This window comes from Pyrgilauda ruficollis, unplaced genomic scaffold (genome assembly GCF_017590135.1).
Source record: "Pyrgilauda ruficollis isolate IOZ18807 unplaced genomic scaffold, ASM1759013v1 scaffold17, whole genome shotgun sequence".
Classification (NCBI taxonomy): Eukaryota; Metazoa; Chordata; class Aves; order Passeriformes; family Passeridae; genus Pyrgilauda; species Pyrgilauda ruficollis.
This window is the reverse complement of record NW_024515875.1, coordinates 9,170,178-9,292,073: the sequence shown is the minus strand read 5'-3', so window position 1 is coordinate 9,292,073 and position 121,896 is coordinate 9,170,178. Positions and strand designations below refer to the sequence as shown.

General features: G+C 43.6%; 4 protein-coding genes across 10 annotated transcripts; 2 read left to right on the top strand and 2 right to left on the bottom strand.

Moving 5' to 3' along the window:
- Positions 1 to 414: 414 nt before the first annotated feature.
- On the bottom strand, positions 415 to 51,504 carry GTF2E1 (general transcription factor IIE subunit 1). Of its 7 annotated transcripts, none has more exons than XM_041463765.1 (5): positions 50,045 to 51,504; positions 41,001 to 41,478; positions 10,089 to 10,290; positions 5,149 to 5,396; positions 415 to 2,177 (listed from the first exon to the last, which is right to left on the bottom strand). In XM_041463765.1, exons 2-5 carry the CDS (start codon positions 41,446 to 41,448, stop codon positions 1,747 to 1,749), a joined length of 1,329 nt encoding a protein of 442 aa, XP_041319699.1. In that variant the 5' UTR covers positions 41,449 to 41,478; positions 50,045 to 51,504; the 3' UTR covers positions 415 to 1,746. The 7 variants fall into 7 exon arrangements, with proteins under 7 accessions (XP_041319699.1, XP_041319700.1, XP_041319694.1 ...); XM_041463766.1 differs by lacking the exon at positions 50,045 to 51,504 and adding an exon at positions 49,503 to 49,524; XM_041463760.1 differs by lacking the exon at positions 50,045 to 51,504 and adding an exon at positions 49,310 to 49,443.
- RABL3 (RAB, member of RAS oncogene family like 3) lies at positions 49,524 to 60,575 on the top strand. The gene is made up of 8 exons (XM_041463767.1): positions 49,524 to 49,686; positions 49,871 to 49,962; positions 51,534 to 51,663; positions 54,475 to 54,589; positions 55,735 to 55,885; positions 56,526 to 56,597; positions 57,408 to 57,446; positions 60,039 to 60,575. The coding sequence occupies exons 1-8, from the start codon at positions 49,641 to 49,643 to the stop codon at positions 60,102 to 60,104; spliced, it is 711 nt and encodes a 236-aa protein (XP_041319701.1). The 5' UTR covers positions 49,524 to 49,640; the 3' UTR covers positions 60,105 to 60,575.
- Positions 60,576 to 68,443: 7,868 nt separating this feature from the next.
- Positions 68,444 to 92,960, top strand: HGD (homogentisate 1,2-dioxygenase). Its single transcript, XM_041463975.1, has 14 exons — positions 68,444 to 68,562; positions 73,634 to 73,705; positions 76,752 to 76,840; positions 78,592 to 78,697; positions 81,420 to 81,479; positions 81,977 to 82,068; positions 82,681 to 82,715; positions 83,856 to 83,935; positions 84,065 to 84,164; positions 86,465 to 86,589; positions 87,112 to 87,216; positions 88,361 to 88,487; positions 91,833 to 92,014; positions 92,602 to 92,960. Exons 1-14 carry the CDS (start codon positions 68,548 to 68,550, stop codon positions 92,731 to 92,733), a joined length of 1,320 nt encoding a protein of 439 aa, XP_041319909.1. The 5' UTR covers positions 68,444 to 68,547; the 3' UTR covers positions 92,734 to 92,960.
- Positions 92,961 to 96,323: 3,363 nt separating this feature from the next.
- Positions 96,324 to 98,672, bottom strand: NDUFB4 (NADH:ubiquinone oxidoreductase subunit B4). Its single transcript, XM_041463974.1, has 3 exons — positions 98,422 to 98,672; positions 98,035 to 98,181; positions 96,324 to 96,488 (listed from the first exon to the last, which is right to left on the bottom strand). The coding sequence occupies exons 1-3, from the start codon at positions 98,620 to 98,622 to the stop codon at positions 96,423 to 96,425; spliced, it is 414 nt and encodes a 137-aa protein (XP_041319908.1). The 5' UTR covers positions 98,623 to 98,672; the 3' UTR covers positions 96,324 to 96,422.
- Between the last annotated feature and the right edge of the window lie 23,224 nt (positions 98,673 to 121,896).

Below are 121,896 nucleotides of genomic sequence, written 5' to 3'. Positions count from 1 at the left end.
TGATCACTGAATCTGACTTATCAGCTCTGTGACTTGATATCTAGAAGCTTGATACAAAATCTTGGAAGCCTGTCTACACAAGAACACCATTTTAACCAGCAGTACGATGTCTGCAAGTCCTCTACCATCAGCCTATGCTTCCCTTGAGGAAGGAAGAAAGAAATGGAAGTGCTGATCAAAAGCAGCCTCTGTTTTTTACATAGCACTGGTGTAATGAAACATCCATCCTGGAAGTGCAGGAGATTCCAGGAGGCATTCAAGGAACCTCTGTTAAGGAGAAACAATGTGCTGTGGGATTTCAAATGGTCCTCTCAAAGGAGACCTCAAATTGTTTTTTTTTCCTTGAATCCAATACATCAAAATGATAAGCAAACACTATTCCCAACTAGGCACAAGATAAACTGAAACATGACAAAGGGGAGAAGTTTCTGTTTATTTATTCCTCTTTAAAATGACTTAAAAGAAAATTCAAAACACTATTTAAAAAAGAGGGGATTCAGAGTATTGAGAAGCTGAAAATCAAACCACAAAGGAGGCATTACAAGGTTAGCAGAACATAGAAAGCATAGTTAGTATAAAACAGATTTACAGTCTCAGTGAGCAGCAAATTTGTACTGCCCATATAAGTGGAACAGCACATAATGCTGCCCCTACTCTCTGGAACACAGAACTCTTTTATAATTTTGTTTTATTGTAGTACTGTGTAGGAAAACACAACAATTTTAAAAAAGCAACATTTTCAATTGAAAGAGAAAAACATTAAAAACATTATATTGCTCTATAGGCACTGATAAATGTCTTTCTGTGGTAAAAGAGTGTGCCAAGCAGAATTCAAAATTGTGTAATTCCTCTTAAAATCATATAGCCCTGGTGAGACTGCAAATAAAACTTAGTTATGCTACTTCTCTGGCACTGCCTGACAGCAGCTCTGCCCACTGTGAACTGCCTGCATGTCTTCATGGACAGGGCTATGCAGAAGCAACAGGCAGCAGTATTGGAAAATGAAGGTTTCTCCTGGCAAGTAAGAGCACTGACAGCTCAGATCCATGGAGGGCATTTGTTACACTGACAAGAAGTGACTGACTGCATGTGCTTGCCAAGGCTTTTGCTCTGCCTGTTTCAAGTTACACCTGACCCTGAGGTGCTGAGTCCCAGTAGGGAGCGAACAGGAGCAAGAAAAGGTTGCTGCCTACAGGTCTGCTTAGAAAGAGCCACTCTGGTGGCCAGTGGCTGCTGGCAGAGGCTCAGCTACAAGCCCTGTCTGAGCTTGCCATCAGCAGACAAATATTCCATCTCCTCGCCCCTCACTGAGCACAGGCAGCTGTATGTTACATATGCCCTCCTCTGCAGAGTGATCTGCTCAGACTATGGAGCCCTTATGTCCCCTGAGAACAGGGATGAGGACTTCACTGGGATCTGCAACAAAAATCAAGTTAAAGCCATTGGGAGAAAGAGTTGCTGGGGCCTTGGAGAAGGTTAAAGCAGTGCCTGTGCAGGGCACCCTGAAGCAGATTTTTACCGTGCAAGCATCCTCACTTCTGAGACTCGTCCTCCCCTATGTATTTTGGCACATGCAGCTCTGCTGCTCCCCTGCTCTGGCGAGCAGGATGCCTGAGAGAAGCAGTGCTGAGCTGCAGTGACCCTGCCTATGCACAGGGGAGGGATGATGCACTCCAGTCTTCTGTTCTGCTAAAGAGTGTCTGCCTTAAAAAGTCACCTTTTAAAAAATGCCATGGCAGGGACCAGTTAATCAAACATGTCCTCGAACATGCGCTGCCCCATGGCTATGTAAACCTCTTTTTCCTCTGGCGTCATCTGGGCCACCAGCTCGGGACGCTGGCTCACTTGGCTGTAAGAATGTGGGCGTCCAGCCACTGTGACAGTGGGGTCTTCTGCCACCACCTCAAACTCTTCGTCCTCCTCCTCCTCCTCCAGCCCGTATGTTGTGGTGGCTGTGGCTGCAGGGCGGGGAGGGGACTCCTCCTCCGACTCGCTGGTCTCGCTCTCGGAGTCACTGGCGTTGCCGCCGGAGAGAGGAGCGGCGCCGCTGACGGTGACGGTGGAAGCGGAAGGTGTCTTCTTCTCGTGGATGAGCAGGGCACGCATCACCTCCTCGTTGTCATCCAGGGCTGCCCGGCTCTCCTCACGCTCCTGGAATGCATCCAGATCCCGGCCCCCTGCAAAGGGACACGAGGGAATGAGCATTTCCTCGCAGAGAGCTGTGTGATGGCCCTGAAAGCTTTCTTAACCTTCATTAATTACTGCCACTGAGCTCAGTTGGCAAAGTCACACCCTTTCTCTATGCCAACTCCTCCTCTCCCTTAATATTCAGAGAAAGCCTCATAATGGCAGAGCAAGAACTGACATCTCCTAGGAGCTGGGAGGCCTAGAGTCACTGTGGCTCCCAGCTGGAAGCCTTCACCAGGAGCACACTGCAGGTGAAGACAACAAATGCACAATGGGCAGGCACCTGGAAAAGACTTCCCCAGGGAGGTGTCCAACTCTGGCACTACAGTGGAGCAGAAAGCAAAGCAATCGTTAAAATACAGACCCCAAGCCCAGGCCCTATCCTGCTGAGCTCCCTGCCTGTAAGGATTAACACAGAGAAGAAATTGATCCAGGCAGACAAAGAATATGTGGAAATCATGTGTTATAAAACAACATTTAGAGCAGCCATGCCTGGTGAGCTCAGACATGCACCTACACCAGGGAGAAAGGGGGAATGCTCCTTACAGGAAGATGGTGATGGCATGGAGCAGATGCAGCTGACAACTTGCAGCCCAGCTGTGCAGCACAGCACTAACCAGTGCCTGCTCTCCAAGCTGAAACACAGCCCAGACAAGCCCTGTGGCTCCCTACCTGTGCCTCTTATTTGAAGGGAACTGCAGTGTCCCAGCTGACACACCTGGCCTGTGCTCCTCTTTCAGAAAATTTGGGTGAACAACAGCTGGGAGCCTGGCTGCCTCTGGTAGGCAGGATGTCTGCAGTTCATGGATTCTAAAGGTAAAATTCTGCTCAAAAAGTAGCATCCCACAGAAAACCTCTCCTAATCCTACCTTTGGTGATAGGGCTGTGAGTACACCTAGCACCAAAAGAACTACAGGCAGTATTGGGAAAAAAACCCCCAAAACCCACCACAAAACAAAAAAAAAAAACAGAACAAAAAATTAAATATGGAGGAAAAAAAAAATAAGGCCTAAAAAGTAGGACAGGCTCCCTGTGGCAAACTTTCTGTCTTACACCAAAAGATGCTGCCTGTGAACAATTGCTGGAGCTGAGGGGTTGGCATTCTGCCTTCATACAGGCAGCCACTTGTCCACTCCTCCAAGACACAGATCCTCATGAATTCAGCACGACATCCAGGCAGGCAGCTCCCAAGTCTTTCCCCTCTCCAGTCAGATATGTGCTGGTTACATTTTTCAACTTGAGATTAAAAAATAATGTGAAGGCATTTAGCACTAAAAGCCAGGGCAGTTTGTGGTCACTCCTTTCCTGTGGTAAGATAAAGGCCAAAAGAACCATACCTAATTTCACCAGAATTCTGTTTTCATTGTAAATAAAGCTGTAGTAAGGGGTGATGGCTACAACTAGTAATACTAGAACACTGCCAAATTCCTGAAAGGAAGGAAGAATAAAGGCATCGTGTTGGCAGTCGTGTGCTCAGCTCACTGCTTGTGACTGTGGAGCAGAAGAGGCTGTAGGAGAGCATCTCTGTGAAATAATATCATAGCTCATCACACTGAGAGCTGTGAAACGACAACAGCCAGAGTTAGCTCCACAAAGGCTGACTTTGTGGCTCAGAGAGGCTGTCTCTTGCTTGCAAGAACTGTTTCTGCCAGATCCAAGCAGTGAATCTTTTCTGTCAATGGTCCCAAGTTTCTGTCCTTCCTGTTTATGTGTTGCAGAAGCAATTTCAGGCTATTTCCACAAGATCCCTCTTTGATCTCCATAGCTGAGGAAGTTAAGCAGTGATGCCACCATCCTGTAAGGAGATACTCCAGCTCCATGTCCCTCAGTGACTTCTTGAGAAACACTTACGCTGTGTATATTAAAAGTTGTCTCAAGGAGTTGATTTAAAACTACAGGTGAATTGAATGTCTAGCAGAAAAATGGGGTGAGAACTCACCATGGCTGGTGAGTAACAACATTTGCTACAGACTGCAGGAGCAGGTTCTTCAATCATCTCATTTTGCTTAATCTATTTGAAAAAATGTTTTGGGATCCATAATACACTTGAAAGGCATTACATGTGAAAAGTTCTTTAGGTATCTTGTGACCATTATATCATATCTATTTCCTTCACTTCTGCTACACCTAAGTCCACTCCTCTCCTGAACATGGCACAAGTTCCAGGGTCACATACTCACACATATGACTCCCTTTTGCCATATTTTCTTCCTAGGGCATCATCAGTTTCGGTCCATAATCCTAAAATTACTCTATCTATTAACTCACTCTTCTAAAAATCATAAAAGGTCTCCATTTTCAGTTTTGGCATGGAATCTTAAACACCACACATACCAAAGCAGAATGTTTCTACTAATGGTTATAAGATTTTGACCATTGGTCTGTGGATAACCTGACCCCAAGATGAATGAAAATAATAATGAGAAACAAACAGAAGGGAATAAGACTCACCTGTCATGGTGACAGACCTTCCTACTGTACTCCCAGAAGCTGTATTTCTGGGTATTCTTCATACGTAACAAGTTTTGAGAAACAATTATCAAGAAGCCTGGGAGCATATAAACAGGGCTGGTAGATTTAGTAGACTTCAGGGTCACTGAACATTAATAAATGTTATATTTCAGCAGTGACCTATTAGGGAAGACAGCTTTCTAGATGAAACTGAAAGACCTTCATCTAGAAGTAATAAGCTCTCAAGGTGGAAGACATAACAGTTAATTAACATTTTAGAAGCCCCCCCAAAATTTCATGGACAGCTCAGCTTTACTGACCTAGATTTCAATCCTGGGTCTAAGGAATTTTTACATCTGCCTACACACAGGTGCTTTGCACAGCAGAGGGGAGCAGACACTCCAGTGTTGGGAGCAGCAGCTGTACACACACACAGCAGAACGTGGTTTTGACAGCACCCTAAAGGCCTTGTATAAGCCCAGCAGTACTTCTGCTCTGTGAATTTCTTACCATCTTTGATTTCATCAGGGTCATAAGCCCCCTGCACCGTGCTCTCCCGCAGCCAAATGGGTCTCTCTCTGGCTGGCTTTCCTTCACTTGCAGACCGGTTCAGATCCTCCTGGTCCTCCATGCTGATGACGACATTCTGGGTATACAAGTCCTCATATGATGGTCCCTTCGTGGTCCATGCTTCCCGATGGTGTCCACCTGCAAGGCCAGCTGCTGCCCCTGAACCAGCACCAGCTGCACGCTCCTTGCTACATGAAAGTTAAAGAGAGAAAAACAGAACTCAGAACAAGCCCCTCCTTAGACAAAAACACTTAAATGATGATCAGTTATCTCATGATCTGCACTGAGAACTTTCATTCTCAGTTCTAACATGTGCTGCCAGAAATTTCTGTGCCAGCTTGCTGGTTTAGGAAACTTGTGGATCTCTAGTGGGAAACCCTACATAGGGCCATGGCAACATCCACCACAGACACTGAAAAGAAGAGGCAGCACTAGAGATGCAAATGCACTTAGGTTAAAACAAGCATAACATCCCAGAATTCCCTGAAATAAAAGCCACAGCAGCAAAACACAGTCAAACAGTAGTTTGGTATTTGGAAAAGCCTCTTTTTGGCCTTCACACAGCAGCCAAATACTGAATTAAAAAAGCACTGAAGTTTAACCAAGGTAGATAGTAGGCCCAGGGACTCAGCATGCTCAGAGCTGTGAACTGTTATTAATCACAGGACTTCTGAAGGAGTTAACTCACCAGGAAAAACACAATTTAAACCTTTGCTTGAATTTTGAATGACAATGCACTTGAAAAGTGCATTACACAGGAGATCTGTACTGTCCACAGACGCAGCCTTGGGAGGACTGGGGAGCTCAGGCAGAGTAGAAATAAGAGAGAGCACCTTCAAACCAGAGGACTAGGACTGGACAAAAGGCTTTGTGTGCTGATGGAGTGCAGGAGGAGATAGAAGAACTGAATTCACTGTGGAAAAAGGGGAGAAATGAAGGTGCTGACCCATGTGAAGGGTATGGCAGTCAAGCCCAGCCCTACTTTGCTCTCTGCACATTTCCCTGCAGGGCTGCTTCTAGCTCAGGAGACTGATGGAGAAAAACATTCCTGCTTGGATCTGATCAAAACAGGATATCAGGTGAAATATTTTCTGCACACTGATGATGGCAATGAGCCTAAAATACACCCTGGCCTGTGCTGCTACGTATGCAGAGTGGGGAAAGCCAAACGTGACTGTTCCTCTACTTCAGAATGAGATTTCATCTTTTCAGAGAAACAAATCCACTGCAGATCATACCTGTCCTCAGCCATATAATTCCAGTCACCCGATTGCCAGGGGTAACTACAGCTTTTCATGAGGAACAGCCCTGCCTTGACTCCTTCTCTTGTCCAGATTAAATCCATCAGGGATACTCCAGGAAGCCAGCTGAGCTGACAGTTGTCATCAGTGAGCATGGTTCAGTTGCTGCTGTCTACCCAGTGACCTTTTCTCCAACCAAGAAGCTTAAAATAAAGTTACACTTAGAGAAGACCTGACTAATATGAGGGTTTTTGTAGTTCAGCAAGGACATTACCACTGTTTGATGAACTAATTCTGCTGGCTTTTTAGGGATAAACAGTGAGGGGAAATTACACAGGTAGGTGAACATTGCTCTTCCCCAAATAAAAAATATTGGTGTGTTCAGCCACAGTGTTGATCGGAGCTACTCACAGGCTCTCAGTAGTGGAATGGCTGGGATCTGTTAACAAAATACTTCACAGCATCTTGTGTTAGCATGTCTCGTGTCCTTAGCAATCCTGCAGCCAGCTCTATTAGCAGAGCTTCACAGCAGCCTTGAATTTTGGGGCAGAAGGCTCATGCGCATGTATTGCTTATGTAACCTGAGGAACCACACAGAGACCTTCTCCCCAGCGTGTTATTTCAAGTGTTGGTACCTTTCAGCTCTCCAAGACAGGCGTGTGTTCTGTGAAAAGCACCACTCTGCTTCCCACATAATAGAAATCTCTGACTAGCGTTTCCCTGACGATTTTATGTAATCCACTTTCCTCACAGGATGCACAATGCAGCTCTCCCCCAAGCTCTCCCTCCCCATGACTACAGCGTGACACTAAACTCTCAGTAGTGCCAGGAACTACATAATAATACTTTTGCATAGAAGCCTCTGTGAGTGTGCCTGAAATTGACTTTTTTGCCTACACAGAACCATTTAGCAGCAAAACACTTATTCCATGACGTCAGGAACATTTCAAAAATGAAAGTAACACTTCTAAGAGACACCTACAGTACTAATTACTTCACGTGACCTACTGCAATGTCCTACACTGAGCTGGAGCCATCTAGACACTTCCTGTCTAATTTTGGACCCCAGTGAGCTTTGCAAGTGTGCTTCAATTGATGTCTCTTTATCTTCAGTGACACTGTTGGTAGGTGTGAGCACCACCCCAAGACGACCTGAGCAGGGGAATACTTCACTCTGCAAGAAGAGAACTTACTGTTGAGCAAGCTGTTCCAAAGTACAGGATTAGACACCATGGACCAGGCACCAACAGAAGGCCAGGTGTGGGAGCTGCCTTACAGGCAGCACAGAGCAGATGAAGGGATCTCTTAAATCTCTCTTTCTCTCTTAGATCCAAGAACTACTTTTTCCCCACCTTGCTCTAGACTTCACATGGCCACCCTGCAGGCAGGAACTGTGGCAGCTCAGTGGCCCAGATGTGGCTACATTTAGTCTGTTTTATTCACCTCGATGGAAATCCCTTAATGAGTGGTTTAGCTGCCTTTAAAGGCAACATAAATAGCCCTTGACACAGCTGAGGTATGGCCCACAGAAACCACACTGTGCAGAGGGCAAACAACTTGAAATTTTCATCTCAATCCTGCCCAGACTATTAAGAAAGGTCTTGGATAATGGGGATAACTCTCTTTTTTTGCCACATTTGAGATAAAACAAAACACATTTTCATTGTGCTGCTCTCGAGAGTTTCAACTTCAAAACAGACAACCCATGGTTCTTGACAGCACGACCACAGGAAATTAATTCTGTGAAGATTTTTTGTTAATTAAAATCATGCTATTTTGACACAAGGAAATAGAAGGGTTATTAAAATCCGTAATTTTTTCAAAAACTACAGAGAAGGGCTTAAGTAAAACAGGTTTATTTTGAAACCTGTGGGGCTAATTCATGCTCTCCCACGATTAAGAAAATTAACAGCCTCTCAGGAAAGCATAAATGAAGATCTACCCAGTTTCCCAGGGCAGGTGAATGACAGCTATGCAGTGCCAGTGGGGCCACTTAGAGCTGTAACTCTCCTGAAAACACGTGGAGTTGCCCAAGTTACTGCACAGAGAAGATGCAGGCATTGTGTGACCTTTTCGGTTTGCTTCAGAATCACCAAATGTCAATTTTGTTAATGATTTCAGACACTCAAGACTCCATAAAAACAGAGAGGGATAAATAACCCAGGGTTTGGCACTTAAAAAAAAAATCTCACAGCAGTGCTTTCATGGAATTAACTGCTTTGAATTAATAAGAGTTAATAAATAATTAAATCACTGTATGTGCTGAAGCAAGTTGTGTTCAAGTAAGCATTTAGAAAGCTGCCTATTTATTTTATTTATTTATTTCATTCCTTGCACAGAGTAATTAATCATTTACAATGTTTTTTAAGTATTTAAGAGTCAAGTAAGTGGGTGCTGCTATTTAATCATGGGACTGCACCAGGCCTCTGCTGTGATAATTTCCTGTACACAAAAAGGGAAGACTAAAAAATTACTCTCTTTTTGGTAGGGTTATCCCAGTTCTACTACTTAAACTACTGAAAAGGGATTTTAAAGCAAAGTCTAGTGATTCAGCTTGGGTATAAAGGCTTCAAAGAATTCCCCATATCACCAAAGACATGTTGAGTAACCTTGGAAAAATCTTTTCTGCTCTTTATATTGCTTCTGTTTTTCTATCAGAATGATGAGGAAAAATAGCTACCTTCTTGGCTAGAAAAAGACTATGAATAGACAAAGAATTTTTATTATATTAATTAGAAGCTGTCTAGCATGAATATATGAGGAACATTCTTTCTCAAGGTTAGCCTGAGAGAAAAAAAAAAGAGTATCTTGCTTGCTCTCCTATTAACTAAAGCCAAGCACCCCAAGGCACTGTGGGAATGCTTCCCCTCATGGTACAGTTCTTTTCCTCCGTGTGTATAATTAATTTTTTTTTTAAAATACAGAGAAGTGCATCACATTTCACCACAGCTGACAAAACTGACAGCTCCCCACATCTTTTTGCATTATTTAAACATCATCTGTTTTTGTAAAGCTAGGAATGTTCTGAAAGAAAGTGTCATTTCCCATGGGTAAGAACATTTTAAGGACTTTTTGATTCTAACATGGTCTTCTCCTGAAAAGAAGAGGTGTGTAACAAGTTGGACAAATTCAGAAGAAAAAAACTGCTTATTACAAGTAATGTCTTCAAACTAGAATGCGTAATATGAGGATTTGAAATGCAAGGTGTGGATTGCAGATAGCTTTGTTTCAAAAGCTGGGTAGAAGCAAAAGGAACAGATGACAGATAAGCATTTGAGACAGAAGACAGCACAGGTGGCACCTTCAGAGCTTTGTCAATCAGCTGTAATTTTAATTATTGGGCCAAGGGCTTGGTGTGCCTGCCAACATGGCAAGTAGCAGGCAATTCAAGCATCCTACCTCATAGAAAAATACATGCAGTGAGCTGACCAAAAGAACAGTTATTTGCCTTGTTTAGTAAAAAGTGGTTACAGCCCTCTGTCTCCTTGTAAACCACACATCCCTGGGGCAATCTGTCACTTGTTTGCATAGTTGGTGCTGTACAAGTAAGTGCTGCACAAGGTTTGGGAAAGGCCCACAGAGCAGAGGAACACTCTACAAGGAAGCAGTGCAGTGAAGAAAGACCAGGTGTGCTCCCACCTCTGCTTCAGGGCAGGAATCTCTGTGGGTTCTGGCTCCAGGATTTCATAGGCTAAGTTAACGTCTTCCGTCTCACGAAGCAGCGCGTAGATGGGCTCGATCTGCTCGTTAAACCTCGCAACGAGTGTCCTTGCATCCTTTTTGGGCATTGCTGACTCATCTTCTTCCACCTCGGTCTCGCAGAATGTACAGCGGAAAGTTCCTAAAACGAGAGAAGTTGCTCAGCATTGGAAGGAAAGCAGCAGGCCCGGCTCCTCATGCAGCCTTCCCAACAGCAGTGCCTTGCTGTTCCCTTAGCTGGATGCTAAGGAGACTTTCTGCCCTGAAAATCCCTTCCCACACATGGTGTACCTGGTTATTATTCAAGCAGACAACAAAGGAAGTATTTTGATACCATCCAGGGATACCCAGCTGGGTACAGTTTCTCGCTCTGAAAAGCCCAGATGGGCTGCAATACCTCTACTGAGACATCTCCTAATCTCCCTCCCTCCTTGCTGCACATTTTAAATGTCAGCTATGACTGGGCTGTGATAAAAAGCTACACAGTATCCTCCAAGGACTTCAAATATCTTCTGTTTCAGGTGCCTGTGACGCTATCTCCCAGGCCACACCAACAGGCAGATTTCACAATAAAACAGTGCAGTTTTACACTGCACCAACCAGCCTGCAGTAACTGCTAATCTAACCGTTGTCACTTTGCAGCTACTGCAAAAAAAAGAGATGGCTTCCCCTTCTGTTTCAAGGCCAAACCAGGCAAAAAAGTCATTACTGCAGAGCAGCCAATGCAAAAACTTATCCCACCCAACTCCCATACTAGCTTCTTAAAATTACGAATGGTAAGATAAGAATCATGTGAACAGCAGTTAAAAATAAGTTTGTTTTGCAGACCTCGGCAGGATCTATAAAAACAGGTCAGACTGAAATGGCTACATGGCAAAGCAACTACAAAAAACCCACTGAACTCCTGCAAGGCAGCTTTTGGGTTTCATCACTCCATCTGTGAGCAGGGCCCTTGGGGTGGTACATGCACAGTGGGACCTTTCCATCTGGTCTGCTAGGAGGGAGCAGAACACTGCAATGGCTTCGTCTTGCAAGTGCTGGACTGAGAACATACCCCTGCCACCTCAAAATATGACATCCAGAGTGATGCTCACAGGCTTCTTGATTTCTCTTGCCCCATGGGTGGTATTTTTTATTTATCCATTCCGTGACACCCACGCACATCTAGCCTCACCTCTCAATACCCCAGTGAAGCAATGACAAGATCTTTTTACCAATAAGAAGCCTGAGGATAGGTCCTGCCACGGAAATTATAATCTTACGTATAAAAATCAGAATTAGAATCCATATTGAATTCTGCTAAGCCACCAATGCTATGGACAAACACAGTCAAAAGAACACGGCTTGCCCAGGGCACTTGGGCATGATGTAATGACACAGGCTGGCAAGCCAGGGCTTCTGGTATCTTGGTTTGCTGCTTACACAGATTTGCTGGTGTTGTCATTTCATTTTTCAGCAGAACTCCTTCCCTGCCTGTAATACAGCGATAAAAACAGACCTAACTTCTTCAGCGCTGGTTGTGAGGGCTAGACAATGCTCGCACTCCTCTCAGCAAACACAAAAAGTACTGTTTATGACAGAAGGGAGATCTGTTGCCTCTCACCAGTCTGCAGAGATGCAGTTTTGTACCCTGGCACCATCTGAAGCAGTTTTTGCTCATTGTTACTCAGAAATTAATGCATGCTGTGTATGTGGCCTGTAATATGGACACATTTCCTGCGATAATTCCTCTCTTTAGAAAATTTGTCTTATTGGCATGCAAAAGCCAGAGCAGCCAACAACAGCACTATGCAAAGTAAAAGACAAGTGGATAAAGTCCTGTTCTCTCCTATCCAAGCATGAAACACTTTGCTTATTTTTTTCCAGGCTGTAAAAACTGTCCTCACTGATTCAAAACTGCTCATTATATAAACTGTCAGACCAGCAAAAACTGAACCCAACATTTGGTCTCCTTATCCCACATCTGAGGCTATCGGTGTGACATAAGTTGAATCAATTAAAAATAATTAGCACATCTCCATTCCCATAATAGACCACGGGAACAAACACAGGTTAATGAAGAACGCTCCCCTCTTTTTACACGCCCCCCAAGTCCTGTTACATGTTCCTGAGACAGCTCAGACTTTTCACACTTCCATCTGTGAACCCCATGAGTATCTGCAAAAGATTAAGATCATAGGGAGAATGGTTCCAATTCAGAGTACCAAAAAATCAGAAAGTAAATACAGCTCTAATGAAACAGAACTCCTAAAGCTATCAAGGATTTGCTGCAACTTCCACCCCTCAGGGTTCATAATAAGCAAAAAAATTTAATAGATGAATTATGTAAAGAATTTGGGAATGAGTGAAATGACAAGCTTCCTCCATTAATATGCTGGGGTTTTTTTCAAGGTGATGCAGCATTTCACAAGAGGCATATGTGATTAGAGGACTGGGAAGCTGCTTTGCCATGGCAGATGGCATTTACAAGTTGCAAACCTCTTTCGTTAGTTTTTAAGAGGTCAGAAAATGTCACCAAAGCTTTTATGACATGGCACATCACATCAGCAGTGACACATGTTCCTTTCAGATATGAATTGCATGTGACAAACATGAAGTGGAGGCCATCCAAAGGCTGAAAACGGCAATGTTTCCACTCCAACGATGTATTTTTTCCTTCAGCCCTTACACAACAGTTTTTCAATTCCAAAATGCTGCATGAACCAGGACTAACAGATATCCTGGAGCAAACAGACATGAGTCTTTTCTGCATCTTGGAAATGCTAACAGAGAGCACATACATCCCCTTTTTTGAACACATGCTCAGCCACTCAACAGACCTCTCTGGCTGCATGTTAAAAACCAGCCATCTGAAAGAGATCTCTTCATATGCTCCCGGACTCTGGGGGACAGATATGCTGGTAATCTGGCTCCCCAAGGCTTACTAAGATTAAAGCAGCTGAAGCTCTGAAGTATGGGGCCAGAATATTTAGAGATAATTCCTAATGACTTGATTTCACTTGAGAGAAGAAAAAGGTCAACCACCCACACATATTGAAGGCAGGATGTCCAAGTGTGCAAGCAGCATCTGCTACATCTAACACTTTTAACTGGCTATAGACTCCTGAGTCTGAGCCCAGGCCCTGCTTACACCCTTGTCAAAGGGTTCAAGCCTCACCTCCAGCCCAACAAGGGGTCTTCCACTCTGTCCTTTGGGATGCTGCCCAAGACTCTCACTACTCTCCTAGAAAACTATTTGATTTTCAACCTCAACTTATTCCCATTCATCTCAAACCTATGATTGTTTTGCCAACAACAGTACCTCATCTCATCGGGTTTCCATCTTGCTGTTAAGCCTTCAGGTGTATTTACAAACTGCCGTCTTATTCATCCCTCAGTCTTCATTTTGCAAGGCCATGTATTCTTCTTTACCTTTGAAAACTAGCCACCCATTCTTTTGACCTTGCTAACAGCCTCGCTGGCCCTTTCTCCAGTTTGCTCTCATCTTTCTGCTGTGAAGATGGAAGTAGAGACAAGTGTCCAGATGAACTCTCCCAAAAGCTCAAAAGGCATGAAAAGGCATTAGTGCTTCTCTGATAGCCACTGAGACCTTTTAAGATCACATTGTGAGAGACCATGAAAGTGATGCCTCAATTATCGCAAGACCCAGCAATGTTCCCAGATCTTTCTTCTCCTTTGTATCTTTCCTTCTCCTTTGTAGTTTCCAGTTGATGAACTCCATGTTTATAGCAGACACTTGCATTAGATGGTAGGTGCATGACAGTACTTCATAGTATAATCTTTCAGCTCCTTTATATTCCTCCAGCTTTCACCCTCATCCAATTCTTTTTTCTTGACTGCATCACAAAACATTAAGCTAATTTATTTTCAAAATCTCCCACAACCTTCTTTTAGAAGTAGCATTATTACCATTACATGGTGAGTGAGCTGAGGCACAGATGGCATCATTTCAGAAGTATCTGCTGATTTGAGCAGTACTTGATTTGAGATGCTTTTCTGAAACTTCTTTTTCAGAACAGAACATGCCGTATTCTTCTTTCAGGATTGGGCATGTCCAATGAGTAAGATACAGTGGCTAACGACAGCCTCTGAAAAGCTTAAAATGACTAGTTCAACATCACACAAACTCAGATGGCCTGGAGGATCAGATCATGTTCTTGTGGCTTCTACAGCCACTTTCTTCAAGTAATTCCCTGACTCTTACACTGCATTTTTCCTTCTTCTGCAGCAAGCCAGACAAAAAGTGCGTTCTGTAAGCATAACTCCTCTCTCTCATTGAGCAAAGCATATTTTGGCAGAGAGGGGAATTATGACACAAAAAAAAAGTTATAGGATGCACAGGCAGCTTCAGTTCAGCACTCCTTAACCCCGAGTGCTTCACCTGATGTTAAAATGAGAGTGGTAAAGACCCTGAGGAAAGGACAGGAGTTTCCTAGGTCCCTACCACCAGAAAGGCAGACAAATGCCTCCCACCATGGGAGGCTGTGCCAGCAGCCACATGGTTCATCTGCAGACCTGGAGCCCTCAGTTCCGCACAGGACTCTGCCACTTTAGTCGCCAAAGGCAAGGTGACAACCTGCTAGTGCTACAGGGGAGCAGGATGCTGTGCCAGCCTGCTTCCTGAAACAAAGGGAGGATGAGAAGGAAACACCTTGGGTGCTGCTCTAGCTTCTTGAAAGAGAGGTGCTTTGTGGGAACCTGCCATTCCACCTGCTAGCCCCACACCTAAAGTTTCCTATCCAGCTCTTCCTATCTGCTTCCCATCCCAGTTCTGGGCTTTTCCTTCACTGACGGTCCTGTTCTCCTTGCTGTCCTACTTTTTCAGCCTGGGCTTCACTCACTTCTCAGACTTCTCTGTTCACTCTTCTTTTCCTGGACTTCTTTTTCCAATTTCAGCCTCTCCTCATTCCTGTGCCTCTCTGCCCCACACTCTTACATCAACTAATTCCGCCTCTTGATTTGAGGCCTGGTCATCAAACTAATTTCCTGTTTCAAGCCAGATGGAAGATCTTTCCACAGCACCACCCGTCATTCAGAACAATACTACACAGGCAAAAGAATATACATTTTTCTGGATTCTCCTTCCATTTTCTCATCAGCCCATTCTTCAATACAGCCAAACTGTTTTTAATTAAATTTTCCTAAGCAATTTAAACATAGTCAGATGCATAGAATGGGAAAAACTCAGTATACGGTGTTTGACAAAGTTTTGAACAGAACAAACATCACAGAACAATTCCTATGCCTTCCCTCCACCAACAAGCCAATTTCATGAAATGAAATATAATGAAAATACTTAGCAACCTAAGTAATAGGCAGCGCTGTCAGTATAAATTATAATTAAGTTCCTTTAATTTATCATTGATCTTTAAGATTTAGAGGACTGTTTACAGCAGCACCTAAAGGTATATCTCTGCTGAATCATTAAAGACACAAATAGTAGGCCAAGTGGCTACAAGAGACCTGGATCATCAGTTACCATAACATACTCTACATTAGCTATAAGGATACTCAACCTACAAGAAGTGTCAACCTGAGTAGTTAAATGAAAGCAAAGAGAGTTTTAATGACCTTAATCTGGTAACAGAGCTAATTGTTAAAACAGTTGATTGTTAACTGGCTTAATCATAATGCAGATTAGACTGTGGCAACTGCTGTCCTTTAGTGACTCCCAAACTTAAACAGACTTCTCAGCCCTCATCAAACTGTTCTCACCTTCTCAAAAAGAACGCAATCCAGTGTGTCTGAGTGGGAAATGCAGTCCTGCCACACAGAAAGATGAGTTTGCTGTTAATTTCATCAGGCAGCCTTCTCTGGCCCCATCCCTCTTTTCTCACTTACTGGAAATCCATAGTACCTAGTACATTTCTATTCACATGTGAGTTCCAAAAATGCAGTGGGGCTTTAGGAAAAAACCAAGAGAAATCCGCCAATAAAAGCTGTCTCCTGAACACCACAGCAATACTTGCAAGTAATTCAGTGTTTCTACACATGCAATAAAAGAGCCAGTTATGAGCACAGTGTGTTACATAAAATGTAATGCCACATCTCGTCTTTCTGAGACAGGTTTCATGGTCCACTGAATCTTAAGCTCCTGGGGCTACTCCACAGCCCAGGGCTGATTGCAGTACTCTCTCTTGAAATGTGACACAGAAAGTTTAACTTCTTATATTAGTCCTGTTTGGGATAGCCCAGAACAGACCCTGTTGTCAAAATGCATGGCATGAAAACAAACACTGGGCCACGTGTAGAAAACGTCAGCATTTTGGGAAGATTTGCTGACTCACTTTGTAATAAAACATCCAGTTTTGCTATTGAAATCCAAAATGCATCAGGTTTCACCCAATTTGCTTTGTAATTTCTATAAAGAAGAAATGGGACATCACAATTGAGATGAGTAGCCTTGGTCAGAGATGGTGACAGGGCAAATCCAGAACACGTGGGTGATACCTGAAAGCACAGAATGGAAAAGTTCATGGGCAGTGCTGTCCAGAGAAGCTCAGTGCAGTGGCTGCAGCTTGGAGCCAAGCACAGCACCCCTCAAACAGCACTGCACCCAAATCACCATGCTCGCTGTGTGAGGCCCGAGTAGATGCAGACTGCTAAATACTGATCCTGCCCCCAAAACTGACAGCTCTCCTAGTAACAGCCTCACGAATTACAGCATCTTCTCCATGCCCCTATTCTTTTCCTGAAGACCTAATACCAGGTACATACAATTACCATTATGGACAGGAGGCACAGCAACAACCAATGCTACACACTGTTGGACACATTCTATTGTCAGATCCTAGACAGAAATTTGCTAAAACATCTTTTCTATCACAGTTCTGCTTCAGATGAATGAGGAACCATGTGGAGTGCACATTAGAAAATGTCAAGCGTGGTACTTTAGCTAAAAATGTGGCTAGGAACAAATAATGTAACTAATACTATTATCTGAAGAAAGATTTTCATTTCTTTATTAGTTTTTCCACAATATCTGAATTATTAAGAAAGTTGTGCAATCTACTGTTTACAAATGGGATCAAGACTCCACAATGAAGTAAAAACCCCTCCTTTTAACTCTATGTGCCCCAAATCTTGATCCAGCTTTTCTCAAGTCTGTACATATTCTAGTATAAATCCTACTGAGTCAACAGCTATGAGACTGATCCTTCTCAGTATCAGACCATAAGGTTTTAAGATAGGTTTCTGTGAATTAGGGAATGAGCAATGACTGTTCACCTCCCAACAGCTTGTCTTCACTGACCTGCTGTTCAATATGAAATGAGACTGTATAGTGGACACAGGAGAGTAAAATCCAGGTTCCTGAAACAGCATTCAACTCCCCAGCCTAGAGGTTTGGGAAGGAGCCAGGAACTCCTACCTTCCAAATCAACCTTTGAAAATGGGTGATTGAAAAGGGCTTATTCTATGAATTTAATAAGTGGAAAACCCAGTGTTTCACCATACAATTCAACACCATTTCATAATAAATGCATACTAAGATACAGCTCTGACTTTTGAGTACCTATTTTGAGCCTTAATAATGCTTCTTAAACATTTTAATATTAAACATGTTTAATACAGATTCAGAGTATTGAATTGCCCACCAGGTATTAAACAGAGAGTAAACATTTCATTTGGGATAAATGTCAATCAGTTTCGTTTCAAAAATACTCGTAATATAGATGTAGCAGCCACCTCATTTAAGGGCACTCATGCAGTAGCACTATTTCTGATTTCGATGAGGTATTTCTGCCAGAAACGTGTTCAGAAGATTTCAAAACAGCAACTCACTAACATATGAAAAATGATCAATTTGTTTAAAAAATAAAACCAAGATGGTAACTTAAAACAACAACAACAACAACAACAAAAGGGATAAAGGCATACTTTTCAACACACAGCAGGAATAGCAAAAGATGAAAGAAACATATTTTATAATTGCCATTAAACAGTGTCTCACTATAATCAGAAGGAAATTTCACTTAGCCAATGCATATGTTCATGTATTATTTATTCTTCCAGAGAGCAGTGTGTAAATGTATAAAAATTGAGGGGCTAGCAGTCCTGGAAACAGAAGGTCCCTCTGTTAAGCTGCAGAGCGGATTTTACTCCGGCAGTTACATGATCCTAGCCATAATTTGGAAGAATGGTGGTGCTAGAATGTTATTACAGATGGCTAAGAATAGTGTCCAGCACTCATTCCGGACCCTCTCAGCACAAAATGAACCCTGCTGTTAACAATAGAAGGAGGAATTGCCAAGATAAGACACCCCTGGCAACACCTTCAAATACATAAGGCCAGTGTTTTTCTTCCTTGAAAATCACAAGTGGACAGGAAAACAGAAGATTTCAGAGGCTTCTTCTAGATTGCCCTGTTTCAGGCAATGGCAAATGTTAAATACTTTTCCCATGCCTGAGATCCACTTGTTAAACTACACCAGCACTTCTATTTTCTGAGAGAGATCTTTTCTTCCATGTTCACTGCCACTACCAAATCCCTTTATTATCATACAACACATTCCCTGAGCAGAGAGATCCAGAACTCTGGCATACCTACTATGCTACTTATAGTCCAAAAGGGCTTCAAATTCCACTGCTCAGAAATGGCAATAACTTAAATCCTTTACTTTCAAATTCTCCTCAGAGAATTCAGAATCAGAGTTCATGTGTAAAATCTCCCACATCAGCACCCAGAGCCACCAACAGAGAACAATACAGATTAACAGAAAAAATGTAATATGTCATTTTTTGCCTTATTATAATAGATTTTAGTTAAAAAGAAGGGCACCCAAGGGAATACACAGTGGATGCTGAGACTTTGCATTTCATACAAATCTGCTCATGTATACACCAGAAATCTATTTAAGAACAAAGAACAAGAACAAAATCCTTAAACCATGGTCCCATGGCAGTATTTGAAAGGCTAACGGGGCCAATATCAGAAGTGTGCGTTTCTATACCAGTGCTTGGGATGGCAGCAGCTGGAAATAGGAAGAGAGAGGAATTAAAGCAGGACTCCAAGCCAGCATGTTGTTTCCAGCCTTAGTTTCAAGAACATCACATAATGGAATGGGCCAGCACCAAGAGAACAAGCTGCTCTTAAGTCCCCTTTTCACTTTTTGTTTTCCAAGAGGTTTTGGAGGCCCTTCACAACAAACAAAGCAGGTTTTTCCGATGTTGGTTACTTAAGAATAAAGACAGACTATTACCAGAACAGATACCACACTACCCTCCTTCTCCCAGGTGTGAAATAATTTATGGGCAATATTGACCAAATGTTTGCTGGTGGAAGAGATCATGCTCCTAGCTTGCAGCTTTTGAAGGTGCCCCAGCACTGCAAAAATATACATCAGTATGTGATAAGAATGAATGCTGCTTTTCAGCTGACTTTCTGCTGGTAATGTGAAGGACGATGCAAGGCAGCATTTTCTACTCAACTAACTTGGATTCTCAGCCATACATAAGGTAACAGGTTTCCTTAAGAAACTTCTGCACACACCCTTTCCCTGAAGTGTCATCTTTTAACTGCTGCCTTACATGGCATTTTTGTCAATCTATTCATCCATTCTGTATTTCTCACATTTTAGCACATGAAGCCTCACTTCTTACCTGCCATCAAGGAAACAGAAATATCCATCAATTCTTTTTTGTTCCTTCAGATTTTCTTCTGGATAGTCAAGCCACCCACTGTTCTCTTTTCTCCTTAATGTTATGCCTTTTAGAAACTCCTTTGTGCAGAAGTTCTTTGTTCTTTACTCCCAAAGGAAATACCTTTTCCCTGCTCCCTGTGAAAACTACATGCCACATGAAACCAGTCCCAGTAGTGCTCCATGAAGGGCCACCTCTCCTGGCTGGGCAAGGATTACAGCCAAGCCAGCTCCCACCTGCAGGACCACCTGCACATAACCTGGGCCTCAGGCCAGAGCTGGCAGAACAGAGTGAAGAGAAGTCCAAAGAAGGGTGATGGAAAAGCTTCCTCCAAAGACAGCACTTAGTGCTTAACCACCCTTCCTCCCTCTGTCCATGCAGAGCCATTAAGAGTAATGGGAGCATCCCTGAAAGCTTGGGCAGTGCTTCCCAGAGGCTGCCAGGGAGGACCCCATTTTCTCATTAAATGTAAGGGAGAATAAATGCAAAGAGAGGCTCCTCAGGACCGAGCTGAGCTCCAAATTGCAGGATGGTGCCAGAATTGCCACGGACAGAAATAAGCTGGCAGTTTCTAAGTGAAAGAACGGCACAGATGCCAGGAGTGAACCTGGAGCATAAAGGGAAACTAACACAGACTAGGACTACAAAAATGTTGAAAAAAGAAATTAGGAGGGAATAACAGGGCACCAGGTGAAACATGCAGGAGAAATTGCTGAGGCTGCTCAATGCTGGCCTGGACTGAGGTCTGGGTACCTCTCTCCCACACTGCCTCAGGGAAAGAAAGACTAGAGGAGGTGTATTTTTTACCTTCTCTGTCCTTTTCTTTTGACTCATGCAGTGGGAACCACATGGGCCCACACAGGTGAGAGGGACTAAAACAACAGCGTGGCCTGGTGAAACAGTCACAAGTGCCACAGGCTTGTGTTAATAAACAGAATTTCTGCTAACAACACTTCAAAGACCAAATTCCCAGCACTCTCACTTCTACCACCTGCTTGGAAAGAAGGTGCTTTTTTTCAATTACTGTTCTTCTTAGAGGAGAAATATCTCTAGCGCTAAGGGCAATTTCTGCCTTCTGTACTGCAGTCTCTCATCACGGGTTTCATGGTAAAACTGAGTAATGCTCACCCATGGAGCCAGGCGCCTCCGCACTGCAGGGCTTGTACAAAACCTCACCTTACCAGCATCCAAGCACTTAAAATGATTTAAAGAGCAAGCCACCCCACGTGCACACAACTTCCTCTAAACCATCCTCTCACTCCAGCAACATGCATACCAAATGCAGCAGTTTGGAAGGGCAAGGGCAATGAAATAAATAGGTTCCTGAGATTATTTCACTTAGTAAAAAAAATAAATAACAAAGGACATTTCAGGTGCTACAGATGCCAAATAATAAGAGCCTGACCTTTCTGCAGCAGCACACAGGAGAATTGATCAGAAACAAAGCCAGTGAGACTAGTTTTCCAGTTCAGTCTGACTTATGCACAACAAGAAATACTCCAATTAAAAAAAATATTTTAATTCTTATCACTTTCTACACCGAGCAAGAGAAAATTACTTGTTAGTATCAGGAATATTTTAACACGGTTCCTGATCTACAGATTGCTGCTGTTGCAGATAACCCATCAGTGATCTGCCATCTCACTGATGGAACTGTTCAAGACAGAGGCTGATGAAGCCCACAGTAATGCCAGACAAAGCAACAGAAAGTCTGACACCTCCAAATTTTAAGTACAGACGCACCACCTGTCTTTAGCCATTCTATCTTATTTTTAACATATCAAATTAGACCACCTGAAAAATAAAAGCACAAGCAGTTGAATTCAGCCTTGCCTTGACTTAACACTCCCTGTTACATACAGACAGAGCCCTCAGACTATGGTATAACCTAAAACAGCACTACATTCTTAATAGAAAGTATAAAAGGAGAACAGATTAAAAATGTGAAGAAATAGCAAGTTGAACCCAATTTTTTTTTTAACTTTATATTTGTGGAGAATATGCTATTTAAGATAGACTGTACACACTTGACTTAGATAAAAAATACTCAGTATATCACCTTCCAAAACAAAGCACAAGTTTTCCAAAAATTACATCCCAGCAAAATGTATCTTTGAACATCAGCTTGGGTGGACTCTGAAGGGAGATGCCATGACATAGCCTGGACAACAGAAGCTGAATACACAAAATAAGAAATTTGGTTTAACACGTGTTAGTAGCTTAACAAAACAGACTGACAGGTTATCTAAGTGGATTAAGTGATTAAAAATTAGCATTATTTTTTATTACAAAACAATAATCAAGAATGTACTTCCTGTTTTATTTCTTAATGTGACCCATCACTGCTAATTCTTAAACCATTTCATTAACCTCTTTAGTGAAAAAGAAGGTAACAGGGATAAACTACCCTTCAGATTGCTAAAGCATCAGAAGTGATACTGCCTTTTAGCTCAGTGGGTATAGTCAGCTTTTGCCTTGTCTGTTTTGTGAGTGTAGAGCTTTAACATTTGTGAAGTGCTTTTGAGCACAGCATGTGTCCTTTCCTCTGACACTGATCACAAATCCAAAACAGGTGCATTCATGGATAATTACCAGCAACAGATATAGTGCTTGTAAGGGTCCTATAAGCCTCTTCAATCTTTTTATTTCAGATGATCTACAATTCTAGTAAAACAAATGCAAGAAGAAAGTGACCAAGTTTTCTCAGTTGCTTTTCAGAAGCAAAGCATAACTGCAGATATATAAAAGTGTTAGTACATTAAAAAACCAAAACCAAATCCTGAAAACATTGCTGTTTTGCTTATTAGTCTTTTCTCCATCAGAAACTTTCCGTATCTTCAAAATAAGTGCTTTTCCAACAATTTATTTTACAGAGCTGTTTTCCTGTTCTTTCTTCCCTTTTTAAAGGGAAGCAGTGGCTTCACTGATCATGTGCCACAACAGCTTCTGATTAATTCTGATAGACAACCAGCAGTTAGCTGGCACATCATCATCATCACCCTAGGATGAACAATAATCTGCCTCACCATCTGCTCTCAAATTTATTTTTAACCAGCCCCTGCTCCCTTCAGTGCAGAGAGCATGGCAGGAAGGGCAGCCTTCCCCTGGAAGTGCTGTGCTGGGAGGTGCTGTCAGGGGCCAAGTCCAGTCACACACCCCTGAGCACCACCATGGATGGGAAACAGATGGAGAAATGCAGCATCCCAGGAAGGAAAAAGGGCTTCTGCACCAGAGGGGCTGGCAAATGCTTGTTCTCCTCCAGCAGACAGGGAACACCTGCTGGTTTTTCAGTTCCATTGGCAAGTTAGATAAGGTTAAATGAACATGCCAAGGTGGTATGAGAACTAGGGGGAAACAGACGGAGAAATGCAGCATCCCAGGAAGGAAAAAGGGCTTCTGCACCAGAGGGGCTGGCAAATGCTTGTTCTCCTCCAGCAGACAGGAAACACCTGCTGGTTTTTCAGTTCCATGGGCAAGTTAAATGAACACGCCAAGGTGGTATGAGAACTAGGAGAAAGTGATGGATGTGGACCAGTTACTGATGGGAATATGCATGCCTACTTTTTCTGATGTCTACCCAAAATTTCAACAGAAGAGATTTTTTTGATCACTTCACCTCTGAAAGTTAAAACTATGCAGCATTCACAGAGAGACACTGGCCTAAGTGAGCTGTGCTGCTGTGCCAGTTAGTGTATGACAGCCCTGGTACAGCACAGACTAGATTCAAGAATTTCCTTTGAGAAGGAGCACCGAGATGTTACATCTCATGGGCAAGGAAGCTGAGGGGTGGGAGAAAGACAGGCTTGATGAAGGCACAGGGGAGTGAGGAGGTTCATTTTGTAACTGCATGGCCCTGCTCATCGCCTTCAGGCACAGTCCAGAAAGTGGCAATTACAGGGTCACTGTGGCTGTGCCACTGCTCACAAGTGTTGCTGTCACCAGCAAACTTCCCAGAGACAACGTCATATGTGGGAGCTGATATGATGTAGTAGAGAAAAGAAGGAAATCAGCTGGAACCTAAAGCTTTGTACAGCTGGTAAAACAAGTTACACAACTGTGATACACCATCAGCGAGATCTGACGATGATTCCCCCAGAGAAAACAGGGAACTGCTGACAACAGGCTCTGGAGTATGAAGAACCATCAAAATATCAGAAGGACAAACGTAAAGAGTAAAAAGATCAGATCTGAGGAAGAATGGAAACATAGATGGACCTTAGCATGTCTCCAGTCCAGCCACTTGCACAAATGAGGGCAATCAGACCTGACTGCTCACTTTATCTACTGATGTCTTGAAAACTCCCAAGGGTGGAGACTGCACAACATCTCTGGGAAGTCTTGCTTGAAGTGAAAAGGTTATATATTAGTTTAGACCCTCTTGTCCTCCAACCTGGCATCACTCTGAATATCCTGGCTTTGTCTTCCTGGAGATCTCGTAATTATGAAATAATTATGAAATGCTGAAGAACAGATATTCGGTGTGATGCAAACTAATGCTGGACTGTCCTGAAAAACATCCTCACCAGGGAGAAAGGCTACAGGTGAAATGACAATAACAAGGATGCACAACTGAAAAATAGTCTCAATATTCTCAGTGAGTAGGCATCAGTAATTTGGTGGGAATGAAGCAAGGCCTTCATCACAGTATTTCCTAGTGAGTGTCAGGTAACTAAATTTTGTGAATTTAGCTCACAATTTAAAGAGTAGGGCTTATCAATGTTCAGGAGACAGGACTGCCATTCCAAATGTAGAAATGCTTGGAATAAGTATAAAGAAATTCGGTAGAGATTGGTAGAAAATATAGCACTTGGGTTAGGGAAAAAAAAAAAAAAAAAAAAAAAAAAAAAAGAAGGGGGCTGACCAGAAGGGGGTAATTGTTTTGGCAGCACACTGCAAAGAACCTCAGGTTTATAACAGAGGACAAAACCAGGAACCAAACTTGTTGTGATGCAAGAAAAGTAAGAGAAAATCTGGCTGCTGTGTGTATTAATAACCATGTCGTGCATGACTATGACTGTTACTCTCCACAGTATGTTACCCTGCTTTATTCTCCCCTATGAATATCTCCTCCTGATAAACCAGGTGCAGCTTCAGATTCCATACTTACAGTTAGGGACCAACTGCAAAAATTCCAAATGAACAAAATGACACAGCTTAATACATGTTTCATTAGGGAAAAATTGGAAAGTCAGACTTGTTTAGTTTTAAGAAGGTGGTGGTAGAGAACTGGTGGTAGAGAATTTTGGGTATTACAGTAATGAAAACAGTGACAAACTGTTCTTTCATTTCACACATACATAAAAAGATTACTCACAGCTTTAGTTTGGGGTAAAAAACCCCTTTAGGTGAGGGTATTATGAGAAACTGAGGATGAGAAGCCTGGAATATGCCAGCCATGAAGGTTAAATTTACCCTGCTTCAGAGAAGGATGATGACACGGCTATCTCTTCTAGCCCTGCACTGTATCTGAAAATAATCTTCAGCATATTCTGAAATGCAGATACTTTTACTGTATACTCACTCCTGATTTTGTATCTACTTTTCAAAGCAGAAACATGTTTTTAAAGCCACAAACAAAATTAACAACCAAGTATGAAAAACTGAAACAGAACTTCCCTCCCACCACTGAGGGCTGTTTAATAAATAGAATTTTTAACAACATCTTTCCTTGGAAAATTTGATTCTGCATCAGCATTCTGGTTCACAAATGCTGTATCTCTTGTTTCAGGCTTTCTCCTCTACATTTTAATCAACAGATTGCCAGTTTTAGACTATGTTTTTCTACTGTGTTTATGCTGGAAGCCAGTGAGCCAGGGTCACAGTAATCGAAAGGCACCAGAAAGCACACCTCTCTGAAGGCCTGTACGATTACCCATTCTCCCTTGCCTTCTTGTTAGTTCCAATAACTGATATTTTAATCAATATTCCACAGAGCCTGAATGCCTTTCTTGCTGGGACTTGCAAACACTTGCACCAGTGCCTTACACATGGACTGACAGACCATCTGCTAACCTGTTCAAGTGAAAGTCCCAGCTGTGTGTTTTACTTTAGCAGGTTATTTTACGTCTGACTTGGCACTGAACATCTCTTGATGCTCTTGTCCTGTTTTCCCAGTCTCCAACACATTCAGGCTGAAAGAAGAGTAAAAAATTGCAGGTTGATTCCTATGACAAATTCTCAATCCTCACATTTCTCTTGCTCCTAGCACACTCCCTTACAAGGTATGCTGTGAGGCACACACTCTCCCTCTGGGAGACTGGATAGAGTCATCCTGCTAATTTCAAAGCTGGAAGGGAGCTTAACCCAACTTGAATTCATTTAAGCAATGACCACTAAAAAACCCCAAACCAGTGCCAAGCTTGATCCTTCACACTTTAAAATGTTTTCAGGGATCAAGACAACGAAGTACACATGAGGAATTTTACTTTATACTTGAAACACTGTACAGAATCTGAGCCATGATATTTGTGATCTGTTTGCTGCTAGTGGTTTTAGTGAATCAAAATATAAAGCACAGCTGAATAATAACAATGACTAGCACAGAAACTATCCTAAGGGATAGAGGTTGGTGTCACAAACAAGGGGTTTTATTAATTAATAGCTTTCTTGAAGAAAACAAAACCCTGTTATTTTTGTAGCACAGCTCACTATTCTCTTCTGGATTGTTCTACAGAGAAGTTACACACCAGACCATATGTGAGCTTAGCTTTAGCTTGTGCCAGTTTAACAGGCGTTCCAGAGTCACAGAATGAAACTGGCATTCCTGCGGTGCACATGACAGGCAGAAAGAACTTCCACTGAACTTAGGACACAAAACCAGACAAGAACATGGGGCTACTGGTCTGCAGGGCTCCCTTCACTGGCAGCAGACAGAAAGATGCTCTGTTTACAGTTTTCTTCTGCCTCAAGTGTCCATGTCTGCTCTGTAAATGCCTAAAATTAGGAAGATTAATACCTTGTCTAGTTTCAGTACCCATGCTTGGGAAGACTCTCTCTCCCTCTCTCCCATTTACTGAACTGTATTAGTGGAACATTTTCTAATGTTCTGCAAGTAATTTTTTTTTTAAACAAAAACATTGTTGTCGCTAATTTTGGCTTCTCTCCAAAGTCTTCAAAAGAATGTAAGAGTTACGTGCATCAGTTTCCTGAGCTACATTTTCCTTTTACTTTAGCAGAATTAACTAATGAATAGTGCCACTCTAAATACCGTATTTTGAAGCACAAGCAGATGAAAGGTTCTAAAGTTTCAGACAGTGGCATCAGAAAGAAAATAACAATATCCCAGCCTTTCAGGTTTCCTTTGAGGATGATAATTTAGAAGTCTGAACTCAGAGTCTCTTTCTGGGTTTGTCACCAAGTTATTTCCAATTAGGAACACATCATACACCTACCCATGCAATTTATTTACATTTATATATACTTTCACAAGACCTCACTGTAACACTGTCAATTATTGCCATCAGAGAAAAACATTACTGACACAATTATTAGTTCTTTCTAATTAATGAATTTAGCTGCTAAGAGTGCCAGCATATTTTAACATTATACATGAAAAAGCAGCTTACTGCAAGCATTCACTATCTGATGCATCATACAAGACAGAAAACTCATTTGCAGAAATACAGTATCTTGAATTTCTTCTGAGAAGGGCATATGCAGATTGTGTCAAATGCTTATGTACAGAAGAAAGTTGAAAATCTATCTTAACAATGCTAATTTTCTGACTTTTTGGTATCTTCTTAAACCCAAGGCAGAAAACTCTGTTTAGATATTTCATGTTCATCACTGCAGTAACTTCTAGAGTCCAATGACAATAGACTTTCTACTCTGCCTTGCATCCTGAATAAATTTTTACATGTATACATTTTTGAAAAAAATCTAAGAAACAGCACTGAAAACTTCTCTATTCCTATATTAAACACACTTTTTTGCAGAGCTAGTTTCCATCAAAAAATTATCTTCCCACACAGATAAGCATCTTTCCTTACCTACACAATCCAAGATCCAATCACTTTTGCTGGTTTTAACAAAAACAAAAAGCTCCAACTTCCCTAAATATTTCCAAAATAATTTTGCCTCACTCACAACCACCTGAGGAATGAAGCAATTTGTTCTGTTCCATTTGAACACACAGGGATGTTTTGCCTTAGGAGCTATGACGAAGGAAGGTAACAGAAGATAAAAACAAAACCAAAACCTCAAACCACATAACCTTGCTCAGCTGCAACCTGCGGCGTTAAGAAGAGAAGAGCTTTCAATGGGAAGCAGGCACAAAAGCAAACACTTGTTATCACTGTAATCCCAAACTGGAATAGTGTCAATTCTCCTTGGGCAGAAGATGTAGAACAGCACTACAAAGTTAGTGGCATCCTCTTCTGTGTGCTTCAAGGACTACCTTCAGCTAGTTCATCAGGTAAGAGTCACAGCAATTCTTTTTATCTGATGCACATCCAAAGGGATGCACAGAAACACATGAGACAGGTTAAAGATGCCAGAGAAATCTCAATTTCACAACAGCGTATTCAGTGTGTATAAGGAGTTTATTTCAGGGTCAAGGAAAGCCAGACAAAGATTCCAGTGAAAGGAAGAAGAAACATTCAGATTTTTGACAAAAGCAGTCAGCAGGAGATCAAGGTGCTTTATTAAAATCCATGCAAGTCTTCTCATGAGCAGAAAACACTGCCTTTCAAATCTATAAACACACCAAGAATCTGATTTAACCCTCAAACAACAAAATCATAATGCTCTGGATTAAAAAAATAAGGATTACAAAAAAAAAAACTTCCATAATAAGATCCTGACATGGGCAAGGGACTGGAAAAGTGGAAATCTGAAGCTCCAGATCACTTTTTTGATTACACAACCCATCAGAAAAACAAACTTTTGAGCAAACTATAAGAATATTTACTTATAAATTATACAAGTAGTACTGTAATAATATTCTCTGTATTATAAAGCATACACAAAAACAGAATTAGGAAAAATATAAAGATAAACAGTTTTAGAAGATTTTTATTGATGTTACAAAAAATATTTTCTCAGTATTCCTCCCACCTTGATGGAATGTTTTGCATGCATCCCGCTTTGGAGACTGCTGCAGATGGCCTTTTCTCCTCCTTCCTACTTCCAAAGACATTATCTAATCTCTTGCAGCTCAGTGAGGAATAGCGTTTACCTTGAGTTAATGCAGAGAAAAATAACAACTGTGATGTCAGAGATCCAGTGACTGGAATTCAGGACTGGGGAAGGGTGGAGGACAGCTGAGACTCAACCCATTTTGTTAGGGGTTATGCTCCATAACACATTCAGGAAAACTGGATATTGGTGGAGGCTAAAGCATGGAAGAGAATTTACCCATAAGGAGGGAACTGATCCAGAAGTATGAATTATAAGAGGAAAAAAAAAGTGAGCCAAATTTTAAGTTTTAGAGAAGGATAATGAGATAAGATAAAGGATAATGAGAAAAACAGGAAGCAATCTGTTTTGGTTGGGAGAAGAGTCATCTTCAACTGTTCTAGATGCTTATCAGCAAACTAAAGAAACATCGTCCAGATAAACTAATCACAAAATGATTGCACACCTGGTGGAGAACACCACTTTTAGAAAAAAAATCATTGCTCACTGTTAGCCTTAGAGGGCATTTCAAGAGTCTATCCTGGTTCACTTCAATTTCCTACTTTCTCCTAAAGATTTTTAATGTAGACTCTTAGGTCCATATGCTACGTACTAACAAGACAAAATTGGAAAACGTGGCAAATCCTTGGTAGAATACACAACTGGAATGAAAAACTGTCTTTATGAATTACACAAATTGTCATTAGTCAACAAGATGCTGTTTAGTGAAGTCCAAAGCATCCATTTATTTTTCCACTATTTTTTCCATTCCTGCACTTTACTTTCTATACTGTTCAGATGATGGCTGTGAGCCTTAAAAAAGCACCTTTGGATTGGCAGAATAGGCATCAAAACATTATCTTCTATCACCATTCAGACTCTGCAACACTGGGGCACCTACCAAGACTGATGCAAACAATCCAAATGAGTGCCTATGCCTGCAACTATATCACACAGGATATTCTCAAACAAAGTAACTTCTGACTAAGAGATCAATTCCAAGTTTTAACTGCTGTAACCTAAAAGGTGTATCACAAACTATATTAAAGGATTGTGCATCATAGCTGGCAGCAGATCTTAAATCAAGAGTCATCACAAGTTGAGGAATCAATGTTTTGACACCATGAAATTTTACAGCATACCTGTAAGCAAACACTCCATTGCATTAAAGAAAGCGATTTATATAGCCTTAATAAAAAAATCAGTTTTAATATGAATACATATTGAAAATGTTTTATTGCACAAATTCTGATGCAGGCAGTGATCTGAGAAGAAAACAAACAACAACTACACAAATTAATTCTCAGATTTCCAAACCCGATTTCCTGTCTTTCAGCATTCAGTAGCTTACAGGGTCTTAATGCTCTTTCAAAACTGATTATAAACAAACATATGGACATTAATTGCAAATCTTTGAGCCCTCACGGGGAGTTTCAAAGAGCAGGCCTGCTGTGCTGTTTACTTGCATTTGCTTTCCCTCTCCTTAAGCACGCACTCATCCTTGGTGCCACAAATGCCTCCATCAGAGCAAGCAGAACTGGCTCAACTCCAAGGCAAATTGTCATCTTGCTAATAGAAATGCACCAGAAATGACAGAAGTGAGCTAATAAATTAAAATTCAAATAAAAAGGGGTTAAGAAAAGCAAGCTCTTATTCCTTTCTTTTAGAGGCACAAGAGCAGCAGTGCTCCAATGATCTTGAATCTGAGATACAACTCATTACCTGTACTCTGAAGAGAGAGAAGCAGGGTATAAGTGATTCATTTAACAAGGTAACAAAGCCTCTTTCAATCCAAGAGAGCAGTGAAAGACAGAAGAACCTCAGAAATTTGTAAACATTTGTTTACAATTTTGCCATCTATGTTAAATGTAAACATAAAATTTCAGAACAGCGCTGAAGACCAGCAGAGACTCATTGGTATTCATGAGGCATTAGTCCTACTTACATGGGATACAGAAGTTCAGAGCTGCACAGAATTGGAGTCCTGCAAAAAATATTTGGTAGCAAAAGTTCTGCTTTAAAGACTGTCAGTTTAACCAGGCAAATCAAGCAAGCATGAGGAAGAAGTGTTATACATTTCCCATTTGGAAGACAGAGAACCTAAGTAATAAGTGATAAAGCCAAGTAAGGATGTTATAGAGGGGCAATCTCTGGAGCTCGTGCCCAGTTTATGCTGTGATATCTAAACAGTCACCCAAGGAGCATTTAGGAGGAGCTAAAAGCTGCATGCTGATGGGCACAGGTCAAACCCAAGCTCAGTCACATCTTCTCACAACTGTAGCTGTTTTTCCTTCACTACTGTAACCACTGCAGTCTTGGGAACACAAAAGGCGGCAGATCCTTAACACTCCAATTCCTGAATGAGTGCAACAGGTTCAGACGATGACCAGGATGTTTTGGAAGCAAATACTAAACTGCTGAGAAGCACAGCAGCCTTCCTTGCCTGAAAGCAGCAAGTTCCTGTCAGCTTTACAAGTTACTACTTTCGTGGGTCATTAACTTCCAGCTCCAGGCAGATTAAGATGAATCACCAAAGCATTAACCAGTGGCAAGATCCTTGGCCGAGAGGGAGGACCACAGACAGGACTGAGGAACTCAATCCTCAACAAAAACATTCCAGCCTACACACGCGATGTTCAGTTATCACATAAAAATATTTGGACGATAGTAAGCAGCTCAACTGTGTCTTGAGAACACACAGATTTCCTTGAGTTAAATTCTTTGAAATACAAAAAAGGATCAAGTCAAGCATAGAAGCAGCCCAAAGTTTTAGCTGATAAAACATCACATACAGCAGGCGAGAATTACTGCCTCTTCCTTCATCAGCTTCTCTGACATTTTTAAGATTTTTACACCAATATTTTTACAGACACACAGATCAGCCAATTTAATTACAGGTCTTATTGTCTTCTCATATAAAAAGAATGTTCAGATGAGTTTTGTTTGTTTTTAAAATTGATGTGTTCTTTTCCCAACAGCAATCATATATTCATGTGATCTTGCTCACAGAGCAGGAAGAACCACTGAGACTGCCATCTCTCCATTTCAGCTTGAGTGAAGATTCACAAATCACCTAATCTTTTGTCTTTTATGGTCAAGTTACATCCTTGTCCTCAATGCTTTTTAGGCTTCAGGGTAGATAAACAAACCCCTTTTTAATCCGTTTCAGCAGCTCAGTGCAATTATTATGGAAATTAAAAAGGTATCTCTTCTTTCAGCTCCACTGAATTACATTCAGAAGTTGCTAAACTCTTTGCCACTTAAAACTACAGTATTCAAGTATTCCCATAATCATGGACACTAGGAGTTTATATACTCCAGTCATGCAGTAAAACTACTAAAAGGCATTTATCTACTTGTCAACAGGATTGTTTTCAGAAGGAGAGTAGTTTAACTCTTTTCCCCAGCCTGAAGTCAGCAAACTGGATCATACTGTTTCAGACTAACAGCAAAAGGAATCCAGAAAAGACAGCCTGCCTTAGCTCCACCTGTAAGCATAATCAAAGAACCTAATTATTAGCCAGTTGTGTTAATTTGTGTTAAGTCCCCAAGAAGAAACAAGAAAGTAAGAATAGAACTATTAAACAGCCCAAGAGGAAGAAAATTTTTGACTGTGAAGAGAGAAAATGCTTCCGTGATGCAATTTTAGACTGGCATTTTCAGAACAGATTTGTATTATTGAGCTTTCTCCTTTTCCGTCAAAGCAGCTGCCTGTTCCCTTCTGACACCAAGATTTCTTTTCATCAATGAAGACAGGATGCTGTGTTCTGATGAAATGCCCTTCCTGGCCATCCCTGGTAGAGAGAATTAAAAGCCTTGCCAATCCTTTTGAAGTGCAAATCCTCACCAAGTAGGTTTCATGCCTCTTGTTATTGTTGCCTCTCTGAGGAGAGCACAGTTGAGGTGGAACACTGAACACTGGACTGTTTACTTATCTTCTAAAGTGCATCTCGCCTTGCACTTGAGATCCCATGATCTCTGTCTGCACTTCCACTCTCCTCTTTCTGCATTCCCAAATCTCACACTGTTCAAGCAAAAAAACCTTGATAACTCTAGATTGCAAAAAAGCTTGTTCCTCAAGTGGCAGAATCGCTTACCTGCACATGGGTTGACAGATCTTCTTTCTTCAAGCTCCATGCCTGACCTGCAGTGTGCTCTGGAAGACACATATCAGTACAGGATGGGCACACTTGAACCTCCAGCTTGTACCCGGACAGCACTTTGGGAGAAAACACGCCCAGCTGCATCACTCTGATCTTAAACTGAAAGCCAAAAAGACATCAGCTTTTTTCTGGCTAAGAACCAAGTACAGCTATACAAAGACAGTCCAGGGGCCCAGTCAGCAGTTTAAAATACATTTCTCTAGAGCACTGTAAAGGATACAAGTTAATAAGCTCTGCCAGGAGGCCACAGCAGGTTATCAGTGGAGAATGAGGCATGCAAGGTGCTCTAAGGGCAAAGCAGTGCTGTAACTCAGCTGTGAAATAGCAACTTGATCACAGATTGCAATGTGTATATGCAACTGCCCCATATGTATTTATTTATTGACCATAATTTAGGCAGTAAACTCAAGAAAATTTAAGATATCAACCAAATTTCCTTCAGCATTTCACAACGACATTAACCTATACTTCATGCTACAGTTTCCCCTTCCTGATGAGCTGGATTTGCAATTAGAGAAGGGGAACAATTTAACCTTTAATGTTTAAAAAAAAAAAAAAAAAAAAAGCAGCACCTTAAGAACAACTTCATATTATCTAGAGGAACACTACGTTGCTCATTCATCTCAGTGTGCAGATCATTTTTAGCTCAACTAAATTAGAATTACTGCAACACATTTTTTAAGCAAAGACGTTTCTCTTGAAAAGGTAAATTAAACATTCAAAAATTGGTCTGCATGAGACACATCAAATTATTGTTAATTCAGAAGTGTCAGATTATTTAATATGTATTCACTATAAACTGGAAGAGAGGAATCCTTTCCTCCTCTCCGGAAGCTACTTCTGCTGCAGCTCATATGCACAACCTCAACAGCTCTGAGCTGACAGAGTTCTTCCTTTGGTCCTACTGTGGATAAATTAAGCCAGACACTAAGCCAAGAAAACACAACTGGACAGTGATTATCCAAAGGAAGCCCAGTGGGAACCACAGACAGGTGTTTCTTCTTTCAGTCAAGAAGACTACACCAAAATACCAACTGAGCCAACATACTATACCCTTGAATTGCATCCAATAGCAGAGAGACTGCAATACAAGTTACAGGATTCTCCGTGAGCTCTTGAGCTGACTTACCCATGAGATGCCCATGCCTAAACCAGTAACACCCTTCGCAGACAATATTACCAAGGATGCAGTTTCAAAAGAGCAAGTCACTAGAATAAAAGAAAGGAATGCTGCAGTTCAGCTTTCATCACTATAAATGGCTTAGTAATACAGATTTCACAGAGATCTTGCTGCAATCTATTTCAGTTTGCAAAGCTAAGAGAAGTTAAAGTGATAACCTTTACTTGAAGGGCAATTACTTCTTGTAATGCCCTTCACAGATAAAACAAAAAAAAAGGCATCAATATTGTAAGTCAGGGCATGCATTTATCAGATAGGTTTTTTAATCTAAGAGCCACAAGCATTCCAGCCCGAGGTCAGTGTGGAATACAGGGAAGTGATCAGCTAGCATTCTAGGGGCAGCAGCTTATCCTCTTGGCTGCTGTTCTGCACAGCAGAGGTTCCAACCCTTCCCTCACCTATTTCCCCACCAAGCTGAGAGATCCATGGTTAGTCCAGCTGGTTATTTTCCAGACAGGGTGCCCAACCTACAGGGAATGGATTCAAGTTACAGATGCAACCTTTAAGTCACTCTACAGAGTATTCTTACTTTGAGGAAAGCATGCATTAATTCTGATACGTTTTTCTCAGTTTTCCTTTCTCTGTGGCTCCAAGCCTTATCAAACTGAAGCAGAGTGAAGCTGACAGGAATACTCTTGGAGATTTTGCCAGGAATTTGAAAAGAAATAGAAAAACTAAACAGAGCATGGACACTTTCCTTCTGCTGGTGTTTGCCAAAAGCTCTCAGTGGCAGCACAGACAAACAAAATGTGCTTGTAGAGTCAAGGAAAAACACACTGATGGGTTTTTATGCACTTGGAAAGCTAACAATGATAACAAAACCACACAACTTCACAGAACTTGAAGTTGTTCAAAGCAGAACTGTTCTGAATCCTTTCTTTTTCAAGGGAAGTTTTAGTATGCCTGTTTACATTAAGACTTGCCAAGTCTTCATTTTGGCTGGTTAAAAGCTGTAAATTGTTGTAGTAGTAGCATCACCTAGCACATACATGGCACTACATGGCAGACAAAGCTATCCAGAATGTCTGAAAATCATTGAACTCAAAGGACAAGAAACAACAGCATAAAGCTCAAACAGGACTGGCTACATTGTGTGAATATATAGAATAAATACCTCCATGTGATTTATTTTTTTTCCTAATGGCTGGAAGGGACAGAATACAAAAAGAGATGTACTAGAAACGGACACAAGAGCTCCCCAAGAAAGGGTAAGGCAAAAAAAGCAGGGAAAAGGGGAAGCATAATAAAAAATTAACAAAATAGATAGGACAGGCTCAAAAGTAATTTGAATCAGATGAGGAAGTTTTGAAGCTAATGCAGAACTTGCCTGAGGAAGTGGGAATTCAAAAGAAGATGAGAAGACAGATGTGCTCTGAGCAGCTCACTGGGGATGAAGTGAGGAGCTGAGCACTCAGGAGAAAAGGCAGTAGCTCCAGAAGTCAGCACACAAGACCAAAGCAAAAAAATGAAAGGCTAGTCAAGCTTCTGATCTCAGAAAAGGGGCCCAAACCATACAAGTGTTCAGCTGCACACAGGCTGCCTGAATGTGATATTAAGTGCCTTGTGACAGGTACACAAAACCAGTCTCTGAATGTGTTACGTGCAATTCTGTTAGGAAGTACACAAAGGACCTGTGAGAGGCTGTCAGTAAAACAAGTGGGTTAAAATGACATTCAAGGTGTTGTCTTTCCTTCTATAAAACTGATATTGTTACCTTCAATTTTTTCTTCCCAAATTAAATTTCTTATCAGTACACAGAATAAGAAAGGCATACAGATACATGGTATGTTACCATTACATTTATAGGAACAGCTAGACATCCTCACAAAATCATTCACCAAACCAAGAGCAAACGGTGGGAGGATGAAGAGCAGACAAGCAATTAACTGCTGTGAATTCAAAAAGCAACAAAATACTTCGGTGATTACAATTGTGATTAAGAACATCCCAACCAGCATCACCTTTCTGCTTCACATTACCCACTTGTCTTGCATGCTTTTCTTTCCACTACTATTCACACCATACCTAACTGAATACTATGGTGAGGACACAATGTATAGATGGATGTGAGAGATCAGCTGTCCTTACAACATACTGGTAACATCAAGATTTTTCTTCACAGTAACAGAAGTGAAAGAAACACAAGACTGGGTAAAAATTATATTGCAAAGGTGGAAGAGAGCAGTGGAAAAACTACTTCATTTAGCCTTACACTTTTCAACATCAAATTCACTTGCTGCACTGGTGAGTATCCTAACTCAGTTTGGTATTTAGAATACCTAAGAAAATCCAGGGCTGAATACCAGTGTGATGCACTGCAGAATCTCATTTCTGCCACTCCTTCAGTTCCACCTCACTCTCCCTTTTGCAGTTTCTAGTCACATACATTCTTTCAAACTGACCTTGAATTTGACAGAACTCCAACGCTACACTAGATTTACAAATATGATTAAGGTATGAGAATAGGATACATTAGAGACCTTCTCCAGCCAGATCCAATTAATCACGCTACAGAAACACACATCCATGAACATAATTTCCTGTGTTGTGACATTCCGTAGATTAAGCAGGCCAAGCCTATCTGTAGAGAGCAAAGACAGAGCCCTCTGCTGGGTGAGAAATGCAGCTCCTCCAGCACTCCACTGAACGCACGTGGGCGGATCCATTTCTCCAAACATCCAGTCCACAAAATGGTATCGAGTTGTTTAGGTTGATCTGCGATTCAAGGGATTGGCCTGCAGAACCCAAATTTCTGCAGTTTCTACATTAAAAGCACAGAGAAGAACATGCTTTCCATAGGTTTAATGTAACATCTTATCTCTAGGTGAAACAGGAAAACCCAGTGTTCCCTTATGCCAGTGTCCACCGTTAGCCCAGGTCTGGCAGTAGACTGAGCTCAGCAGTGTTATTCACATCACACATCTCACAGACGGCTTTTCTTACTGCTCCTCAACTAAACTCTTTCCTTGTACAGCCCTGCCTCAAGAGACAGCCCTTATCTTGTTCAGGGAAATGGCTGAAACTTTCCACCTCATGAGAGTTCATCACAGCAGCAGCTGCAAACTATTGCTCATGTGCAGAATGAGGAGTGATGAAATACCAGAGCACAGTCAGACAGCAGATGATGGCACAAGGGAAAGGCAAGGACCAAGTGTTCATACCAGGATATTCCAGGAAAACAACCATCTTTTTTGTTTCTCAGTCACCCTATCTGAAAAACAAAGCTAGAAGTAACAGTTTTCATTCATCAGCATTATTGTTTTCCCACCTGTAGATTACAAAACACTCAGAGAAGTGGCTGCTTAGCCTGTAACAATGCAGTCTGCACCAATTTCCATAGATAGGCAAACTCTTCAATCAGAAAGCACTTCTAAGGTTTGCTACAAGTTTCCATTGCAAACTTTTACACAATAAAATCATGCTGTGTTCATACTGTTTGCCTCTAAAACCAGGGGTTACTGATACAGCTTCTTTGGAGGCACCACTGAGGAGAAAGTGTGACAGCTAAAGATCCATTCGAGCTCCTCAGGTAGAAGAGATGGGGCTAAAACTCCTGACCTGGGCATGCCATGCTCAGAGTTAACAGGCACTCACTCACTGGTCATCCAACCAAGCAACTTCTTCAACACAGCATGCATTTCTTTTCACTTTTTGGAAGATCTTCTTCTGAGTTGAAGCAGCAGAAAAACTCCAGTTTTTGGCATCATCTTGACTTTCACTGTCTCACATCCTATCCCTGAACTCCCTTCAAGTACCAGTAAAGAGCTGTGCAACATTTGACAGCAAGAGAAAGTCGCTGGAATTTTTTGGGTTGAGACATTTAATGGCAGAAAAAGGGATGGAGAAAAAAATCTTACAGTGTTTGTAAAAAGCGGGAACACACTCTCAAAATAACACTTCTACTACTTAAAATCTACATTTAAAATTACTGTAGTGGCAAACATGCTACTCTGTTCAAAATATTTTTTCCAAGTTAACTGAACAGCAGCCAAAGCACATCTGTACCTACATGTCCTGAAAATACACCCTTCTCATTATCAATTATTTTCTCTCAGCAGACTCATGTCTACCCTCCAAAACCATCAATAATCACATTTTCTGATGAAAAATAAACACTTCAGTTTATTTCAACATTATTCAGAGATGGAATAAAGAACAGAGCCAAAAGAGAGCTACTTGACCTGTAAGAAACAAAGGTCTGCTAAATCCAAGCAGTAGACACAGATGCTGTGGTAAAAATTAAAGAGCTCTACAGACCCAAATTATGAACAGGCTCTTCATAAGCACTCTTGATTCACAAATTCCAGTATAATGACCACAGTAATGGAGAAGTTCTGGAAATCTCTTCACCCATGCTAATAAGGAAGTGTAAGAGCAACTCTTCCAATTCTACAACAATTGCTCAGAGTTTGCATTTGAGTTGTGTAGACAGGCAAGAGGAAAACAAAACAGAAGAAAACACAGGCCATCTAAATCACACCCCTCTCTGAATGACAAGGACAAAAGGCAGGCAGTGAAAGAGGGTATCTTTTAACAAAAAGCTCTCAGCTTAAGCTCAGCCTGATCCAGACTGGGGTAGAGAATGCCTTCCATGTCCTACCTGCTCCATGGATTAACAAATTTTGGCCCTGCAGGCCTTTTAATTCACAAAGTTTTATCAACGTAGCTGCAGTCTAAGAGCAGCTCAGGTCAGCTGTGACTGAAGCTATGTGGCTTTTAGCTAACCTTCAGCAGTTGTACTGCCACAACTTTCCATGACTGGGAGAGGTTTATCTTTAGCACTAACAGGAGCTAAAGACATTCTTGGAAAAGCATGGCTCTTCACTGTCTAATAAACCTTGTTTCTCTGCATGCCTTGACTTCATGAGCTTCCTCTGTGAAAGACCTAGGGTCTCTCAGGTCTTTTCTAATACAGAATTCAGAGCAGTAGGAAACATGGAGACAACACATTCCACTGCAATATAAAGCAGACATAAAACAGTAATATTGTGCACTAGCTAGATGAAGCTATCATTGACTCAAAAACAATATAAGGAGAAACAGAATATATGTAAATTCTAGGCAGATATGTTCTTACTGAAAGTAAGTGGAGGTAAACTGACAGTCTTGTTACTTGCACAAATACTGACAGAACTCCTGGGAATTGCTGAGAAAACAGCACACAGCCTTTTCCTCCATCAGAACACAAAACACACCATGTGCCAGTGAATGATTTCACACTGTGGACACAGCCAGTGCCTGTACTGCAGGCAGACCCTTGGTCGACCTTATCAGTTCCTGGAGCACAGGCCTTGGTATCAAAGCCAAATCCCAGCATTATTTTCAGCACCTCCTTGACAGGCAGTTCTCTGCTCTCAGAACTCACTGCCCACACAGGCTGGGAGGCAATGGCCACAGGCCTTTGCTAAGTGCTACAGGTCCCCTTGGGATCAGTGTCACACACTCCCCACTGCGTGTGCTCTCTGCACAGGTTCTCTACTCTCTCCTTACCAATGCAAACGGTAAAAGCACCATTTCCCTTCAGCCAACACACACAACCGTAGACACCACAGATGATCATTAAATGTGGAGGGCATGTAGAGTTCCTACACTCAGTGGTGAGCACAGAAATTCTGTGCTGGCACTGCTGGCTTGGTGCTCTACAAGGAAGCAATTTCTACTCAGCGAGCTGCACTGGATTTCATCAACAACTGTTACTTGACTTAGTGGATTCTGCTTCTCTAGTACTAATTAACATCTTCAGGGTTGCTCAAGTAAAAGGTGCTTCACAGCTTTTTAGCTTTGGAGGCAGGAAAAAGGGAAAATAATAGGCTGAACATTTCTTAGGTGTTTGCACTTGGCAGATTAAACATCAGTAACCCTAGATTAAAAACTTCAGTGGTGCTAAGCAGTCAAATTTTCTGTTTCTCATTATGTTAGCTGACACAAAACATCATACTTCAATGTATCCGAGAGCTTTCTTAACTTTTGTCCTCTTACTTTTCTGAAAAAGTAAAATCAGGACACAGAATTCCAAAGAAAAAAATTAAAAAGTAAATTAACACCTAACCTCCCTGCCTTCCCCCCAGAATAATCCCAGATTAGCAAAACAGAGTCTCATCAGGTGCAGGTGTTCTTCCTTTTATTCCCTGGCACAGAAGCAGAAAGTAAACAATGACACCCAAGAAAGACTCTCATTTCATATGCATGAGACAGATACACACTTCCACTGAGACTTATACATGAATAAGAATCTTGTTTACTCCCAACCACAGACAAGACCGTAATTAATTTCTTTTAACTTTCGTGAGGCTGCCTTGCACGAGGAAGCAAGGTTGTGCAGTATAATGCACTAGGCTAGAGAATATTAAACAGTAACTACTCACTTCTTGCATGACCAACTAAAATCAATTCTACACATGCCCTCTCTGCAGACTATCTGGAAGTCTTACAGTTTACTGGCAAGAGGTCATACTGAAAAGCCATCAGCTTCCAACAACAACAGATTGTCTTATTTACCCTTGAGGGTGACTTCAGTAAGACTTCCATTTCTCTGCTGCTTGTCACTCAACAGCATTTCACCAAGATTCCTCTTTGCCTGTATAAATCTAATACACTACTTTAGTATTTAGCTCAAACATTTACCACCTGCAGAAACAGAGTGCCCTCTAGCTCTGGCCAGATTCAAAGAGAATTTTCCTAAGGCTCTGTCTCCTTGAAGTCCAGCACTTACAGGCACAGGAGACTGCAACAGCACTCTGGTAGCGGTACCCTTACCTGTCCTGGGGTCAAACAGCTGGTTGGCCTCCAAATCTGTGAAAGTGCTGAAGCAGATGGGGCATTTAAAAGAGGCGCGGTTGGTGGAGTCTCTCTCGTCGGTCTCGATCCTGCGGCGCATGTGGTCCAGCTTGTACTTGACCACGTTGACAAGCAGGCGGTAGTTGATGAAGTAATAATTATGGCGCGTGGTCTTGCCGTCAGGAGCTGTCTCGACCCTCATCCTGCATTTGATGAACTTGTCACCCTTGAGGGTGTTGAGGACAGCCCTCAGCTGCTTCCTGTCAAATTTCAGGAGCTCCAGCATGTCCTCCTCCTTCACACAGGGGTTCCTGATGAGGATGTCCAGAGCCAAAGCATGCTCGATGCCATAAAAGCCACGCACCACATATTTGGCAAGGCGCTTGAGAGCTGCTGGGACCTCAGTGAGGACGTCTGGATCAGTCATAGCAGGTCCAGATCATGAGCTTCATGTATACTGCAAGGAAAAAAAGGCAAATGGAATCTTAGCTAGTCTTCTAACTTCCAAAGTTCTTATTTATATTACTTAGAGGTAAGAAAAGGATGAGGTGTTTCCCACTTCCCTTTTCTAAGCCTTGTACTGTCTCCTTAGGTGACAATAATGCTACAGAAGTAGGAAAAAATTCGAAGCAAAACAATGTAAAACTTTTTTAAAAGCACGCAAGAAATAAGTACCAAAACATACAGCAGATTTCATTTGTATTCAGTCACAGCCAACACAGCTTGAGTAAGAAAGCTGTCCTCCAGAAGACAGCTTTGGGATAGCTGAGACCTGTAAACTGGGAAAAGCAGAAAATGGCTACAAGAAGAAAGGTCCTAAGACAGCCCAAGAGTGGAGTCTGAGGGCCTCAGCTGAGATCACTTGATGCCATTGTAAGCAGCCCTGTCTGATTTAACACCTCAGCCATCCCTGGGCAGAGATGCACTATGAGGACAGCTTGCTGTACAGGCTGGTATGCATTCCAGCAAAAGCTCCCAGCTGCACCATGAGAACAGACCCTTGCTCATAAACAGTCCTCAGTCAGCTATCTGCAGCATGAAAACCATTAACACTACCAACTCCTACAGCACAAACTGCTTCAGCCTTGTTCTTACAGGAGCAAAGAGGTCCTTACAGAGGACTGAACCTACATTTAAAGTCCCACATTTAAGCCTTAAAAGCCCATGAATATTTTGAAAGCAAAATAAATGAAGCAGAAGTCAAGACATACCATGTATGAAGTGATTATGTGTTTAAAAAATAAGAAAGTATTCCATGAAGTATCCTTTGAGTTACTTACCACCATGTCACATGCACAGGCTGCATGTGACAAGACAATAATTTCTAAGTACTCTATTTTCACTTCACTTTTCTTCACCACAACAGATGGCAGAAATGGTCATGACTATGACATACAGGGCAACATACATAAAATCACATGCAAGGAATTCCTCACACTGTCATCCCTGCCATATTTAGCTCACAGAAAACACTAGTTGGGAAGGGATTCCAGGGAAAAAGAAAGTATTAGAGGTAGTTTTGAGATAGCTATTCAGAAGGTTGCACTTCCAGCTAACATCAAATAAGACTCTGAACTATCTTTTTCAGTACGAGTTTTCTAGGCTAGTTTAGGACACGAGTAACCATTTCTTCAGCAAAAGGTTTCTACCACTAAAGAACACCCTCCTCACCCTAATCTCTGTTTTTTTTCTTACTATGCAATTTGTATCTGTGAACTAATATATTAATTTGTAAAACTTTGCCAGTCCTAATTTTCACTTCCATTAGATGTTTCACAGACTGTATATATATCTCCCCAGTATTCAAGCCTATCAAATAAAGCAAAAAGCGACAGCAGAAGAAAGGATCTGGATGAGTATCCTATTTTTTTCATCACTGTCATAAAACCACTGACAGGCCTTCTCACACACACCATCACACAACTTTTGTCCACTCCCCACTCTGACATCCCTCTGAGATCACCAACTCTGCATGTAACCAAGCAGCTGCTGACTCACTTCCATCAGCTAAGACTTTTCAAAGACCTGTGATCATTTATTACAGTAGTCTTCTTGGATTTTTTTTTTCTTATGATAAACAGTGTCCTTTCAAAAAAGTGTAGCATTACCCACTGAAGCTTTACTCCTCTTCCACCCCTGCCCTCTGCTGCCACTGAAGAGAGATGCTTCTCTCAAGGGTTATGGCCAGTACCACTGCAAAGCAATTAGGCTGTGGAATGTGAAGCTTCACAGTAACTCAATTAAGATCATCCTGTCTTTTCTGCCTGTTGGATAAGAAAAACACCACCTTCGTGGTTTTCTTTCAGAACACTTCCCTGCTTGAGCTTTTCTTTTCCTCTAACTTAAGAGTCAAATGGTATTTGCAGTGCTGAAATTGAAATTAACTGAATGACATTTGTTGACTGCTGGTGTGCAGGCTGAGAATAGCTCCCAGCAAACAATGCCTGGATGTCCAGCTACAGCTTCCCTTTAAGGAAATTCAATTAAAACACATCTATCACACCACGAATTTACCATGAAACAAGTACTTCTAGAGTCAGCCAGGTTTCTCTTGCATGCCAGAGACACAGTGATTCATCTCACACAAAGGAGAGCTTTATAGAGCTTTGCATTGAAGGTATAAGTGTTAGCAATAAATTATGCCCCACCAAGGGTTAGCCATGCAGTATTTTGGAATCTCCAAGTCAGACCAAAACTAAATACTGTCACAGGATATTGTCACAGAATATCAACACCATTCTGTCGGTATTTTTTCAGTCTTTCAGCCACTTAAAGACAAATCTTGGTTTTGACTGTATCTGTCAGCAACATACTGACACTATAAAACAATGCCAATGCAGAAGCTGAAGGAAAGCCTTGATTTATTCAAACTGATTAAATCTTATTCAGAGCTAAAGCACAGTAAAGAATAAATGTAAAGATCAATTTTAAATAAAACCTGGCATCCCAGGAGAGTTAAAGTCAAATCTTTAAAGTCAAAAGCTTGTTAAGTGCTCATCTGAAGAGCAGACAACTTTCTTTCCTTAACAATCCACTTTCCCTAAAACTTCCTTGCAGAAAAACTTGGTGACGCAGCTTGCAGGGGCACAGTGACCTTCAGATATCAGTTGAAATAAAAAAGGAGAAAAGTGCTTTTAAATAAGCACATCTCACTGAACACCTCATCTGAGAGCTGAAGGAAAGCACTTTCTCTGCATTGATAAGACAGCTGCCGATTTCTACAGATACTTCCAAAACAGGTTTAAAGTATAATTTCCTGAATAACGCACTCAAACAGCTTAAAAAGAGACCTACAAGGGACCAATAAATAAAACCAACTCTAAGAGTTTTCAGTAACATTCAGAGATTTAATATTTCTTAGTGTCAATCACTAGAAAATATTCTTTTTCATCTAGTGGGAGTAGGAGTTTTAACAGTTTCTTCTAATTCTGCTGGAGATTTTGAGTGATGTCAAAATCTTCTGTGTCCTCAGGTAACAGAGGGCATCTTGACTGTGTTACTGTTTTCTTCTAGGTGGGGATAGATGGAAATACAGTATGGAAAGCATTCTGGAAACACCAGAAACCATTCTTTTTTGTTATCCTCCACTCTAAAAAGTGGATTAACACTAAGTTCTAAACAGTTCTAAATCCTGCAGAAGACAGTCTTTGGGTGAAACAAACAACTGACTAGTGCCATCTTTAAAAGGCAAAAAAACCAAAAAAAACAAAAACAAAACACTGCCAGATCTCACCAGTCCAAGCTGGTGTCTGGTCCATGAAGAACCCAAGGCTTTTAATCCCTAAACTGCAAATTCTTACCATCTTTCACCAAGCAAAAAAGACACTGATTCAGCTCACAAAATTCAAACCCAGGGGACTTTACCACTGCATCCTTTAGCAATGACTTCACCTTCCCCTGAAGCAGTAAGTCAAACCTGAATTAATTACATGTGCAAAGAAATATGGTAACACCTTTAACAAGGTTTTAATGGAAGTGCATCTGTTTCATAATAATGTCTGAACTGACCTTAATAATTTATGAACATCAAGGAACATTTTCAGGGAAAAAAAATACAATGGCCAAGGTACTGAGCTATGCCAGTAAGCACCTACAGCATCAATAATAAGGCACACTGGACAGCATCATATTCAGAAATAGCCAAAAGAAGAATTTCCAAATTTAAACATGGACTTTATTAAAAGAGACAGTTGGTGGGGGATTGTTCTGGGTAATCACATTAATACAATTCAGTATTATGGGCATAGGAGGCAAGCAGACCTGTCTGTGTTAACACAGTAGGACAGCAAACCTAAACACACAACTTTTGGGTTTTTTTAATTGCTGTAACTGAAAGAATTAATATTGATGTGTCTATAAAAGGCAGCACTGGAAAAAGAGACTTACAGTTACACAACGCAATCAGATGTGCTGGGTGAAGAAAATAAGGGTACCTTCTGCAAGATTGTACCTAAGGCTTAGTAAAAGGTATGAGGCCTTCAGCATAACCAGAGACACCAGCAATGATGTCAGGGGGAGAACAAGTGACTGAAAAAAACCCTTTGGTATGATGGGATCAGAGACTACACAGAAGCCAGAAACTGATTTGAGCAAACACCTTCACTTTCAGGTTCTTCCTGATGCAACATCAAAACAACTGAACTCTTCTTCTCCACATACAACAATTTCAAGAGTTTTCAATTCCAATGAACTCTAACAGGAATTGTGCTAACGAACTTCGATCTGTTTTTCTTCCTGCTTTTCCTGACTAAAAGTGAGACAAAAAGTGCTAGAAGGGTGATAACCTAGAAGCCACAATGTAGATGAAAATAGTACTAGAAAATACGAAAACATCCATCACCCAGTGAATCAGTATGAATTTTTATCCAACACTGAAAATGCAGACCATCCTGTTTCAACACATAACTTTTCAGACTTACATTAGTTTTACCCAGAAAATTCAATGGTCTCACTATTAATATATTTGACAGAGGATCTTTAAAAGCAGGATCTTAAAAAAGGAAGCAGATTGCCCTTCAGATTCATATGGATATACAAAGCTTTTGTAACACCACAGATCTTTGTTGGGGGAAAACCTGGAGTTGCAGCTTTGGCTGTGAACCTATCAGACACACCATTAACACTTGCACAGGTGTTTCCTATTTTTCCCCACATTTACTTAATTAGTGCTCTTTCCCACTTCATCTTTGAAACCAGCTTTTGCTGATTTGCTTAGAAAATGCTTCTGCAAGCTTCTGACACAAGATTTTTAAGAAAGGGGACAAAAAAGTTATTTGCTTATACCACTGACATAGTTTCTTCAGGTAAAATCAAAATCAGGTTATAATAAGAGAATCCCCTCCCCTGTGAATGTGGCAGGTACAACAGGCTTCCTGGAGCCAGTGCACGCCATATCCTGCTCCAGCTGTCACTTGCAAACACCAGATGCCAGTTTTGTAGTCTCTCACTCTAAGCAGATTTAAAATTCTCCTTTTTAGAAGATGATGAGGTTCAGCTAAGAGAAGCAATCCTGAATCTTCCTGAGAACAGAAATAGAAGGCATAAGTTTCAGAACTACAGTGGGAAAACATGCTGTCAGGGTTTTCCATGTCTGTACAGCGTCACCTCAGACACTATTCATCCTTTCCAGAATGAGGCACAGAATCTTCCTCTTTCAAGTCCTGTTTTCACTTGCATTTCTCCGTAGTGAGCCCAGAACTGCCTTTATCCCACATCAGTTGCGAAATAAAATCTTCTGACATTTTATCAAGAGCTTACTGAGTTTCATTCCCTGGAGAGTTCATGAACACTGCTGCTCAGCCTTTCTCCTGCACTACATCTTGATGAGAAATAAGTGTATTTTCATTGCCAGACCGGCCTTGAAGTATGAGGGCAGAAAAGAACAATTGGCTTTCACTGAAATCCCATCTTCTTGTTGGCTTTCCATAAACTGAAACCAGAAGGCCACAGGTATCAAAGGGTTTTCTTCACTCAGGATGAGAAGTTGTGCTGCAGCTGCACACAGAAGGGCTGAGGGACCTGGCTGAAATGAGGATGTTTTCCCCTAATTTCACAAGTAAAAACGCACTGAGCCAGATGTAATAAGGTCACAAAGTTTGACCACACCAGGCAGAAACTGAACAATGCAGACTCAGGATGTAATTCTCCATCACTTTTATAATCTTAATCCAGCATAAACAATAGCAAGGTGTCAGGAAATTAAAGGACCACCTGTGTGCATGTACACAAATTTCCTGTTGCAGCTTACGTCAAATTACACCTTCCCTCCCCTAAGGAAGTCTTTCTTTTCCTTCCTTGCCTTTAGCCACAAGCCACACCCTTCTGTCCTAATTCTGGCAGTTCACTATTCATACAGCAACAAGAATCAATTTATAAAAGTGAAAAACTAACATGCCAAAATAAAAAGTGGGACATTTCAGAGAGGTCAAAGGGGAAAAGTTCAAGAACTGAATCATTTAGGTTACCAGACTAGAGCCAACACAAAACAGAGAAAAACATGCATGGCTAAGGATGTAGGTGAGTGGGGAGCTTTCCCCATATGGTGGCAAATTAATCTGACTGTAATGCAATGATATTAGAAAATTTTAATTATGGATACCAGAAACTCTTACAATTTACACTCTGATCTGAACCTAAAATATGTGTTATTTCGGAGACATGTAAGCATCAGCCCTCACATAATGTAGCTGTAAGGTTTGGGGGGCTTCTTCAAAGAAGAAAGATCCCAAAAAAAGCCTTCCCTTTCTTCTTAAAGGGAAGAAAGTAAGATAATTTCTCTCACATATCAAGCCTAGGAAGTCATGATTACACCAAAGCACAGCGAGTTTAACTCCAGCATTCCTTTCTGTTTCTGGCAGAGAAAAAGCAGTAATTGCTTTTCACATTATGGATTCAATAAGACTTGGAACACCACACTTTTCATCATGATAGATGATGTGAGCAATATTGCCTTTTGGGAATTCCAGAAAAGACAACGAAAAATTATGGAAGTATTGGGCTCAGTACTGTTTTAGCACATTAGAGTGCAAGTAAGTGAGTATATACCGTGGATACAAGCAATAAAGAAACAAAGAAACTAAGTAACAAGACACCAGATTAGCTTTAATTAACACAGTTTCTTGTTCAGAAGAATCCCCTAAAGCATCCTGTGAGAAAGTGAGCTGTATGTCACAGGAAGTGGAAGGCAGGAATGCAATTCCCATCAAGCCTCACTCCTGCCTGAAAGCATGTGCTCCTCTCCCAGGCACACGGCTCTGCCCTCACAACACCATCCCGTGCAACAAACTGATTGCTTAAAGGTAGAAAATTTTCTTTTTTCCCCTTTTTGCTATGTTTTTCAACAGTTCAGTGAGCTGGTGGTGAACCCTGATGAGCAACAGAACCAGCATATAAGAGAGGAGGCCACTGCACTGGAAAAGATGAAAGAAAAAACTCCACCTTTTGTGGATAAAAAATATTAAGCCACCTAGACTTCCAGAAAATGCATCTTAGCTGTGCACAGCTGAACACTCTTTCCAAAATGCTGATCTTCCCTGCTCATTGTGAGCCTCTTGGAATGGCACAAGCCTAATAGCTGGACCAATTTAACAGCAGCTCGGTGCCACTATGAGATGTGAGCCTGCTTCTCGGGGAGCCAGCACACTCCTGAGGCCAGAAGAAATGTAATACACAAAAAATAAAAATTTAAAAAATAATAAAAAAAAGACAAAAAATCCAACAAAACAAAACCCAAAAAAAACTCCCATAAAACAACGAAAAAGAAGAAAGAAAAAACCGAACAAACCTTGCTGACCTGCGAAACTGAAAGCTGCCTGGTTGGCTCAAACCTGGCAAAGAGGAATGAGCTCGCTTTGCAGTCAGCTCCTCCTCAGATGCCCATGACCCTGCACGTTCCTCCGGGTCACAGAGGACACAGACCTCCCTACAACAGCACAGCGAGCTTTAAGGCCAGGCACAGGGGAGAATCCCAGCTTCCCACTCCCTGCCCATTCCGTGTGCTGAGGTTTCAACATCGAACTGTGTGGGATTCTGCAGGGTAAGAGGAGGTAAGGAAAACCTCTTTAAAAAAAAAAAAAAAAAAAGAAAAGAAAAAACAAAACAAAGAAGCCTTAACAAACACCGCAGGAGGAACGGCAAACGGTGCGAAGGAGCCGAGGCGAGGAAGGGGCCCAGACGGGCACAACGTGCGGGGAGCACGGGCCCCGCGGGCCGCTCTGCGGCATCCAACGCCGGGCCGGGGGCCTCCGCGGGCCGCAGGCACCACCCCGCTCCCCGGGGCCGGCACTGACCTGGCGCCGCTTCCAGCTCTTCCCGGCTCCGGGCGGCGCTTCCAGCGGCCCCGCCACCCGCGTCACCGCCGCGCGCGCCTCTGCCCTCGCCGCCGGCGCGTGCGCCGCGCCGCCCCCTCCCTGCCCGCGCGCCGAGCGACAGGGAAACCAGCCAATCGCCTGCCCGTACAGGACAGCGACTTCCCGCCCTCACCGGGGATAAGCCAATCAGAAGTGAGAACCGCGCTGGCCCCTCAAGCAGGCATCCAATAGGTTGGGAGGAGCAGCAAGAACACGCGTCGCGATTGGCGGGTGCCCCGGTGGGCGGGCGTTGTTGCTAAGCAGGGTAAAGATGGCGGCTCTGGACAGGGTCAAGGTGCTGGTGCTGGGTGACTCCGGTGAGTCCGTGTCCCCAGGCCCTGTGTCCTGGGGCCGCTCCTTGGCCCTCTGCTCCTCGCCTCTTTCCCCGTTACCCGCTGAGGGGCCGGGACCGCCCGCGTTCCCTCAGTGCTGCTCCCGGCATCGCCCCCTGTAAGCCTGGCACCGCCTCGCAGGAGTTGTTCTCTCTCTGTGCACTTGCAGGTGTCGGGAAATCGTCGCTCGTTCACCTCTTGTGCCACAACCAGGTGCTGGGAAACCCGTCCTGGACAGTGGGCTGCTCCGTGGATGTGCGAGTAGGTGACGTGCACGGCCCCTCGGTGGCCCTGAGCCTGACGTGTAAGGGAAGGGCCTCGACTTTTTATTTTAATTACTTACCGCCCCGGAAAGAGGTGTACTTTGATCATGTGTTTTGCTGAGGGCTTCATCTTCTGATGCAAGTAGCGTCAAATGTGAGCCAAGCACTTGTGTAAGCAAGTTTTGGCCTTCCAAGGCTGTCACGGTCAGACAAGACATTTGTCACCCGTAGCTCTGCTCCCTGCTGCAGGGGCCACCGGCGTGTTACAAGTTACACGGTGTCCAGTTCCTTGAGAAACAGGCAAGGAACAGCCAAACTGTCAGCCAAACACAGTGGGGAAAAACAGTTCACTCATTTAGCTTGTGGGAACACAGGAAAACTCTGTGTGATGCTCATGTGTTAGAAAAACAGATTAAAATGTAGGGCCTGGCATGCTTCAGTGCTGGGTGAGGAAATTGACAGGAGAAATTTATTGTTGAGACCTGGGCACCAGGAATGCAGAATTTGTAAATCGCAAAGACGCGTTACAGAGAGCAGAGCTGAAGAAGAAACTAACAAAGACAATTAATAAGACTGTCCCTACCTGGGAATAAGATAATAAAAAAGGCTGGAAAAGTGGGCTACTTATCATGAGAAGTGAAAAATCAATAACCCATAAAAGATTGAATACTAATTAGTGAAGAGAACTGCATCACTTGTAAGCCAGTGAGCACTAATTCCTTTGTTTGCCAAAATGTATAAACAATTGTAAGTTTTGGTGAAGAGCTACTCATGCACCTCACTGCTGAATAAAGTAGTGTTGATTTTCTAACCTAACTGGGTTAGAGAGTTTATTTCCTGGTTTTTGGTGACAGTTGTGACCGTGGCGTTGCTTCTCCTCCTGACTGCTTGCTGCAGGACCTGCTGTAGGAAGAATGAGGATGCTCATCCAGCAGTTCTTTGGCCCAGCCTCCAGCCCTCATTGATAAATGCTTTTTTCCTTCATCACTCTTGGCTGCATTCTCCTTGAAATGCATTGCCCTAGGTTAGGAATGTGTTTCCAGAATCTGAGGAGAGGAACATGGCAGTCCTGTTTGATTGTGGAGCAAAACTACTCAGCAGATCCGGGGGCAGAAGTTGTTGATTAATTCAGTTGAGATGTCAGAGTTTGGGTAGGAAAAAGATGAGGTCAGTTGCAATCCAGGTCTGTCACCTGTGTTAATATTCTTGCAGTGCTGCCGTTTGGGTTTTAACAACTATAAGAAGTCAAGACCTTAATTTTTCCATTTGCTTTAGCAAAACACTGTGTCTGAGCACATCATGAGATGTTGGGTTTGTTAACACTGAGATGCTCCCTGTTTACTCACCAGGCTCCCTCCCACATGAGATGGTGATCTCCATCTCTGTGGTGGCTGCTACTTGACTCATTCCATCTCTCTTCCACTTGAGAGGTTTGAAATGGTGTCAGCCTGAGGATTTCCAATTTTCTATCCAAGTGCAATAATCCTTCCAGCTGAAAGTGTAAGTGCCGTGTGGATTAACTCCTGTGACACGGTGATGTGGTGATGTGTGATGTGAATTTTTCATCAGATCCATGACTACAAAGAAGGAACCCCAGAAGAGAAGACCTATTACATTGAGCTGTGGGATGTTGGAGGTTCTGTGGGCAGTGCCACCAGTGTGAAAAGCACACGAGCTGTGTTCTATAATTTGCTGAATGGTAAGTTTGCTTGGTGTAAATATGGTTTTACTGGTGTTTCTGTTAGGAGCTGTCCCTTGGGCCAGAGTTTCAGGCAGCCTGCCTGAGGGCTGCATTGTTCTGCTTTCTGATTTATACAGGAACAAACCTGATACCATTTGTAGGCAGAATTTCATGGATGCAGTTGTGAACAGCTGATATTTCAGGCAAACCTGGGCAGATGAGCTCTATCAGTCTTTCCTTTCAGTCTTGTGCAGCTGGCACAGCAGGGAGGCTTTGAAGGTGCAGTGGTTGCCTTCACCTTTCCAGGTCTGATATACTGCAGAAATATGATTTATATTTTTTAAGACTTTTTTATGAGTTATATTTTCTTGTCTGTTCGGTTGTAAAACCTACAGCAGAAAAATGATTATTTCAATTTTTATGAACTTTGATAGTTACCTCCTACCCTGGCAAATTTGAACTGTGTCCCATAAAATTGCCATATGCTGGTAACCATCTTGCCTCTGCTCATTTAGCTTACCAACTTATTTTTAAGAGTTGAATCTTGCAACTTGCTGCATATGTAGGAAGTAGTATTTTGTGCCTTCTGTTGAGATATTGTCTTAAAGGCCTAGTAGTTCATCTGTGTCTCTGACAAGAGCAAATAAGAGATTATAAACATAACAGTGCAGTATTTCAATTGTTACTTTTTGTCATCCCAGGATAGTTCACTAAAAATAGATGTGTATCAGACTAACAACTGCATCTGAAAATCTGGCTCAAGTGTTCTGTTTGATTCTCTTTGCTTATTCCCACTCATTTGAAGACTTTTCAATAACATGTTAAGCCACACAATAAACATTTTTGGCCTGTGACCAACTAATTATTTCTTCCTCCTTTCTCAGGGGGAAAACTGTGTTAGGTACCTCTTGCTTATACTGTTAACCAGATTTGTGTGTATGAGAATTGAGTTGTGCCCTCAAGGCAAGCCTCTTTGGTATATGAAAAAAAATTGATTTCTTTTTGATACCAAATCTACAGTGTGCCAGGAAGTGTGGGTCAGACTTGGAAATACCTTAGAACAGGCCATTAGGAAATGAAGTCTTGGACTTGTGCATTTGAATTATAATTGATGACATTAAAATAGAGTTATTTATCTCCACTGCCCAAAAGATACTAATTAGACCGCTTGCATATGAAGAGTGTTGACTTTGGTAGTTAACCTTGGGTCTTGTTTCTTTCATTAGATTAATTTCTCCATTAGAGCTTGTCTCACAAATTGCCTCTGCTTGACCTGATTTAAGAAGAAAAGATGAATGCATTCCTTCTGCCTGACTGCTTGTGCTTTCTGGGCTTGCAGTGGTCTGAAAGCCAGTCAGTGTTTGGTTGTGGCAGCAGCTGAGCAGGCTGCTGGGTTGTTGACCAGGCTGGTACACTTTGGTTTTGGATTATCCACAGATCTTCTTTGCCTCTCCACTTGGTGTGGTGTGATAGCTGAGGACAGTGACTGGGCAGTAAGGCTGTGGCTTGCAGACCTTGTGGGGGGAGCATTTCTTTGAGTAGTCTTTGGTCCTGCCTGCTCTTTTTGGATGTTGCCAGTCTTTTCCTGCTGCTGCAGCGAACTGTGCAGGTTTTAGGTGAAGCAGATAAGGAAACTGACCAAAGACATGACAGAGGGGAGGGTGTGTGGAGGTGGAGAGTGTTTCTCACAGGCTGTGCAGCAGTGCCTCTGGACCTGTTGCTGTAGGCCAAGTTATGTTGTATCAGGCATTTTCTCTCTACACTGGGAGTGGACACGCAGCAGAGTTGCCTTTTTATACTGTTACTGAGATAAATGCTTTGAAATATGTGATATGCTGGGAACTCTCGTGGGAGAGTCTGTGCACAGTCATGTGGGGTAGTGGAAAATGTTTGTGGAAATGTGGTTTGTTCATGGTGTGTGCAGTGGGTGGCACCTCTGGAAGTTATGGTGAAAGACTAAATTAGTGAGTTTTTTCCACCTGTAGGCTGTGAAGTATTTTGAGAATGAATCCTAGTGCAGATAAGGGGTATCATTCCATTTTGTCCTTGAATTGATGATAGTTTGAAGTCTGGAGGAAGTGGGAACATTCCACATATTGCAGAAGGTGTGAATAAATAGAAGAAATTTGCTAGCAGGAGTTGGTAATTGAGTTAGGAACTGTGGTTATCAGAAGTGGGTGTCTGTTAATAGCACAGCTAGGAAGCTTGACTCTGTCTCAGAATTTACATTTTGAAGGCTCATGGAAATGAAAAATGCTAGAAACTTAAGTACAATAAATCTTATTAATTCATGCTTTTACCAGCTATTTAGTAGACTATGAAATTTTGTCAGTGTCTGTTTCCCCTTTGGATATGTCCCCAAATATATAGCATTAATTCGTGAAAATGCAGGAAAGGCAGTAGTTCTCTCTGAACTCTTTTGAAACAAAGAAAAAGCCTTCAGACTTTATAGATGGTGTGATAAAAAATAATTACGTTTACCAGAGAAAGGCTAAATTTTCTGCTGCAGTTATACAGAATTTCAGTATCATGAGAAGTAGACAGAATCAGTGAATGCCTGCAAGCCTTTTGCAGATTAAAGCCTGAGATGGCTGTTTGTTTCCTGCTTTCATGTGATTTTTCTCTTAGCTCTTAGCCAGTTCTTGATAAGCAGCTTTAAAAAAACCTGTTGCATCCTGATATTTTCAGCCTTACTTATTCACTGTAGCTGACTGGTTATACATCCCTTCATTCTCAGATATCTGGGAACCTGTGGGTGTCATTTTGGTAAGATAAGGAAGAGAATATGTATCTTTAAATGGCATCTTGCTGTCTTGTCTTTCACTCTAGGGATAATTTTAGTGCATGACTTGACCAACAAGAAATCATCTCAGAATTTGTATCGCTGGTCTTTGGAAGCACTCAACAGAGATGTTGCTCCAACAGGAGTTCTTGTGACAAATGGGTGAGTGAAAAACAAACATGCAGAGCTCAGACATGGTAATTCCAAGCAGTTGTAGAAGTTTTTGTTCATTTCTAAGGCCACTTGGTCTCCACAGGAAAGTAGATGTGGTTAAACTCAAAAGAAAGAAAGAAGGAAAGAAATTGGGAATATCAAAGAAAGTTGACTGTTGATTTTTCTTTTTCTTTTATACTGCCAGACAATATCAGGCAATTCTGACAGCTGATTCCCAAACTGGGTGGCTCTAAGGGAAAAGATGTTTATGATCCTTTATTTGTCTAAGGTCTCTGTGAGAGCGGGTCCAGTCCAGTTACACGATTTCTTTGTCTGTACTGAGAGATGCCATTGTACAGGAAATGTCATGGGATAATGTGTCTGGGCAAAGAGGCATTCCCTCCATGCACCAATACTGAGGAAGTTCACTTCATATATTTTTGGTTTGGGTGATGGGGGAATTATTTTAGAAGCATGGCTAAAAGAGCTTAGAAAACTCTGCTTAAACAGCATGTTCATAATTAATTCTCCAACACCTTGTCAAGGATTTCCTCCTGCACCTCTTTGCTCCTGTCATCCATCTAGTCAAGGAGGTTTTAAAATCATTGCTAAACCTCACACGTGAGCAGGAAGGCAATAATGAGGAGTAGCTTCTTGAAGGAAAAATATTAATTGTTTATCTGTCTGTTGTAGTACACAGAACAGTTCTGTAGAAATGTAGGAGATGGGAAAGAGGATTTACATTGTATAAACTGCAAAATTCTCCAGTATCTCTACAGATAGGTTCTTCACAATTGTTTTAATTTTCAGAAATTTAACTTCTGTCAAGGACAGATGTTCAGCCACTAGCAGTTCCTTGCTCAAGTTGTTGCTGTTGGTTGTAAAATTACTTGCTAGAAAGCTTGGTTTAGGTAAAAATGACAGACAAGTGATTGTCCTAGCTAAGGAGAGTGATTGAAGCTTGGATTCCTATGTAGTGACTTAGGTGCAGAAGCCCTTCCTTAATTTAAAGATACTGCACATTTTAACTTAGATAAATGGACCACTATAAATAAATTATTGGTTTTTGAGAGGCACAGCTGAGATGATGTTGTACTTGTGCCCACTTAGATGGCCATTGTCTCATTCAGGATTGTCTTTCTTTCTCTCATCAGTGACTATGACCATGAACAGTTTGGTGATAACCAGATCCCACTGCTGGTAATAGGAACTAAACTGGATCAGATCCCAGAAACGAAGAGGAATGAAGTTTTGACCAGAACAGCATTTTTGGCTGAGGATTTCAATGCTGAAGAGATAAATTTGGTTAGTATCCTTGTCATCTTTGTTGTTTTTCTTTTGTAAAGGAGTGAGTCCAATTTTTAGTAAGTAAAGACGTAACAAAAATTTGGCTTTTGGAGATTTTTCCGGTAATGCCAGTCATTCACGTTTCTGTTGGCTTTGCCCCTTGCTTGATGAAACAGATATCTTTGTTTCACTATAGGGGGATATAAGGGGTGTTAAATAAGGTCCCTTAAGCTTTGAATTGTTGGCTGGAGTTAAATTTTCTTTTTCTTGTTGATAGCTCTGACACAGACTGTCTTTGAATTAAACATGAAGATGACTTTATATAGATCTATGGGTATAAAAATATACATGTGCTGTGTGAATGCTTGTATTCACACTCCCAGTCTCAGGTGTAGCCTGTACAAATCCTTGCCTGACTGTATAGCTGGTGGTGGAAGGAAGGTGTGGAGCATATTGGGGGTTGCTTGGAATTCTGCAGTTGATTCACAGAGCAGTTGGTCTTTTCTCTGAAGTGACTGTGGAGCAGAAATCAGCAGATCCATTGTTTTCCTTTGCTGATGGTATGTGTCAGGGGGAAAGGGTATGTTCCATTTCCTTGTGTTTGGCTTCCTTGCACTGATTTCCTTGTGCTTGGTTTGTTGTCTTTTGGGTGTTCTAGGACTGCACCAATCCTCGTTACCTGGCTGCAGGTTCATCCAACGCTGTCAAACTAAGCAGGTTTTTTGATAAGGTAAGTCAATTAAACGATGTTTTATTGTCCTGTGCATCAAATACTGGCATTTGAGCATGAGCAACAGTTTAAGCTGCTCCTTTCACATTCCACTCTCTGAGGTAGTTCAAGTCAGGTGTGGGGAGGCCAAAGATTGATCTGGTTTTGGAACCCTACAGGAGATAGCTGATTTGCATGAAGATTTAGTTCCTGATCTGCATAGAGCAGTGACAAAGAACTCACAAATGTGCAAAGACACTCTGCTTTACGCTTTTGAAGTCTGGCAAGCCAGAGGGGTTGTAGCATTCTAATGTGGGGAGATACAAGACTGGTTATTTCTATTGATCCTAGTTAAAGCAACTGTTAGGAATTAATAAATTAATTAAGAATATTATTCTCCCTTCCTTAAAAAGAGACCATAAAGGTCCACTCTGCAATGAGAGAAGGAGTGCTCTGTTTTAAGCATCCTCTGGGCAAAGATGGCATAGTGGGGCTACTGTGCAGTAGTAGGAGCCAATATCCCTGCAGAGGGAATGGGAGTAACTGAGTCTGAAGCAGGAGACACACAAACCATCACCTCCATTACCCAGGAGGGCTGTGTTGAAGTTGAGGATGACTAGACAGCTTAGACAGCTTGTCTAAGAATGGCTGTAGGTGGCAACTGCTGTGTGTGCTAGAGCATTGCACTAAAGCAGTAGGCCTGGAGCAGAGATGTGGGGTCAGACCTTGTCCCAGTTAGCCATGAGTTTCAGTGCTCATGTGTGAAGTGTTGATTGCAATCCGAGGTTATGCATGTGCTGTGCAAGCTAAGATCATTCTCTGTTGTTCCAGGTCATAGAGAAGAGATACTTCTTAAGAGATGGCAATCAGGTTTGTTACTTTTCTTCCTCTTTTGTTTCATTTCTCCCCGTGTAATGTGAACTGCTGACATAGTCCTCTTTAAAACACAAGCTTTGTGCAACCTAAATGACAATCTGTGCTGGTAATTTAATTCTTGTATCTGTGGGAGCACAGCTGTTAAGGCTAGACAGAAGAATGGCTGACTTTTGTCAGCTGAAGTATTTGTCTGTAAAGCGATTGGCAGTGAAATACTTAAGTATGCTAATGTAGTGGAAGTTGGAAGAATGAGGTAAAATGGGCAAATATGATTTCTTTCAGCTCTGTCAGCTTCAGGCTGCTTCATTGCAGATTAAGGCCATAGATGATATCCTGAAGGTCAATGAAAGGGTTTTTTTGTACAGCTGGAACGAGATTTTATGTTTAATACAGGTAGTTTCCAGAGACTCAGTGGAGCCACTAGGAAAATTGCAGTATGATATCAGCTTGTTATTAATTCCTAAAGGACTGAATTAACTGTTTTCAGCCAGTAGTACTTGGGGAAGTACTAGCAAAATGAATTCTGATTTAAGCAGGCCACTTCAGCTTTTGTGCCCCCCACCTTCCCACATGCAGTCTGCCATGCGGGGAGTAGTGAAGTTGCATTTACCTTATGTAAAGGTGCTGCAAATTACCATGAAAAGCATCTCTGAAGTACAGTCACACCTGTACATTGTTAGAGGTAGCTGTGCTGAAAGCCCCTGGGGTGTGGGGGGGAAATAGTCACAGCTTACAAAATGCTTCCTTTCTTTGAGCACTTTTGTAGTGCCTTTTGAAAATAAATTTGCTTTTGCCTCTTTCAGTTCTGCATGATGCCTTTTTTTATTCCCCTCTCCTCCACACATTCTAGTGAAAGGAAGTTTCTCTTTCATGGGAATAATATCTTAATGCAGAAACCTGCTTGTGTGCTGGTTGTCTTTGATGCATGATGTAAGATTTTTATTTTTATCATTTGATCCAATTTAGTGGCTAACCAGGGATTAACTGTACATTCCTTTTGGCTGTGTGCCAAAGATTGCAGCCTGCTGATGACTATCTACTTCCCTGACAGGAGCTCAAAAGCTCAAAACAAATCTTAAACAGCAAACAGTCATGTTTAAAGAGGCAAAATCCAAATTGGAAATGGAGACTTCAGTACAACCTCTTAATGTTATCATTTGAAGTTGTCTACTTAATGTAACTCTTACCAATGTGTTTGTGGGTTTTCTACAATAGGTCGCTACGATCATTCGTGTTTTGAGGTATTTCTGTTAAAAACTTCTTCAGGATGAAAAGAATGATAAGTTTCAAATTGTTCATAGCCACGACTTCAATCAGATATGTGATAAATAAATAATTATTGCTCTTAATTAGTGACTTTGATGTAAAAAATGCTAATGCAGATAACTTTTTACCTATGGTGTTCAGGTACTTTTTAGTTATAATGATTGCATTTTTCCTCTTTAAATTCCTGAAGCAGTTTTCATGAGGTGAACCTTTGTACAGAATCTGCCTGATTTTATCCTTAGAGATGATTGCTTTTCAGAGATGAATAAACCAGTACCTTAGTGAACACCTTGCATAATTGAATTTTGGGCCTGAAAACCCCAAGTAAATTTAATCTGTGGAGTTTTTATGGGACTTTTATTTTGGGAAAGCTCTTCAGCTCTCTGCTTACCAGTGAAATGTGTAACCTGAGCAATCTGCTGTGAATTGTAGGTGATGTTTTTGTCCCATACATGCCCATGTTCTTCTGGCATGATTTGTAGGGCTTGGTTGACCTCCTCCATTTTAACAGACTGTATTTCCTATGAATTTGTGGAACTGTTTTGGGTGGGTGTGTCTACAGAGTCTACTGTTTCTGCTCGCTTGTAGTAAGTAAGGTAAAAGTTACTCTGGCCTGTAATCAAATAGTTTTATGATGCCAGTAGGGCAGATATGCAGTATTAGAAAGCAGCACATCACCTTTTGGGGATTCACAGGTGCATTGGATTGAAAATCTGTCTGAAATGCTGTTAAGACCAGAGAAGCTTCTGATGGTTTCTGATGATTTTCTTTGTAAACATCCATTGTCACTGTGTAAGCAGTGTGTGCAGATGGGCTGCAAAAGCAGGAGTGCTAATCCTTTGTATTTTTGCAACCATTTCTATCCCAGTGATTTTCTTAAAGCTTTCAGCCATTGATAAAACTGTACTTTCAGCTGCCACTGAAGTGCTGCTGCCCGGGTTTGAAGGCATAAAGCTTCCACAGCTCTTTGATAGGACTTGGTTTATATTGTTTTATAGTTTTAAAGATGAATGGAGGAGAAATTCTTGTATGCACTTGAATCTGCTTTGAACTCTGTCTTTGAAATCTGTCATTAACTGTGTTAGGATTGAGGCTTTCAATTTCCCTTGCCAAAAAGTCTTAAGGAGCCCCAAAGAACAGATGAGCCATAGTGGAGTTGTGCAGTGTTTAATTAGAGGTGCTCCTCTAGCAGGCAGCTGAAGCACTGTGGCCCTGACGCTGGAGATGGCGTGGAAGATGCTGCAGTTGGCTTGGTAACAGTGTGGGCTAGAGGGAGCTCCTGCTGATTCTGACATGACAACTTGTCTTCCCTGCCTCTAGATTCCTGGCTTCTCTGAAAGGAAGAGGTTTGGAGGAGGAACACTGAAGAGCCTTCATTATGACTGAGCACTGAAGTCTTCCTTCATTATGACTGAGCACTGAAGAAGTGGAAGACAACTTTTCTGAGTTCCTAAAGACATTCCTGTTCCCATAGGATGCTCAAAGACAGTAATGCTTCTGTCAAGCAGAGTAAAATGATATTACAGCTGGCTAGCCTGCTGAAGCTTCTGTTGTTGGAAAAGACTTGGGAAAGGTTTTCCAAAAACATAATCGGGAGCCTAGATTATTGCTTAGGATTACAGACCATCTGGATCTATGGGAACATCTGGGGAAAGTGTGCAATAAGTTGAATGCCTCTCACTGCTGTGGGAAACTTCATCATACACAGCACGTATATGTGACATCCTTGTATTCATTTGGAAAACTTATGGACACTCTTTGCAATGGTTTGCATTCATTTTACCTCTAAAGGAAAGATGACATTGAGTGGGCCTCTCATGTACAATAAAGTGACCAAAAGAAGTGAGCAAAACATAACAATGGGTAAGGAGTGGTCTGGAAAATAAGGGAATACCTTCATTAAATGAATGGAGTGTTGTTTCACCTAGAGCACACTGTTCATCCCTATTCAAAAGGGATAAAAGCAGTAGGCAAGATATGAAAAAAAGATTTGAAGCCTTAAAAAGAAAATCTTTAGTAGAAAACAACTGGTGTTAGTTCTGCTGCTTAAATTAAAATTGTTTACTTTGGAGAGGGCAAAGTAAATCAGGTTCTCCTGTTTATCTTTTCATAATTGATTGTGGTCTTGTTTTTTATATTAAATTAAAAGGCAATTCATGGAAAACTGATGGAAAAAGTATGTTTTTATACAGTGCTTGTTTGGGACAAATGTGACATGGTCCTACTGAACCTGAGGACTTAGTGGATTCAGAAAACATGGAATGTAAGAACACCCTCTGAATTAGAATGGATAGAAATTTAGAAGGGATATAAAGCTGTGTAAAAAGTAGGAACTGAGCATGATTGGGAGGAGAGTTCTGTGGTAGAGATGTTTCCTTTACATAGTTAGCACTAAGGATAAAGGAGACTTGATCTGCTTTGATCTCCTGTACAGGGTCTTGTTTCCCTAAGTAGCCCAAGCTTTGCACGATTTCTCACCTTGCTAGAATTCCACGGAGTGGTAAAAGCCTGATTTATGGCAGTTCCTTCTTTCCACACCTTCCTCACAGTCACCTCTAATGGTTAAGCCTCTGGCAAAGGCTAACTAAGAGCTGGAGTTAGATATAAATAGAGATTAATAATAAATGGGGATAGAAGAAAGTAAAATGCTGGTGTGAAATTGACAGGGAGCAGAGTTCTGCAGTCTCTGGATTACCTCTGCCTGCAGCTCTTCTGGCAGCTGCTTGGAAATAAATGGAAACCTGCCTACTGCCGCTAATCAGACACAAAAGTGACAGCTGGGGGCACCAGTCAAACTTATTAAAAAGACTGATGCTTTGCTTTTCCTTAGGCCATTTCCAGAAAGGTCTGGGAGCAGTTGTAAACATGAGTGCAGTAAGTTTTTAGGTGCTTGTGTGAAATAGGTTGTTAGTTTACAGTTAGTTTACAATCAGAAGAAACAAGGTACCAGAATATTCATAATGAAGAACACGTGTCTGAGCTGTGCAGCTTGTGACAGTGCCAGTGACTGTCTCTGATCCTTTGACAATGAAAGTTGGAATTGTTTTCTCAAGGTCAGGTGCAGTCTTAGGGTAACCAGATCTGGGCTCCCTCGGGTTCCTAAGGCACTGCAGACCAGAACAAGCAAGCTGTAGTGCTGTTTTGTCCTTCACCCTGTGGCATCTCTGGAGTGGCCAAACCCCTGGCTGCAGCTCACCTGGCTGTGTGTTTTAAAGTAGGCCTCTAACCCAGAATAAGTATCTTGTTTGTTTAGATCTCAGCAGGTAACCACAATTAGGTATATTTTTTCCTTCTTAGGACAAGGTGATGTGCAATGGAGTTGTGCATGTGGGTGATGTTACATTGTTTTTTTCAGAAAGTTCCAGCTTCTTGTCAGAACCAGGAGTGTGTGAGTAGCTGGAGTTAGTTACGTTGCTTTTCCACCTTACCTGTTTCAGCTGTCCAAAAATGGTTCACTTGCAAGCTTAGGGGTGTGACACCAGACAACTTTTCTATATCACACTTGTTTTATGTGTTTTACATTCCTTTTCTCTGCACACACACACCTCTTCCATGCCCTGTGACCCTTCTGTTTGTCTTGCCTCTGTCTGCCTATACCTCATTCCCTGTTCCCACAAATACCATCCCTCTTTCTCTCCCCATTTGCACCATTTGTCTGACCCCTCTGTTTCACAAGAAGTCACAAAGAATCCTCTTTGTGCTTCCTGCTCGGCTCTCTGGTTTCCGCTTTTTTCCCATTTTCCTCTCTGTTTCTCTGTGCCGTGCATTGTCTCTTTTGCTGCACCACTGAAATTCTCTTTCTCTGTTTTCCTTCATCTCTGGTCCTGTCTGTCTCTGGTTTGTATTACATGCACACACTTTTCACATCAGAACATTGTTACCCAGTCCCTTTAAATTCAAGATACTCAATGTCTCTGTGTTCTTTCCAAGGCAGAAATATGTGCCCAGGTGCTGTGTTCCAGAGGTGTCAGTGGAGGTGGCTCGTGCAGGTACATGTGAGATGCGTTGGATCTCCCATGCACACGCAGGTGAAATGTAGAGCAAATAAACCATGAGCCTTCCCTGTTCCCAAGGGGCTTGGCAGAGCTTTCTGGTTGATCTATGACCACTTCGATGACTGGGGGGGATACTCAGAATGAATATGAGTATGTTCTTAACATGGAAAATTTAGCAAGGATGCCACTGGCTTTTTAAGCATGTGAAACCTATCCAGTAACAGGATTTTGGGTGCAAAATACCTTAATACAAATTTTTGTTATTGATTATATTTGCAGAGGCAGCTGCCTTTGTCACAAATGAGAGATGAACTGCTGTGTCGTAGCCTGCAGTCAGTATCAGTCACTACGGCGAAGTCAGGCTTTGGGTTCTCATTTCGCAGTGGATAACAAGGTGACAGTATTCGCTGATGGAAAACCTGCTTCTGCTTTTCAGCAAAGGGAGCTTAATCCTTCTATTTCTTTTGTTAGTCAGTTCCTCTTGTTAGAAGTCGTGTTTCTGTCTCACTGTCCTTAGGAGGATGCTGGTTACTTTGATTCCTTTGTAGGGTTGAGCAAGTGCGTGGCTTAGTGCACTAGTTTGCCTCGACAAAAAGCCATTATCATTATTGATGAACCTGTCACTTGCTGGCAAGTTACCAGGAAGTGTGCAGAGGTAAAGCTTTCCTTAGGGTGTGCTTTGCTGCAGCACTCTGTGTTAGGTCCTCAGACACACAGGAATTTTATGAAAAAAAAACCATCACATAGTTTTCAGGTGGAAGAGGGGAAGAAAAATAAAAGCAGTTCCAATTTTTAATTTCAAGTAGCAATGGCAAAGCTCTCTCATCTAGTGAGGGCCTGTGACATGTAGCCAAAAGTATTATTCTTAGTATTTATTATCCACTTGTGCTACTGTTTTTATTCTGACATCTGATCAGTAAGTGTGGAAAATATATTTCTTTATGGTACAAGAGGACACAAAGGAGAAATTAGGAAGTGTCTCTGTCACTAACAGTGGCCATGTGAGCAGCATAAGGTATTTCCAGTTGTGCAGGCAAAGCTGCAATGAACAGCAGTAGTCAGGACCTGACTGAATGGATCTTGAAATGAGATGCAGCTCCCTAACAGTGAGAGTGATGATTTCTGAGACAGTTACTGGGGGAAAAAAGTGGATTTGTCAATGTTTAAGAGTTTTTCAGAGTAGCATTAGTTGCTTTGGGAAAGGCATGCTTTAGCACAGCTCTGAGGACAAGTCCCCAGCATGCTTGTAAGGAAGGTGGTTTAGATGTTCAGAGCTCTCTGTGGCAGCAAAGAGACTGTGAAATCTAACTTTGGCAGTTCAGCTGTTTAGCCAACACCTGCTGCAAATACCATTAAACACAGAAATGTGTTTTCTTTTTCCTACTTTGGCATTGTATTGCTGAGCTTGTTGTGCCCCTTGGCTTTACTGGTGCACAGAAATGCTGGTTCCATACCTACTGGAATTGCACAGGGAGGTTTATTCTCATCATCCCACCATGGACTTCTCTCAAAAAGATGTTGAGCACAAGACAAGCTCATAAATAAAATCACGTGCTCTTTCTTGACTAGATTAAAATGAAGTCTGGACTGTGTGAGCAAACCAACTTAAAATTCAATCATATTTTTGAATAGAAGGAGCACGAAGGGAAATAGTGGGTGATTAACCCATGCACATCTACGTCCCCTTTGACCCAAAAGTTAATGTTTACACAGTGGGAATGCACTGCTGCCTGTGGGTTAAAGATTGTTTAAAGGACAAGGATGCCCAGTAGCTGTGAAGGCTATGACCGTGGTCAGAGCTTCTATCTTTCTGTCTGATACCATGTGCTTTTCCTGAGGCTTGTTCTGCTGTGGCTTACATGGGTTTGATGGACTGTCCTACCCTTGCTGAATAAAAGGTCAGATTGCAAATTCATTGGCTGTCCAAAATTAGCACCAGAGTGGGGAAGGACAGAACAAAGCAATGTGCCTAAATTTTCTGCTGACTTCTAAGAGTGGTGGTTGTAGCTTGCAGGCAGAAACATCACAGCAATGTGAGCAGGTGGCTTCTCCAGCTTCTATTCATGCAGCATCTGCTTTTTGGCAACAAGGAGTGCGTGCTTTCTGCTGCAGACAACTTTTATGATCTTTCCTGCACAAATAAATGGTAATAATTAACCTGTCTGGCATCTCCTGCTGAACAGTCCCAGAAAAATGACAAGGACATATTTCATAAGAGCCACACTACAGGAAAGTATGTGTTATTAAAAAGAGCCTTTTTTAACACAGTGCTGTTGGCAGTGATAAAAAAATAAAAGTATAAACATTATTGCTTTATTTTGCTATATTGTGATGAAAGATTCAAAAATGAGATTAATTCTCCTGGTACTAAGTAGTACACTATCAGATAAACAAAGGTGGTCTAAAGAGCTCCTGTCCAATTTAGCAGCGTGTAAAGGGTTAACAAGCAAAGAACAGATGCGAGTTGGGGAAGCTGGGATCACAGAGACAGGAGTGAATAAGGGTATTTGTTAATATGTACACCACAGATGCAGTTTAGCTGATGAAGACAGGAGGAGAAGTTGGTCAGTTTAGAAGCAGGGTGCATCACTGCGAAAAGCAACAGGTTGTTGCAACAGGAGGGGCACAAATACATCAGAAGGGATCTGCCTCAGTCACCCGTGACGTCTTTTGCTCACAAGAGAGAAGAGCTTGGCCCTTGGGACTGGACAATGCCTTGCTGCAGGAAGCAGTGGTGAGCTGTGATCCAATAATAGTTCACACCATGGCCCCACTACCTGAATCAGCAGGAAACAAAATGCCTTTTAATGCATATGCTGTGAATTCAAATAGTTTCTAGTCCCCTTTTTCTGTTAGATCAAATACAAGCTGCTTCAACTTCTCATTGAAAGGAAATATTTTCCATTCTCCTCCTCATCTTTCATTCATCACCAGGATGTTGAACACTAGCTGCTAAATTTTCAAGCAAGTCCCTTGGTATTTTCTTGCTGCCTCTCTGAAGTAGATGAGCTCTTTGAACACCTCTTCAGATGCCTCTGAGAACAGTTCACAAGTAATAAGCTGCTGGTATGCAGGTACCATCCAGCTGTACATGCATCATGTAGCAAATACAGTGGTATGGATGTCTTTTGCTTTTTGACATTTCTTTTGGGTCTTGTTATGTCTTTCAGCTGGAATCTCCTTGGAGTAAAAGCCAGATAAAGACATGCACTGGATAACGTAATGAACCCAGAAAAGTAGCTGAGAAAACACTGAATGATTTCAATAGTCATTCTTCAAGCTTAATTCATTGTGTTTATGCCCCATGTTTATGGTCCTGATTTAGGGCAAGTCTGGGAGGAAGTCACCCTAGGACCTTTATGCAATAACAATTCATCGTGTTTCCATGTTTCATAGTTACATGACAATGAATACAGTTGCTAAAATATTAATAAAGTACATCTATACTTCAAGTTACATAAAATTTATAGTCAAGGCTTATACTGCAACTAACTAAAGGAGTTGTTTAGGCTAAATATCTCATCCAATCCCCTGCTCAAGCAGGGTCAGCTGGAGCAGATTGCCCAGGACCATATCCAGATGGATTTTGAATGTCTTCAGTGGTGGAGAATGCACAACCTCTCTGTGCAATCTGTTCCAGTGTCTGACCACCACTTTATGTTCATATTTATGGCCAAGAAAGAAAGTCCACAGAGCTCAGTCCACAGTCAGCCTCACCTCCATCCTTCAGAGGGGATGCTTCAAGGCAACTAATCCTGGGAAACATTTTCACACACATGAAGAGCATGAAGATGATTTGGAGTAATCAGCATGGATTTATTATTTCCCTCTTGAATGGTATGGGCTAGAACAGAAACATAACACGTGTTAAGATTTTTTTGCCATATTTCATATAATTCGGGGATCAATAAATTAAGTGGTGTTTCAACAGAATCTGACTAAATAACATTTTTCATGGAATGGAATGGAATGGTTAGGCAGGGCAAACTAATCAGTTTTAAAACATTACATGGCCATCAAGTGAGTAAAGTGACAACACCTTGTCTGTTTTTAGGGAACAAAAACAACCAGGAAACAGGCCTACAGATAATTAAAAAGCAACACCTTTATTTTTACCTGTCCCATGAGAAGAAACAAGAGAATGGAGCCTGTAAGGAGATGTGAGCAAGGTGAAATGTAGGCTCTCAAAGGGAAATGTAAGCTAAAATGTGAAGTTCTCTCTCCTGCTGTGTGTCTCAGTAAAAGAGGATCTTGGAAACCCCTGAAACTCTGCAACTGCAGTTCGCTAAACTGTAGTCAAATGTGTAATTCTTCACTGTCAGAAAATAAGTGAGGTGAACTTTTTACTCTTAAATCTTGTCTGGTAGAAAAGGAGTCTCAAGGGTAGGTGACAGGTGCCAGGTACTTCATTTCTTTGGCAATGATGAATCGCTGCTCAGGGTGAGCTAACATATTCACAGTCTCTGCCTTGTCCTGGAGAATTCCTCTCTGCTGGAGCAATTTTTTTATGGCAAAGCTGGAGAGACCAGGGTATGGAGAGAGCATTTCTGGTGTGCAGAAACAGAGACTCAAAGAAGACTTATTACTTGGAGATTACTCAGTCTATATTCTTCTGGAGCCAAGGAAAAGTCTCTCTCCCTGTCTCCCATCCAGAACCACTGTCTCTTCATACAGCCCATCTTCTCCCTCAGGGCAGCCAGCCCATTTTGCCAGCTCCCAAAAGCAGCAGCTCTCAGTGGCTGGAATATGTTATGCAGAGTGGTGTGAGGAGTTACCAGTTTTCAGAGAAGCAAAGGTGACTCAAGACCTGCCCCTCTTGCATCCCAAGCTCAGTGAATGCTGTGGGGGTCACAGGGGCTGGCAACTGCTTTGGGGAGGGAAGGCTTTCAGGATGCTCTAGGAGAGGAAGAGACATTAATTCAGGATCACATTCAAATTTCAGTAGGTGCCTCCTAGAAATTTCCTCCTGGTAGGACTATAAGCAGAGCAGGTGATGGAAATGGGAAAAATGCTGCTTTTTTCTTTTTCTTTTTCTTTTTCAAGGGGGGTTGAGAATTCAAAGTAAAGAAAAAAAAATCAAATAAAATCAATTGTGTTTTTTCCCCTGCAACTTCTGGAGTGCAGAGCTGCTTTCATTAGTATTCTGTAGCTAAATGCTTGCTGCCACTTCTTCCCCAGCAACAGCTTTCTTGAAGAATATTAATATTTCAGAATTTGTGAGTTTCCCTTACTAGCTCTAATCACAGGAATACAAAATCCTTCCCTGCTTTTGGCCCCAAAATGCTGTGTAATGTTGCCACACAGTGTTTCACAAACATCACTACCTTCACCACGATGAAGATGTGATCTCTTCTATCCCCAATGTAACACAGCTCAGAAGAATTAATGAACAAATATTTACTACACATTTAGAGGGTTATGTCTGAAAATTGCTAGAGGTACAATTTACAAAAGAAGCTTATAAAACAGTTGCAAAATGGCTTTTCTTGGTTCTAAACAACTTGTTCTTTCCCCCTCCCCATATGTGGGAGCTATAACCCCTTTTTTAACATCTAAGGGGGAACAGGGGCCATGAGGAAACCCAGTCCCCCTCACCCCCTGTTTATTCAGATCGATCCTGGGGTTGGTTCTGCAAAGAAGGGCGTTTGGTTAAACACACACCGGGCTGAGCAAACAGGTTGAAAATTCCCTTGGACTTTCTCACTCCCAGCACTGTCAGCCTGCCTCCAGCCCAGCTCAGTTGATCAGCGAGCAGGCTTTGCTTGCCAGGCTGCTTTGGCCAGATACCTGCTTGGGGTTTGTGTCTGCTCCAGGAGGAGGATAACCAGGAGGAGATGACAGGCCTGCAGGTAAGAGGTCGGGTTCCTGGAACCCACCAGTGCTGGCGGTAAACACCCTTTCTCTGCTCACACTAACTTTTTGGGGCTCTGTTTCATTTGATTGTGCCACTTTTTTGTGTGTCAAGGTGTGTTTTTGAAGCTTTCTTGGGATGAAGTATTTTGCTGTGTTTCATCTACAAATAAGCATTTCTCTCCCTCTTCACCTTCTTTGGAAATCATTTTTGGTCAGGACCTCTTCATGGTGGGAGTTGTCCTTTCCTGGTGGGAGTTGTCCTTTCCCCACCCTTGGCATGCGCCCCTCCTCCCGTCCTGGCTGCCAGGGGGTGTTTCCCCCTCAGCCTATGAAATCTGGCTGGCAACATCTGCCCAGATGTTGCAACCCTGGCCCCCATCTTTCCCGGCAGCCCCAGGGAGCGGTTCCATTCAGGGCTGTTTCTCAGTACCCTTGCAGGGCACCCTGGAGCAGCAAGGCTCCGGCCATGCCCTCCCCTCCAAGCCCCAGCAGGGCAGCTGGCAGGAGCTTTCCCTGCACCATTTGCCAGAGCACGGGAGAGCTCTGGGAGAAGGGTGTGATAGCGGGGTTTGTGGCTCAAGCGTAGGAACATGAGAGTTGCAGCCCTGAATCTCATCAGCACCTCACCACTGTCGTGGGGGGCCAGCTGCCCCAGGGCCAGTGGGGTGCATGGGCTGCTGCAGCATGCAGGAGTGGCAAGGCCTCACCCCAGGACATGGTGAGTCTCAAGAACTTGTGTAGGAACGTCATATTTCTCCCTGGACTTTTGGGATGTTATTGTTACTAAGCCTGTTCCTAGTTCTGGAGACACATGTGTGTGCTCCTTCACCACCTTCTGTAATGCTCATTATTTTACACAGTGCTCTTACAGTCTCATTCACCTCTGAGGAGTCCTGTCTCCTCAAACAGTAAGATTTCACCGTGCTTCTTCCCTGCCTGTCCATGACACTTCCCACCTCTCACTGTCCTCTTTCAGCAGCAGGGCAGCCTTGTCCCTGTACCATTCCAGATGAGGATCCAGCTGGTTCATATCATGGCTGTGACTGCATCTTCCATGTCCATCTTTGACTCATCCTAGCACCCCTAATGCCTTGCTGGCCATTGTGGCTGTGGCTGCAGGCTGAGCGTGGGCCTGCCCGGAGCTGCTCATGGGAACAGGCTGCTCTGCCAGCAGCTCCTCTCTGGGACGTCACACGTGTCCCTACCCCGTCATCACCTCACCTGCTTCACCTTCTCTTGGCACCTCTCCTCCAAAGCTGTTGGTTTGCCCTTCCTCTCCACTCCCCTGGCATCCACCCCTCTCTTCTGTTGTCTGCAGAGTGTCATGTCCAGCCTAGAGCTGAGCAGCTCCTTTCAAGAAAGGTCTGGCTTGGGACCATCTGCAGCACTTTTGGAGCATAGGGATGTTGAAATGTCAGGGGAGGTGGCAGTTTCTTCTGGAGATATTGGCCCTGCATCACCAGGGCAGACTCTGGTTTGTGTGCTTTGGCTTCAGCCTGCAAGGAGGCTGTGGAGCCCCACACAGAAGGTGAGAGACCTGCTCTGCTCGTTGCCCCAAATGCTCATGTCAGTGTTTCTGCATTTGTGTTAAACACTCCAGGGCTGACTGGACTGAGCTGATAAAAAGTGTCATGCTTCTTGTTGAGAGATGAATGTTGTTTCCCTGTGTCCTGCAGCAGGAGCTGATAGAGAAATATATTATGCAGTGTTTGAAGAAGGGTCTTAATTATTTTCAGAGTATGTGTTCAGACTTCAAATGTGTTTTTGCCATGCCTGCTGTCTAATCTGGAGAACAAAAGGTTATGGTTTATAGGTCAGAGCACGACACCCATTGCAAGCACTCTGCTTTACATCCCAGTTATTCCAATCAATGAGCTATGCTGAATTTTTTATGCTGTGCTGGGCTTTTATCTCTCTCATTTTATCGAAAAACTACAAAACAAAAACCAAAGTGGAGTCAGATGAATACCTAAGGTCCTGTTGGCATAAAAATCTACAGGATCTTGAACAAAATAACAACACTAGTTAAAAGCAGCACTGAAAACAAAGAGCCACAGAGACTATTTTGTGTAACAGAGAAACCTGCTGCTCAATTACAACAGTGCCCATCAACCTACCCAACCTGGAGACTTCAATAACTTCTCTAGGAACTGTAGAGGCCAGGCAGAGACCTAGAGGGAAGTGCTCTGGTACTCAAATCATGGTGTCACTTCGTGGAGAGGGGTTGGGTTCCATTTTCACAGATTTTTCAGCCCAGGAATGATGCTCTGCTGCTGGGCAGGCAGAAGGAGGTCATTTCCCTTGGCTTGGGGGCACCTTGTGCAACAGAAACTGGGAAGTGGGAGGTGGGTCTGGAGAGTTGGAAGGGAGAAAGGCAATGATGTGCCTGGCCCTTTCACTGCTACTCCCACCCAACCTGTATCAGCAGGGTCCCTGCACGGTGCCCCAGAGCCCTGGCGCATGACAATTCCAAGGCATGCAGGGAGCACATGTGGCAAAGCTTTTTGGGAGCCCAGATAATGTTTGACGCCAGTTCCCTGTGGGCGTGTAGAGGAGAGAAGCCTCTCTGAGGTATGCCACAGGGAATAAGAAAAGCCACATCCAATCTCTAGGCAAAACTCTAGGAGCCACACTCGGCAGTCCTGCCAATGTCTTTTTTTCAGCCCTCGACGCAGTTACCTGAGAATTTTTTTTTTTTTTTTTTTCTTGGCAAGAAAGAATTTATTTGACCAAACAATGATGCAGCAGCTTCTTCTGCCACTCTCGAGGCAGCGGGGCAGTGCCACCCCCTGCAGCCCCCGGTGCAGCTGGGGAAGGCAGCAGCTCTGCATCCAGCCCATGGAAAATGCCCCTGCCCCGCTGCACTTGGGCACAGAGCAGCTCCTGCCACGAGATGCTTGCTGCCGAGTTGGTTTTCTTTCTTTCCTCTGACCCAGCGAGCAGAGGGAAAGGGACTTCTGGATATGTGGATGGGCAGTTCAGATGTGCAGGTCTCCAGCTTTTTAGGCTGAAGGACAAGGGATGGATTTGTCACAGCAGAATCTCTGTGCCTCCCTTCCCCCTGACCCCAGCAGTGTGGCACGGGGCTGCCGGGAGCACACGATGCTTGCCAGGTACACAAACCCTCCGAAGAGCCACTGCCTGTCCCCTCCCAGCCCTCCATCAGCATTCAGCAGAGCCTGTCGAATCCTGCTGGCTACGTTTCCAGAAAATCAGCTTGTTCCCTCTTGGTCCTCTTCTCTCTTTCCTCCTCTTTTCACCAGGGCTGCCCCGAAGGCAAATGCTCGCACAACCTCCGTGTTCCCGGTAAAGGAGGATGCAGTGTGGAAGGCTCAGTTCATTCTGGAACTGCTGCAGTCCCATCAGATATTGCTGCATTTCCGTTTAAAAGAAGGGAGGGGGGAAGGAAAACGGCGCGGGGGGGGGAATGTTCCAATACAATATATTTGCCAAGGCTGCTTAGGTGACCTACTGCTTTGCATATCAATATGCTTCTTGCAGAACCCAGCGGAGAGCAGCTCCTAGCGATGTATATTCATTTACAAGACGAGAGAAATATCCTCTCTGAACCGCAGGAGACCAGGATGTTTTCAGGTTCAGGCTGAGCAGGGCTTCCAGCCAGCCTGGGCCCCCTGGGAATGGTCTTCTCTTACAGGTGGCTGAAAGGAGCCTGAGGAAAAGACATGATTTCTCAGGAGGTTTCAGGCTTGCTCTCTGAGTGTCTACTACACTGGGAAAATTATAAGGGGGCTGCAAATTGCCCAAGGTTGAGCACCCCTGGGGGGAATAATCCAGGTGCTGTAATACTATATATAAAATAAACCAGGTTATAGGGGCGTCTGTCCACTTGAATCTCAGACCTGTGCCTCCCGGGGGTCATACCACGCTGAGAATGGTCCCTGTGCCTGGCAGGGCTGCTCAGTGCTGCTGACAGCCGGGATGTGTGACAGCCAAGCCTCAGGGCCCCTGGGCTTTGCCATCCTGCCTGAAGGCCGATGAGCAGCCCCGATACTCTTGCAGTTGTTAGAGGGCAGCATTAATATTTAACTCCTTCCCCAGGCCACGCGGCTGAACCGCCAGTCGCTGCCAAAAAACACCTCTGCGTTCATGCAGAGTTCAACAGAGCTGCTTTGTGGCTTCCTGTATCATCTGAAGGGACTGTATTTACATTTCTGACAGTGCAAAGCTAAGGTCTCTGTTATTCCTGCTTCCCTTATGTGTCTCAGGCTTGCTTTTCCCAGGGCTGCAAAGCTGGGATCTGCATCCATTCTATCCTGTGGCTTTTAGCCACGCTCAGACCATGACAGCTGTAGACAGGGCAGGTATGGGAGGACATGTAGGTCTGCTCCATCTGTGGGTCTCTTGGGAATTCACTGCTCTAGAGACCCAGACAATCACCCAGTAATGGATTAATTCTTGCTTACTGCCATGGTGGACGCTTCATGCCCAACAGGACAACGCTTATTTAGGGCAGATCAGTGACACAGTTTAACTTGGCTGTGTTTCCCTTCATCCCTCATCCCATCTACATCCTGAACTTTTCTTTAAGCATGGGGATTTATCACAAGGCACGCCAAGCAAATGATTCCCAGTTTCATTCTCTAAGAATCTGAGACCAGTGAACAAATTTGCAAGGCAGTCTGGAGATTTTGGAGCACCCATGACTGAAGCAAAGTCAGATTGAGCGTGAATGGTGCTAGCACACATCCATAATGTTGGTGCACAGTTCTTCCTATCCATCACCCTGTTGTCCTTGAGTCTGGCAGTATATGTGATATTGGGTTATTTCTCAAGTACCTTGATGGAGCAGAATGCAGTCAAAATAGACATGCAGTCTTAGGAGAGTAATTCCTGTCTGTGCTTCCCAGCCCACTACTCAGTTAGCTAATGAAGTAAATCCAGGAGCTCTGAAAATGGTCTGTGGCAACATGCAAGGAAACCACTTGAGAAAGTCTTAATGCATACAAAGAGCCTGGAAAAATGCATGGGAAAGCAATGGGTGGGTTGTTTGGAGAGGTTTTGATTGTGTTTTCAAAACAGTGATGAGCTGTGCCCTTTATTTTACAGTACATGTCAGGATTTGGAAATGAACATGCTTCTGAGGATCCACGCTGTCCAGGAGCTTTACCAGAAGGACAGGTACTGAGGGTTTTTTAAGTGCTTTATCAAAATGCACTCTTGAGTGAATATCTAATCCTTTGGCTTCTTTTCATCTTAACATGTTTCCTTTCTCTCTGTCACCATGAAAATCTCCAGGAGCTTTCCTTATACAAGACTGGAATAATAAGATGCTGACAGAAGTCAGAAATAAAGATTTCCATCAATACTTTCTATTTTAAAGTTATTTGTGAGCTTCCAAGTTTCACCTTGAGTGTTAAGACCTGCCTAAATTACCTCTGCTCAGCAACAGGGCTTTTTTTTTTCCTGAAGGAGTCTGCAATACAAGTGGCTCAGCCACACTGAGAAGGAAGCCACCAGCTCTGGATCAAACCAGAGCAGAAGTCTGAAGACTGGCAGAGAGATATGCTCATGCAGGAGAGGCATACAGGAGATTTCAGAACTTCTGTAGGAATGGGGTTCGATGAAGCTGACGTACGAATCTTTGGCAGGGGAGAAGCTTCTTTGTAGGGAGGGGACATGAACACCTGTAGTAATAAGCTGACAGATTCATTTTTAAAAGTAACTTCTGAACATGTTTGATGAAAATAAATTATATATGGGTCATTCTGTTTTAAGGGAAGGAATTGCAACCCATGCAGCACTACCCTCTTGGTGCCCAAAGGTGAGAATGAGACCCTGAAGAATTAAACCTCTCTCACCTCCTTTTGTGCTGGTCTCCTTTACACCAGCACACACTCTGAGGGTGCGTGTGGCTTCCCTTGGATCTCCTCTAATCTTGGGACTTGGATGGCAGCACATCTGCTATGAAGACAGAGGGTTGGGGTGTTCAGCCTGGAGAAGAGAAGACTCCTGGGAGATTTTATAGCACCTTCCAGTACCTAAATGGGTCTACAAGGGATCTGCAGGGAGGCTTTTCACAAGGGCAGGTAGTGGACAGGACAAGGGAGAATGGCTTGAACCCAAAAGAAGGCAGGCTTATATTAGATATTAAGAAGAAATTCTTTGCTATGAGAATGGTGCAACACTGGAACAGATTGCCCAGAGAAGCTGTGGATAGCCCATCCCTGGAAATGTTCTAGATCAGGTTGGATGGGGCTTTAAACAACCAGGTCAAGTGGGAAATGACCCTGTCCATGGCAGGTTTGTTTAAGGTCCCTTTCAATCCAAATTATTCTAGGATTTTGTGACTTGGTGGTGCTAAGCCAATTACATCCCTTGATGCTCCTCTTCCCCGTCTATGCAAAGAGGCCAGTAGAATTAAGGTCAAATGGAGACTTTTTCAACTTTTTCCTTTCCTGAGTTTCCTGGATTTCCCCAGTTCTGATATTCTGTATGCTGTGTGCCAGTGAGGACACTAACACACAACACAGGGGCACACTAAATGCAAATGTCCCCTAAGTCTGCAGGGCAGCCCACGGTGTGCTCACAAGAAAGACAAACTGCTGTGCTGGTTCAGGCTGGTAGTTTGGCTGATGCAGTGTCTTGTTACTGAGGCTGGCTAGAAAAAAATGTGAGATAAAGAAACTTAAAACTGGAAGATCAATAATAGTGGCTGCTGGTCTAAAAAGGCAGTGGGATGTGTGGATGTGCTCTTTGAGGATTTCCACAGCAGCACCACTTTCCTCCTGGCTGAGGTGGTCTCATCTGGACAGAGTGTGGACTCTGTATCAAAAGAGTTAATAGAAAAATCTGAAAACAAGTTAGACAAAAAAGATTTTCAGTCCCAGGAGTGGATCCTTTCTCCGATGCAGTATTTATAAGACTGGCATCTGCAGTAGTGCTGGCTAAGATAAAAATTCCAAGGGTTATTGATCCTCCTGCTTCACTGCACACCCGTATTGACAAGATGGAAGTGGAAGGCTGGAAGCTACATGAACTCAGAGAGCTGTAGCTCTCCCCTCTGCCCACCTCTCAGGGCAGGGTTTGATACTCTATGGATGGCTGGTCTGCTCAGCAGCAGGATACAGGATGCTATTCCTTGCAGGAGGGAGATGGGATAACAAATGGTGTGTGACTGTCCCACTGGGGTGTTTCCTGCAGCTCTCGGATGTCTTTGCTTCTTGCTGATCTCGAACAAATAGATGGTGGCCTACTTAGATCAAAATGCTTAGTTTCTGTTCTCTGAAAAGGAGGAATCTGTCCTCCAGTTATGAACTCATAAGGGTTGCTAAAACCTGTGCTATATGTACCCACGGCTCTGAAAAGGGGGAAATGCCCCCTTCATACTCCAAAGGAGGGCTCTCACTGTGCAGAAACCCTGCAGGTCACTGATGCTTTTGGGCAGCAAGCAGCACTGTCAGGAGGAAGCAGTACGACACCAAAACGCCTGCTCTGGGCACCGGTTCCATAGGCAGAGGGCAGGAGGAGAAGGGGGAATTCAGTGCATCCACCTTCTGTGTCTTTATTAGCCTTTTGGAAAGGCAGCCAGACATGGTGCTCTGGGGTAACCCCTCTGAACACTGTCTGAGAAAAGTGTGTGCTCATTACCAGTGTACTTTTCAGTCTGTACTCACTGGGAATTATTTCCTTTTCCCTGATAATCCTGTTTCTGGCCCTGTGCAGCACTGCCCCTTGCAGCTTACTCTATTGCTGCCCCAGTGTCTGTGCTGATTCCCTAGGGCACTTTTGTGGCATGTGGGAAGGTATAGGTTGGATATTAGGAAAAAAATTTTTCACCAAAAGAATAATAAAGTACTGGAATGCCCTTCCCAGAGAGGTGGTAGAATCACCATCTCTGGATGTGTTTAAAAAAAGGCTGGATGGCACTTGATGCTATAGTCTAGATTCTGAGTTGAGGTGTTAGGTTGGACTTGATGATCTTAGAGGTCTCTTCCAACCTCATTATTCTGTGATTCTGTGATTCTGTGCAATGGTGTTTGGGGTCTGGCTGGTGCCTCAGAGCAAGAACACAGCAGTACTGGAGCTGAAGCACTGCCTCAGGAGAGCACAGCACCCTACAGCATCAGGCTGCTGGGTGCCCAGGTCAGTGCCCTGCTGGAGGCTTCAGAGCCAAGTTCCATGCCATTGCCTCTCACTCCTTCTTTTTCCTTCTCCTCCCACGCAGAACAACCCCCAGGTGTGCCCGTACGGCCTGTACGCGGAACAGCTCTCGGGCTCTGCCTTCACCTGTCCCCGGCCCACCAACAGGAGAAGGTACCGTGACCCCTGGCTCTGGGGGGATGTGGCACTCGGGGTGAGCACTGGGGAGTGCTGGTGGAGAGGCTGCCTCAGTGCCACCAGTGCTTTCTGTAAGCCTAGAAAGGTAAAAGATTCCTGCTGTGCACTGGGAAAGGGCCAAGGACAGGAGACCACAGGTGAGGGAGAGAAAAGGCTTTGGTGGGGCAAGTGGGTTAAAAAAATGCTGAAAAAGGAGTGATTGGGGTGGCAAACAAAGTGGTTTTCTGAGCAAGATGAGGAAGGAGGTGGATGGACCACAGAGTCCTGAATGGGTTATGTGTGCTGCTGAAACAACCTCGGGGTTTCAGCCCTGCTGCTTCTATGGAAAGATCACCCTGGCACTGGCACTGGTAAGCAATTGATGTTGCACAGTGTCAAAGCCAAGCCTCTGAGAAAGATTCTTTCCTCCTAAGGGATGTTCCTGCACAGTGGTTGGGGCCAGTGAGCTGCTAGCTCAGTCTGTTCCTATTTTGGGGCTGTCCAGGGCCTCAGAAAAGTGCCAGGCACCCAGCATGGTCTTTGACACCTCAGCAGTGCTGGAACAGCTTGTTCCAGCCAGCAGCAAGCTTCCCAGAGCTCTGTCCTGGTTGTCATGCTCCAGCCATAACCAGATTGCAGAAGATGGGTTTCTCTTTTTGCTTCTCCCACTGTGGCTCTTCTGTCCCTTTTGCTGCTTGTTCAAATGAAAGGCAAATGCATCATCTGAGATGCCACTGCTCTCCAGGCTGGTGCCAGCTCTCAGTGTGTGTGGGAAAGGGATGAATCATTGTTTGCTGCACGAATTTGTCCTTGATGGAATTTTTCAAGCTCTCAAGGGAGAGCTCCCTCCTCCCCTTGGGAAAGGGATGAATCATTGTTTGCTGCACGAATTTGTCCTTGGAATTTTTCAAGCTCTCAAGAGAGACCTCCCTCCTCCCCCACCCCAACTTGCCCAAACTGCAACCACCAGTGTTAACACACCAAAAGCATTGGCTGCCCTGCCTAGCTGAGGCTTTTCTGATCACCTCTGCTCTCTCACCTGACCGAAAGCCCAGCTTCAGGCTTGGCTGCAGCATGCAGGGTGTGTGGATGCTGGAGTGACAGTGCTGGCAGGGCCCACAGCCACAGCAGGCAGCAAGGAAGGAGAGCGATGGTCCCAGGCAGTGACAGAGGCATGGGAGACTTCCTACAGCAGAAGGAAGCATCACATAAAACTCTGGGCTTTGCTGCATGGGCATGGCAAACCAAGCAAAGGATGCTACTTTTTGTAATTCATCCAAATTCAGATACAGGCTATCTCCAGAGAGCTCCTCTGTTCTTTGCATTGAACACTGCTCATCCCTGTCTTGTCTGAGCTGCTTTATAGCTGTGTTTAAACAAGCTTCTTTTTCCAGCTGTGAGACTGCTGTATTTCAGCAACAGAAAAAGCTGTATCTTTATTTTTTCATATGCAGATGTGTGAAGGTAGGCATCAGTAATTACATGTAAATACACATATAGACATTTACCTATATAAAGCAGGACATGTTTGTATTTAGAGCCCATAATAAAAGCCATCTCTCTGGAAACCTCTGGCTGTGAGCTGTTGTTTGCTATGTAATTTTAATATTACTAATTTGATATTTAATAAACATTTTGTTCCAGTTGCCACCCATGTAAATGTTATTCTAGGAGCTCAATCAGCCAGCAGCTACCCAGAGGGTTTAACCTCTTCCCCAGGCTAATCCAGGTGTTTTCCTTGTTTGTAGCTGGCTGTATCGAATCCTACCTTCAGTCTGCCACAAACCCTTCAAACCTCTCGAGGAGGGCCACTTGACACACGACTGGGATGAAATTGAGCCTGACCCCAACCAGGTAACCATGCTGGAAGGAGCTCTGGTCCTGCCAGGAGGATATTGCCGATTGGGGGCTACGTACAAATCATGAATGGGACGGGACTGCTAGGAACGTGCCTTGAGCCGCTTTATTTTCCAGCATCAGTCACATGGTTATGACAACTGGGAAGATGCCATCAGCTCACATCCCAGGCAGCAGACCAAGAACTTAATGTTACAACTTACTTTAAAAGTTTTTTGACCAATCACACAAAGCAAAAGCATATTGACAGTAGTTCCATCACTATAAGCACACATAGCTTCAGTTAAAACAATGCTTGCTTATTTTGAATACAACACCTAGTTGTAAGCCTTCAAACACAATGCACAGAGCTCTGTTATTAAGCTTAGAACTTCCTAATATCTTGCTAGACATACTTTTCTGCAGCTTAGGGAGTTATTCTAGACAAGCTTAACACACAGACCATTGTTCCATTTGTCCTTACTTTTCTACTTTTTACATAATTTTCCTGCTGACTTATTTTATGGCTACTGCTTAACTCTATTCACAGTTCTGCTGTTTCTGAGGCCTGCCTTTTGCAGCTTTACCAAAACTTTCTGATTTTACAGATTCCCACAGAGGACAGTCAAATGTCAAACTAACCAGAAGTGCAAAGGCACAGAGCTGCGAGAAGTCTGAGGGAGCCACAGGTTCCTGGGGGTCTGACCAATTCAAAAGCAGAGCCTTGTCTTCCACCTGTTCATTGTTCCTCACCACGGTCACCCAAGGAAGGACAGCCCTCGAAGCTTGTTGCTTCACATCTCGACAGATCCTTGTGCTGCTTCCCAGCACGGCTACAGTGCCACAGGGTTAGATCTGTGCTACCTGGCATCTCCCCTGGGGGCTCCTGCTGGCCACCTTTTAATCTGCTCTCTCTTCTCCTTCAGCATCCCCCATCAAACTCTCATGCCTCAGCTCAGCCAGCAGAGCAGCTGAGTGTCTCTGGCATCCATCCTGTCCTTCCCTGTGCTTTTGGAGAGGCTGCTGGCTGCCAGCCCATTTCTCTGCAGCTCTCATGGGAAATCTCGCTTCATTCTGGAGAGTCACACAGAGAGATGGCATTTGTCTTCCTCTGTTACAGCCTTGCCATTGTCTTTAATCATGATTTCTTCCCTGCCAGCCCCAGAACATTTGGTTTTGCTAATCTGTTGCCATTCTCCTCTCACCATCATCTCATGGTCATTGGTTTTCACTTCTCTCAGGTTTTGCCCTTTGATGCATCATGATTAGCTAATTTCCAGCCTCCCGGCAGCCTCACCATTTGTCTAAATAATTTCCTGGATCTGCTGGAATATGTTTTCCAGCCACTGACCAGGGAGCAGTGACAGGCTCATATTTACATGCCTTTGGCACTCCTTCCCAGATAAAGCTCCAATGACTTCTGTTATCACCTCATCCATCCTTGATGTCCTTTTGCACCCCACATCTACCTTTATGATTATTTATCATTACAGTAATTCCAAGATGCCCAGCTCTCAAGCATGTGAAACCATTTCCATGTAGTACTTTTTTTGTCTAAGGAAACAGCAGCAAAGCTCCTGCCTACTCCCTCTCTTGCCACTTTCAATGGCAACCCCCAAACCCAAAAGAGTAATTTCCTGGCAGTAAGTGGGAGCCACCTTCCTGCTTTCCATCTTATCCTCTCTGAAGCAAAGTCAGAGACAAGGTTCAGTTTGCTGGACAACACCTACTTTTCCCTGAGATGCTTTGTGTTTCCCCCAGGTACTTAAGGAGCTCCAGCAATCCTCATCCCTCTAAAAAGATGGCCATATGGAGGCACCTCATGCAAAGCCATTGAAGTCAATGGGAAAAATGACACTCTAAAATTACCCAAGGACAATGGCAGAATTATAAAAGATGACAAAACTGAAAAGGAGTCAAATGTGATGAAAAAATATGGGGTGGCATCTGAGCAAGAAATGCTGAAACAGAAGAAAGCTCTCCAGACTGGAACAGAGATGACAAAGGGAAGCTATGATTGAGAGGCAGGGAAAAAACAAATAGCAATAACAAATGTCACAGTAAACAAACAAACAAAACCAAACCAGCCAACCAAACAAACAAAAAAGCTCCAGACAAACATAAACTGTGGAATGTCTTGTGAGAGGGTTCAGGCGGATTCAAATCCAACAAATATTTTGGACTCCTCTGGCACCTTCTGCCTGAGGACCTTGATAGGCTTTGCAAGAAGTAATTAGTGCTGCTCATGGCTCCTGCTCATGCAGGCAGAGCTATTTCCGCTTTGGATGTGGGGAAAATGATGTGGAGCAAACAAAAACGTCATGTTTGGGCCACAGAAGGACTGAATCATTTAGCATGGAGCACAGGACCATAACCATTTGACTGTGGAAAGCTGCTTATCTGAATTTCTTTGCTCTCAAAAGTGTTGTTATTAATAGACACAGATTTTAAATAGGATTTTTTTGACCTTGGCACTACACAGGCCTGCCAATTACTTTACAAAATGATGATTTAAAATTTTTAAAGTCCCCCAAATAATTTTTTTAATTAAAAAAAAGAAACAACACAGCAACAAAAACACTTGTAAACCAGATGATCAAGGCAATGAGGAAAGAGAGGAAAGAGACAGCTCAGCAAGGAGAAGCAGGGGGAGGACAGAGGTCTACTTTCTTTTTAATTACCACCATTTGTGTTCCGATCACTGCCATCTCCTTCTTGTTTTTTGTTTGCTGCAATCTAGCTGCGATGGAAACCTTTTGAGATTCCAAAAGCCCCTCAGAATAAGATGGACTTTGTGAGCGTAAGTTGGGGAACCAGGGCATCTGGGCATCCTCCATCTCTGTTTCCCCTCAGGGGGTGGCAGGGCACACAAGATGCTCAGAACTGGGGTAATATTGGCAGTTTTGAAACCACTGGGCTTGCAGAGCACCTGTGGGAGGGGAATGCTGAGCATCTATGGGAGGGGAGATGATTGCAGATTCCAAGCAACTGGCAGTGGGCTTGATTTTCTTCATTGACTTTCAAGGAACTCTTAAAGAAAGAATAAAGACCCAACCCTCAGTTTTCCCCAGACCCTTGGCTGGAAAACACTAGCTCACATGGATTTTAAGAAACCCTTATTATATCAAAAAGAATCCAACATATTTGACAAAGGGCCACACAGAGGAAGGCTGGTAGCAGTGTGGGAAGTGAGAGAGAAGGTGAGAGCCAGCAAGAGGGTGGGGTGAGGGGAGGAAAGAGGGCTGCCCCTGCTCCCCTGCCTTCTGCTCACTCCTGGTGCTTTGTGTTTGCCTGCAGGGACTGCACACCTTGTGTGGAGCCGGTGAGCCCAGAGGACGCAATGGCATCGCTGTCCATATTTTTGTCTGCAACACCTCCATGACTGACAGGTCAGTGCCATGACTGACAGGTCAGTACCTGCTGTGCTGGTGGCTCAGGCTGCTCCAGGCTGTCTGTCTGCCACCAACTGGAGTCCAGCTCCCAGCATCCCTCTGTGTCCTGTGCTCCTGTGTGCACAGGCAAACGTGTTCTCCGTGTCCACAGTGGGTTGTGCTCTGAGGGCAAACACCGGAGGAGTGCCTGAGGAACCACCAAGAGAAGTGGGCAGCTGGACATGGGGGTGCAGCAAGAGGAGATGTCTTGGATTTACGTCCTCTAGCTGCTCCTCAGAATTCAACACACATGCAGCAGGCATTGCTGCTCCCTGCAGTGGCCCAGGGGGGAAATCAGCCGCACTCCCCAGCTTACAATAGCTGATGTGCCCATGAGTACAAAGGCAGGGATCTGGCAGATGTCAGAGAACATCCTGCTTCCAGGCTGGGCCATTTACTTAAGAGTTGGACTTGATCCTTGTGGGTCCCTTCCAAGTCAGAATATTCTGTGAATTTGTGCAACTCTGCCATGTCAGTCTCCCAGCTCAAAACTCCCCAGCTGTGGTTGTGATGTGCACAAATGCATGGGGCTTATAGTACCTTAACCTTACTGTTTCCCTTTTTCTTTAGATGCCTTTATAATTCCGATGGAGACTTCCTGATTGGTGAGTTGATGCTTTGGCTTCTTTTCTCCTCCAGGTGGTTCTGCCTGGGCTACCACCTGCCTGCCTTTTTGTTCTTCCAGAGCATGGGGCTCTACAGCCAAGATGTGGAGGAGAGGGTTGGCTTCACCCCCATACCATGCAGATTTGGTGCTCTGCACCAGCTCGGCGAGTTGCACGCTCCTATGCCAGACCTCAATTCTTTGAGCAGTGACCCAGCTTCCTCTTCATGGTGCTCAGGGTTCACTTCCCAGTGCTCCCCAGACTGGTATTAGACATATCACAGGCAGAGGTTTTCTGGAAATCATAAACCTCAGGATTTCAGAGCAGCTTACAGTTAGATGCCTTTGTTGCTTTAGCCCAATATTATTTGGCACAGCAGCTTAGCTCCCATGCTGTGCCAGCCTCAGGCAACCAGACTGCCACAGTGAGTGTGGAGGTTGACACAAAAAGTCCACACATGCTGAAAAATATTCTGAGTGGTATCAGAAGGCAGATATTTGCTTGTATCTTTCTTGAGTAAGGAACAGGAATGCCTTCGGGACACCAACAGGAACATTTGTTCCATCAAATAGCTATTAAATTGTTCTCACTCACCTCCCTCACTACTGTGAAGTAAAAGTGCCAGGGCAGGTTTTGTAAATCTACTAGTTTTTCAAGTCAAAATGTGAGCTCTCCTGTGCCAGAACAGTCATGGAAAACAATGCAGATGTTAGCAGAGTATTGCTTCTACCCTCAGGAAGCAGTTATTCCCAGACCCTCTCACACTGCCACAGTCCTGATAAAGATGGGTATGTGCACTGTTTCATATGAAGATTGTGAGACAGAGAGGTATGGACCCAAATGTATCAAATCCCATTTATTTGGATTGTGGTGCAAACTTTACACTGAGGGGCCATGAAGTTTTGGCTCATACAAGTTTTGGCTCATACCTTCTGTGTCATGGGGAAGATGGAGCTGGTCAGGAAGCTTCACCCCAGGGCTCTCTGCTGCAAGAGTCTGCATGGGAGCCCAGACTCACTGTGTAGCTGTGCCAAAAAGGGCCAATTGCTCTTCCTTGGAGCCTGGGTGCTCTGACAGGGAGAGAGAAGGTGGCAGTCACCACACTACTTCAGCTCCTCTGCCTGCATTTTGTTTCCACAGTGCCCCAGCAAGGAAAACTGCTCATCACAACTGAGTTTGGGAAGATGCTAGTGGAGCCCAATGAAATCTGTGTCATCCAGGTAAGGGCTGAATGCACCTTGCCTGTGGCTCAGAGCCAGAGGCTGGAGCAAGCCAACTCCTGCACTCAGCTGCTCATGGTTTGTCAGCAAAGTCCTGGGAGGATCCTAGTATCTTTCTTTATTTTCCAGCAAGGAATGCGTTTCAGTGTGGAGGTGTTTGGAGAGACCAGAGGCTACATCCTGGAGGTGTATGGGGCACACTTTGAGCTGCCTGACCTGGGACCCATTGGTAATGACCTCCTGTTACACACCTACAGTGAATTTCATAGGGACAGGCATGAATTACAAGCCCAAATCCATCAGATCCTCCCATGCACATCTCCTTCACAAAGAAGCTTTTTGTTCCAGCACTGTTATTCCTCAGAAGAGCCCAAAAAAATGTGACAGATTAGTTGTCCAAAGATTCCCCTGGATTCCATTTATCTCCCACCCTCTTTTCTATTGTTTTCTTTTCAGTTCTGGTCAGCATGTCCCCATCTGCTGGCTCTGGAGCTGTTCCTGCCAGAAGAAACCCAAGAGGCCATCACCACTGATGCCTTGTACTTACAGCATAAACTGGAGTGATAGGAGAGAATTTTCCTGGTAAAAGGAAGGGCAGATTTCAGAGGCAACTGAAAATGAGATATTCCTGAAGGCCCATTTTAGATTTAAACAAGTGGTTTTTCCCCCCTGCTTCAGTTAACAGAGTAACCTTGGAGCTCCAGAGTGCTTTACTGTCAGAAACTGCTTCCTCTGGAGAATTAGAAACCAATGAAATGAGTGGCACTGGAGGGCTTGGATCAGCAAGACATTCACATCTCCGTGTGGTGCTGCTGGGGAGGATCTGCTTTCACTGAGTGCAGGTCTAGCTCTCAGAAATCACAGATCCTCTGTGCCAGATGCCTCCTGCTCTGTGCAGAGTCACAGATCACGAAGGCGCAGCCTCTTGCTGCCATGACAAAGATATTGTGAGGGGACACAGCAGCTGAAGGCCTGCTGCCCACATCGTGATTACCCAGTCAGCTTTCTGGCAGTGCTCAGCTCAGGTTATGTCACCTTCCTCATCCCTTGGGTACTTGCCTCCAAATTTATCTTGCTGAGAAAAACACCTCCTGGTTGCTTCTACTAAGATTGTCCCAGGGAAGGGAAGTGAAACTCCTTTTGTAACAGCTAAAATAACTACAAAACCAGTGCCAACTGTTCTCCACTTTCAGACTGGTGTTTTGGGGTTGGTTGTTTTGTTTTACGTTGGATTGGGGTTTTTTCCCCACTAGATATTTTTAGCTCTCAGCGTGACCTGGAGGACTGGCCGTGCTTCAAGGAAATTAACAGGTATTATCATTCAGTAACAAGCCTGGTGTGGCACATCTGCCTTCAGGAGCATTTGTATCTCACTGACATGGTGGAAGTGAAGCTGGTCCTCCTTTCCGTGGAGAACCAACCCAATCTGCAGCTGTTCAGTGGAACCCCACTTGAGCATCTCTTCTGTGCGACATTCTGGGCACATCATTTTCCACATGGAGCTTACAGTGACTTTTCAACAGCTTGCCTTTTAGCCAGCTGCAGCTTTCTGCCATCCCCCACTTACCATACCCTGTGCCTGCTCACTTGATTATTGATATGGTTTGTAATAAGTTTTCCTGTTAGCTGGTTTTTCAGACACAGTTAGACTTTCTTTGGGATTTTGGTTTGGTGGTTTTTGGTGGGTTTTTTTTTGTCTCCAGAAGGCAGGAATCTATTATAAGGCTTACTTTCTGGAGAAAAGACTGCACTTGACTGTAAAACTTTTCAGGAGGTGGTAATTACAAGAGCTCCTCTTCTCACCATCTACCCGCCTTCTCCTCAGAGACCAAGATCCTTTGTATTTCAGTCTTGCTTTATTTTAACTTCACCTTTCACTTGAAAAAAGTGACAGCTGGAGAAAAGCAGTGACTGTTAAACCTTAGCAGCAGGTAGTAATGTCTGCATTTTTATCCAAGAAATTCAAAACCACTTTGTAACAATAATACTAACAAGGAGAAGAATGCTCCAGCACCATATGGTGCTTTGCACTTTGAAAATGCACTATTCACATTAAACAACCCCTCAATATGCCCTGAGTCTGTAGGTATCACTATTTTATTGCTCTCTTTGTTAGCATTCAGAAATGTATTTGGCCCCCTCGTGACATGCCTTGTAACTTCTGCATGGCTAAGCATCCTGTCAGCAGGATGTCCAGGAACAGAGAGCAATTCATCCTCCATTTTTCACTTAATTCCTGGTTGTTACATGCCTTTAACTGAGGATGACGTACTAATCTTGTTCCGAAGGCAACTGGTGGGACCTCTCTTAGTCACAAAGGGAGCACGGACTTGAATGCTAGGATGAATTACAATCACCTACTCATAGGAGCACGAGAAGAACATGACTATTTCAGGTTTCATGGTGGCCAAGAAGCAGTTGGGTCATTCATAACACAGAAGGACACCCACAAAGCCAGGAAATTGCACCAGCCTCTCACTTCCCTAGCAGATTGCCCAAAGAGCTTTGTCACCTCTCCTTCTTTCCCAGGAGCCAATGGCCTGGCCAACCCACGTGACTTCTTGGTGCCCGTGGCGTGGTACGAGGACCGCCAAGTGCCAGGGGGCTACACAGTGATCAGCAAGTACCAGGGCAAGCTGTTTGCAGCCCAGCAGGTGAGGATGGCCTGGGATATGCAGCTCAGTAGCATGGATGTCATCTCACAAAGTCCTACTCACTTTTGTGGAGCAGAACTGAGCCCTTGTCTTCTTGGGTCATTCATTTTCCCAGATGAAGATCCTCAGTCTGGGAAAAAAGTGTTTGTGAAGACTTGGTTGTCCAAAAATTCAACAGTGGTCTTAGCCTCCATATGTTTATAGTGACAACGTAGAAATGAGGAACTGGTGCTACTGTGAAAATCCAGAATTTCCTTACCAGAGAGCTGGTGTTGCAGCTGGCCTTGTCCAAACACTGCCTGAGCACTCAAAGGCTCCTAAAGACCAAACCCCAGAGGCTCACCAGGCATAAATGCTGAGGAAAACCTCATCCTCACAACACTGGGCTGTGCTTAAAGAGCTGCCAGTGTACCTCTAACCAGTACTAAACCCACTTTTCACTTGGGGAAGAGCAGCATGCTGCACATGTGCAGCATGTTGGAAGGCTGTATGTGGTAATCCTCTGTCTCTTTGCTTTGCTAGGATTACTCCCCCTACAATGTTGTAGCTTGGCATGGGAACTACACGCCGTACAAATACCACCTGGAAAAATTCATGGTCATTAATGCTGTTGCTTTTGACCACGCGGTAAGTTCTGGAACTGGGCAAGGCAAAGCAAAATTTTGTGGCCACTGTACCACCCAAAACCACCCTGAGCTCTAGGGGCTCTGAGCATCTTAGAAAATATGTTGCACTCTAAGAAACAGTGTGAAATCTTTTGTGCCACTTTCCCTGGGTCCAAACCAAGATTTCATAGGAGAAGATGTCCTCTTTTGTGGTACAAACGCATAACTGGAGGTTGATCAGCTTCTTAAACAGCTCTGTGCAGCTTAGCATAGAATTTCTGTGCCCTGGAGGAGGAATGAATACTGTTGCCAACATACACCATGCAACTCAGCAAAAACCCCGTTGCTTCAAATTTTTGCATTGATTTATTTCTTGCTATTGGACAGGCTCCTTCCTCTGGTTCCTCTGAGTCCAGCACTGAATTTCATTTTGAAGAGCTGGCAGCTTTTATTGTAATAATTTCTAGATTTTATGGAAAATAACTAAGGCCAAAAATAATGTAAGCAACTCATCTGAAAAGGAAACCAGTCCAGTGGGAGAGATGCCCACAGCAATGCAAGTGGGTGTGCAAGGGAGACTGGAGCATTTGTAGTGAGAAAACCAACAGAAAGTATTGTTTAAAACTCCAGAAAAATCTGCCAGGAGAAGGACAGGTTTGGGATCAAAGCCCAGAAAATAATTTTACTGGACTAGAGATTTCAACAAGCCACAATTTCTCTGCAATTTCTTCTCCATTTGTAAACTAACAGGACCATGAGGGTAAATGCCTCTAGCAGGATGTTCCTGTCCTCTGTAACTGGTTAGGGAAAAGGTGTAGTTTTGTGGTAGGAGTGTTGGAGGCTGCTCCTGGAATTGCAGTACCTCATCTTGCAGGGTTGTCCACCCTCCTCGTCTATGCTGCCAGCTACAAGGGCCAGGATGGGAAGGATTGTCGAAGCTGCTCAAAGGAAGAACCATCCAGACCTATTTCTTGTCCTCCCTGTACAGCATGGAATTGAGTGCTGTCCCCCAGGGTCCCACATCTCATCCACACTATCAGGTGCGGGTGACAGAAGTGTTTAGGCAAGGGAGAGGCTGTATCAGTCCGCTTTACCACCCGGGTAACCTGAGCAGACAGCTCTGGGCCCTGCTCCATTTCATGCTTTTTTGCTTTACTTTTTTCCAGGATCCTTCCATCTTCACTGTCCTGACAGCCAAGACCACCCGTGCTGGAGTGGCACTCGCTGACTTTGTCATATTCCCCCCGCGATGGGGGGTAGCTAACAACACCTTCCGCCCTCCATACTACCACCGTACGTCTGCGCTTCCCTGGCTGTGCTTGAGCCCGGGACTGCAGGAAAGAAACAAGTCTCCATTTGTTTGAGAGCATGTGCAGGGAAGCAGCAGTCTGGTTTGTTGTCCTTGGCTCAGTTAGTCAGCTTCTTGGAGTCAGTCAGTCCTCCCTGGAAAATGGACAAATCCAGAGATGTTCCTATTTAAAGCACCTCATGAAAATTTAGAGGTGATGGGCTCATTGCTTCTGCATAGATGGATGTGTCTGTACTCGAGGGGCTCCCAGAGAGCCTGGGTGCATATTGAACTTTGCATTGTACAAATGAGTCAGATATTGTCCTATCACCCAGCCATGAATCACTTAATATCTCATTAGAGTACATATATAAAGAACAGGAGAAAGGGAAATATCATATTACAAGTGGTGAGAAGCCCAGAGGGGTGTAGAGCTGGCACTTGTATGGTGAGATCAGAGTTACAGCAAAGGAGGGAATTGGCTCTCCACAGCCCTTCTTCACCACCTGCACAGTGATGGAGGTATTGCTCACATTTAAGAAGCCAGTGATGAGGAATTGGCTTCTCAGGCAGGGAGCTGGTTGATATTTTTGGATTTGGTTGCCATCTGCAGATCTGGTTTCTTTTTAGCAGTTTTTTGGCTTCATCTGGCAGAGCATGGCAACATGTTGCATTGAATGGATGCTAGAAATCCAGTTCCCAACATGGGACTGCCCTTCCAGGGAGAGGATGAGACATCCTGCTCTGTGAGATTGAGAGGGAAAGCTTGGCCATCCTGCAGCCCTTACATCAACAGCTAACAGGCTCCATCCCAGAAGATATCAAGTGACCAAGCTGTGGTCACTTTGAAGTGCTGAGAGAAGTTCTGCACACTTACTAACCACAGTTTAACAGCCAATTCCTTCTGCCACTTAAATTATTTCCAAGCACCTTGGAGGCCAGCAGAATTAGGGGCACTGCAAACATAGCAGGCAGCTCTGCAGTCATCTGAGCAAATCCCACAGGCAAAGTCCTGCCCTGTCATTCTGCTTTCATTTGCAATAATGAGGATGACAGGAAAACACATCTCCTGACTGGCTGGGATAGTGCCAAGACACTTTTTCTAGACCCTAGGAGGTGAGACACACTGCTGGTTAACTACAATGAAGCTGCTGCTCATCAGCAGAGCTGTGCTAATTTTACACGGATGCATTGTGAGCCACAACAAATATGAAGTTGTTCAACTTTGCTTCTTCTGTGCTAGAAGACAAAAAGAGCTCTCCTTCTCTTGTCCACATTGTGACGATCTAAGAGCACCCATGAGGACAGCTGTGGCTGCCATAGCTACTCGCTTGACCACAGCACCTCAGCCATAAGCTGGAGCACTAAATTCATGCTGAGCATGTTGGTTGTCTGCTCTGTCCCAGCCATGGAGGGGAAGAGCTTGAGTGAGTAAGGCAGACATTGTGATTGTCAACTATCAAAACACTGCACACGTTAACTCCTTCTGCAATTAGTGCTGTGACGAGAATGTTGTTGCATTAAGAGAGGTATCGCAGGACTGAGCAACTCTGGGGTAGAAGTACCATGCTGATTCCAACGAGTTCAGTTCTGCTGAACTCCCTTCTCTCCAAGTATTTCACCAGAGGCTTATTTTGTATGCCAGAAATCCTTTGTTGCCTCCTCTCCTCCGGTGCAGTGGAAAGCCTGTGTTCAGAGAATTTTGATGCACTCAAGAGTTATGGTTTTCATATTTCATTAACTTTGCTCCAAGTACAGCAATGGTGTTTCAAAAATATTCCTCTTAGACACCATAATAATTCCACATACAAAGGGGGCTGTACAGCTTGTAAATACTGACTTCTGGCTACATTTACATCCTTAGAGGCTGTGAATTATTCCTAAGTACTTTTGAACTTAGACTGAAAATATCTTATATACTTTTTATACCATGGGCATATATTACTTCTCTCTGAGAGAGTGCTTATGTGATTCTCATGATGGTGGGTCCTTAATACCTACTGGCCACTAAGAGATTTTAACTTCACAACATCCTGCTTGTAGACAACACTATTTAATTAACAGGGAAGGGAGGCACACCTAAGTTGTTTGGATTCATATATGAAATTTGCAAGCAAAAAAGAGACTAGATTCTGCTCATCTCCTAAGTTCCAGGCTGGTTTCCTACTTACCTGCCCAGTCTTCTTAAGAGATATTAAAATTCCTGTTGCAGACAAATTGGCTATCCAACTCTCAGGGTCTGTACTGCAATTTAAATGTGCCAAGTGCAGTACATGAGCAGGCTCAATGAAAATCTTGTAACAATCCAGTCCTACATGAGACACTGACAACTTGGAATGAAAATTAATGTATGTTTGTATACATATATAGGCCAACCCTGCTTTGAGCTAAATTAGTTTTGCTGTTAAACATTTCAGAGCCTGGATTGTACTTAACAAAGACTGAACTAGTGGTTAAAAAGGTCTATATATAAAATAGCTAGGGAAGCATGTCCTGGTTTTGCAAAAACCAACTGCTGAGCAGAAAGTTGCCATATTGTTTAGTCACATCAGGTGTAGGAAAGCTGAAAGCTTCAATGACAGGAGTTAAAGTACTTTCTTACAGGGAGCATAACTCAGTAAGTACTCAATGATTAGATATAACTATCCTTGCCTAACTTAGTGGTATGTTACTCAAGTGGTTTCAGAGGGTCTACTGAAAGTATTCTTCCTCAGGGAAGGACAGAATTTGGCTCTTTGTCTTTGGGAATACAGTGGCTGTAGAGAAATAGGCAGATAATGCATGAATTAAAAGCATACGCTAGTGAAGTGGCTGACTGCACTAGAGGTGGTAGAAGAGTATCAAAATAATTTCCTGCTTATAACCTGGGACAGCAGAGCAAGCTCTCTCATGAGGCTGTTGATCAGGTATATTGTGTCTGTAACACCGGGATGATTATACAGAACTTCCTTTCCAATGCTTCACAGTCCCTAATCCAAGTCTGTAAAATCAGTTTACACCATGCAGTCCATATGCAGGTGTATTACTAACACAGCTCGAGATGGTAGGAAAAGCACAGGTCTATCAACATCATTTAGGGATTGATGGAACCCCCTTCATTAAGGTGATTTCTAGTGAATGTCCTTCATCAGGGAGCTCTGTTTCTGAATCCAGGTAGTAAAGTCCTGTACAACTTTACAAGCATTGCCTGTAGGATCCCTGATGTCCCCTAGCATGATACCCTGTCTAGGAACTTCCACTCCACCCTCTGCTTGGCCCAGCTTAGCTCATGGGTTTCAAGGAGCTCACAGCCTGTCTGTGATCCCTCCCAACCACCCTTCTTTGCAGCCTCTTCTCTTTGCCTCCTGCAGGGAACTGTATGAGCGAGTTCATGGGGCTCATCAAAGGCCACTATGAAGCAAAGGAGGAAGGTTTCCAGCCGGGAGGCGGCAGCTTGCACAGCATGATGACCCCTCACGGGCCAGATGCTGACTGCTTCGAGAAGGCAAGCAAAGCCAAGCTGGAGCCGGAGCGGGTCGCAGACGGGACCATGGTAAGGAGCCAAGGGAGCTCGTAAGAGTTGGGGTAGAGCATGGCATACTTTTAAACTAAAGCCTAGTTCTGTCACTTCTTGCTGGCAAGTTGGAAAAGTACTTGGACCCAACTGCTGCAGCGTTCAGCTCCCTTATCAGTGAGCACTGCTCAGCTCCCAGGAGCTCCCCTGGAGACATCCAATGCCAGCCAGCTTTGATCATCAGCCCACATAAACTGCTGCCTGAGCAGGAAGCTGGGAATTTCATTTTTGTCTTAGCCTATGGGCAAAGAAGCAAACACCCTGACTGTCCTCTTGTCTCTACCCCTTAAAATCTACTGATGATCATCAACAGACCTTGAACTAGAGCATTTGGAACAACCTGGCTTTTCTAGGCAGGCAAGGAGTCCAAAGTCACTCCTGAGACCTGACTAATTCCAGCATTGCATTGCCAGATCTGAAGAGCATTCTCCCCGAGTCGGTCAGGCTGAAGAGAGAGCCTGGAAATACTGGACCATATATACAAATCCTGTTTGTGGTAGAGAAGACACCTTGCCTGGATTAAAATTTTTCCTTTTACCCTAACCTACCTTTCCTCTTCCCAATAGGCCTTCATGTTTGAATCATCCCTCAGCCTTGCTGTTACGAAATGGGGCCTCCAGACCTCAAATCGCCTAGATAAAAACTACTACAAGTGCTGGGAACCTCTGAAAAGCCATTTCAACCCTAAATGCAAGTAAAGGGAAGTGCTTTCTGCATGCAACATGAGTGAAGGCAGGGAAATCCAGCATACCTGCACGTGATGGCACACTCAACTCGGGCAGTGCAGAGTGCTCCAGCACAGACCAGCACTTCCACCAGCTACTGAGCCATGAAAACGATCATCCCTAAGTAAGCTGGGAAATGCAGTAAAACCCATCATTATTCTTAACTTTCAAGTATCCAATTAAAGCTTTCCTGGTGACATGTTGAAGCTGAAATACTTGTGTGGCTCTCACCACATGGACCTGGTGTGAAAGCTGCACCTTGTGTGGACATGAGGTGCCAGCTAGCTCCCATTCACAGGGCCTCCTGAAAATACAGTGTGTCTCTCCGAGGGAGGAGCTAGGGACTGACAAAGCATTGTATGCTGTAGGTTTGGGAAGAGCTGAAGGCTCTACCAGGCCTAAGCCCACCATCAGAGCAAGCCACTTCAACCTGCTCATCCATGGAGGGCTGCCAAGGAAAGACTTGGTTGTCAGAAAAGTAGACCACAAATGAAAAAAGGTGGCAGAATCCAAAGCACTTCACTGCTAAGTGAGGGAGGGTTTCTATTCCACACTCTGGCCATCCTGCAATATTGACTTGTTTGTCAGCACTTGACAAATTCTCTCCCTAGTTCTGTGCTAATCTGCAGCATAGCAAACGTGAAAGGGCTACTCTGGCCAATCAAAGCATTTGTTCTAGGAAAGGTACCTGGAAAAAAACTCAACTGCAGACACCATGGGGGACCTCAACATTGATTGGAGTATGCAAGCCTCATCCCCAGCTGGTGAATTCCACAAGGTGGACGGAGCAAGCAAAGCCCCAAGTAAAGTGGGAACCACGAGCACAGCCCAGGCACCCCACACTTCAGGTCTGTACTTTAGCACATACCCACGTGGAAGTTTCTAAACTTGGTGCCACCAGATCTATGTTTCTTACTTCCCAAGAAAAGCAATTTTCCCAAAGAGAAGGAAATGTAGACCTGTGACACACAGTTACCAGTCAGTTACATCCATCATCAGTTTTGGATCTGCACCAGGTCCTTGGGGAAAAAAAAGGCATCAGCTTTGAGCAAAGTATTATAAAATCTACACGGAGACGTTTACTCTAAAATAGCCAGTTCAGAAAAGGACATTTGGAAGAATCAATTTGCCAGAGAACTGATTTAATTAGACTGATCCATGGATAAATGAGGTCTAAATGCTTCACATTTAGGCAGAGGGAAAGAACTTGTTTTCTGTTTGGGACCTAAATTATCATACAGTGACCTACAGGTTTGAATTTCTCTCATACAGACACATCACCAAAGCATATATGGGTGGTAACACATCAGCCAAGGGTAAAATTCCACAAGGCACATTCACTTTCCTACCTCCACCCCAGATATCTGAAGGGAAACTTCTTTCCTTCCTCACTGCACCCAGCACCAGTGCCTCAAACATCAACCCCACCTCCAGCAGCATGGCATGCTCATTCCTAGCAAGAAAACAGCTTGGAGAGTTCTGGAAATAACAAGAGAGAAAAGTAGGGCAGCCTTTCCCCAAGCACCATGCTCAAATCTGCAGGGATATAGCATCAGAGACTCAGGGCTGGAAAGGAAAGGGCTATGGCATGTGCCACGAGCATCAATCCAACGTTGCTCTAAAAGACCAGAGGCACTGAGCTCATCCACAACCCATCCTGAAGCATTTGCTCAGCTGGCCTGAAACAAATACAGCTGCAAGGGAGAATTTACATGTGTGGCAACTCAAGTTCCAATTAGCTGAGGAAATGGGTCCTGAGAGATCAAATTAGTTTGTGGCAGCAAGAATAGCTAATTTAGCATGCTCAGACAAGCAATTATTTCTTTCCCTAAATACCACTCTCTCCATGCACTGATGCCTCTTTGCACTGGTCCACAGCTCTATCTTGTAATATCATTTGTGACAGTCTTTTAGGAGCTATTCTGCAGAGAATAATATGGGTTTGCTTCAGTTAAACTAGCAGAACAAGCTGCAGAAACTGGTGCAAAATGGTTACTGGGAGCACATATGGGATTGCAAAACCTAGCACTGACCACAGCATTAGTGCTGAGCTCCACAGTCTGAATGTTTCATGGCCCACACAAGAAGAGCTGCAATAGGAAACACTTTAAAAAATTAATTTTTAAAAAAACAAAAAACAAAACAAACAACAAAAAAACCCTAAACCAAAACCAAAAAAAACCCCCAACAACAACAAAAAACCCCACCCCAAAACAAAACCCCCAAAAAACCAAAAAAAAAAAATCCCCCAAGCAAGAAACCCACCATCAAAAAGAACCCACACAGTGAGAATGATTTTATTGTGAGGGTGACTGAGCAGGGGCACAGGTTGCTCAGGGAAGTTATGGAGTCTTCATCTCTAGAGATACTCAAAAGCCACCTGTACATACGTGGTCCTGGACAACCCACTTTAGACAGCCCTACTCGAGCAGAGGGTAGGATCCAGATGACCTCCAGAGGTACCTTCCAACCTCAGTCACTTAGTGATTATGTGGAAAAGCTCATCAACTCACTCTGCTGGAGTGTGACCGCAAATGGCCCACATTTACATCTTCATCATGCAGGAAAAGAAAGGATGCAGTAGACCTGGTTTTGCTGACTTCACATTGGCTGCTTTCCCAGCAGGCAAAGGGAAGTTTTCAACTTTTGTATCAGACTGAGCTTCTGGCATGAACCTCAGTGCGTGGGAAGAAATCAGTCACACAATCTTTGAAGAATGAGGGTTGTTTGGATCATGATGGCACCTACTGGCCATGTAAAAATTCAAGTATGCATCAAAAATCTTTTCTTTGTACTCATACCTCAGTACACTGGCAGTAACAATTCCAGAGTCCTCTGTATCGGTTGATCTGGGCAGGAAGAACTTTTGTTCTTGTAAGAATAAACAGAAAAGGCATCTTTGCAGGCATAAGATTCAGTTATGCTTGGTAGTGGATTTTTTTTTTTGGAACATAGCCCCCTTACAGGGATGAATTCTCCCATACTGCAAGATAGTCAATGTCAAAGTAAAACTCCTTATCTTACACTTCTTGTCTCTTTTTCACAGGAACCATAGAATTAGTGGAAATTCTGGTTATGTACAGCATGACAATATTGAACTCACTGTTTCCAAATCTCTTACTAATAAAAAATATAAGTTTATTACAATAGACAAACACATAGTTTAGGCCTGTAGTTCATCAAGGAAAAGAAAAATTAACTCAACTTATTGACAACAGTCAGGCAGACTCCTACGTTCTTAAAAATGTATCATACAACTTGCCTATTATCCAGTTTGGGCAAACCACACAGCCAAGGTAACACCAAGAAGAAACATCTGGAAGGCAAGCAGTAGTTGCTTTAGGAAACTGCTTTCGTCTTGCTTAGCATTTTAGCGTGCTAGTAATTTTAAACTTCAACCTTCCTGAACAACAGCAACTTCCATGGTTTAAAAAGATCCTCAGTATGTATACCAAAAGAGTACAGTAGCTGAGTTCCAGACACCCTCTCTGTATCCATCTGGTTTAGATACAAAGATCCTACAGTTTTGCACTTCCCATGATTTTTAAAGATGCAAGACAACCAACAAGCAATTAAGATTTATTTTTGTGACAGAGAAATGTCATCACATAATGCATCTTATTTTATTTATATCCCAAGAACATCACTGCAATTCCAGGGACTTAGAAGAATACACTGAACGGCGATTGCTTGTATTTACCTTCCTGGATACGCTTCTCTTTACGATCCTGTGGAAGAAAGAGAACATTTATCATTTTCCTGCTAGAGGACTTTCAATCAGCCTGGGATAACAGAACAGCAGTTTAGTATTTCAGCATGTACTACATGAAGGTAGCACCATATAGGATTTTAAGGGTTTTTTCCACCCTAAATGATTCTTTGGGCACAAGCTGTTTAAAAGTAAAAGATAACAAGGCACTTAGCTTCACCTACTGAAGACCTGCTCAGATTGACCTCATGTCCAGGTACTCTCACAGGCCAGCAGACACCAATTCCTGTAAGGCACTTTTCACCAAACTAGTTGTGTCTCATCATTTGTACCTTAGTTTCTATCTCCTCCTTCTGGCTGAATAGCCCAGCTTAGAGATCTAATTATGGAGAAACTTCTTAGTAACTTGCCTACAAGTGCCTGTGCTCTCTTCCTACCCATTTGTACCTCACTCTGCAGTCACGGACCTTTCTGACAGGTATCATTACAGTACACAGGCACTGTAGATAATGGCCAGATTCCTTCTGCTGGATAAAACCAGAAGATTTACTTATAACCTGGTAATTTATCTCTTGCTTTCCCAGACACACAGCAAATATTCCTCAGAGAAAAGACTATGACTACCGTGCCTTATGTACTACCAGAAAAACAAGAAGAATCCCCAAACATCACTAAAGGAATCACAATAAAGGAAAGTGAATTATCCTGGACACTAATTAAAGGCTTCAGCATGGCAAAATACTGCAGAGGTACTGAAGTCTCAAGAACATTTATATCAAGACGATCAGCATGTTTCCTACAACCTGAATTTTCAATTCGTTCTAGCAAACAACATTTCCTACAAATATTCTGTTAATTTATGTTAGTGCTTCGTGGTTTATGATTTGATCTAAAATGCTACTTCTGTGCAAAAGAGGGAAATAAAAGTGGTTTACAACAGCCACAAATTCTCTACTAAAAACAGCCACTGTCTGCCTGTTAGCATTTTTATGTATGTATATAGCTGTGTTTTTTCATAATGATCCTTAGATTCTGACACTCATAGTTCAGGAGTTAGAATGGAAGCAAGATAAACCTTGCAAATTATTAGTGTCCAGCTGAGATCAGACACTGCAATTGGCATAATAACTGCTCCCCCTTTGCTTCACTAAATTAGAAAAATGATCAAGTAACTGCACAGAGGTATTGCTAGGTCTGCCATCCATAAGCTTCCTGTGTATTCTTAGTTCAAAAAACATAGTTAATGCGTGGCATGAGTAATTTAGGATTAATTTTCACTCAGTGCTACAGAAAAACTTTGTGACTGCAAAACAGGCTGACAAGGCAAACTGTGACTGGCCATGTCCCCAAGGGTACAATAAAGGGCTCTCAGAAAAAGACGCTGCAACCAGTAACAGGCTTTGAGACAGCAGGCTCGCTACAGCCTTCCTCCCCTCACTACTTCAATGGTATTAATCATTCCTAGGCGCATGAGGATCCCACAAACTGAGACTCCAAGCAGATCTACATTTTACAAGCTGGTGTTTGTGGTGTTCGCTGACGTTCAGCGTTCTCGGTCGACTTACCCTGTCAGCTTTTAACACAAATATCCAGAAGAGGAGGGGGCCTAACCCATAAACAGCTCCTAGAAAGGACGTCGTGGGTGTCGGGCGGAAAGTAGGGTAGACATTCTGCGACTTCGCATAGGCCCAGCGGATCAAGGCGGGATTTTCCTGGGGTGCAAAGACAACAGCGGTGAGGCCCGCAGGGCCCTGCAGTGACCCCTGCACCCGGGGACGGAGGCCAAGGCACACCGGGAAGGGCACCAAGGTCACGGGGAGGGCGGGCAGCATCCCGCCGCCCCGGCCCCGGGCCCAAGCACAGGCGCGGGCCCCGCTCCGGGACGCCGCCGGGTGAGGCGGGCGAGCCCCGCGCTCCCCCCGCCGCCCCCTCGGCCCTCGGTCCCCACTCACGATGACGGCGGGCGCGCTGGGGTCGTTGAGCTGCAGCAGGTACTGCCGCTTGAGCCGGGAGCGGATCGCCAGGCGCTCGGCCTCGGCGCGGCGCTTCTCCGGCGATGTGTCGTAGGTGGCGGGGTCGAGCTCGGCGGGCAGCGAGACGAAGCGGTTCGGCCTGTACAGCTTGGCCGCCCATGGAGGCGGTGCCCACGCCATCTTGGAGAGCCGGCCCTGCCGGCGGCGGGGGCGGTGCCGGCCCGGCCCCGCCCGCTGCGGGGGAGCGACCTCCCCTCACAGAGCCGCGGCCGCGGGTTGGTCTGGGCTGCCGGGGCGGTAAAGCTCATCCTCTGCAAGCCCGCTGCCATGAGCAGGGACGCCTTCCCCTAGACCAGGTTTGTCAGAGCCCCATCCAGCCTGGCCTTGAACACCTCCAATGGATGGGGCATCCACAGCTTCTCTGGGGAGCCTGTGCCAGTGCCTTACCACACTCAGGGTAAAGGATTTTTTTCTGTAATATCTAACCTAAACCTACTCTTTCAATTTGAACCCATTCCCCCTCCTCCTGTCACTGCATTCTCTTGTAAATAACCTTTCCTATCTTTACTGTGAGTTCCCTTCCAGGTACTGGCAGACCACAATTAGGTCACCTCAAAGCCTTCTCTTTTCCAGGCTGAACAAACCCAATTCTCTCAGCCTTTCCTCGTGGGAGAGGTGCTCCCTCCCTGTGATCATCTTGTTGGTCTCCTCTGGACTTGCTCCAACAGGTCCATGTCCTTCCTGTGCTAGGGGCCCTGGAGCTGGATGCAGTTCCAGGTGGGGTCTCGCAGAGGACAGGGGCAGAATCCCCTCCCTTGTCCTCTGGATGCAGCCCAGGACATGTTTGGCTTTCTGGGCTGTAAGTGCCCGTGGCCAGAGCATGTCCAGCCTCTCCCCCAGCAGCACCCCCAAGTCCTCCTGGTCAGAGCTGCTCTCGATCTGTTCATCCCCCATCCCGTGTTGATGCTGGAGTTGCTCTGACTCAGGTGCAGCACCTTGGTCTTTTTAAACCTCATGAGATTCCCAGGTACCCACTTCTCCAGCCTGTCTTGGCCTTACCCGACCTCACCTGCTGTGGCTCAGGGCATGTCAGGGGAAGGTTTTGCTCTCACAGTAACAACAGTCCCAGCAGGTCAATTTTTCTTGTGCCCTGCAATTAAAATGGCCTTCAGGATGAGTCACAGGTCAGGAGTATTGACCTCTTTGAGCCTGCTGGGACAAGGAGGTGCCATTGCTGTGGGGGTGTTTACTGCCCTTTTGAACAGCATTTCTGTGTTTTAGAAAGTGTAGTTAATGTATGTCAAACTGCTGAAAATAAGTCTCTTAAAATTACAGGATCATGGAATCACAGAATATTCTGTGCTGGAAGTGACCCAAAAGGATTGAGTCCAATTTAGCCCTGCACAGGACCATCCCCCCACACCATCTGCCTAAGAGCATTGTCCAAGCACTTCCTGAACTCTGTCAGGCTTGGTGCTGTGATCACTTCCCTGGGGAGCCTGTTCCAGTGCCCAACCACCCTCTGAGTGAAAGAACCTTTTCCTAATATCCAATCTAAACCTCCCCATGGTCAACTTTAGGCCATTCCCTTGGGTCCTGTCACTGTTTGCCAGAGAGAAGAGATCAGTACCTGTCCCTCCACTTCCCCTCATGAGGAAGGACTGCAGCTAATTTACACTGTCAGTGCTACAGAGAGCTTTGTTATAGCTATGTTTGAACATTAATTCATTTTTGAACTGAATAAAAAATTCCTACATCTGAACTGTATTCCGTGTTACACAAGAGATATGTTGCAAGAAGACTGGTACATGCAAAATCCCACAGTTACTGGCTTTCAGCTTCAAATTGTCCCTTTGATTCTTTAGCCAAGGCTGAGCTGAGTGGACAAGCTGCCAGGTAACATCCAAGATTCTCAAGAGGGGACTCACCACCTTGACAGATACTATTGACAGGTTCAGGATTCACCCTCTGCTTGGTGAACACTGGGCAAAGAAAACAGGGGTTTGACCTTGCACTGCTTTTGGCCAGCGTGTGCCCAGGTGGCCGAGAAGGCCAGTGGCATCCTGGCCTGGATCAGCAATGGTGTGGCCAGCAGGAGAAGGGCAGGGATTGTCCTCCTGTACTTGGCACTGGTGAGGCCACACCTCGAGTGCTGTGAGCAGTTCTGGGGCCCTCACTACAAGAAAGACATTGAAGTGCTGGAGCGTGTCCAAAGGAGGGCAGTGGGGCTGGTGAAGGGTCTGGAGCACAAGTCCTGTGAGGAGCAGCTGGGGTTGTTTGGCCTGGAGAAAAGGAGGCTCAGGGGAGACGTTATTGCTCTCAGTAACTGTGTGAAAGGAGGTTGTGGCCAGATGTGGAGTTGGTCTCTGGTCCCATACAGCAAGTGATTGAACAAGAGAAAATGGCCTCAGGTTGTGCCAGGGGAGGTTTAGATTTGATATTAAGAAAAATTTTTCACCAAAAAGGATTATCCAGCACTGGAATAGGCTGCTTCAGGAAGCAGTGAACCTTCTCCATAGATATTCAAAAGACATGGTGTGTGGGGACACTGTCTACTGATGGACTTGGCAGTACTGGGTTAATCATTGGACCTGATGATCTTAGAGTTATTTTGCAACCTTAATGATTCTTAGGCTTTGTCTTTAAGAGGTTTTTGTCTTGTTGGTATTAAGTACTTTGGTCTCCAGTGATGTAAAGAAAGACAATGCAAGTTGTCTTTATGGTAACAAAGTAGCCAGTAAACAAGTTTACTGATGTGTTTTCTTCTTCTAGTCTACAAAACAGTGATAGCTATGCTGATTGGGACCCAGTAAGTTAATGGCTGTGCATATCTAGTTATGGCTTGATTCAGACTGTGGTAACTGCAGACTCAGGTAATGTTGGATGAGGGATTACAATTTCCTCCTAAGCATACACAAAATAATACTGCTGACTTATTTAAGATACTGTGCTTTGGCACTGCAATAATAGAGCACAAGCTCTTCCTCACATCCTACAATTTCACTCTTTTTCCTAAGCACTTGGAAAATAAACTACCTCCTTTTGGTCTGGACAGCTAATTAGGAGTTGTGACTTGCTTTCAGCAGGATGAAATACAAGCTGGATGTTTCTGCAGTTTGTGTACCTTGAGCATCCCCACCATAACACGCAGCATTAGATGCATTTCCCTCTCTCAAGTACAAGCCTATAGTCCTCTCAGAAATCTCTCCAGCTTTTGCACCCTCATTTTCTTCACAAACATGTCTGCAAATCCAAGTGAAAAACAAGCTGCTTCATTCACAGTCAGCTCCCAGGGAAGTACTTAATATGCCCTGTTGCTTTTTCTCCCAGGGCTTTCAGCTTGAGTCAGTGGCTCCTATAGCATGGAAAAATATACTCCCTTTACTTTCCGTTTTGTGACCATTGGATTTAGTGAGCTCCATGATTTGTGTCTCTTCGTAACCGGCATGTAGAGAGCTGCTTTAGCAGCACGGTACCTATACCAGCAGCACTGCCATGTGGCACTCCTGTGGTACTTTCATCTCTGAGTGTTCCCAAAGACTTGGCAGCCTGTGTATCCCAGCCTCTGCATGGCTTGCTGCTTTTAAAGCTGCTTCTCCCTGCTCTCTCTTATTTCTTAATAAAATGACACGTGCAGCCTTGAAACAGATTGATTCCTGGCAGAAGCAGGACTGCAGATTGGATTAGCAAACTGGGAAGGATTAGCTGCTCTGTGGGAAATAGTGGGGTTTTTTTCCCTCTTTGCTGCATCACAGAGTGGAACAGAAGACTCCTGTTCCTGCAAATCTTCCAAAGGACTTCAAAACAGCCAGATGCCTTTGCCCCTTTGCACCGACTCCTGAGGCCTCTCTGTAGTGGTGTGTGATGGTTCCTGTGGGCAGGAGCAGAGATGGTCTTGTGGTGAAGTCACTTGGTAAAGACAGCGGGTTCAGCTCCAGCCCTGTGCAGAATCTTTGTGATCTTATCAGTGCAGGTCCAAGCTGTGCCTCTCCCCAGAGCTCGTAGCTGTGAGTGTGCATGCTTGGCATGCAAACAGTGCTGGAATTAATTCTACTGGGAAAAAACCAGAAGGTACAAAGCAACATTTCCATTAACGATGTAATGTACTGTATTAGAAAACCGAGCAGCCAGCTGCTATGCTGAAAACACCTTTGCATTTCATCTCTAGCCGCTAACTCATCCTCCTTCCCAAAGGATCAAAATCCTTACAGGAAGTCTTTTCTGAGAGATGGCACCTGTTTCATGGAGTAAGAAAATAACTAAATCCCTTCCAGAGAAAAATATTCTCTGACACTGAAGCATTTCAATTTGTTGTTTTCACTCTTCCAGGGGTGAATTTGTGCACTTTCTTTGTTTTGTAACAGCCATGTTTCTAACTTTAAAACACATCCTTCAGCAAAAGCCTGAGTCACCAATAGTCAGTGTTTTACCCTTGCATAAAGCAATGCAGAACAAAGACAGAAACACTGCAGACAAAGCACTTGACTGAAATCAGTGATTGTTTTTTCTCCTGCTGACAGGAACTGCTGCACCCAGGCAGAAATGCTGCGGTGACAAACTGTCCTCCTGTGCAGACCTCCTGCATCATCTGCTCCTCCTGGACCACCCTATGGCAGCCGCTGAGCACAGTCTTGCTGCTACTGCAAACCACCTCTGAAACAAAAGATTTTGCAAGAATGAACAAGACACTTCTTGTCCCTGTTTTGTCAGCCAGATCTTGAAGCTCCTTTGACTCTCCTCCTGACTGCTAGTGTTGACCTAAGGCAAGCAGCAGGAATATAAAATAGGCTCTAGTAAGGGTGGGGCCAGTCTCAGTAGGGTAGCATAGGCTTGAATTAGAATATGCTGGTCATAAAACCACATCCTCGTGGGCTCACACACCAAGGCTTAACAGGTAAGACCCCAAGTGGTTTTTCTTCTTTTTAATTAGGATTGATGTTTATTGAATGTTCAAGGTTGGCAGTATTAAGTGAAATTGACAATTCTCCTACGAAAATGCCTTCGCAGTTTTCATCGTCTGTTTTCTTTGACATCAGCAGTAACCAAAATGGAAAGAGCAGTCAAGAAAATTAATCTTTGTCCAGAACCCTATGGAGGGTTGGCCTTGACTGTCTGCCAGACATCTACCCAGCTGCTTTCTCACTCCTCTCCTTGAAAGGGCTGGGGGAGAAAATGACATAGAAAATCTCATGGCTTGATAAAAGTACGGTTGTTAAGAAAAGAAAATGCTGCACATGAAAGCAAAGTAAAAAGAGGAATTCATTCACTACAACCCATCAGCAGACAGATGTCCAGCTGTTTTTTGGGAAGCAAGCCCTCAATAGGCATAGCAGCTGCTTGGGAAGACAGATGGCATCATCACAAATGTCTTCCCATCATTCTCCTTTCCTTCAAGTTTTATTTCTAAGGAGGACATCATATGGCATGGGATATCCCTTTGGTTATGTGAGTCAGCTGCCCCAGTTATTCCCCCTCCCAGTCTCTTGCCCATCTCCAGCCTACAGGCCTTCAAAGTTGTTGGTGGGGTGTTGGAGAGAAAGTCCTGACACTGTGCTAGCACTGCCCAGCAATACCCAAACCCGTGTGCTCTTTTAACAACAGATGAAAGGCACAGACCCTATAGGCTGCTGTGCAGAAAGCTGAGTCCATCCCAACCAAACCCAGTACAAAGGCAGTTTGAAAGCTGTCTGACACCGCTGAATTTCAGACTATTCTCACACAAGGTAGCCTGAAATCAGACACACTTCTATGACACTCTTTGATTGAAGCTGCAAATAACTTCCACCTAGAGTTTAAAGTAATCCAAGATACCTTCAGTTTAGAACTGTGTGATTTTGCTAGTGGCTTTTCAGTCATGCCCTGAAATACACAGACTGGATTTTTTGACTGTGTACTCAAAGTCACTCTTTTCAGTGTGACCAGACTAAGTGATTCTGTGCTTCAAGTAAATGAGAGAAAAATGAACCTAAATGACATACCTGTCTACCTACCTCCAAGGTGACCATGAATGATGTTTTCAGAAGAGACAGGTTAAATATGCTGTCAACTCCAAAGTACTGGTGCCTGTCAGACTTCTGCTGAGTGCTTGCAGTTGCCCTATTTGAATCTGTTGTCAGACTGGGTCAACATGTTGCTGGGCTCTGTTGTGAATTCCCACTGACCTTTTGCAAAGAAAGCAAGCTGGAAAATGGGGGAAGCTGACAAAATCACTCATGTCACAAGAAGATTCCTGAACAGAGTCCCCTTACTTCTAATTCCCATCTGTAATGGCCAAGAAGGGTCATTTGGCTCCTGTTCCTGTTCTATACAAGAGAATAAATACTGCTAAGTGTGCTGCTGCCCTTCTTTTAAAGGGACATCAATATCAAGCATTCAGGTGCATGGATATATCCATGGTAAAAGCCAAATGGACACAGAAGGGGAGCAGTGTAAGAAGCACTGGGATCCAGCACAGTTTATCTGAACTCAGAACAAGTGCATCTAACTGCAGCATATAGCTATATTAATAAATTTTCCAGATACATGTAATTCATTCTGTGTTAAGAACTGAAGTCCCCAGTACCTTTATTTTATAGTTGTTTAAAGGAAGCCTAGCATGCAAAAGAAGGAGTTAAGATGGTTAGGGGAATTATGAATTGTTAGTACAGCCAACAGGCCACCCATAAATGTGTATCAAATGTTGAGCTCAGCAGGAGTTAGTTACAAAACTAGGACATTTAATGAGTCATGAAGTGCCAGGAATAATGAGACATGGCATTAAACAAACCATTCTTGCCTCTCCTTGGCTTGTCCAGAGATGATGGCAAGAAGCCCTCTGCTGTTTCAGCTTTTCCTGTCAAAAGAAAACTTTGCACTCACACTGAATTATAGCCGTGGCTGAGCTGCCTCAGCCAGGGAGCTGGTGCCGCCTGGGCGGCCCTGGTGAGGGAGGGATAAGCTGGCAGCCAGCAGCCCTTCTCCACTCCTTTGCAAGTCATTGATTGTAGCATTTAATAGTGTTATATTCCTAGCTCTCCCTCTGCTTCCAGCTCCTCACACAAGAAACTATTAATAGTTATGTATCAATGAAGAGTGGGAGAGAAAGAGGTCTCAGAGTAGGGTGGGAATTTGAAACATACCCTGCATGTCTGAGGGTAAGTCCTGTTGTTGGTTAAGTGTTAGAAGTACTTAGCCAGTTGAGGGCTAACACTGTTCCTAGACTTCCCCTCACAATGGCTGTCAGGACCTGGAATACTCCAGCGAGCTGTCATTGCTCCAACCACCCTCCACCTGGCCCAGGTGCAGCATAAAGCTGAGATCCTTGCCTTAGAGCTGGCCTGAACTATGTGAGATGTATGTTGTTTCTAGGCTTGGTTCAAGTTCCTAGCTTGACCTCAGGCCTTCCTTATTACTTTGGCTTTGCCTGGACAACACTGGACTGCAGCTGGTTATGGTTATTGCCACTGGACCTGTCCTCATCACCTTGTCTGGCTCCCAGCTCAGCCCAGTCTTGCCACTCCTGGACTGCAGTGTCACTCATGGAGCAGTGCTCAACCTCATGGCTGTGGAGTTTGTATGTGGTGCCAAGGGTGAACTCAGATGGCTGCAGTAAAAATTCACAAAGCAGCTGATAACAGGAGTCAGTGAGAAGAAAATCAAAGGTTGCAGGAAATGGCTCATGCAGCATAAGGGGTGGCATCTTTTCTGGCCTGCTGCTCCTGACATAGACCATCACCAGAAGCTGATCCTTCTTTTTTCCCCAATTTCTCTGTTTTGATCTGCCCACAAAAGAAATTATAAATCTGCCTCATTCAGTTTGGGTATCAGAAAAGTAACAGTGCCTACTGTGAGCTCTGCCTGTTTCTCTCTGACATGATGGGGAGAGTCCTCTTAACTCAAAATACATCTGAGAGGTGAGCCATCCCTTAGAAATTAATTTTTTCTTCATGGGTTTTGAAAAGAGTTCAACATAGCCCAGATACTTTCCAGCTCCCTGAGTATCAGAGTGCCATGGCTTGTGTAGCTTGGAGCAAAATGTTACATAGCCTTTCTTGCACATGGAGGATGCTCCTGTAAGTTCTTCTCAGACCCACGGGTGAAATACTAGACTTGCTGACAGCAAAGGAGAGCCCAATGAAAAATGGCTTTTGCCCACAAAGCTTTCAGATTGCCTGCAATGTCTTACTTGAAGTTACCTGATGGGTTTAGCTGGACTTTCTTTCACAAACAGAATCAGAGTGTAAAGAAAAGCCTGCTGTGTAAAGACCCAACCAGGAGGGGCCAGGGAAACTTTAATCCCCAGCAGACATGGCCACCCCTGCTTGTCAAGACAGAAATACAGTGCCTCAACGGTTGGTTTGGAGTTAGGGAGGGTTAGTTAGTTTGCCTGCCAAGGTAGAGTCCACTCAAGAACATTATCTTGGAGGACGCCTCACTTTGTGGTATCATCAGGTCCAAAACTTATCTACAACCTGAAATTAATTTTTATCTCAAAAAAGAAGTAGGACTTTACAGACAATGATTATTTTAGAAGTCACAAATTTCTCCTTTGTACAGGAAGATACTCCAACCCTGTGTGGGGAGAAAAACCTGCCTGAAATCTGTGATAGATGAGCCTTGAAGGAGAAGCAGCTCTGTTGAACTGCTATGTAGAAAAAGATACTTACTTTGTTTTGTTTTATATCTTTTGTTAGAAATATGGAGCTTAAATTTTAAATCAAGTATCTGGGAACACACTATGAAGCAGACCATCAGTATGAATAAAATATGTTAGTAGGAACATGTTGAATTTAGTGTGACTGTTTGGCAGTCTCTGTATTGCAGTGGGGAAGGACTTAGTTGTGGCAATGCAGAGTGGTTTTTTTCTTTGCTCAAGGAGAAGACAGAATACAAATGAGGCTGTTGCTGCAGAATGCCAGCTAGTGGGAAGGATACAGCATGTCCAGACTGGGTATTTCAGTGTTTAAAAAAAATTATGGCAATACTAGAACTTTAAACTTCTGACCCATAGAGACAGAAAGGCAGAAGAGCGATGTCCCTGGATTACTGTTACCATTGTGTAAATCAGGAACATTCACTAAACAAGAAATATGCCTTTGCATTGCAGAACCCTGTATCCATCAGGTTTCACCTGCCCTTTTGGGGAGACGGGGTAAGGCAGCTGCCTAGGTTAAAAATTGCTTCCTAAATTAATGTTTCCATACTTGTCTAGATAATCTCTTAGCAGAGGGGTTTGTTCTTTGTGTAAACCCCTTCTATTTACATAATTCTCTAATTCAACTAGTGTAATTGTGATTTCAGTCCTTAAAGGGAAGATTTCTACTCGTGGTGTGACCCTTGCAGGACTCTTTAGACTCAGTGCTTTTCCTGCTCTCCTACTGCCCCCCACTCCATCCCCTTACATGCATCTGCTTCCTTCCTACTCACTTGCATATGTTTTAGCCCTACCCAATTCTGTTCTTTCACACTCTCAGCACTGCTGAGGGGCTCTTTACTCCCTCAACCTACTTTGACTTGCTCTGCCTCCTTCACTTGCTGCTCAGTATTTTCCCTGCTCTCTACTGGACATATCTCGCTCACTTTCATCCAAAAATCTTCAAAAGTAGATCCAGTTGTGGTGGCAGCCCTTGCAAAATGCTTGATAGATGGCAGCTGACGACTTTTTGGTACTCTGCTCCCTGATGCTTCTCATCTTCTTTGTACACAGCACATTGGGAGCAGAGCTTCCTTCCTACTCACTTGCATATGTTTTAGCCCTACCCAATTCTGTTCTTTCACACTCTCAGCACTGCTGAGGGGCTCTTTACTCCCTCAACCTACTTTGACTTGCTCTGCCTCCTTCACTTGCTGCTCAGTATTTTCCCTGCTCTCTACTGGACATATCTCGCTCACTTTCATCCAAAAATCTTCAAAAGTAGATCCAGTTGTGGTGGCAGCCCTTGCAAAATGCTTGATAGATGGCAGCTGACGACTTTTTGGTACTCTGCTCCCTGATGCTTCTCATCTTCTTTGAATCAAGCAATGTGTACACAGCACATTGGGAGCAGGAGCATTCAAAGTTCTTCCTCCTTTGCTTTGAATTATTTCAGAAGCTTTCTGGGCCTGAAGCTAAGGGAAGTGCAAGCAGCCATCATACTGCTTGCTGGTTCTCCTCAGCACAGGGGGGCTGATCAAACTCAGTTTCTACAACCAGCCTTTTAGTTTTACTGACCAGTATCACGGTGAAGGCTATGGAGAAGGGCCCATCCATCTCTGTACTAATGCTTTTCATGGTGAATCCTTCCTTTCTTTGCATGCAGTGTATGTCAGGAGAGAGTTTGTTGTGGTTCAGGTGCAGGCATGGTATCCCCACCTTCTGTTGCTGTGTTGGTCTTGCTGCAAGCTCCAGGGAGGCAGCCCTTTCTTGTTCCCAACACAGTCCACCAGTCCCTGCAGTGACCAGAGCTGCCCACAGCACAAAGTCACAAACTGAATGACTCCAAGGGAAATTGCAAAGCCTGGTGCTGGTATGTCTGTATCAGTCTCACAGCTGGCTGAGATGCCTCTTCTTCTGGACCAATTAATAGGAAGGTTGCATTTCTCTGTAATTTCCCTGAGGACTGAACACATCTCAGCAACTGAAAGAAAAAGGGTGGTGACTCACCTCTCAACCTGCTTAATTCTTTCCAGGATAGTGCTTCTCATGAAGAATTGAGACTGTCTGGGATATACTCATGAGACAAACTAATATGCTAAAATCTGTCTCAAATCCAAATGAAAATTTGAAATATGATAAAACACTTGCAGCACAACAGTCATCAAAATTAAAGTGGTTTTTTTTTTTTTTTTTTTTTACAGTTATATAACTTCTCCCCAGCACAGAGCAAGACTCCATTTCCCATCCCCTTGCTTTGCCTTGTGGGGCTGAGTTGACTTGTTTTACTTCATTGTAGAAAGAACTTGAACAAAGCAGGAACTGAGCCCCTAATCTTAAAAATCTCCTGCATATTTTTTAAGATCAGTGAAATTATTAAGCTTTGGTTTCCTTGTTCTTAGACATAATTTTTGCAGAGGCATCACAGAAGTGAGATCTGCTCCTGACAGCAATGCTGCCTTTTTTTTCCAGGCAATGATGGAAAAGGTCTTTCTGACCTGCAGAGCAGTCTCAGAGCAGAGTTACCACTGGCTGCATCGTCCCACCTCTGACATTTGTCAGGTAGTTGACAACTTCAGTTGACAGCTTATGGATTTTTATACTATTTTCTTGCAGCACAACCTCTTCCAAATACCAGCATCTTTCTCTTCTCTGAGTGGACCTATATAGCATCTGGCACCAGCTTTGTCTGGATTTTTGACTCTGTTTGGGACAAATTATTCTGAATTGCCTATCATGTAGCATACTGCTCACACAGACTTTTTGATGTGCTGTGCATGGTGCACAGGAAGACAACTGCAAGATGTGACACCGTGGAGGGAGAAGCTGTCACTCACTGCATTATCTTGACCTTGTTCAGAAGCAAAGGTGCAAAAGTATTTCTTGGTCCCAGAGTCTAGACAGTCACAGGTTTGATCAGACTGAATTTTAACAGTTTCCTACAGAGAGTACTGCTGTGCTCATGGCCCTAGGGTGACCTTGGGGCACAGCATGCAGAGGCATGTCCCTAGGTGTTTAGGGCTGACCATATTAGCATTGGCTTGTCCTTGCCTAATACCTTATTCTTGGAAAGAAGGAAAAGTCAGGATTGGGTGTCCCTTGGACAGAGCATTAGCTGATCAGAGCATAGATATTTCAAAGTGACTTATTCTGATAAAGATTACTTTATTGCTTGAGAGTTGCTTCTTGTTTGTGCTCTGTGGCCGTGAAAGGCCAGAATGTGATGAGGAAAAGGTGATCTTTAGTTTAGGACAGGAGAAGTGAATGAACAACCCAACAGCTGGAACTGCATTTTGGGACATTGCTTGGCACCCTCCTGCCCTTATGGCTTGACCCTGTCTCAGGATTTCAAATCTTTGGATCCAGTCCAGGATTTCTGAAGAAGTCATCAGTCTTTCCCAGCAGTAAGAGGTAGTGCAGAGAGCATAGTGGGTTAATGATGATGGTGATAAAAATACCAATAAAAATAGTCTGACAAAATTTCCCTCAACAACCATTTTCACATATTTGCTGTTTTGATGCAACATTTCTGGGGTTTTTGACAGAAACAGAAGCACTTTCTCATCCTTCCATTAAAAAACATTGTTTGTTTATTTTTCACCTCCTTTTCTCCTCTTTATACCAGTTGCTAAGGGAAACAGAGAAGTAAACAAGAGGGGGAAACTGAGAGGGATGAAGGAAAAGAAAACAATTCAGGTTGTTATTTTTAATAATTTTTTTCAACTAAATCCAGCTATATCATCATAATAAAAATACAAGAAAACTCCTTTCAGCAAAAGCTGCTGGTTCTTTGTGCTTTCTCAAATCAATTCCTACTGCACTGTATCCCCCAAGTGTAGCAAAGGCTAGCATGAGGTATCCAGAAAATGCTGGCTCCTGACAACATGGCTGGTTCAGTTTTAGAACTGCAGAAATGCAATGATAAACAGCAAATCTTAAGTGTTTTCTTAACAACTGTCAATAGCTGCTGCTTCACTTTACAAAGTAACTTTAGGTTGCTCCTTTCTGCACCAGTAAACAAAGCCTCCTGAGAGGCTTTCTGCACATGCTGGTCTGGTAGGTGTGCTGCAGGTGTGCTGGAGTCCTGCTCCAAGAGGATTGTTGTTGTTGTTATTGTTGTTGTTGTTATTATTATTATCTTTGTTATTGATGAGAAACTTTAGCTGCCGTTCTTGAGCTGAGATCAGTGAAGCTCTGCAGAAAGCAGGAGGTGAATAGCAGTGATGCAGCAAAACTGTTTCCTAGAAAAAAATCTTTTCTACAAGGGTTCGCACTGCTCTGCGGAGACCAAGAGTCAAAACAAGTTCTGTACAGTTTTAGGCAATATCAAACATATTTTAGCAAAACTGATCCTCTTTGCTGAGTTCTAGAATGCTTTTCCACCAGTTAGCCAACAATTATGCTCAGCTGAATGGGGAAGGAGGTTTGAGCAATGCAGTCCCAAACTAGTAAAATAGAAATGGGTTCAGAAAGGAAGGGATCACTGATCTAATGCAAAACTTGATATATGTTTTCAAGATACATCTTGGCTGCAGCAGTAAAGTAGATAGGATCTGAAGTAATTCTGACTAGTATGCTGGGGTTCAGCCCAAAGAAAAATTTCTAAAGGGAAAAAATAAAGTTTATAAAATAATGCACTGAGCAAAATGGAGCTGTGATAAGTAATGTTTCTTCTACCTTCATTCTTAACCCTGAGCGGCATTCTGTGGGTAAAAATAGCTGCTGCCAAATATACTAGTTGCTTTAAAGAAGCTGCAGTGCCATCACTTCTAGAGGAACTTCCTGTTGTTTCTGGGTACAGTGTTAAAATAAGCATTTGTTTCAGAAAATAATATTGGGGTTGCAATAGAACTCTTCCAGCTGTTGTTAACTTTCCCAAAGAAAACAACATAGGGGGAAAATTAAAACACACAAGCCTTATTTACACAGAGCCCAGTGCAGCAGCACTGAATACTTAAGATCTCAACCCAGATGAGAGAGAGCTTCAGAGATTTGTCTAGAGGGATCCCTGTCAGAGAGCTCTCAGGTGTCTGTTTGGGAGTCCTTCCCCAGAAAGGACAAGCTGGTGTGTTGGCCCTGCACAAAGGCAGAGGACAAAAGCAATCTTCCCCTGCTTGGTCTGGTAGCCAACACAGGTTAAAAAGATACAGTGTGTGGGAGGGCTGGAAAGAGAAGAAAATATACTGCCCGGCCCAAGTCGTGGTGGATTATTAAAAATCAAAACATCTTGCCATCTGATGATGGGATCAAAACTCATTCTTAGGGCTGCTTCAAGAGGTCCATGCACAACATACCATGCTATGAAAGGATGAGTAAGAACTCTGGGCTGAAACAAAAACTTATGGGAAGCTTAGTTAAGGTTCCCCTCTGGTCACTGCAAAAGGACCACAAAGCAGATTCTCACAGGCTAAAATTCTGGGTAAAAGGAGAGTTTGACATCTGAGTTATCTAGGTCCTTAGTGCACAAGGTCAGGAGTCAGTCCAGCTTTTTCTGAGTACCTAATTCAGAACTTTTGCCTAGGGATGCTATAGATTGCTCACATTGCCTGTTATTTGGAAATACATACAGAAGCATTTATAGCACATTTTCACCCAAGATCAATGCAGTGGTGCCACAGTGCTGCCAGATCAGAGTCCCTCAGTACCACAATATTGTGCCATTGGCAGAGAAGACTAAGAGCCATTTGGCAATGGAAGGACATAGGTTTAAGAAAGGACACGGCAAAATTCTTCAGTTCCTTTATGCTGGGCAGGAGATATGGGAAGAAATCATAGATCACATCACAGCAGTTTTGCCATGATGAGGATGTGTTGTCATTATTCCTGCTTCTTGTGGCAGGACTGTTGCTGCCAGGCTGCAGATCAGGCCTGGAGGAAGACAGTAGCTGTATTGCACCATGGGCACCTTCCCATCATTTCCTTGGAGACCTTGCCTTGGGCTTTTGCAACCCCCACTTTTAGTGCCCAAATTCTTTGTGTCCTGTGGGAGGAACTCCACCAGTCTCCTGGAAAGGTACACCTCATTCATGTTGTGCTCCTCTTCACTGATGATAATTGACTTTCCCTTTCTGAATCTCCAGGGCTGACTTTCTGGCATTTCCACAGCCTTGGAAGCATCTGGGGCACGTAGAGAGACAAATTGTCAGGGAGAGAGGGCGAAAGCAGATGTTTAAAACACCCATAAAAAACCTGCTGGTGCCTGCTGGTGAGCCTCATGGAATGCTGATTTGTATGTATTTCTGCTTATATAAAGCTGGTCCTTTCAATTGCCTGGTATTTTTAGTAGCCTAATCATTTGCATAAGAATACAATTTTGGTTGCTTGGGAAAATTATATGTCCTATATCACTGCTTCAAACTCCTAACCTTTTTCAGCACAACAAGCTCTGATACTTGGCATTTACACACAGCAATATCTTAGACTGTTTTTTATTTTTGCTTTTACCAGTGAATTGCTTGACTCCAATTCAGAGTACCTCCCAATACCCATTTGTATCTTCAAAAAATAAAAATAAGTTTTACTATATTTCTTCCTTTAAAATATGTGGCTGCTTTGGCAAGATCATGTTTGCCTATTTTGCATGGACTTTAGTTCATACTGATGGAAAATTACAGGTATTTATAACTCCATACATATATGCATCTGAACAATTTTTTTTGTATGCATCTTGTTCTAGCATTAACTAAGGAGAAACAAAATCTTAGTTCATCAAACTAAACCAAAAAGTTTCACTAATTCAGTTTTTGTTTCTTCTGACTTTTAATGTCCAAAACCAGAGTTTGTTTATTCTAACCATCAAGCCAGAAAAGATACCACTCTTGGAGACCAGGCATATACATCTTATGCAGAAGTGCAAGTGATTTCCCAGCACTTCACAACCTAAAATACATTTGCATGAATTCCTGAATCAGCACTCATCAGTGAGAAATACCTCTAGGAAATTAGTCCTGAGTCCTCATACAGCATCAAAGAGGCCATGCTGATTTGGAAGTGCTTTTCTTAGAGAAAAGATTAACAGCTTTGCTGCAAGCTAAATTTTTTTGTTTCCCAATGGCTGTTGGAAAGCCTCACTGTAAACTGAGTAGGTCTGAACCTCAGCCTAGTGCAAATTACCGTGCATTCAGTGTTTCTTCTTTGTTTTACTGTCAGTGTTCCTGAACTTGCCTTACTCTGACTTCCCAAAGGCATGACTAATATCCTGTATTTTAGCCATATTTTATTTATGGTTAAAAAAAAAAAAGGTTCAACTCTGTGGCTGCTCTGGTTAGATTTCTGTTGTCACATCAAAGGAGAGTATATGCTGCTTGTCAGACTGTGTTGGCAGTGACTATTGGAGAAGAAATAAAATAGAATGTGCTGTTTACTGGATGGTCATTGCAGAAAAGGTCACTGCCCTATTACTCCCTGCCCTGCCCTTGCAATGATTGTGAAGGAGGAGTGAGCATCTTGTTCACTACCCAGCTTGCTTCCCACAGGTCAAGAGCTGCAGGAAGCCTCACCCTCGTGTGCCCAGGCTTTGGCTGATGCCTCGGCGGCTCTGAGGCAGGGCTGTGACTGTGCACAGATCTGTAGCACACTGCAGACGAGGCAGAGCTGAAAAAGGAAACGGGGCATGTTGGCAGAGCTGCTTCTGGACGGGCTCAGTGGAGGAACGAGACAGTGTCAGATGCTTTCTCAAGCCATGCAAAGTGACAGCCGATTGCCTTCCCTACTGCCTCGGCTAAAGTTCTCAAGGTATTTTCTTCCTAGACAGGGCTTCAGGTCCAGCCAAGAGTGTGAAATGCAGGTATAGGGAAGGTGGGAGTAATAGGACATCAAACTTCTCCAGCAGGCAATCCCCTTGTCCTTGCAAGCTGATGTATCTCCTGGCAGAGCGTGAGCCATGCCCTCTGGTGGCAGAACAGGAGAGGGAGAAGTTTAAAACCTTTTCAAATATCCAGTCCAAGGACACCAAAGCAGTCTGTACATTCTGACACCTGCCAAAATATTCGGCCTCTGGTTAGGCTTGTACTGCCCTTGAAATTCAAGCAGCTGCCGTGTGAGGTGGGGTCCCTCGTTGCAGCCAGGATTTCCTTGCTGCAGTCAGAGGCTTGCCTGTGATGGGAATGCCATTGTCCAGGTGGGATGGCAGATTTTGGAGGAGTCCTCCAGCTACTCAATGAAAGCATGTTCCCTGCCAAGCACAGCTATTGCAGCTCAAAGTATGAAGCCAGGCTGTCAGCATTTGAGTGCTTCAATACCCAGTCTGTCTCTCAGAGCTTTATGGTGAGTCCATCACACAGCAGAGTTAGGAAGCTCCTAATAGTTCATATTGAAATATTAGGTTGATTCAGATTCACATGTGGGAGAAAAGGAAGGAGAAGAGTTTTCCTGCTTGCAGGGAGAGCACAGTCCATATAGATTTTGACAAAAACACCTGTAGATTAGAGTGAGTGATCTGTTTATCAAACTGTTTATGTTTTGTCCTTGAAGAATGAGTTTCTTACAGTTGCTTTTAACCTAGAGGAGTGTGGCAAAAGCACTTTATGTGAGCTACCTCAGCACAGCACCTGTATGATGACCAACTGACCATCCCTTTCCATCATGCTACACATCCAGCACAGTACAGGCAGATTCACCCCTGCTGAATGGATCTTGCAGCGGAAATTAGGGGATCCTCAGTTTGCAGACTTCTTGAATCCTGAATAAAATTATGTTGCTGCTCCTAGGCACACACAGCCTCCACAAAAATCCTGCTAACTTCTCATTCCTAATGAGCATTGCCACTAGAGGAAGTCAGTAACACCTTTTCTCATGCAAAACTTTGGCTGCTGGACTCTCCCCTCCTGCATCTTCATGTGCACATGGTTGGATGCTGGCCACACAGGGTATTGCCAGGAATCAGTGTGTGAAGTTAGGAAGAGATAGAAAGAGGAAAGTAATTCTTGAGCATCAGGTCCCCAGACCTGTTTCCTTATCAGTACAGTGGCAAGTTACCATGAGCTGTAGTTCAATACCTTAAAACCTGCTAACTTCAAGAGGACTTTCCAAGTAAAAACCTCACACAGTTTCCCCCTTTTTGCCTCACCTTCAGCCTTTCAGCAGAATGGAGCACTAGAGCAAGGACGCTTTCATCACAATGCATCTCTCTGCCTTGGTCTCCATTTTCTACCAAAACAGGCCCAGAGCTCAGTACTTGGTATAACTCTTGTTGCTGGAGGAACATGGAACATGTCCATAGATAGCTGAAAAAGCTTGCATGTGACTGTGGTTGCAAAGATATCTCACCAAATGGACCTGTCTGTGCTTGGATATTATCGTAGGTGCTTATGAAGATTTTCTGTGGTGGAGAGCTCAGGAGAGCTTAGATATGTGCACAGCAATCTTTGAAACAATTAAAACTTCTTGTGTGAGGAGACTCTGTGGTTAGTCACACCTCAAATGAATTACCAAGGAAGGCTGGTGCAATAGTCTGTTGGCTAAGAAATTGTTTCTTTAGCTCTCTGCATAGCAGCATGCTCAGTTCACTCAACCCAGTAGGCCTGTAAACATTGGTTTCAAATGATGAAAGAATTGATTGAGATTTATTTTATAGGTGTGCCAGGAACAGTAACAGAGTGCACATTTTATTTCTTCACATACATGTTAAGAGCCTAAAACTGTTGGCTTGTTGTCTTAGTGGGTTTTTTTCTGCTTTATTTTTGCTTTCAAGTGGGAATGCAAAGCCTGAAGTTTCATCAGGTTCATAAAGGATTTGCCAAAGTTCCAGCAGTGAAATAGGAATGTTGTCATATCCAAACTGAAAGACCAGAAAACTTAAATTCCCCTAATTGTTTGCCATTCAAACAAAACTTTTTTAACAGTAAGCGAACAAAAATAATTTTAGCAAATGAATAGCAATAGAAATTACTTTGCAATTGAAATTTGTGCTCACTGGTGTGTCACCTGTATGATAGTACTGCTAATTTTTTTGTTGCTCACAGAAATTTCAAGAAATCAAAAATTAGGAAATTCTGAATCATGTAAGGACTAGCAGGACAAAAAATTGCTGTTTGGAAGAGGGCTTCCAGCTTTTCTTCTTGCACAAGAAGCAAAAGCTATTCTTGACATTTGGAAGGAACTTTTATGGATTTTGAATTACTAGAAAAGAGTAATCTCAACTTCAGTTTTGCATAAATGTTTCTTGTTTGGAGACTGTATTTTTGTGACATGTACTCAGTATGTTAATCCCTTATTTATTTATTTCATTATATATTTAAAGCCAGCCTTTTCTACCCAAACAGATATCTGGCCAATGTAGATTCAACTTGCAAAGGGATTTTTTATAACTACATATTAAAATACTGTCTCAGTTCATTGGTCCCTGTATGATCATAGCAACAATGCAGTGGCAAAAGATATGGAAAGTCTGTTTCCCTGCAGCTCATGGGGAAACATCATTTTGTAGAAGAGGCTTCTTTTCCATGCAGTGAAGGACCACAGACAGCAGCCTGATGCTGGAAGGTTTTTCTGTCTGAGAGGTGACATGGCTGAGGATCTTAATATCTTAGAATTCATTCACTTGTAGCTCCCACTTCAGCCACACTAAAACAACCATTTTGGTGCCAGACTAGTCACTCATGGGAGGTCTATTTTATTGTATATCAGAAGGTGGCTTAGTAAACAATATCCACCCTTCAGGAAAGATTCCTGTATTTCCTATAGTGTGATAGACTATAGGCTCCTATAAACTCCTTTATTTTATTATGTCCTCATTAGAGGAGAACAAAATGCAGAAGTGCTCACCTCAGGCAGCTTGAAATCCTTGTTATTTAGTGGATGTTGCAATGTCATGTTCTCATTCTCAAAAAACACCCTCAACTTTTGAAAGAAACTTCACACAACAGTCTAGCCTTTTCCATGTGCTTTAGCTGTGAAAAAGCATATATTAACACTGGAAACATCAGCCTCAGTCCTTTGCCCTGAGTAAAGTCCCTTCAAGGTCCTTCAGGAACCCTGGTCTAGTGGAAAGTGCCCCACCCATGGCAGAGGGGTTGGAACTGGATGGTCTTCAAGGTGGTCTTCCCACCTGAAGCATTCCATGTTATTGTGATTCTAAGGATGAAGTAGCTCTTCTTCCAGGACTGTCTTCTGCATTGTAACAGGATGGGGAGGAGAGGTGTGCAGTGCCTTGAGAGCTCCACCTGCAAGTGCCACCATCTCCCAGACTGCTTGGCTGGAGGAAAGATAAAAGCTGTGACTACTGCACTGGTGTGAGTCTCAGCAGTCCCAGTGTGCTCCCACCTTTCCTCTGCCTCTGTACTGGAGGAGTGGGCTCAGCAGAGATGAGGGATGAAATGCATCAGCAGAGGCTGGAGAAGGAGTCTGCAAAAGATCCAGCTCTCCTGTGCCTGAGCATGAGCAGCTCTTCATGTCTCTCAGAGGAGAAGTGTGAGTACTGCCTGAGTATGGCAGAAGCACTTCTTTTTGTTTCCCAAGCCTGCACTGTGAGGGGAAAGATAAAATTTGAAGGAAAAATATATATTTTTGGAGTTGTTCCTAATTTCAAATGTTCCAGCCCGCTTCCAGTCTTAAACAATGCCTTTGTTCACAAAGCTAGGACTTTTTCCTTGCCCAGGAGGGAGCTTAGACACTTCAATTTGCAGAGAGTGCTTGGCATATGGTTTTGCTGCTGCACACAGAAGCATGAATGAAATGAGCTTCAGGCTTCCTGGAGATCTCATGGCACCTCAGCCACGGATATTTGTTATGCCTTCCCTGTGCTGAATGCTCCTGGTTGACACGCTCACAGCCCTACATTAAAAGTTTTAAATCGAGATAGTTTTCTTTTAAACATGTTTTCTGTTCCTTGTTATGGCTTGCTTCCAGGGGCATGGTTTGCCCTTGGCTGATTGAATTGGGCTACCAGTCAGTCAGAGCCCCTGCAAAAGTGCACCAGGTTTGGCCAGCTGTGTTAGCAGAAGCTTTGTCTATACTGGCAAAGCTCAACTTCTGTATGACTTAATGGCTATGTTCCCTGGCCACCCTTTTGGCCTGTGCCAATCACCTCCAGCCTGGAAAAGAGCTGGATACCATTTAAATGAGAACTTGGGGAGGAGCAGTTCCCAATTATTTCCTTATGAACTGATTAACCCTGAGTCTGGTGTCAGTTTCTGTTCACCTCAGAGCGCCCTGGAGAGGTCTGGGATCAAGCCCAGGATGAACTTTTAAGGCTTTGAAAAACTTATTGCATGAATATAGGTAGCACCTTTCCTGGTGTTTGACAGCAGGTCTCTAGGTCTACAGATGTACCAACAGGCAAGAGGAGTTTGAACACAGCCACCCTGTTCTAATGGAGAATTTAGGTGGCTTGACATGGCTGATGCCTATGTCCCACAGCCCTTGAATCTTTCATTCTGTTTTATTTAATAAAATTTACAGAGATGCAACCTGACCTGGAGGGGGCCATGGCTTGGCTAAAGCATTGGTGAGGACAACAGGCAGTTCTGCTGCTGAGACCCAACCCTCCTGTGCACAGAGGGACAGTGGTGGCCTTTGTTTACCATGACAGAAGCAATGCTGGGGTCAAGGCAGGAAACTCATCTGCTTGCCATGCAGCAGCTTCCAGTAAGTCTCCTTTCACTCTGTAGTGCCACTGGCTGGCATCTTTTGTGGTGGTTTTTGGAAAATACTTCTATTTTGATAACCCTTTGGCCTCCCCAGTACAGATACAAGTCTCCATGAACCAAATTCTGCATGGTCTAAGCAGAATAAGTTTACACAGGTGGCATTTCAACACAAACAGAATCTGCAGCAGATTGTAGGATTAGCATTCACCCTGGGGACACGATGAGCTTTTCAATGAGAAAAATGGGGAAAAAGGGAAAATGGAGATCAGATTATGTAAACCATCTCTGCTTCACCCAACCAGAGAAATCAAGCCAAGCAAGCCTGCAAGGTCCCAGCTCTCTTACAACCTTAACAAGTAGCACAGCCTGGAGAAGAGGCTGGTGACAAGGTGTAGTCAAATGCCATAGTCAGCAGCCTGCCAGCCCTAGAGCCAAAGCTGGATGTCTCTGACTGTGGTAGGAAATCAGACAGGCAGGAGGAGAGCTGAACAGCAGCTGAACTGCTGCTGTGAGAAGGCTCTCTCTGTCTCCTGCCCCTCTCTTTTTTGGACTCACTGTTGTTTAAGCAGAGTTAATGTTTGTTCTGGCCCCATCTGCTCCTCACAGAGCTTTCAGTGAATCCAGCTATGGCAGCCTGATACTGCTTCACAAAATAAGCCCTCAAAAGTCCCTGGGATAACTGCTGAAGGGAGAGTCACACCTCAAAGAATGGTACAAAGCTTCCAATAAATGAGGTGTAATTGCCACCCATCCACAACGTAGAGCTACATTTGCCATAGGCTTCCTTAACACAGAGTGGATTCTCTCAGCTCCCAGCAGAAATCCATAGCAGGGGTTCTGTCTCTGAGCAGCATGCAGCCCAACAAGATCCTGGTTCTCAATTGCATTTCTAAGTTACTGGTGACACATAACCAGAGCTTTCTTTATCTGTCTTCTATGAAATGAGAAGTTTGAAAGACTCAGAGTTGGTTTCCTACTGACTTCTACTATCACATCCTGCCCATGGTGTAGCCCACTGGTCTGACCTTCACCTGTGTCACTCCGTTTTTTGAGTTTCAAGGTTGTAGCTACAAGCATGATGTTATCTCCCTAGCCTCCAGCTGTTCCAGGCTGTCAGGATCAGATGTGGAGTTCCCCATAGAAGCATGGCACTCTGCCCATTCATACCTTCAGACTCCTCCTCAATCAAGATAAGCATTATGTTGAAACCTGGGTGCCCCAAGAGAGCTACTATCTGCATGTTATTTCAGCTAGCACTTGAAGAGCTGTTCTGTATTCATTCTTCAAGGGTACCTATACTAATCTGCTCCTGGGATGAGCCTTCAGGGATTTCAATGCACAATCGGAATTCCTCTCCTTCTGGGTACCTTTAGAGATGAAATTTGTCTCTTTTCTTAGTCATGTTTTACCTTGTTTTTATTTTGTGGTTGGAGGTTTGTTACCTTCCTGTTTGTTGAAATCTTCCTTACAATCAAAATACTTTATTCTGCTTAATGGCCATACTTCTTCCAAAACACCTCCTAAAGTCTCACAGTATCTTTGAGGGTGGCATCCATTGCAGATGGTACTTTCAGAGGAGAGACAAATGCTCCTCTTTATTCAACTCCACACAGAATAGATGCACCAAATTCCTCACACACTCCCATTTCTTTCATGGAGGGGGGGCAGATGAAGGAGAACATCTCTCTGGGGATGAACAGATGCTTCCCAGCAGGCCAGGAGGGTGTAGCAAGGCTGCATAGTGCCTGTATGGTACTCAGCCCATATTCCAGAAGCTATTCCTGGAGCTTCTGTTCTGAAAGATGAGGAAGGGATCCCTGCCTGTCTCCTGGTATAGACCTGATGTCAACCACTGGCCACGCTCTTTTACTCAGCCCTAGGTCAGAGATAGTTTCTGCTGTCCCAGCCAGTCCCTGCAGTGCAGTATTTGTGCAGCAACATTTCCCCTCTCCCCCAGGACTGCTGCAGCTCGTATCTTTTGGCAGGGCTTCTGGGATGAATACAGTGTCCTGGTGGTCATCCTGCCCCCACCTACCAGATTCTCTCTAAGCATCTTTTGTAAGAATTCCTCCAGATCTTCCAAACTAGGGATAAGGGCATAATTTAAGCAAACAGACCAGTTTTCATCTACTGCCAGGAGATTTCTGTCCTGCTTTACCTGCATGGATGATTGCAGACCATGTCATCTCAGAAGAAAGCCTTTGCTCTTGAACTGGCTTGGATGTACTGCAAACTGGCCAACCTTCACTGCCCACG

What these genes read in the sequence shown, in the direction of transcription:
- GTF2E1 (XM_041463765.1), bottom strand. Translation starts at nt 41,448, where the DNA reads ATGACTGATCCAGACGTCCTCACTGAGGTCCCAGCAGCTCTCAAGCGC. An exon ending in ATTCCTGCCCTGAAGCAGAG is followed by an intron (nt 5,397 to 10,088) that starts GTGGGAGCACAC and finishes ACTTTCATGTAG; the next exon opens with CAAGGAGCGTGCAGCTGGTG. An exon ending in CCCTGATGAAATCAAAGATG is followed by an intron (nt 2,178 to 5,148) that starts GTAAGAAATTCA and finishes GTCCCTTTGCAG; the next exon opens with GGGGCCGGGATCTGGATGCA.
- RABL3 (XM_041463767.1), top strand. Translation starts at nt 49,641, where the DNA reads ATGGCGGCTCTGGACAGGGTCAAGGTGCTGGTGCTGGGTGACTCCG. An exon ending in GGAGTTCTTGTGACAAATGG is followed by an intron (nt 54,590 to 55,734) that starts GTGAGTGAAAAA and finishes TTCTCTCATCAG; the next exon opens with TGACTATGACCATGAACAGT. An exon ending in TAAGCAGGTTTTTTGATAAG is followed by an intron (nt 56,598 to 57,407) that starts GTAAGTCAATTA and finishes CTGTTGTTCCAG; the next exon opens with GTCATAGAGAAGAGATACTT.
- HGD (XM_041463975.1), top strand. An exon ending in TTGAGCCTGACCCCAACCAG is followed by an intron (nt 78,698 to 81,419) that starts GTAACCATGCTG and finishes GCTGCAATCTAG; the next exon opens with CTGCGATGGAAACCTTTTGA. An exon ending in CGATGGAGACTTCCTGATTG is followed by an intron (nt 82,716 to 83,855) that starts GTGAGTTGATGC and finishes TTGTTTCCACAG; the next exon opens with TGCCCCAGCAAGGAAAACTG.
- NDUFB4 (XM_041463974.1), bottom strand. Translation starts at nt 98,622, where the DNA reads ATGGCGTGGGCACCGCCTCCATGGGCGGCCAAGCTGTACAGGCCGAAC. An exon ending in CCAGCGCGCCCGCCGTCATC is followed by an intron (nt 98,182 to 98,421) that starts GTGAGTGGGGAC and finishes TTTGCACCCCAG; the next exon opens with GAAAATCCCGCCTTGATCCG. An exon ending in TTGTGTTAAAAGCTGACAGG is followed by an intron (nt 96,489 to 98,034) that starts GTAAGTCGACCG and finishes TTTCTTCCACAG; the next exon opens with GATCGTAAAGAGAAGCGTAT.